Here is a 144,179-nt window from a genome sequence, read left to right on the forward strand (position 1 = left end):
CATATAGAAAGAAAACGCTTACTTATTAACTGTTGTAGTGTTGATGTGCATGAATAGATAGAACAAATGCTATCCTTATGTGCTTTGGAGGGAGCCATCATGCATGTGTTAATAATATTTCTGACTCATCTTGGATATATATTTAATCCAGTTGTATGTTTGATTGTCAGTTGTTTGCTATGCTAGCTGATCAATGGGTGCTTCTTTAATTTGCTATGTAGCTGATTAGTTTCTGTAGCTCAACATTTTTTGTTCTTTCCTATGCCGCATCGGAGCTGGGACTCGGCGCAAATAACACCTACTCTGCATCCTCTGACACCACCGGTGAACGCTTATTCTCTGACTTCGGCCTAGGTGAGCCAATCGCTTCCTTTCTTTTGCATGCTTACTCTCCTTCCTTGTGTGTCCACAACCATCGAGCCGTGGTAATTGTATGCTGGCCATTGCACCATGGAAATTTCTCGGGATCAGTTTGTGGCTGTGGCGATGGTGTCTGCTGTAATCCACATTTCTGTTTTTGTGAAGGAACGATGACCAAAATATTTTCCTTGCTATGGTTGCGGCTGCATTGCGCCATATTAATTGATACTTCCGATTGTTACACATGTTCTGAATCCATGATGATTAGGGTCCCATGTAGTTTTTAAACTAAACTTGCTGCAGAAAAAGTTTTTGGAATAAACTAGAAGCAGAAAATTATCACCTTCGACAAAAAAAAAGTGTAACCTTTGACAGCTTAATTCACATACTAGCTCATATAGTAATTTTTTTTCTAGGAACCAATCCTGCTTCCTAAACTGGGTCCATGGTTTTTTGGGTTGTCTATTTGTTGCTTCCCTTGTTGATGTTGTATTGGCCAGTAAAACAAAACAGTCTGTGCAGTTTTATTTCTCCTGTTGCTAAGGTTGTTAATGACCACTGATGAGTAGTATATAGTTTTCTCCTCCGGCTACAAGCTTCCTTGATTTTTATGCGGCACTGTGACTCGTTGTGTCCCGAGCACTCAAATTTCTTTTGCGATAATCTCCAAAGGATTTGGGATCTCCGATGTTGCACTAGTGCCAGTACTTGTAGCATATGTTCTTTGTTTTCTCCTTCACGAGTAGAAGAATGAAACATTTGGGCTTAGGATCTTGCTGCATCTCAACACTCTTCAGTCTCTGGAGCACTCTTTAGTCTGTTGAGGCTGTTGTTGGCAAGGGTAAGCAGTGAACCATATATTAACAGTTTTTTATTTGGAACTTTGACTATCAAATCCTATGAAAAATATGTTGCTTCAAATTTAACCAAATATTGATTATGAACATATATTTCAAGATAATCTAGTAGTATTAATGTGTTGCAGTTGTTGGTATTTGGTATATATTGATAGTTGTGATCAACCTTTAAATTCAGGTCCTGCATTTGGATCTTGTTCTTGCTGCTTTGGTTAGGCAGCAATTTAGAATCTCTATAGCAATAGGCTTGCATGTCACGCTAATCAAGTATGAAGCAAAGAGTTAGTTCATATTGTGTGTGCAAAGGCTAGCTTGCCTAGTTAGGGCCCGTATCTTAATCAGTGCTTTTAATCCTCTGTTGATGTATCTCCCATCGTGGTCGATCCTTGCGGCTTGCCTTTGCATATTTGCACTGTTTCGTCTGTATTACTTGTCTTTGCCATTGCATAATCATGGTTTTCATGTGCCATTGGCTGTTACAAGTCGCACTTTGAGTTGTTTATTTACTTTACTAAGTAATATTCCTTCCATGAGATGAGGTTTGCCTGCAACAGTGGCTGTGGTGGCTACGTCTTCCTTGGTTCCGGTGAGTCCATGGTCATCTTCCTTTATCCATGTGCCTTGAGGTGGCCTGGCAATTGAGACGTGGCTGATTGTGGTGCTGGCCACTGGGTCAATGATTTAGGGTTTTGTGTTGTGGTGGTGGTCTTCCGGCCACGGCAAACTTGTGTTTGTGATGCTCTTGTTGTTGAAATTAGTCCCTGTGCTTGTTAGGATTTTTTGCTACTGTGCATGTTGTTTGTTTGGGTTTGATACTCATTCCATAGAAGCTTTTTGTAGTAGAATGAGATCTTGTTTTAGTTATTCAATCGGTGTCGGCAGAAGCATTTTTACATTTAAGATAATCATCATGATTCGATATTTGTAATCTGACTAGCTACTCCTTTGCAATTCTTTGTAGTGGCTTGAGTACAAACTCGGAACTGCAGCTCCTGTTGGCGCGACCTGGTGGTTGATGTCGCGGCCTCCAGCATAAATAATTGAGGTCCTGCTATTCGATCATGCTGTTGTTGCTTTTGTCAGGCGGCAATTTCTATTACTTTGTGTGAGACTGTTCTAGGAGTACTCAGCCCTCCTAGCTAACTTGCCTAGTTAGTGCCTCGCATGTTAGGTGTATTAGCGCTTTTAATCCTCCGTCGATGTATCTCCCAATGTGGTTGATTTTCGCGGCTTGCCTGCTTTGCATAATTGCACTGTTTCGTGTGTATTAGTTGTCTGCCTTTGCAAACTTGTGGTTTTCATGTGCCATTGGATGTTACAAGTTGCACCTTGATGCATATGCGAGTTGTTTATTTGCTTTACTGTCCGACATTCTTTTCATGAGCTTGGCCATTAAATATCATTCTAACTTGAAAGCCATTTCATATTCATGAAAAGGTTTCTCCTTTTGCCTTTACATGAGGTCGGTTGCTGGTGCTTTGTAAACAAGCAGCCATATTTGTCTCGACTTGTGTTTTGTTGTTGAGAAACCTGGCTCGGTTTCGGTTTAGATATTATTACAAGGGACAAAGGAGCAAACCTAAAGAAAATAAAAACCTGACTCGGTTGTTTGTTTAGATTTGATAATCGTTTAGGATCTTGGCATGCCGCTGGCCAGGATGTGGATTTTGATATCAAAGGGATGATTTCCTTAGACGTGTAGACTTAACCATATAGATAAATTGGACTGTCAACTTAATCTTTCTGTAAGTTACTTGCATGAGTATTTGCAAAGAATTCCTGAGAAGTTCAATTTTTTAGTAGAATTAATTAGATCATGGTTGTGCCACTTGATCTTTTTACCAAGAGTTAATGATGTGCTTTTCTATTGCTGGATAGACGAGTAGAACGGAAAAGCAAGGACGGTGTCATGCTTGATATACTCCCTTGTGTTGCGTTGTGAGTAATAAGATCGTTTGACCTGTGACGAGCTTGCTTTCCCAGATGTACAAGTAATTTGTGGTGCTTGACTTGTTTTACATGCCTCCTTTATAAATTCTAGGATTTCTGATGTACTCCCTCTATATCAAAATACAAGACCTTTTTTCATACTCCCTTTGTATAAAAAAAAGTCTTGTATTTTGATAAGGAGGGAGTATTAAACTGTTGCTGACTTGATGCAAGCACTGTGCTTTCAGATGCATGGCAGTGACGGTTTGGCGCCATTGAGATTGATGACGCATGATGCTGCTGCAAGGCGCCGATGAGAGAAGCACCTCCAAGGTCCGAGATTTGCAAGCACCAGATGAAGTGGCAAGGCGAGCTGGCTGGATCGTGTTAGTGTGTGCATTGTTTGTCCTAGCGAAGTGCTAATTGTTGATATGGGTGGTGATGTTGTTGTGTGTACATACAATACATAAAACAAAATGTCTTGGCTGTTTGCTGCTGCTCTCTTGGTCGGCTGGCTGGTTGTGTTGCCCAAGTGGTGGAGGAAATTCAAATATCCTTGTCTTTATTTATGTATGTGTTGTCCCCAACCAAGCATAGATGAAATGGGTTTGAAATGCAATGAAATCTTGAGGAAAGGGTTTGAATAGCTGTTGTTGCTGCTTTCCGGTTACATATTGTGTGAATGAATCTCTCAAATGGGAACTCCGGAATCATGGGCTCTATCTGCACCTAGTTGGTTCAATCGAGATGGCTATAATATTTCAAGTCAGACTAATAACATGAACATCACCAGCGGGCAAATCTGATTGTGTGTGCTTTTGTGGATGGAAGTAGATTACTCTGCACCAAGAGGTATTGGGGAAGTAGTCTTTATTAATTGCATCAGTCTAGTTTATGTCCAAACCATGAACACAGGTGTAAAATTTGCAATTTGGCGGGCGACGAGCCGAAGAAATGAAGTATCGTACCGAAGAAAGAACCACTCAAATTGTTGGCAAAATCGTCTTAGTCACTAGCCTTTATTTATTTATTTTATTTAGTTATCAACCTGCAGTAATGGGCTAGCAAAATAGAGTGCAGCCGCAAGAGCGCCAACCAATCCCAATCTAGTAAGCAGGCATGGCATGGCATGCTGCTTCTCGTTCCCGTGAGAAACCAAAGCCTCTAAAGAAATAAATGCATGCCTGGTGATGCCCACCAACTAGTCAAGGAGGGTTCAGCTTGCGCCAGCTCACCGATCCGCGGCACCACGGCCTTCTACTTCTCTTCACCATGCCTTCCAAGACTATCTCTATATATACCAGAGGTAGGCATTCGTCCGCGTGCGGGGTGCGCGTGTGACTTATGACTTGGGCGACGGCTGGCGAGAGGCGATGCTCTCCTTCTCCTTGTGAGGAGGTGGTTTGGCTCCTGGCTCCTCACCCGTCGATTAGTCGTCGCCGGTGAGTGCTCCGTTGACGGGGACCATATGTGCTGACTGAATCTCTCACAGTTCGGTACGGGAGATGGTGTACAACTCACCCTGCTCTTGTAGCTCTCTGGCGTCTTGTCTTGGAAGAAGTCCGTCGAGGAAGATACATGAGGCCTGAGGGTAGGAGGTCGTTGGCGGATGGCAGCGGCCAGGTCGTAGGTGAAGGTTCCCTCCCTCTGGCTCTGGTGGGAGGATTCTTGTTGTTGTCTGCAAAGAAGAAGAAAAGGGTGGTCGGAGCTCGTCTGATCCGGCGTAGTGCAGCTTGAGGAGGAGGAGGAGGAGGAGATCATGTCGTCTTGTGGGGCGAGAAAGACCACGGCGGCCGAGTCCCGAAATCGCGGCCGCGATGAACTTGCGATTCCAGGCCGGCGGCGAACAGGTCAGGCGAGTCCCAAAATTAATTTGATTGGGTCGGAGCTCGGCCTAATTCTCAAAAAAGAAAAGGAAAAGAAAAAGAGAAGAAGATTGGCCTAGCCTGGATATACGGGGGAGGAAGAGAGAGAGACGTCCCGCTCCAAGGTGACGATCGACACGGAGTTCCCGGGCGCGCTGCACAGCCCCACCACGTGAAACCAGTAGAGATGAGCGTACGTACCCGGCCGGGCTCGGTTCTCCTTAAAATCCTACGAATCCGTCTCCGATTGGATTGCCTCCGTCAGACTCGCCCTACGTACGTGACTCTGAACCATGGGCCGACTCGGACCTGTACCAGCTTTCCATGAAAGTACGTACATATAATAGGACCTGTAGCTAGCCACCTCCCTTGAATCCATCAAATCAAACCATATCCAGATCCACCAGAAGATCGACCGAGCAACTACGTATGTACGTACCGATCGATCCACAAGATTAAGGGCAGCGATCTGCGCCGGTGCACCGGCCCAACCGTTGGGCTGGTCGGCCCGCAGCCGTCCGATAGGCCTACTAATAACCGTTCGATTACGATCTAATCTTCGTCTTCGTTCACCTCTCGCCCGCTTCTTCGTCAAACCAACACCGCAGGACGCGCCTGACCTTGAAGAACCGCCCGCACGTTCTCCGGCCGTCGCTGCCCTCGTCGCCGGTCGTCCGGTCGCCGTCGCTGCCCTCGTCGCCTGTCGCTGTAGGTCGCCGTCGCTGCCCTCGTTGTCGGTCGCCGTCGTCGCTGTCGGTCGCCGTCGCCGTCTTCGTGCATGCAGCGGCCTGCTCCCGCGGTTGCAGCTCCCCATGGCGACGACCGTAGCTCCGGTGCGGCGGCACAACTCCGATGCAGCCGGCCATCCTCGTCGCCGGTTGCAGCATCAAAAATGGCATAGTCGCGTCGCTTACAACCAAAAAAGTGGTGGTAGCAAAAACCAGTGCCGATTCCAGCAAATCAAACACACCATGGAAACAAAAAAAAGAAAATGAGGCATCGGTTCCAGCAAAAAACTCGCACAGGGTGGAACCAAAAACATGAAAACACTGGTTCCAGCAAAAACATGATACGATGGAAGCAAAACCAGACACCGGTTACAGCAAAGTCAAGACGCCAGTAGCAAAAAAACTGGGTTGTTTCCAGCAAAATCCGAAGACATTAGTAGCAAAAAAAAAGGTTGGTTGTAGCAAAAAAACAAATTGGTTGCAGCACCAGCGTCGGGCCGTGGGCACCACCGTCAGGCCGTGGTCACCACCGCCGTGGGATGGCCCCCATTGGTTGTAGCAAATCCCGTCATCGGTGGTAGAAGCTTTTTCTGTAAACGATTGAAACTTTTTTTGCACATACGATTTCAAAAGCTTTCTCTGTCGAACGGTTGCAACTTCGCTGATTGTGCAGAGTTTGGTTGTAGCTTTCTCTCTCGAAGGTTGAAGCTTTTTCCTCTACGGTAGAAGCTTTTCTGTAAACGATTGAAACTTTTTTCGTTTTGAGCAGCGCCTGGGTGAAAGCTTCCTCTATCGTCAAGTTGAAGCTTTTTTCGTCAAAGGTTGTAGCATTTTCCGTAGACGGTTGTAGCTTCCCTCGATAGCACTGAAGGTTTGCAGCTTTCTGTATATACGGTTGAAGCTTTTCATATAGAGTTTGAAGCTTTTTTTAGCGGTTGCAACACATGGGGGTCTGCGGCAGGTTCTGTAATGCCTCGCCTGCAGGTAGATGTGTGACGCCGACGACCGTGTGATCGCCGCCGCAGATCTAGAAGAGGGGGGGGGGGAGTGGGTGGATGGGGGGAGGGAGGAGGTGCGGAGGTCGTCCATGGCATTCTCGGCAGCAGCCGTGGTTTGGACGGCGCGGGGTTAGCGGAGAAGATGGGGAGAGGTTAGCGATGGGAGCCGCGTGGAGGGAGGAGGTGTGGATCTCGCCGGCGCGCGATCCGCCTCGTATCTCCGGCCACCTCTGGTAGCAGCTCGCCGGCGCATAGTCGACCGGAGCCGCGGGGCGCGCTCGGACGACGGGGGAGCAGCTGGGGAGCGAGAGAGCGGAAGAAGAAGGCAACCATAGCGAAGGGATAAGGTGGGGTCACGGTCTGTTCTGGCCACATGATGACTCCCAATCGAACGTCCCGCGCACGACCGGCCCAATGTTCGGCCGGCGCGCCGGGTATAAACGTTTCCCCAAGATTAAGGTAGCCAGCCAGCGAGGAGGGTAGCCGCCAACATGGGCTGCGGCATGAGCCGCCTCCTCAAGGCCACCGTCGCTCTCGTCATACTCGTCCTTCTCTTCATGCCCGGGGCCATGGCAGCCGCCGCCGCAAGCTTCGACGCCTCCCGGACACAGCAGCTGCCCCTGCCGCACGGAAAAGTGCACGGGCCGGAGAGCGTCGCCTTCGACGCTCAGGGCCGAGGCCCGTACAGCGTATCCGACGGCCGTATCCTGAGGTGGAATGGGCCCAAGCTCGGCTGGACAACATAGGCCTACGGACCAGGCTACGACAGCGAAACGTGCACGACATCCAGGTTTGGCACGGAGGCGGACATAGAGAGCCGCTGCGGCCGCCCGCTTGGCCTGCGCTTCAACGAGAAAACGGGCGACCTCTACGTGGCCGATGCGTACAAAGGGCTTATGCGTGTGCCGCCCGGCGGTGGGGAGGCCACCGTGTTGGCCGACCAGATTGATGGCATGCCGTTGCGCTTCACCAACGGGGTTGACGTCGATCAAGTCACCGGTCAAGTCTACTTCACTCACAGCTCGATGAACTACGACAGGTCTGAACACGAGATGGTCACCAAGAAGGGGGACTCCACGGGCCGCCTCATGATGTATGATCCACGAACATCGGACATCATCATGCTCCAACCTAGGATGACATACCCGAACGGTGTCTCGCTCAGCACCGACCGCACGCACCTCGTGGTCGCATCTACCGGCCCATGCAAGCTGCTGAGGCACTGGATAAGAGGGGTCGACGCGGGCAAGTCCGAGCCATTTGCCCACCTGCCGGGCTACCCAGATAATGTCAGGCCCGACAGGAAAGGAGGTTATTGGGTGGCGTTGCACCGTGAGAAGAATGAGTTGCCTTTTGGCCGTGATAGCCATCTTCTTGGTGTCAGGGTCGGGGCCGATGGGAAGATAGTCGAGCAGATGAGAGGGTCAAAAAAAGTCAGGCCAACCGAGATCATGGAAAGAGATGACGGCAAACTCTACCTGGGTTCGGTGGAGCTTCCTTATGTCGGCGTAGTAAAAAGGAAGTAGAGAGAAGTAGAGAATAGTATGTATAGGAGGGCTTTTAGTTTTTTATTATTCTTGCCGCTAAATGTAATGCTCCAGTTTCTTTTTGTATCAGGCAAACTATTGTAATCCTTATTTTTATGATCAGACCATTTGTTTTTTGCTTCATTTTAATGTCCGGCATGATACTGATGTCGTTTACTGCCATGCGCTAGAGAGATGCAAACTTGAAGATATAGGATGGATTTAGTTTCTTATTATTCTTGCGGCTATATGTAATGCTCCAGTTTCTTTTTTATCAGGCAAACTATTTTATCCATATTTTTATTAGCAAACCATTTGTTTTTTGCTTCAGTTTAATGTCAGCCGAGTAACCGATGACGCTTACTCCTATGCGCTAGAGAGATGCAAACTTGAAGAGACGGACGTAGGGCGTGTCAACGGAGCCGATCCACAGCAACCCGTTCCCCTCCACCACCTCGCTCACCGTGGAGTCGCTGAACCCCGCAGCGCCACGGCCACCCTGCCGTTCTTGACATCTCCGGTGACGACAACCCTGACGGCCCTCATGGAGTTCGCCATGGTACCGTTCTATTCCCACTGCTTTTTTCGGTTCAAGCCCACCCAGTACCCATCCCTGGTCTCCTCTGTCGGGGTGCACGTTGTCCGGGTACCGCGGCAGCTCGGCAAGCACCTCCGTTTCCCCCGCCGTGGGTGCGTGCAGCCAGTGACGAAGCAGCCTGCATGACAATGTCTTGGCGACAACGAGGTGCGTCCTGTCGGCGCTCACAGAGTCACAGCCATGCCGTTGGGGAAGGCCAGGCCCGACCTGAGCACGGTGACATTGCCGGTCCGCGGGTTGCACATCATTAGCCGCCCGGTAGTGTCACCGGTCAGCACTCCCTCGCTACAGGCATGCACAACCATATGATTAGCTACTTGTCTGGTTGTGAATGCCTGCATCTGCATGCACTACTCCTAGTACGAGCGAGTTGTCAATGCGCGTGAATTCACTAGAGCTCTTCTAAAAATCCATGCCCACCTTCCGCTCCGAAGCGAGTAGTGTTGGTGCTGCCTCTCGCAACACCTCCTCTTCTTCCTCACAAATTCGTTACAGGCATGCACAACCATATGATTAGCTTAATAATAGAATGACCAGAGAAAGAAAAATGCATGTACTACTACTCTACTAGCGAGTTGTAAATTACATTGGTTATACATGAGCAACGATGCTATACACACGACAATTGCCGAAAGATTTTTGGCCGACATCATATTTGGCTATGGTTTTATAAAATGCACCATGAATAAAGTGTGAAACACCATCAGTTATTAAATATCTAGGGACTCCAAACGCGGGAAAATAACTTCTTTAAGTATTTTAATAGAAGTGTTGTGATCAACACTACTAGTTGGAATAACTTCTAACCACTTAGCTACGTAATCAACAACGACCATAATATAAGTATAACTGTTCAAGGAAAGAAAATGTCCCATATAATCAAAGCACGCAATATCAAATAGTTCAATAACAAGTAAATAATTCATAGGCATTTCCTGACGTCTACAGATATTACCAATTCTTTGACATTCGTCGCAAGAAAGTACAAACTTATGTGTATCGTTGAAGAGAGCAGGCCAATAAAAACTAGATTGCAATACCTTATGTGCGGTTCTATCTCCAACACGGTGTCCTCCATACGCATCAGAGTGACACTTCTTTATGAGATGTTCTTGCTCATGCTCAGGTACACAACGTCTAGTAGCACCATCTACTCCTTCTTTATATAGATGTGAGTCATCCCAGAAGTAATGTATTAAATCAAAGAATAACTTTTTCTCTTGTTGATATGTGTAATTAGATGGTATATATTCAGCAAGAATGAAACTAGCATAATCTGCATAGCAAGGATTATCACTAGAAGAAGCATTTACGATAGCTAATTGCTCATCTGGAAAACTATCATCAACAGGCAGTGGGCCCTTCATGACCCACAAGTATAGGAGATCAATCGTAGTCCTTTCGATAAGTAAGTGTGTCGAATCCAACGAGGAGCAGAAGGAAATGACAAGTGGTTTTCAGCAAGGTAATTTCTGCAAGCACTGAAATTATCGGTAATAGGTAGTTTTATAGCAAGATAATTTGTAACAAGTAACAATAGTAACAATAAGTGCAGCAAGGTAGCCCAATCCTTTTTGTAGCAAAGGGCAGGCCGAAACGGTCTCTGATAATAAGTAAAATGTTCTCGAGGACACACGGGAATTTCATCTAGTCACGTTCATCATGTTGGTTTGATTCGCGTTCGCTACTTTGATAATTCGAGATGTGGGTGGACCGGTGTTTGGGTGTTGTTCTTACTTGAACAAGCCACCCACTTATCATTAACCCATCTCGCAAGCATCCGCAACTACGAAAAAAGAATTAAGATAGGATCTAACCATAGCATTAAACATGTGGATCAAAATCAGCCCTGTACGGAATAGCACATAAACTAGGGTTCAAGCTTCTGTCACTCTAGCAACCCATCATCTAATAACTACTCCACAATGCATTCCCTTAGGCCCAAAGATGGTGAAGTGTCATGTAGTCGACATTCACATAACACCACTAAGGGAATCACAACATACATATCATCGAAATAGGAGAAAGATGCCACTATCTACTTTTATTATTCCCTTTGGTGTCTATCATACTGTCATTATCTACTTACGAGAGAGATGCCACTAGCGAACCTATGGCCCCAGGGACCATTCTCCTTTAATACTTGTGTATACACATTGATCTGTTATTTACTTTTATTATTTTGTTTTTCCACTGTACCATTATCTATCCACTATTTGCTTTTAATCTTCCAACTAGCAAGACGAGGGGATTGAAAACCCCCTTTCCAAGTTGTCACAAGGTTTTTATTTTGTTTGTGTGTAGGTGTTGCTTATCTTGTTAGCAGGTCACACTTGTTGAAGTTAATTTTCATACAAGACAAATTGTCAAAATATGAAAAAAAAACAAATTAATATTTCTAGCATTATCCAAACTAGGATGCAAGAATAGAGGGTCTCATCAGCATATTGCAGGCTGATGATCCTACCTAGAACAACATTAGGGAGAGTGCGGCAATAATTCTTTCTTGAAAAGCTTTGATCAACATTTTACATAAAACATCAGCAACCCAGTTAAATAAAATAGGAGAAGGGGGATCCCCTTGTTTTAGAACCTTACAACTAACAAAAAGAGAACCATTTATATCATTTAATTTGACATAGAAGGAACAATTCCGGATAGTGCCCATAACCAAACTAATCCATTTATTACCAAAACCCTAGAGGAAAGCATTTCCACAAGGAAATCTCAGTTAAATCTCTTATAGGCCTTCTCATAATCTAATTTGAGGATAACCCCAGAATGTTTAGATTGGTGAAGTTCATGGATAGTTTCATGAGCATTCACAACACACTCCAAAATATATCTCCCCTTGACAAAGCAAATTGACAAGAAGGCAAAAGTCCATCCCTAATAGGAGAAACCCTATTAGTCATAGCATTTTACTAAAAAAATTCATATAGTAGTTACTCAATCTTATTGTCCTAAACTATTTCATATATTTAGCATCATGCTTCTTGGGAATTAAAGTCGGGAAAACCAATTTTCTAGGACATTATTAGAGAGGATTTTATGGCTTTAGTGAGATATTTTGAAAATGGGTTTCCTCATCCTTTGGTGAGCTAAAGCATGAAAGAAAGGAGTGTTTTTGTCTCCTAAAATTTTTCTAGTCCTAGATCTTTGCCACGTGGCAGTTTGTTCCTTCTTCCAAAAGTCTTTCAACTCATTATGTATATCTTTCATTCTCCGATAATCCACATCAGGAACCAAATTCTTCTCAGGAAAACATCTAAAAATGTCAAATTCCAATAGAAGACCATTTTTTTTCTTAATAGCAGTATCAATATTGATGCTCCTAGTGTTTCATGTTTATCTAAAAAGTTTTGTTTTAAACTGCCAAGTGTCAATAGCAATGGTAAAAGGGGAGGAAGTAGACCAAATATCCTCCACCAGGTTATGAAAATCAGGGTGAGACAACCACCATTTGTCAAATCTGAAAGGTCTGGTCAAATTATTTTTGGTACCACCAGAATCAAGAAGGAGTGGAACATGGTCACTACCAACTCACAGTATGGCATACAATGTGGTCAAAGGAAAGTGAGCATCCCAACAAGCAGAAGGGAAAACTCTATCAATTGCATCAAAAATAGGATTTTGATTGATTGTTACACCAAGTATAATTTCTATTAGCCAGTTTGTTTTCATTAATGCCCATTTGTTAATCCAATCCTTAAACGAAAATGCCAAGCTAGCATTGATATTGCCACTATACTTATATCTAGCTTCCGTAACCAGATGAAAACCCCTCCAAAAAGGACAAGATAAGTCAAAAGGCCCATAACCTCATGCAATTCAACAATAAAATCCATTTATAATTCAGCATAAGTTGTGCCATAAACAGTGACTAGATGCCAGCAAAAACCATCTTCCCTATTCTTAATAATGGCAATTAGAAAATAAGTTTTAGTAATACACCCAATGCACTCAAATAAATCGTCATTTACTCCTAACAAGATACCACCAGTGGTATTAATAGAAGGCATCATGTGCCAAGAGAAGTTAATATTGCCACCAATAGCTCTAAGGAAAGCCTCAGAAAATTGATCTCTTTAGTCTCCTAGAATCCAATAAAATCATGTTTATATATGTAGATTAAGTCAGAAAGGCACTGTAATTTGCCATTTTTCCCAAGACCTCTAATATTCCCAAAGATTCCTATCATGAAACTTTAAATGGGCGTGAAAGGCTACAAGGCCTGGAATTATTAGTATAGTCTGGTTTAACAACAGAATCGACATTGCCCCTGACTTGTTGTTACCAGATTTGCTACAAGGTCGAGTAAAAGCTCCCAACTCCAAATCCTCTAATTCCAAATTGGCAAGAAAATAAATTTTAGGATTTTGATTAGCAAAGTTAAGGCAATTATTCTTTTCAGTAACCACCATGTCCTCAATTGAACATAGCTTATGTACAAAATTTCAGAGTTTCACAGTCGGAATGTGAAATAAAATAAGACTGTCATGAACTGATTCTAACATACATAAAAAAGACAATGTAAGACTTTTCTATGAAGAACACGGGCGACGATGGCCGCCCGCAGGGCATACACGCGTGCACCGGTGGATCCGGAGTTCCAGATCCTCGCGATGGTCTTCCGACACACCCTCACAATGGAAGAGACGAACGCGCGGAAGCTCCGTCGCAAAAAATCTAAAGCGCATGGGCTCGTCGTCGAGCAATAAGAGCGTGCTAGGACGGAAGTGGCAGCCAAGGCGAAGGCGCCCTGGCTAGCCAAGGCGTAGGACCGCACGGTCCAGAGGATGACCGTCAACATCTCCTCCTCTGATGACTCGGCTCACTGATGGCTCCAGCTCCCACGACGATGCCCCTCCGGCCGCCGAGCCCTGCACGGAGGGGTACAGCCATACGGGCTACCACAAAGGGAAGGGCCTGCGTGGAAATGGTGACTTCCTCCATCCTGCTCCATCTCTCTATTTCATCTAATTTTTTACGTTTAATTCATATTGTCTGGCGAAAAAGACTTGTTATTTTGGTTGTCCGTTGGCTGCTACTATCGATTGATGTCGGAACTATATCTGTTTGTTGCTAGTGTGTTGATCTAAATAGTTTTATGTTTTACATTGCATGGATTGCATGGATATTGGGGTTCGGATATGAAGGAGACTGCTGCAGAGGCAGCAAAGTGAAGGGTGACCGGTCATGGCCCATGAACGCGCCCGCGAACGTTTGAGAAGGGCCGGATTAGCTACTCGCAGTTTTAGATGCTCTAAGAAATTACTTTTGTTTTCAAAGGCATACTTGGAGAAACATTCACAGCATCCTTGCGAAGCTCAGCGGTTATCTTCATCGGTGGAAGGTGCTTTGAGAAGACACCCAATCTGTGCTTCTCCATCGTTGCATTCTTTTGCTGGATCGGCATCGGGGCGAACTCCTCAGAATTGCTTGGAGAATGAGCTGTCCCCATGGTGCAGAACTCCAGTAGATGTTGATATTCTCTTCTCTTTGGTATTCTGTGTCATGGATCCGTAAGATAAAATATCGTTGGCTGGTTTATTTTCAGACAACTGTTTGGTTGGCTAATGCTTGCTCGGGCCTGCCTTCACGCTGGCGGCACCACAGACCACACAGAAGAGCAACAATGATGGGATTGGGCGAGCTGGTGCTGACACTCACAGTGGGCCACAGAACAGAGCGCCACCTCATCCCTCGGTTGCGGCGTCTCGTCGTGGCGTCCCGCAGGGCGGCAAAGTGACCGAGCGAGCTCCTGCTCTCCTCGCCGGCCCATCACGTGGAGTCCGTCAAGCCAGAGGCGCCAACAAAGCAGCTTTGGATGCCGGCGCGTCCAGTGTCCAGACTCCCGATCCACCCTACCGTGCCGGCGCCTTCCGCCTGTTGCCACGGCCACCTTGGCACGGACGCGGATGGAAAGGCGGTTGCACATCGTTCCTGGTGCCTGTCCTTGATCGCGGCGGTCCTGCCTGCCAACGCCACGGGAGCCGAAACGGGGGGTCAATGCAGACGCCCGGCCGTGTCACCGCCGGCCGGCATGGTGATGGAGTCATCATCGCTTCTGGAGCGTGGGTCTTGGACGTCGACGTTACGCTGCTCTCCAACCTCCCTTGCTACTAGGCCCATCATAGATACGGATGAGTCCCATGCACAAGCACAAATTGTTGGATCAGTGCTCCACAAATTGTTGGATGAGTCCCATGCCGACAGGATGCATCTCGTTGTCGCCAAGACATTGTCATGAAGGCTGCTTCGTCACTGCCTGCACGGACCCACGATGGGGGAAACAGAGGTGCTTGCCGAGCTACTGTGGTACCCGGACAACGTGCGCCCTGACAGAGGCGACCAGGGATGGGTACTGGCCTGGGCGGGCTTGAACCGAGAAAAGCACTGGGAATAGAACGGTACCACGGCGAACTCCATGAGCGCCGTTAGGTCGTCGCCAATGGAGATGCCAATAACGGCTCGGTGGCTGTGGCGCTGCGCGAGTTCAACGACTCCACGGTGAGTGAGGTGGTGGAGCGGAACGGGTATATGTGGATCGGCTCCGTCGACACGCCCTACATCCGTCTCTTCAAGTTTGCATCTCTCTAGCGCATAGCAGTAAGCGCCATCAGCGACTTGTCTGACATTAAAGCAAAGTAAAGAACAGATGGTTTGCTAATAAAAATATGGATCACAATAGTTTGCCTGATAAAAAAGAAACTGGAGCATTACATTTAGCCACAAGAATAATAAGAAACTAAATTCATCCTATATCTACTATACTCTACTTCTCTACTTCCTTTTTACTACGCCGACATAAGGAAGCTCCACCGAGCCCAAGTATAGCTTGCCGTCATCTCTTTCCATGATCTCGGTTGGCCTGACTTTTTTTGGCCCTCTCATCTCCTCGACTATCTTCCCGTCAGCAGCGACCCTCACAGCAAGAAGATGGCTATCACGACCAAAGGGCAACTCATTTCTCTCACGGTGCAACGCCACCCAGTAACCTCCTTTCCTATCGGGCCTGACGTTATCTGGGTAGCCCGGCAGGTCGGCAAAAGGCTCGGACTTGCCCGTGTCAACCCCTTTGATCCAGTGCCTCAGCAGCTTGCACGGGCCAGTAGATGCGACCACGAGGTGCGTGCGGTCGGCGCTGAGCGCGACGCCGTTCGGGTATGTCATCCTTGGTTGGAGCACGGTGGCGTCCGATGTTCGTGGATCATACATCATGAGGCGGCCCGTGGAGTCCCCCGTCTTGGTGACCATCTCGTGTTCTGACCTGTCGTAGTTCATTGAACTGTGGGTGAAGTAGACTTGACCGGTGACTTGATCGACGTCAACCCCGTTGGTGAAGCGCAGCGGCATGCCATCAATCTGGTCGACCAACACGGTGGCTTTCCCGCCGCCGGGCGGCACACGCATAAGCCCTTTGTACGCATCGGCCACGTAGAGGTCACCCGTTTTCTGGTTGAAGCGCAGACCAAGCGGGCGGCCGCAGCGGCTCTCTATGTCCGCCTCCGTGCCAAACCTGGATGTCGTGCACGTTTCGCTGTCGTAGCCTGGTCCGTAGGCGTATGTTGTCCAGCCGAGCTTGGGCCCGTTCCACCTCAGGATGCGGCCGTCGGAGACGCCGCTGTAGGGGCCTCGGCCCTGAGCGTCGAAGGCGACGCTCTCTGGCCCGTGCACTTCTCCGGGCGGCAGGGGCAGCTGCTGTGCCCGGGAGGCGTCGAAGCTTGCGGCGGCGGCTGCCATGGCCCCGGGCATGAAGAGAAGGACGAGTATGACCAGTGCGACGGTGGCCTTGAGGAGGCGGCTCATGCTGCACCCCATGTTGGCTGGCTGGCCGGCTACCTTAAGCTTGTCGATCGATCACGTCGGCTGTTCGATGGAGGTTGGTTGTACCGTGTGTGTCGATCTGCTGGATGTTGTTTGGTTTGATGGATTGAAGGGAGGTGTCTAGATGTCCTATTATATGTACTCTCATGGACAGCTACAGGTCCGAGTCGGCCCATGCATGATCCACACGTACGCCGAGACGGACGGAGGCAATCGAGTGGAGTCGAGTTGGATTCGAATCGGCAACCGAGTCCGGCCGGGTACAAGGAAAACAGATACGTACGTACGTGTTTCCCGCCGGCATCGCGTCGTCGTACGTATGGCATCGCGTACTTGTATTTTGCTTTGAACTTGCAAGGAGGATCCACTTGCGTCGCGACGTGCCTACCTACGTGTATCGTTTGTTTTTTATTTTTATTTTTTTTCACATGAAAGGAAGCCTCATTTCACATCCAACGAGTCAGAGATATATAAGACTATGCATGTCACATCTGGTTCCTACGTGCAGCTAGCTCCTGCCTGTACTCTACGGATCAATCGATCCATCTATTGTAAAGATCTCATCTTCAACAGTTTCGTTTCAAAAGAAAAAGTCTTCAACAGTGTATAGCTAGCTACGACGTCATCCTGACTCGACCGTTATGCATGGATCTAAAACCCGGCGCCGCCTCATGGTGCACGCATCCCCGCCACTAGACATCATCGACGCTTTCCGCCATGTGGCGGTGCTCCGCAGAATGGCCTCATTAGAAGAGATCCACCGTCCTGCCGCTGGAGGAGGACCGGCGTCATGGTTGCTATAGCCTATAGGAGCTTGGAGAGAGAGGGAAGGCTAGGGTGCGGCCGCGACCGGTTCTTCCTCCACCACGACGACCGGAGTGGTCCGAATTCATGACGATGGAGGAGCTAAGTGTCCTTGCAGACGACCGAGATGCCAATAGAGATCGTTGCGCCACTGTCCGTAGAGAATGCCTTGCTGCCATCACGACCACCTCACCGCCGCTAGGACCGCCTCGTTGCCCCGAGTAGGCGCCGCCAGGAGCGCCCCACCGTCTCCCGTTCATAGACCAAATGAGTTCAATTATTTCGGTCCACTCCCGCTCTTGCGCCCGAAGTGCGGCCTCGTAAGAGAGATGTGAGCCCTAGGTCAGGCCTAGGCCGAACCAGGTTGCTCTCTCTCTCTCTCTCTCTCTCTCTCTCTCTCTCCGCCAGTTTTTGCATGGACGACCGTGATCGATTTTTGAGGGGGGCTATTTGTGTGTTGTCGCGGTGGACAAATGAGTGAGCAGCAAACCGTGGCCTCCTCCACCCCAAAAGAGAACACCCAAACAAGTTGCGATACTATTCACAATCCCTAGCCGCATCCTCCCGCTTCATGCTCCCACACGTTGCCGCCGATGCCTCTTCCACCCCAAGTGACGGTGGCGCCCCAGCGACCACGACTCCCCAGAAGAGAGGAGGCACAGAGGGGTGGTGGACAACGGTCGCTGAAGATGCAAGCGAGATGACAGACGCATGGTGGCAGCTGCAGATCCGCACTCGAGCGGCCATCTCCGCCTCTGCCTTCTCCCTGCACTCGACAAGTTGCACAAGGTAGTTGAGACACCGCTGTTCGTGGGGAGCACGTCGTTCGTACACAGTTAGACATACATGCATGCATTCGAATTGATTAGCTACTAGTAGTAGTACATATGTGCGCGCGAGGATGATGTCAGGTACTACGCATGGATGGATGAAGAAGATGGATGTGTGTGCACATTAGCAACAAGCAACGAGAGGGCCACTATTAGATTTGGACGTTCCGCTGAGATGGGTTCACAAGAAAGAAGGATCAATCCGTGGCAGATCAATTTGACCAATGAGCGAGAAATCGATCAGTGAGAGATGAGGTTGACCAATCATTAATGGAAGGCCAACGAAACGATTGATTAATACTAGTACTAGTACCAAGAAAGAAAGAGAAGATCTCACCGTAGACACGGACGGACGGCTGAGATGAGGTTGGCAGGGGATCGATCCGTGGGACGCAACAATTCTCCAATGAACAAGAAGCAATCCGACGTGGGTAAACCGAAACGGCGAATCCACGTCGACTTCCCCCGACCGATTCATTCATTGCTCCCCTACCCACACCCAGACACAACACCACATTGGCGCCGCCACCCAACGCCCCATCTCCCTCAGAGGCTCGGACCTTGCCGCCGCCCGCCCCCCCCCCCTCCCCACCCCTCGAGCGAGGAGGAGGTCGGTAGGCGTCCCCAGATCTGTTAAGGGATACGGACTGGAGCTCTCGATCGCTCACGCGCCGGGCACAACCTCCGTCTGCTCTTATTGCTCGCCGGCGACGCCAGCATGGAGCTACTCCGTGCTCGCTTGGGCTCGGGACGCCGCTGCTCGCCAAGGTAACTTGTCTCTCGCCCGTCCATCCTTTATTTGCTTGTCCCCAACGCCCTTCCCTTCCCTCCCCTCCCCTCATGAGTTTCCATCCGTGGAGCGCAGACACCACTGGCATCGAACCCTAGCCGCACCGCACCAGCGGCGGCCATCGACGACGGAGTACAGTACAGGACGGCCTCCCAGACGCGGCCGTCATACCCCAAGGAGCCTTCTTCGCCAGCCCTTGCCTCCTCTCCCGAGATGTGGACTGATGATGGCTGCTTCCTCCTCCCCTCCTCAACCACCAGCCCCAGATCTGGACCTTCCGGACATGGACGTGGACGTGGTGAGCTTCCCCGCCTCTACCCCCAAATCTCATCTTTTTTTGTTGCAATTGTACCTACTGGACAGACACAACTGCACGTTCAATTTCTACTATATAAGAGAGACATGTTAATTATTGTGTATTTTATATATAAATAAATCAGAGGCTTTGCTTGATAGCAATGTGAGCCTGTTAGTTTGCTTGCTTGCTACCAAGTGTCAGGGTCACTCGAGCCAGTGGCATATATAGAGAGAAAACTGCACCTTTAAGATCAATCATATATCCGTGACATTGTTGTGTCCAAAGACAAGATTTTCCATCACCATTGGGTCAATATTCAATTCCTTGACATGCCTTTTCTGATTAACCTCAAATAGGGACACTCTCACTTCAAAAACACACATAGACAGCACAAGGAAATCTGGCTCCATATATTGATGTAAAATAAATACCTGATAGATGCCTAAAACTTTGGCAAGGCAAGTTTCGCTGTTCAATGCCAACTTGTTAGTTTTCGTATTGGTTGCTTTTCCAAAGAGTATCACTCAGTCTCTTGAGGATCGATTGGATGATGTGATTATATAGCACATCTGATGGTACTAGACTAGATGTGTAGGAAGGAAAATATAATCATCTTCTCTCCTTGTTTGGTTTTCTTAAGTTTACCACCAAGATCTGATTTGCAATTGTACCTACTGCCCAGACAAAAGAGCACGTTTTGCTTCCATTTTTACAGCCTTAAAGCTGGAGCGTCACGTTTATGACGAATACGCATCACGTACATTACATGTTTATTATTTCTATGCAACATTTTTTGGTTCAAGCACAGAACCTATAGTAGTATCTTAATTTGTTCAATTTCTACTAGAACAAGAGAGACAGGTTAACTTTGTGTAGTTTATGAAATTTCTAGAGGCTTGGCTCCATAGCAATGTCAATCTGTTAGTTTGCTTGCTACCAATGTGGTATCAGTTGGTTTTGTGCTGTTCAATGCCGACTTATTAGTTTTGGCACTGGTTGCTTTTTCAAAAGGGAGGAGCTAATCACATGTGATTGCGCAAGTATCAGTCAATCTCTTGAGACTGGATTGGCTGATGTAACCACATAGCAGATCTGATGGTACTAGATGCGTTTGAAAGTATAATCATCATCTTTCCTCTCTAGGTTTTCTTAAATTTACTAGATGTTTTTCCTGAGTCTTTCGCTGCACACGGACCCTCCACTCCCATTATTCAGCAGTATGGTGGTCTACTAGGAATGCGTCGGGATGTTAATTGGCATGTACGGTAGCCACTCCTGCAAGTCGTACCACACATACTTGACGGTGTTGAGACGGCAAACGTGACAAAGCACTCACTATAGTTTTACTCTCAATGATGGTTGTTTCAGACCAACACCAGCTAATATATAACCAAAAAATGAAAATGTTTTCAGAAGGTGTGTAATTAACATGCGGCTTTTCACTCACCTGCCATGATATGCCTTCAAATTGGAAACTTTAACTCTACCTTTACATAAATGATATACTGTTCATAACTAGCAATTCGGAAAAATTACTTTCAAATTCACTTTTTATGTCACTGACTAGTGACCGCCCAAGCTTGCACTATTGTGGGTTAATTCCACAAGTTGTTTCCGCAATGTGGTAATGAACTGACGGATTGATTTCTATTTATTCTCAAGTTAGATTTCTAGATTTATTTGATTTGAGTTTCCTTCCTGGGTTAAGTTAATTTCATATACGGCTGCTTCTGCCATGTGTAATGAACTGGGGATTAACTTGTTTTATTCTGAATTTTAGATAGGTAAAGAATTCACCCTTGATGCTGCTTCTTCAGTTGAGACAATCTGGTCCCTGGCTGCTACTGGAACGAGATGTGCGATGGCTCATCCCACTCAGCTCTTGAAGACAGCGTGTGTACCAGGGAAGGAGAATGGCATAAATGCAAGTTGTGACTACTTGGAGTGGTAAGCTTGCTGCAAATTGTAAATATAGCTTCAAAAAATGCTTCTGCAAATTATTCTAGCCATGTATGTGACAAACAATGCTTCTCCAGCAAATTTCCCACCAATCTGTTTGTCTGTCGTTTAGATTTTCTACTTCTGAAAATAAAAAAATTAGTGACAAGCAAGTCTTCTCCATTAACCACTTTGTGTGGTATCTGCTGGTTTTGTGTTGTTCAATGCCGACTTATTAGTTTTGTCACTAGTTGCTTTTTTCAAAGGGAGGAGCTAATCACATTTGATTGTATAAGTATCAGTCAATCTCTTGAGACTGGATTGGATGATGTAACCATATTGCAGATCTGATGGTACTAGATGCGTTGGGAAGTATAATCATCCTCTTTCCTTTCTTGGTTTTCTTAGGGTTACTAGATGCTTTTCCTTAGTCTTTTGCTGCATCGACCCTCCACTCCGATTATTGAGGATATTGGTGGTCGACTATGAATGCATTGGGATGTTAATTGCCATGTCCGGTAGCCACTACTGCAAGTTGTACAACACGTCCTTGATGGCGTCGAGACGGCAAAAGTGACAAAGCACTCACTATAGTTTTATGTTTTGTTTCAAGCGTTATCAATTACTCCCACCGTACCAAAATAATTCTTTATCAGTTCTCAAGCTGATATTCTTTCACAATGATGGTGGTTTCACACTAACATCAGCTACTATGATACACTTCTTTACCTATATCAGCAGCTAATATATAACCAACAAATGAAAATGTTTTCAGAAGGTGCATATTTAACATGTGGCTTTTCACTCACCTGCCATGATAGACCTTCAAATTCGAAACCTTTAACTCTACCTTTACTACGTAAATGGTATACAGTTGATAACTTGCAATTCGAAAAAAAATTACCGTCAAAATAACTTTTTTATGTCACTGACTAGTGACGGCCCAAGCTTGCACTGTTGCGGGTTAATTCCACAAGTTGTTTCTGCAATGTGGTAATGAACTGACAGATTGCCTTTTATTTATTCTCAAGTTAGATTTCTAGTTTTATTTGATTTGAGATTCCTTCCTGGGTTAGGTTAATTTCATATACTGCTGCTTCTTCCATGTGATGCTGAACTGGGGGTTGACTTGTTTTATTCTAAATTTTAGGTAAGTAAAGAATTCACCCATGCTGATGCTTCTTTAGTTGAGACAATCTGCTCCCTGGCTGCTACTGGAATGAGATGTGTGATGGCTCATCTCACTCGGCTCTTCAAGACAGCGTGCGTACAAGGGAAGGAGAAGGGCAGAAATGCAAGAGTGACTGCTTGGAGTGGTAAGCTTGCTGCAAGTTATAACTATAGCTTCAAACAATGCTTGTGCAAATTATTCTAGCCATATATGTGACAAACAATGCTTCTCCAGCAAATTTCCACACCAATCCGTCCATCTATCATTTAGATTTTCTACTTCTGAAAATTAAAAAAATAGTGACAAGCTAGCCTTCTCCATTAACCACTTTGTGTGTGCTGCTATATGAACATGTTTCGATTTGGCTGCTCCCCCTACCTTATGCGTGCGCAGGTGCTTTGAGTGCTTCCTTCTTCCCTTCCTGGGACGCCGCTCTCCCACTGCTCTGACGCCATAGACAGACAAATGTAAGTATTTCTCTTGTCTCCACTTGCCCTCTGTTAGTGTCCTTTCTCTGGCCTTAATTTGCACAGAAATTATTTCTTAAGAGAGGACAAGAGGAGATGTCCTGCCATCCAACTTGTCTTCTTGAACAAATGAAGCACAACCCTTCGCAGCACCTGAAGTTTCAGACTGAATGAATTACATTGGCCACTTGTATTTAGAAACTTTACCCTATGGAGTAGCATGTACCTTTGGTTTCCTAGAAGTCCATTGTGCGTCCTTAATTAGCAACTCACTTTCCAAAAGTTCCGATGACAATTTATGTGAAACCAGTTGTGCAGTTTGCATCTTTGTAACAATACATGCTATAAGATCGAAGTTAACACTAAAAGTGTTCTCTGCAGTGTATGGAAGTTTAACTTATTATGCGAATCTGCTTTCATTTGATTGTGCCTCAAATTTCACAATCATTATTATTTATTTTAGACACTTGAAAATGAAGGGAGAAATGCTACAGTTGTATGTTGTTTCTGCAGTATGTTGATCTACTTGCCTTTCCTTTTGTTATACAGCAACCAAAATTTCTGGAGCAGGATAGTCGCTTGACATTTTGTTATACATGCAACTGAGCCGGTCAGTTGGCGGCTCCCAGATATATCCGCCACGGTCGCCATGATGATGACGACCTCCCCTCCACATGCTTGTGCTCGGTGGACGACGCGACCGTCTCTTCCTCACCTCACCTCACCTCAGGCTGGTGGCGTCCAGATCAAGTGGATTCGTCAATGGCCTCGACAGATGCAGTCTGATTGCCATCATGAAGGTACTCCCACTCTTTGATTTGCTCCTCTCCCCTTCCCTTCCCCTTTCTTCTCTTATACACTTGGTTTCCTTCCTCACGCATGCGTTTCGGACAGGCTCCTTCTCCACAACCACACACGGGAAGCCATGGAAGCTCCATGTGCTTGTTCTCCATGGAGGTCAGCAGCTGCCATGCCACGATGGAAGCAAGTCCCAGAGCTCGTCAAGGTTTGGATTTGGCAGCTCCACTCCCTCCCTATTGATTAACCTATGCTAGTTTTTGATAGTTTGCCTTAATTTTGCTGCTAGCACATGGTTTTGCATGTATTGCTAGCGTATATTAAACTACCAAGAAATAAGTGGCTCTGAAGCTACTTTTTTTTATCAGTCTAGTCTTGATTAAATCCAGGCTTTATTTACTTGTAGATGTATATTGTTTCTTTTGGTTGGTACCTGCTAACAGGTGTGATGTGGATTACGTCAGATGTTTATGTCAGGTGATGAATGTATCTGTGATGAATTTTTGTGCTCTGTTTGGAGAACTCACTTGGGTTTGTTCACTCAAAATGACATCAAATTCTTGAAATCTAGTTCTAAGTCTCGAGTGGCAATGTGCAGCTTGACTGAATCTTTAATGTACTTTTCCTTGTACCTGTGTTGTATGACTAATGCTAGTGCGGAGAATGAGTAGTTCAGATTGGTAGTAAGCTGGATAAGTACTTGGTCTGAATCACACAATTTTGTTTGCTGCATAATAGCACCATGCTTAGTTAGTATACTTATGCAACCATCATTTTCCTTGCTGCTATTTTTGTGGTTTCTTTGCACCACCTTGTTATCTCTGTTTTGTGACACATGTGCTTGTACATTGATCGTATTGAGTAACACTTTATTGTATCAGTGCATCCACATGCATATGAATGGTGCTTTCTTTTTGGTACAGATAACTAGTGTCGCCGATCTGCCAAGCATATGATTCCAAAGCATCTAGTCATCAGTGACCTACTTCCACTGGGACCTGACTGCCATCCGACAACACGTGAGCCATACCGGACATCGTTGGGACCTCCATGTCCGGCTACATGGGTTGCGGTGAGCCCCTGCTCTCTCTCTCTCTCTCTCTCTCTCTCTCTCTGCCCTTGGACGGTCCGGCCATCGAGCTAGTGTACGACTGTTGTCGTCATGCTGTGTGTAGTGGTGGTGGTCTTCCGGCAACTAACATGGTCTTGGGATTGTGGTCATATTTCTTGTCGATTAAACATGTCATAATACTTGTGCTTTGCGAGGCCATGTGTGTATGTGGCTGCTACCATGCTTTCCTACCTATGCAAGATTTTGTTGTGCCTCGACAAATAGTCTCTGGTTTATCCATTTATGTACCTTTTTTGCACCGCATGTTACAGGATTTGGTAGTGGTCCATGTTCTAGCTTTGGTAGGATCCTTGCTTATATGTTGTGGGATGTTGATTTATTAACAATGGCTACCATTAAATATAGAAAGAAAACGATTACCTATTAACTGGTGTAGTGTTGCTGTGCACATATAGATAGAACAAGTGTTATCCTTGTGTGCTTTGGAGGGAGCCATCATGCATGTGCTAGCAATATTCATGACTAGTCTTGGATGGATATTTTATCTAGTTGTATGTTCGATTGTCAATTGTTTGCTATGCTAGTTGAACAAATGGGCGCTTCTTTTAATTTGTTATGCTACCTGATCAGTTTCTGGAGCTCAACAATATCTGTTGTTTCCTGGAGCTAGGGCCCGGCGCAAATGACACTTGCTCTCCCCAGAGCTCTCTCCCTCCTCTGACACCTATGATGAACACTTCTTCTATGACCACGACTGAGGTGAGCCAGTCGCTTCGTTTCTTTTGCATACTTACTCTCATTCCCTGTGTGTCCACAACCATCGAGCCGTGGTAGTTGTATACTGGCCATTGCACCATGGAGATTTCTTGGGCTGGGTTGGGGGCTATGGTCATGGTGTCTGTTGTAATCTACATTTCTGTTTCTGTGAATGAACGATGACGACAATATTATTTTCCTACCTATGGCTGCGGCTGCGTTGAGCCGTCTCAATTGGTACTTTTGATTGTTACACATGTTCTGAATCCATGATGCTCAGGGTCCCTGATAACCCACAAGTATAGGGGATCGCAACAGTTTTCGAGGGTAGAGTATTTAACCCAAATTTATTGATTCGACACAAGGAGAGCCAAAGAATATTCTCAAGTATTAGCAGTTAAGTTGTCAATTCAACCACACCTGGATAACTTAGTATCTGCGGCAAAGTATTTAGTAGCAAAGTAATATGATAGTAGTGGTAACGGTAGCATAAGTAATATTTTTGGTATTTTGTAGTGATTGTAACAGTAGCAACGGAAAAGTAAATAAGCGAAGAACAATATATGAAAAGCTCGTAGGCATTGGATCGGTGATGGAGAATTATGCCGAATGCGGTTCATCATGTAACAATCATAACATAGGGTGACACAGAACTAGCTCCAATTCATCAATGTAATGTAGGCATGTATTCCGAATATAGTCATACGTGTTTATGGAAAAGAACTTGCATGACATCTTTTGTCCTACCCTCCCGTGGCAGCGGGGTCCTAACGGAAACTAAGAGATATTGAGGCCTCCTTTTAGTAGAGTACCGGAACAAAGCATTAGCACATAGTGAATACACGAACTCCTCAAACTATGGTCATCACCGGGAGTGGTCCCGATTATTGTCACTTCGGGGTTGCCAGATCATAACACATAGTAGGTGACTATAGACTTGCAAGATAGGATCAAAAACTCACATATATTCATGAAAACATAATAGGTTCATATCTGAAATCATGGCACTCGGGCCCTAATGACAAGCATTAAGCATAGCAAAGTCATAGCAACATCAATCTCAGAACATAATGGATACAAGGGATCAAACCGTAACAAAACTAACTCGATTACATGATAGATCTCATGCAACCCATCACCGTCCAGCAAGCCTACGATGGAATTACTCACGCACGGCGGTGAGCATCATGAAATTGGTGATGGAGGATGGTTGATGATGACGATGGCGACGAATCCCCTTCTCTGGAGCCCCGAACGGACTCCAGATCAGCCCTCCCGAGAGGTTTTAGGGCTTGGCGGCGGCTCCGTATCGTAAAACAAGATATATCCTTCTCTCTGATTTTTTTCTCCCCGAAAGTGAATATATGGAGTTGGAGTTGAGGTCGGTGGAGCGTTAGGGGGGCCCATGAGGTAGGGGGGCGCGCCCTAGGGGGGCAGGCGCGCCCTCCACCCTCGTGGACAGGGTGTGGGCTCCCTGACGTGGCTTTTTCTACTAGTATTTTTCTTATTTTCCAAATAGATGTTCCGTGGAGTTTTAGGTCATTCCGAGAACTTTTGTTTCTGCACATAAATAACACCATGGAAAGTCTGTTGAAAACAGCGTCAGTCTGGGTTAGTTGCTTTCAAATCATGCAAGTTAGAGTCCAAAACAAGGGCAAAAGTGTTTGGAAAAGTAGATACGATGAAGACGTATCAACTCACCCAAGCTTAAACCTTTGCTTGTCCTCAAGCAATTTAGTTGATAAACTGAAAGTGATAAAGAAAAACTTTTACAAACTCTGTTTGCTCTTGTTGTTGTAAATATATAAGGCAGCATTCAAGTTTTCAGCAAAGATTATGACTAACCACATTTGCAATAACTCTTAGGTCTCATGTTTACTCATATCAATGGCATAATCAACTAGCGAGCAATAATAATAAATCTCGGATGACAACACTTTCTCAAAACAATAATGATATGATATAACAGGATGGTATCTCGCTAGCCCTTTCTGAGACCGCAAAACATAAATGCAGAGTACCTTTAAAGATCAAGGACTGACTAGACATTGTAATTCATGGTAAAAGAGATCCAGTCATAGTCATACCCAATATAAATTAATAGTAATGGATGCAAATGACAGCAGTGCTCTCCAGCTAGTGCTTTTTAATAAGAGGGTGATGAATCAACATAAAAGTAAATAGATAGGCCCTTCGCAGAGGGAAGCAGGGATTTGTAGAGGTGCCAGAGCTCGATATTGAAATAGAGATAAATAATATTTTGAGCGGCATACTTTCATTGTCAACATAACAACCAAGAGATGGCGATATCTTCCATGCTACACATATTATAGGCGGTTCCCAAACAGAATGGTAAAGTTTATACTCCCCCTCCACCAACAAGCATCAATCCATGGCTTGCTCGAAACAACGAGTGCCTCCAACTAGCAACAGTCCCAGGGGGAGTTTTGTTTGCAATTATTTTGATTTGATTTTGCATAAAGCATGGGAATGGGCATCCCGATGACCAGCCATTTTCTCGTGAGTGAGGAGCGGAGTCCACTCCTCTTGAGAATAACCCGCCTAGCATGGAAGATACGGACAGCCCTAGTTGATACATGAGCTATTCGAGCATACAAAACAAAATTTCATTTGAATATTTAGAGTTTGGCACATACAAATTTACTTGGAACGGCAGGTAGATACCGCATATAGGAAGGTATAGTGGACTCATATGGAATAACTTTGGAGTTTAAGGGATTGGATGCACAATCAATATTCCCGCTTAGTACAAGTGAATGCTAGCAAAAGACTGGGAAGCGACCAACTAAAGAGCGACAACAGTCATGAACATGCATTAAAATTAATAGACATTGAGTGCAAGCATGAGTAGGATATAATCTACCATGAACATAAATATCGTGAAGGCTATGTTGATTTGTTTCAACTACATGTGTGAACATGTGCCAAGTCGAGTCACTTAAATCATTCAAAGGAGGATACCACACCACTGTACCACATCACAACTATTTTAATAGCATGTTGGCATGCAAGGTAAACCATTATAACTCATAGCTAATCAAGCATGGCATCAGCAACTATGATCTCTAATTGTCATTGCAAACATGTTTATTCATAATAAGCTGAATCAGGAACGATGAACTCATCATATTTACAAAAACAAGAGAGGTCGAGTTCATACCAGCTTCTCCCATCTCAATCAGTCGATCATATATCGTCATAATTGCCTTTCACTTGCACGACCGAACGATGTGAAAATAATAAGAGTGCACATGCATTGGACTAAGCTGGAATCTGCGAGCATTCAATAAACAGAAGAAGACAAGGCAATATGGGCTCTTGGTTAAATCAACAATAATGCATATAAGAGCCACTTCAACAATTTAATCATGGTCTTCTCCTATCGACCCTCAAAGAAAAGAAAAGAAATAAAACTATTTACACGGGAAAGCTCCCAACAAGCAAAAGAATAACAGGAAATCTTTTTGGGTTTTCTTTTTAATTATTACAACTACAGCAAGAAAAGTAAACTAAATAAAAGCTACAACTAATTTTTTTGGTTTTTCTTAAGGTTTATCAAACACACAAGAAGAAAGCAAGAAAAAGAAAATAAACTAGCATGGATATTACTATGGTCATCACCGGGAGTTGTCCCGATTATTGTCACTTCGGGATTGCCGGATCATAACACATAGTATGTGACTATAGACTTGCAAGATAGGATCAAAAACTCACATATATTCATGAAAACATAATAGGTTCAGATCTGGAATCATGGCACTCGGGCCCTAGTGACAAGAATTAAGCATAGCAAATTCATAGCAACATCAATCTCAGAACATAGTGGATACTAGGGATCAAACCCTAACAAAACTAACTCGATTACATGATAGATCTCATCCAACCCATCACTGTCCAGCAAGCCTACAATGGAATTACTCACACACGGCGGTGAGCATCATGAAATTGGTGATGGAGGATGGTTGATGATGACGATGGCGACGAATCCCCTTCTCCGGAGCCCCGAACGGACTCCAGATCAGCCCTCCCGAGAGGTTTTAGGGCTTGGCGGCGGCTCCGTATAGTAAAACGCGATGAATCCTTCTCTCTGATTTTTTCTCCCCGAAAGTGAATATATGGAGTTGGAGTTGAGGTCGGTGGAGCGTCAGGGAGCCCACGAGGTAGGGGGGCGCGCCCTAGGGGGGCAGGCGTGCCCTCCACCCTCGTGGATAGGGTGTGGGCCCCCTGAAGTGGACTTTTCTATCAGTATTTTTCTTATTTTCCAAATAGATGTTCCGTGGAGTTTCAGGTCATTCCGAGAACTTTTGTTTCTGCACATAAATAACACCATGGAAAGTTTGCTGAAAACAGCGTCAGTCCGGGTTAGTTCCATTCAAATCATGCGAGTTAGAGTCCAAAACAAGGGCAAACGTGTTTGGAAAAGTAGATACGACGGAGACGTATCAGTCCCATGTAGTTTTTAAACTAAACTTGATGCAGAAAATTATCTTTGGAATAAACTAGATGCAGAAAATTATCACCTTTGGCAAAACAAGTATAACCTTTGGCAACTTAATTCACAGGTCGGCTCTGTTTATTATTGACAACGAATTAACAAAGTGGCTGCGACTTGGAAGACGTTTTACTCGACCGCAGAATGAATTCACTTGTAATGTTGGAATATTTTCCGTAATTCCTGGCAAACCAAAATAGTATGCAAATTATTTCACCACATAATTGTCACGCAGCTGGTTTGAACTCCAAAACTTACATTTTGATTCTTGGGTGCAGATGATAGACAAGAATTCTGATTTCTTCCATTGAAGGCCTTAGTGGGCATACCACTAGGGACCTTGTTGAGATGCTCAAGGCGTGAGAGAGCTTTGTCTTGCAGTGCAATGCACAAGATGGAGGTCCAGAGCAGGCACCTATAGGTGCAATGGTTACATCAGGCGGCGCCATCACCCCCATGTAGGTAGTGGCTTCGCCAGCGCGTCTGCTCCAGTACCCCTTCTTGCATAGGTAAGCCACTCAGTTGGTCCCACTACTCCGCTTTCTCTTCTACTCTGTGTGCTCACGGCCATCCATTCGTGGTTCATTTAATTCCATGGCAATTTCTACGATTCTGGGTTGTGCTGATGGTCTATGACGCAAACACTTTCAATTCCATGGCAATTTCTAGCATTCTGGGTTGTGAGTCTCGTGATGATTCTGGCATAATAGTCAATGGATTTAGCCCTCAAGTTTAGTCCTCTAAGTCTTTCTCTTTTGTTGTTGTAGTTGGCTGCTGTGTTGTTGTAGTTGTGGTTGCTTTGCACCACCTTGTTATCTCTGTTTTGTTACACATGTGCTTGTCCATTGACCATATGACAATTGTCCTTACTACTATGAAGAAACACTTTATTGTATCAGTGCATCTACATGTATATGAACGGTGATTTCTTTTTCATACATGCAACATGTGTCGCTGATCTGCCAAGCATATGATTCCAGAGCATCTCGTCACCAGCGACCTACCTACACTGGGACTTGACTGCCAGCCGACAGCACGTGAACCATACCATACATCGTCGGGACCTCCATGTCCGACTACATGGGCTGCGGTGAGCCCCTTCTCTCTCTCTCTCTCTCTCTCTCTCTCTCTCTATCTATCTATCTATCTCTATCTCTCTCTCTCGCTCTCGCTCTCTCTCTCTCTCGCTCTTAGAAGGTCTTGCCATTGAGCTATGGGAGATTATTGTTGTCATGTTGTATGTAGTGGTGGTGGTCGTCGGCCACTACCATGATCTTGGGACTGTTGTCAGATTTCTTTCTTGTCGATTAAACATGTCATAATACTTGTGCTTTGCGACGCCATGTGTGTATGTGGCTGTTACTATGCTTTGTTGCCTATGCAAGATTATGTTGTGCCTCGACGAATATGCTTTGTTTTATCCATTTCGATATCTTTTTTGCATTGCATGTTGCAGGGTTTGGTAGTGGTCCATGTTCTAGCTTTGGTAGGATCCTTGCTTATGTTGGTGTGTTGATTTGTTAATAATGGCTATCATCATATAGAAAGAAAACGCTTACTTATTAACTGTTGTAGTGTTGATGTGCATGAATAGATAGAACAAATGCTATCCTTATGTGCTTTGGAGGGAGCCATCATGCATGTGTTAATAATATTTCTGACTCATCTTGGATATATATTTAATCCAGTTGTATGTTTGATTGTCAGTTGTTTGCTATGCTAGCTGATCAATGGGTGCTTCTTTAATTTGCTATGTAGCTGATTAGTTTCTGTAGCTCAACATTTTTTGTTCTTTCCTATGCCGAACGCTTATTCTCTGACTTCGGCCTAGGTGAGCCAATCGCTTCCTTTCTTTTGCATGCTTACTCTCCTTCCTTGTGTGTCCACAACCATCGAGCCGTGGTAATTGTATGCTGGCCATTGCACCATGGAAATTTCTCGGGATCAGTTTGTGGCTGTGGCGATGGTGTCTGTTGTAATCCACATTTCTGTTTTTGTGAATGAACGATGACCAAAATATTTTCCTTGCTATGGTTGCGGCTGCATTGCGCCATATTAATTGATACTTCCGATTGTTACACATGTTCTGAATCCATGATGATTAGGGTCCCATGTAGTTTTTAAACTAAACTTGCTGCAGAAAAAGTTTTTGGAATAAACTAGAAGCAGAAAATTATCACCTTCGACAAAAAAAAAAGTGTAACCTTTGACAGCTTAATTCACATACTAGCTCATATAGTAATTTTTTTTCTAGGAACCAATCCTGCTTCCTAAACTGGGTCCATGGTTTTTTGGGTTGTCTATTTGTTGCTTCCCTTGTTGATGTTGTATTGGCCAGTAAAACAAAACAGTCTGTGCAGTTTTATTTCTCCTGTTGCTAAGGTTGTTAATGACCACTGATAAGTAGTATATAGTTTTCTCCTCCGGCTACAAGCTTCCTTGATTTTTATGCGGCACTGTGACTCGTTGTGTCCCGAGCACTCAAATTTCTTTTGCGATAATCTCCAAAGGATTTGGGATCTCCGATGTTGCACTAGTGCCAGTACTTGTAGCATATGTTCTTTGTTTGCTCCTTCACGAGTAGAAGAATGAAACATTTGGGCTTAGGATCTTGCTGCATCTCAACACTCTTCAGTCTCTGGAGCACTCTTCAGTCTGTTGAGGCTGTTGTTGGCAAGGGTAAGCAGTGAACCATATATTAACAGTTTTTTATTTGGAACTTTGACTATCAAATCCTATGAAAAATATGTTCCTTCAAATTTAACCAAATATTGATTATGAACATATATTTCAAGATAATCTAGTAGTATTAATGTGTTGCAGTTGTTGGTATTTGGTATATATTGATAGTTGTGATCAACCTTTAAATTCAGGTCCTGCATTTGGATCTTGTTCTTGCTGCTTTGGTTAGGCAGCAATTTAGAATCTCTATAGCAATAGGCTTGCATGTCACGCTAATCAAGTATGAAGCAAAGAGTTAGTTCATATTGTGTGTGCAAAGGCTAGCTTGCCTAGTTAGGGCCCGTATCTTAATCAGTGCTTTTAATCCTCTGTTGATGTATCTCCCATCGTGGTCGATCCTTGCGGCTTGCCTTTGCATATTTGCACTGTTTAGTCTGTATTACTTGTCTTTGCCATTGCATAATCATGGTTTTCATGTGCCATTGGCTGTTACAAGTCGCACTTTGAGTTGTTTATTTACTTTACTAAGTAATATTCCTTCCATGAGATGAGGTTTGCCTGCAACGGTGGCTGTGGTGGCTACGTCTTCCTTGGTTCCGGTGAGTCCATGGTCATCTTCCTTTATCCATGTGCCTTGAGATGGCCTGGCAATTGAGACGTGGCTGATTGTGGTGCTGGCCACTGGGTCAATGATTTAGGGTTTTGTGTTGTGGTGGTGGTCTTCCGGCCACGGCAAACTTGTGTTTGTGATGCTCTTGTTGTTGAAATTAGTCCCTGTGCTTGTTAGGATTTTTTGCTACTGTGCATGTTGTTTGTTTGGGTTTGATACTCATTCCATAGAAGCTTTTTGTAGTAGAATGAGATCTTGTTTTAGTTATTCAATCGGTGTCGGCAGAAGCATTTTTACATTTAAGATAATCATCATGATTCGATATTTGTAATCTGACTAGCTACTCCTTTGCAATTCTTTGTAGTGGCTTGAGTACAAACTCGGAACTGCAGCTCCTGTTGGCGCGACCTGGTGGTTGATGTCGCGGCCTCCAGCATAAATAATTAAGGTCCTGCTATTCGATCATGCTGTTGTTGCTTTTGTCAGGCGGCAATTTCTATTACTTTGTGTGAGACTGTTCTAGGAGTACTCAGCCCTCCTAGCTAACTTGCCTAGTTAGTGCCTCGCATGTTAGGTGTATTAGCGCTTTTAATCCTCCGTCGATGTATCTCCCAATGTGGTTGATTTTCGCGGCTTGCCTGCTTTGCATAATTGCACTGTTTCGTGTGTATTAGTTGTCTGCCTTTGCAAACTTGTGGTTTTCATGTGCCATTGGATGTTACAAGTTGCACCTTGATGCATATGCGAGTTGTTTATTTGCTTTACTGTCCGACATTCTTTTCATGAGCTTGGCCATTAAATATCATTCTAACTTGAAAGCCATTTCATATTCATGAAAAGGTTTCTCCTTTTGCCTTTACATGAGGTCGGTTGCTGGTGCTTTGTAAACAAGCAGCCATATTTGTCTCGACTTGTGTTTTGTTGTTGAGAAACCTGGCTCGGTTTCGGTTTAGATATTATTACAAGGGACAAAGGAGCAAACCTAAAGAAAATAAAAACCTGACTCGGTTGTTTGTTTAGATTTGATAATCGTTTAGGATCTTGGCATGCCGCTGGCCAGGATGTGGATTTTGATATCAAAGGGATGATTTCCTTAGACGTGTAGACTTAACCATATAGATAAATTGGACTGTCAACTTAATCTTTCTGTAAGTTACTTGCATGAGTGTTTGCAAAGAATTCCTGAGAAGTTCAATTTTTTTAGTAGAATTAATTAGATCATGGTTGTGCCACTTGATCTTTTTACCAAGAGTTAATGATGTGCTTTTCTATTGCTGGATAGACGAGTAGAACAGAAAAGCAAGGACGGTGTCATGCTTGATATACTCCCTTGTGTTGCGTTGTGAGTAATAAGATCGTTTGACCTGTGACGAGCTTGCTTTCCCAGATGTACAAGTAATTTGTGGTGCTTGACTTGTTTTACATGCCTCCTTTATAAATTCTAGGATTTCTGATGTACTCCCTCTATATCAAAATACAAGACCTTTTTTCATACTCCCTTTGTATAAAAAAAAGTCTTGTATTTTGATAAGGAGGGAGTATTAAACTGTTGCTGACTTGATGCAAGCACTGTGCTTTCAGATGCATGGCAGTGACGGTTTGGCGCCATTGAGATTGATGACGCATGATGCTGCTGCAAGGCGCCGATGAGAGAAGCACCTCCAAGGTCCGAGATTTGCAAGCACCAGATGAAGTGGCAAGGCGAGCTGGCTGGATCGTGTTAGTGTGTGCATTGTTTGTCCTGGCGAAGTGCTAATTGTTGATATGGGTGGTGATGTTGTTGTGTGTACATACAATACATAAAACAAAATGTCTTGGCTGTTTGCTGCTGCTCTCTTGGTCGGCTGGCTGGTTGTGTTGCCCAAGTGGTGGAGGAAATTCAAATATCCTTGTCTTTATTTATGTATGTGTTGTCCCCAACCAAGCATAGATGAAATGGGTTTGAAATGCAATGAAATCTTGAGGAAAGGGTTTGAATAGCTGTTGTTGCTGCTTTCCGGTTACATATTGTGTGAATGAATCTCTCAAATGGGAACTCCGGAATCATGGGCTCTATCTGCACCTAGTTGGTTCAATCGAGATGGCTATAATATTTCAAGTCAGACTAATAACATGAACATCACCAGCGGGCAAATCTGATTGTGTGTGCTTTTGTGGATGGAAGTAGATTACTCTGCACCAAGAGGTATTGGGGAAGTAGTCTTTATTAATTGCATCAGTCTAGTTTATGTCCAAACCATGAACACAGGTGTAAAATTTGCAATTTGGCGGGCGACGAGCCGAAGAAATGAAGTATCGTACCGAAGAAAGAACCACTCAAATTGTTGGCAAAATCGTCTTAGTCACTAGCCTTTATTTATTTATTTTATTTAGTTATCAACCTGCAGTAATGGGCTAGCAAAATAGAGTGCAGCCGCAAGAGCGCCAACCAATCCCAATCTAGTAAGCAGGCATGGCATGGCATGCTGCTTCTCGTTCCCGTGAGAAACCAAAGCCTCTAAAGAAATAAATGCATGCCTGGTGATGCCCACCAACTAGTCAAGGAGGGTTCAGCTTGCGCCAGCTCACCGATCCGCGGCACTACGGCCTTCTACTTCTCTTCACCATGCCTTCCAAGACTATCTCTATATATACCAGAGGTAGGCATTCGTCCGCGTGCGGGGTGCGCGTGTGACTTATGACTTGGGCGACGGCTGGCGAGAGGCGATGCTCTCCTTCTCCTTGTGAGGAGGTGGTTTGGCTCCTGGCTCCTCACCCGTCGATTAGTCGTCGCCGGTGAGTGCTCCGTTGACGGGGACCATATGTGCTGACTGAATCTCTCACAGTTCGGTACGGGAGATGGTGTACAACTCACCCTGCTCTTGTAGCTCTCTGGCGTCTTGTCTTGGAAGAAGTCCGTCGAGGAAGATACATGAGGCCTGAGGGTAGGAGGTCGTTGGCGGATGGCAGCGGCCAGGTCGTAGGTGAAGGTTCCCTCCCTCTGGCTCTGGTGGGAGGATTCTTGTTGTTGTCTGCAAAGAAGAAGAAAAGGGTGGTCGGAGCTCGTCTGATCCGGCGTAGTGCAGCTTGAGGAGGAGGAGGAGGAGGAGATCATGTCGTCTTGTGGGGCGAGAAAGACCACGGCGGCCGAGTCCCGAAATCGCGGCCGCGATGAACTTGCGATTCCAGGCCGGCGGCGAACAGGTCAGGCGAGTCCCAAAATTAATTTGATTGGGTCGGAGCTCGGCCTAATTCTCAAAAAAGAAAAGGAAAAGAAAAAGAGAAGAAGATTGGCCTAGCCTGGATATACGGGGGAGGAAGAGAGAGAGACGTCCCGCTCCAAGGTGACCATCGACACGGAGTTCCCGGGCGCGCTGCACAGCCCCACCACGTGAAACCAGTAGAGATGAGCGTACGTACCCGGCCGGGCTCGGTTCTCCTTAAAATCCTACGAATCCGTCTCCGATTGGATTGCCTCCGTCAGACTCGCCCTACGTACGTGACTCTGAACCATGGGCCGACTCGGACCTGTACCAGCTTTCCATGAAAGTACGTACATATAATAGGACCTGTAGCTAGCCACCTCCCTTGAATCCATCAAATCAAACCATATCCAGATCCACCAGAAGATCGACCGAGCAACTACGTATGTACGTACCGATCGATCCACAAGATTAAGGGCAGCGATCTGCGCCGGTGCACCGGCCCAACCGTTGGGCTGGTCGGCCCGCAGCCGTCCGATAGGCCTACTAATAACCGTTCGATTACGATCTAATCTTCGTCTTCGTTCACCTCTCGCCCGCTTCTTCGTCAAACCAACACCGCAGGACGCGCCTGACCTTGAAGAACCGCCCGCACGTTCTCCGGCCGTCGCTGCCCTCGTCGCCGGTCGTCCGGTCGCCGTCGCTGCCCTCGTCGCCTGTCGCTGTAGGTCGCCGTCGCTGCCCTCGTTGCCGGTCGCCGTCGTCGCTGTCGGTCGCCGTCGCGGTCTTCGTGCATGCAGCGGCCTGCTCCCGCGGTTGCAGCTCCCCATGGCGACGACGGTAGCTCCGGTGCGGCGGCACAACTCCGATGCAGCCGGCCATCCTCGTCGCCGGTTGCAGCATCAAAAATGGCATAGTCGCGTCGCTTACAACCAAAAAAGTGGTGGTAGCAAAAACCAGTGCCGATTCCAGCAAATCAAACACACCATGGAAACAAAAAAAAGAAAATGAGGCATCGATTCCAGCAAAAAACTCGCACAGGGTGGAACCAAAAACATGAAAACACTGGTTCCAGCAAAAACATGATACGATGGAAGCAAAACCAGACACCGGTTACAGCAAAGTCAAGACGCCAGTAGCAAAAAAATGGGTTGTTTCCAGCAAAATCCGAAGACATTAGTAGCAAAAAAAATGGTTGGTTGTAGCAAAAAAACAAATTGGTTGCAGCACCAGCGTCGGGCCGTGGGCACCACCGTCAGGCCATGGTCACCACCGCCGTGGGATGGCCCCCATTGGTTGTAGCAAATCCCGTCATCGGTGGTAGAAGCTTTTTCTGTAAACGATTGAAACTTTTTTTGCACATACGATTTCAAAAGCTTTCTCTGTCGAACGGTTGCAACTTCGCTGATTGTGCAGAGTTTGGTTGTAGCTTTCTCTCTCGAAGGTTGAAGCTTTTTCCTCTACGGTAGAAGCTTTTCTGTAAACGATTGAAACTTTTTTCGTTTTGAGCAGCGCCTGGGTGAAAGCTTCCTCTATCGTCAAGTTGAAGCTTTTTTCGTCAAAGGTTGTAGCATTTTCCGTAGACGGTTGTAGCTTCCCTCGATAGCACTTAAGGTTTGCAGCTTTCTGTATATACGGTTGAAGCTTTTCATATAGAGTTTGAAGCTTTTTTTTAGCGGTTGCAACACATGGGGGTCTGCGGCAGGTTCTGTAATGCCTCGCCTGCAGGTAGATGTGTGACGCCGACGGCCGTGTGATCGCCGCCGCAGATCTAGAAGAGGGGGGGGGGAGTGGGCGGATGGGGGGAGGGAGGAGGTGCGGAGGTCGTCCATGGCATTCTCGGCAGCAGCCGTGGTTTGGACGGCGCGGGGTTAGCGGAGAAGATGGGGAGAGGTTAGCGATGGGAGCCGCGTGGAGGGAGGAGGTGTGGATCTCGCCGGCGCGCGATCCGCCTCGTATCTCCGGCCACCTCTGGTAGCAGCTCGCCGGCGCATAGTCGACCGGAGCCGCGGGGCGCGCTCGGACGACGGGGGAGCAGCTGGGGAGCGAGAGAGTGGAAGAAGAAGGCAACCATAGCGAAGGGATAAGGTGGGGTCACGGTCTGTTCTGGCCACATGATGACTCCCAATCGAACGTCCCGCGCACGACCGGCCCAATGTTCGGCCGGCGCGCCGGGTATAAACGTTTCCCCAAGATTAAGGTAGCCAGCCAGCGAGGAGGGTAGCCGCCAACATGGGCTGCGGCATGAGCCGCCTCCTCAAGGCCACCGTCGCTCTCGTCATACTCGTCCTTCTCTTCATGCCCGGGGCCATGGCAGCCGCCGCCGCAAGCTTCGACGCCTCCCGGACACAGCAGCTGCCCCTGCCGCACGGAGAAGTGCACGGGCCGGAGAGCGTCGCCTTCGACGCTCAGGGCCGAGGCCCGTACAGCGTATCCGACGGCCGTATCCTGAGGTGGAATGGGCCCAAGCTCGGCTGGACAACATAGGCCTACGGACCAGGCTACGACAGCGAAACGTGCACGACATCCAGGTTTGGCACGGAGGCGGACATAGAGAGCCGCTACGGCCGCCCGCTTGGCCTGCGCTTCAACGAGAAAACGGGCGACCTCTACGTGGCCGATGGGTACAAAGGGCTTATGCGTGTGCCGCCCGGCGGTGGGGAGGCCACCGTGTTGGCCGACCAGATTGATGGCATGCCGTTGCGCTTCACCAACGGGGTTGACGTCGATCAAGTCACCGGTCAAGTCTACTTCACCCACAGCTCGATGAACTACGACAGGTCTGAACACGAGATGGTCACCAAGAAGGGGGACTCCACGGGCCGCCTCATGATGTATGATCCACGAACATCGGACATCATCATGCTCCAACCTAGGATGACATACCCGAACGGTGTCTCGCTCAGCACCGACCGCACGCACCTCGTGGTCGCATCTACCGGCCCATGCAAGCTGCTGAGGCACTGGATAAGAGGGGTCGACGCGGGCAAGTCCGAGCCATTTGCCGACCTGCCGGGCTACCCAGATAATGTCAGGCCCGACAGGAAAGGAGGTTATTGGGTGGCGTTGCACCGTGAGAAGAATGAGTTGCCTTTTGGCCGTGATAGCCATCTTCTTGCTGTCAGGGTCGGGGCCGATGGGAAGATAGTCGAGCAGATGAGAGGGTCAAAGAAAGTCAGGCCAACCGAGATCATGGAAAGAGATGACGGCAAACTCTACCTGGGTTCGGTGGAGCTTCCTTATGTCGGCGTAGTAAAAAGGAAGTAGAGAGAAGTAGAGAATAGTATGTATAGGAGGGCTTTTAGTTTTTTATTATTCTTGCCGCTAAATGTAATGCTCCAGTTTCTTTTTCTATCAGGCAAACTATTGTAATCCTTATTTTTATGATCAGACCATTTGTTTTTTGCTTCATTTTAATGTCCGGCATGATACTGATGTCGTTTACTGCCATGCGCTAGAGAGATGCAAACTTGAAGATATAGGATGGATTTAGTTTCTTATTATTCTTGCGGCTATATGTAATGCTCCAGTTTCTTTTTTATCAGGCAAACTATTTTATCCATATTTTTATTAGCAAACCATTTGTTTTTTGCTTCAGTTTAATGTCAGCCGAGTAACCGATGACGCTTACTGCTATGCGCTAGAGAGATGCAAACTTGAAGAGACGGACGTAGGGCGTGTCAACGGAGCCGATCCACAGCAACCCGTTCCCCTCCACCACCTCGCTCACCGTGGAGTCGCTGAACCCCGCAGCGCCACGGCCACCCTGCCGTTCTTGACATCTCCGGTGACGACAACCCTGACGGCCCTCATGGAGTTCGCCATGGTACCGTTCTATTCCCACTGCTTTTTTCGGTTCAAGCCCACCCAGTACCCATCCCTGGTCTCCTCTGTCGGGGTGCACGTTGTCCGGGTACCGCGGCAGCTCGGCAAGCACCTCCGTTTCCCCTGCCGTGGGTGCGTGCAGCCAGTGACGAAGCAGCCTGCATGACAATGTCTTGGCGACAACGAGGTGCGTCCTGTCGGCGCTCACAGAGTCACAGCCATGCCGTTGGGGAAGGCCAGGCCGGACCTGAGCACGGTGACATTGCCGGTCCGCGGGTTGCACATCATTAGCCGCCCGGTAGTGTCACCGGTCAGCACTCCCTCGCTACAGGCATGCACAACCATATGATTAGCTACTTGTCTGGTTGTGAATGCCTGCATCTGCATGCACTACTCCTAGTACGAGCGAGTTGTCAATGCGCGTGAATTCACTAGAGCTCTTCTAAAAATCCATGCCCACCTTCCGCTCCGAAGCGAGTAGTGTTGGTGCTGCCTCTCGCAACACCTCCTCTTCTTCCTCACAAATTCGTTACAGGCATGCACAACCATATGATTAGCTTAATAATAGAATGACCAGAGAAAGAAAAATGCATGTACTACTACTCTACTAGCGAGTTGTAAATTACATTGGTTATACATGAGCAACGATGCTATACACACGACAATTGCCGAAAGATTTTTGGCCGACATCATATTTGGCTATGGTTTTATAAAATGCACCATGAATAAAGTGTGAAACACCATCAGTTATTAAATATCTAGGGACTCCAAACGCGGGAAAATAACTTCTTTAAGTATTTTAATAGAAGTGTTGTGATCAACACTACTAGTTGGAATAACTTCTACCCACTTAGCTACGTAATCAACAACGACCATAATATAAGTATAACTGTTCAAGGAAAGAAAATATCCCATATAATCAAAGCACGCAATATCAAATAGTTCAATAACAAGTAAATAATTCATAGGCATTTCCTGACGTCTACAGATATTACCAATTCTTTGACATTCGTCGCAAGAAAGTACAAACTTATGTGTATCCTTGAAGAGAGCAGGCCAATAAAAACTAGATTGCAATACCTTATGTGCGGTTCTATCTCCAACACGGTGTCCTCCATACGCATCAGAGTGACACTTCTTTATGAGATGTTCTTGCTCATGCTCAGGTACACAACGTCTAGTAGCACCATCTACTCCTTCTTTATATAGATGTGAGTCATCCCAGAAGTAATGTATTAAATCAAAGAATAACTTTTTCTCTTGTTGATATGTGTAATTAGATGGTATATATTCAGCAAGAATGAAATTAGCATAATCTGCATAGCAAGGATTATCACTAGAAGAAGCATTTACGATAGCTAATTGCTCATCTGGAAAACTATCATCAACAGGCAGTGGGCCCTTCATGACCCACAAGTATAGGAGATCAATCGTAGTCCTTTCGATAAGTAAGTGTGTCGAATCCAACGAGGAGCAGAAGGAAATGACAAGTGGTTTTCAGCAAGGTAATTTCTGCAAGCACTGAAATTATCGGTAATAGGTAGTTTTATAGCAAGATAATTTGTAACAAGTAACAATAGTAACAATAAGTGCAGCAAGGTAGCCCAATCCTTTTTGTAGCAAAGGGCAGGCCGAAACGGTCTCTGATAATAAGTAAAATGTTCTCGAGGACACACGGGAATTTCATCTAGTCACGTTCATCATGTTGGTTTGATTCGCGTTCGCTACTTTGATAATTCGAGATGTGGGTGGACCGGTGTTTGGGTGTTGTTCTTACTTGAACAAGCCACCCACTTATCATTAACCCATCTCGCAAGCATCCGCAACTACGAAAAAAGAATTAAGATAGGATCTAACCATAGCATTAAACATGTGGATCAAAATCAGCCCTGTACGGAATAGCACATAAACTAGGGTTCAAGCTTCTGTCACTCTAGCAACCCATCATCTAATAACTACTCCACAATGCATTCCCTTAGGCCCAAAGATGGTGAAGTGTCATGTAGTCGACATTCACATAACACCACTAAGGGAATCACAACATACATATCATCGAAATAGGAGAAAGATGCCACTATCTACTTTTATTATTCCCTTTGGTGTCTATCATACTGTCATTATCTACTTACGAGAGAGATTCCACTAGCGAACCTATGGCCCCAGGGACCATTCTCCTTTAATACTTGTGTATACACATTGATCTGTTATTTACTTTTATTATTTTGTTTTTCCACTGTACCATTATCTATCCACTATTTGCTTTTAATCTTCCAACTAGCAAGACGAGGGGATTGAAAACCCCCTTTCCAAGTTGTCACAAGGTTTTTATTTTGTTTGTGTGTAGGTGTTGCTTATCTTGTTAGCAGGTCACACTTGTTGAAGTTAATTTTCATACAAGACAAATTGTCAAAATATGAAAGAAACAACTTAATATTTCTAGCATTATCCAAACTAGGATGCAAGAATAGAGGGTCTCATCAGCATATTGCAGGCTGATGATCCTACCTAGAACAACATTAGGGAGAGTGCGGCAATAATTCTTTCTTGAAAAGCTTTGATCAACATTTTACATAAAACATCAGCAACCCAGTTAAATAAAATAGGAGAAGGGGGATCCCCTTGTTTTAGAACCTTACAACTAACAAAAAGAGAACCATTTATATCATTTAATTTGACATAGAAGGAACAATTCCGGATAGTGCCCATAACCAAACTAATCCATTTATTACCAAAACCCTAGAGGAAAGCATTTCCACAAGGAAATCTCAGTTAAATCTCTTATAGGCCTTCTCATAATCTAATTTGAGGATAACCCCAGAATGTTTAGATTGGTGAAGTTCATGGATAGTTTCATGAGCATTCACAACACACTCCAAAATATATCTCCCCTTGACAAAGCAAATTGACAAGAAGGCAAAAGTCCATCCCTAATAGGAGAAACCCTATTAGTCATAGCATTTTACTAAAAAAATTCATATAGTAGTTACTCAATCTTATTGTCCTAAACTATTTCATATATTTAGCATCATGCTTCTTGGGAATTAAAGTCGGGAAAACCAATTTTCTAGGACATTATTAGAGAGGATTTTATGGCTTTAGTGAGATATTTTGAAAATGGGTTTCCTCATCCTTTGGTGAGCTAAAGCATGAAAGAAAGGAGTGTTTTTGTCTCCTAAAATTTTTCTAGTCCTAGATCTTTGCCACGTGGCAGTTTGTTCCTTCTTCCAAAAGTCTTTCAACTCATTATGTATATCTTTCATTCTCCGATAATCCACATCAGGAACCAAATTCTTCTCAGGAAAACATCTAAAAATGTCAAATCCAATAGAAGACCATTTTTTTTCTTAATAGCAGTATCAATATTGATGCTCCTAGTGTTTCATGTTTATCTAAAAAGTTTTGTTTTAAACTGCCAAGTGTCAATAGCAATGGTAAAAGGGGAGGAAGTAGACCAAATATCCTCCACCAGGTTATGAAAATCAGGGTGAGACAACCACCATTTGTCAAATCTGAAAGGTCTGGTCAAATTATTTTTGGTACCACCAGAATCAAGAAGGAGTGGAACATGGTCACTACCAACTCACAGTATGGCATACAATGTGGTCAAAGGAAAGTGAGCATCCCAACAAGCAGAAGAGAAAACTCTATCAATTGCATCAAAAATAGGATTTTGATTGATTGTTACACCAAGTATAATTTCTATTAGCCAGTTTGTTTTCATTAATGCCCATTTGTTAATCCAATCCTTAAACGAAAATGCCAAGCTAGCATTGATATTGCCACTATACTTATATCTAGCTTCCGTAACCAGATGAAAACCCCTCCAAAAAGGACAAGATAAGTCAAAAGGCCCATAACCTCATGCAATTCAACAATAAAATCCATTTATAATTCAGCATAAGTTGTGCCATAAACAGTGACTAGATGCCAGCAAAAACCATCTTCCCTATTCTTAATAATGGCAATTAGAAAATAAGTTTTAGTAATACACCCAATGCACTCAAATAAATCGTCATTTACTCCTAACAAGATACCACCGGTGGTATGAATAGAAGGCATCATGTGCCAAGAGAAGTTAATATTGCCACCAATAGCTCTAAGGAAAGCCTCAGAAAATTGATCTCTTTAGTCTCCTAGAATCCAATAAAATCATGTTTATATATGTAGATTAAGTCAGAAAGGCACTGTAATTTGCCATTTTTCCCAAGACCTCTAATATTCCCAAAGATTCCTATCATGAAACTTTAAATGGGCGTGAAAGGCTACAAGGCCTGGAATTATTAGTATAGTCTGGTTTAACAACAGAATCGACATTGCCCCTGACTTGTTGTTACCAGATTTGCTACAAGGTCGAGTAAAAGCTCCCAACTCCAAATCCTCTAATTCCAAATTGGCAAGAAAATAAATTTTAGGATTTTGATTAGCAAAGTTAAGGCAATTATTCTTTTCAGTAACCACCATGTCCTCAATTGAACATAGCTTATGTACAAAATTTCAGAGTTTCACAGTCGGAATGTGAAATAAAATAAGACTGTCATGAACTGATTCTAACATACATAAAAAAGACAATGTAAGACTTTTCTATGAAGAACACGGGCGACGATGGCCGCCCGCAGGGCATACACGCGTGCACCGGTGGATCCGGAGTTCCAGATCCTCGCGATGGTCTTCCGACACACCCTCACAATGGAAGAGACGAACGCGCGGAAGCTCCGTCGCAAAAAATCTAAAGCGCATGGGCTCGTCGTCGAGCAATAAGAGCGTGCTAGGACGGAAGTGGCAGCCAAGGCGAAGGCGCCCTGGCTAGCCAAGGCGTAGGACCGCGCGGTCCAGAGGATGACCGTCAACATCTCCTCCTCTGATGACTCGGCTCACTGATGGCTCCAGCTCCCACGACGATGCCCCTCCGGCCGCCGAGCCCTGCACGGAGGGGTACAGCCATACGGGCTACCACAAAGGGAAGGGCCTGCGTGGAAATGGTGACTTCCTCCATCCTGCTCCATCTCTCTATTTCATCTAATTTTTTACGTTTAATTCATATTGTCTGGCGAAAAAGACTTGTTATTTTGGTTGTCCGTTGGCTGCTACTATCGATTGATGTCGGAACTATATCTGTTTGTTGCTAGTGTGTTGATCTAAATAGTTTTATGTTTTACATTGCATGGATTGCATGGATATTGGGGTTCGGATATGAAGGAGACTGCTGCAAAGGCAGCAAAGTGAAGGGTGACCGGTCATGGCCCATGAACGCGCCCGCGAACGTTTGAGAAGGGCCGGATTAGCTACTCGCAGTTTTAGATGCTCTAAGAAATTACTTTTGTTTTCAAAGGCATACTTGGAGAAACATTCACAGCATCCTTGCGAAGCTCAGCGGTTATCTTCATCGGTGGAAGGTGCTTTGAGAAGACACCCAATCTGTGCTTCTCCATCGTTGCATTCTTTTGCTGGATCGGCATCGGGGCGAACTCCTCAGAATTGCTTGGAGAATGAGCTGTCCCCATGGTGCAGAACTCCAGTAGATGTTGATATTCTCTTTGGTTGGCTAATGCTTGCTCGGGCCTGCCTTCACGCTGGCGGCACCACAGACCACACAGAAGAGCAACAATGATGGGATTGGGCGAGCTGGTGCTGACACTCACAGTGGGCCACAGAACAGAGCGCCACCTCATCCCTCGGTTGCGGCGTCTCGTCGTGGCGTCCCGCAGGGCGGCAAAGTGACCGAGCGAGCTCCTGCTCTCCTCGCCGGCCCATCACGTGGAGTCACGATGGGGGAAACAGAGGTGCTTGCCGAGCTACTGTGGTACCCGGACAACGTGCGCCCTGACAGAGGCGACCAGGGATGGGTACTGGCCTGGGCGGGCTTGAACCGAGAAAAGCACTGGGAATAGAACGGTACCACGGCGAACTCCATGAGCGCCGTTAGGTCGTCGCCAATGGAGATGCCAATAACGGCACGGTGGCTGTGGCGCTGCGCGAGTTCAACGACTCCACGGTGAGTGAGGTGGTGGAGCGGAACGGGTATATGTGGATCGGCTCCGTCGACACGCCCTACATCCGTCTATTCAAGTTTGCATGTCTCTAGCGCATAGCTCCTGCCTGTACTCTACGGATCAATCGATCCATCTATTGTAAAGATCTCATCTTCAACAGTTTCGTTTCAAAAGAAAAAGTCTTCAACAGTGTATAGCTAGCTACGACGTCATCCTGACTCGACCGTCATGCATGGATCTAAAACCCGGTGCCGCCTCATGGTGCACGCATCCCCGCCACTAGACATCATCGACGCTTTCCGCCATGTGGCGGTGCTCCGCAGAATGGCCTCATTAGAAGAGATCCGCCGTCCTGCCGCTGGAGGAGGACCGGCGTCATGGTTGCTATAGCCTATAGGAGCTTGGAGAGAGAGGGAAGGCTAGGGTGCGGCCGCGACCGGTTCTTCCTCCACCACGACGACCGGAGTGGTCCGAATTCATGACGATGGAGGAGCTAAGTGTCCTTGCAGACGACCGAGATGCCAATAGAGATCGTTGCGCCACTGTCCGTAGAGAATGCCTTGCTGCCATCACGACTACCTCACCGCCGCTAGGACCGCCTCGTTGCCCCGAGTAGGCGCCGCCAGGAGCGCCCCACCGTCTCCCGTTCATAGACCAAATGAGTTCAATTATTTCGGTCCACTCCCGCTCTTGCGCCCGAAGTGCGGCCTCGTAAGAGAGATGTGAGCCCTAGGTCAGGCCTAGGCCGAACCAGGTTGCTCTCTCTCTCTCTCTCTCTCTCCGCCAGTTTTTGCATGGACGACCGTGATCGATTTTTGAGGGGGGCTATTTGTGTGTTGTCGCGGTGGACAAATGAGTGAGCAGCAAACCGTGGCCTCCTCCACCCCAAAAGAGAACACCCAAACAAGTTGCGATACTATTCACAATCCCTAGCCGCATCCTCCCGCTTCATGCTCCCACACGTTGCCGCCGATGCCTCTTCCACCCCAAGTGACGGTGGCGCCCCAGCGACCACGACTCCCCAGAAGAGAGGAGGCACAGAGGGGTGGTGGACAACGGTCGCTGAAGATGCAAGCGAGATGACAGACGCATGGTGGCAGCTGCAGATCCGCACTCGAGCGGCCATCTCCGCCTCTGCCTTCTCCCTGCACTCGACAAGTTGCACAAGGTAGTTGAGACACCGCTGTTCGTGGGGAGCACGTCGTTCGTACACAGTTAGACATACATGCATGCATTCGAATTGATTAGCTACTAGTAGTAGTACATATGTGCGCGTGAGGATGATGTCAGGTACTACGCATGGATGGATGAAGAAGATGGATGTGTGTGCACATTAGCAACAAGCAACGAGAGGGCCACTATTAGATTTGGACGTTCCGCTGAGATGGGTTCACAAGAAAGAAGGATCAATCCGTGGCAGATCAATTTGACCAATGAGCGAGAAATCGATCAGTGAGAGATGAGGTTGACCAATCATTAATGGAAGGCCAACGAAACGATTGATTAATACTAGTACTAGTACCAAGAAAGAAAGAGAAGATCTCACCGTAGACACGGACGGACGGCTGAGATGAGGTTGGCAGGGGATCGATTCGTGGGACGCAACAATTCTCCAATGAACAAGAAGCAATCCGACGTGGGTAAACCGAAACGGCGAATCCACGTCGACTTCCCCCGACCGATTCATTCATTGCTCCCCTACCCACACCCAGACACAACACCACATTGGCGCCGCCACCCAACGCCCCATCTCCCTCAGAGGCTCGGACCTTGCCGCCGCCCGCCCCCCCCCCCCCCCTCCCCACCCCTCGAGCGAGGAGGAGGTCGGTAGGCGTCCCCAGATCTGTTAAGGGATACGGACTGGAGCTCTCGATTGCTCACGCGCCGGGCACAACCTCCGTCTGCTCTTATTGCTCGCCGGCGACGCCAGCATGGAGCTACTCCGTGCTCGCTTGGGCTCGGGACGCCGCTGCTCGCCAAGGTAACTTGTCTCTCGCCCGTCCATCCTTTATTTGCTTGTCCCCAACGCCCTTCCCTTCCCTCCCCTCCCCTCATGAGTTTCCATCCGTGGAGCGCAGACACCACTGGCATCGAACCCTAGCCGCACCGCACCAGCGGCGGCCATCGACGACGGAGTACAGTACAGGACGGCCTCCCAGACGCGGCCGTCATACCCCAAGGAGCCTTCTTCGCCAGCCCTTGCCTCCTCTCCCGAGATGTGGACTGATGATGGCTGCTTCCTCCTCCCCTCCTCAACCACCAGCCCCAGATCTGGACCTTCCGGACATGGACGTGGACGTGGTGAGCTTCCCCGCCTCTACCCCCAAATCTCATCTTTTTTTGTTGCAATTGTACCTACTGGACAGACACAACTGCACGTTCAATTTCTACTATATAAGAGAGACATGTTAATTATTGTGTATTTTATATATAAATAAATCAGAGGCTTTGCTTGATAGCAATGTGAGCCTGTTAGTTTGCTTGCTTGCTACCAAGTGTCAGGGTCACTCGAGCCAGTGGCATATATAGAGAGAAAACTGCACCTTTAAGATCAATCATATATCCGTGACATTGTTGTGTCCAAAGACAAGATTTTCCATCACCATTGGGTCAATATTCAATTCTTTGACATGCCTTTTCTGATTAACCTCAAATAGGGACACTCTCACTTCAAAAACACACATAGACAGCACAAGGAAATCTGGCTCCATATATTGATGTAAAATAAATACCTGATAGATGCCTAAAACTTTGGCAAGGCAAGTTTCGCTGTTCAATGCCGACTTGTTAGTTTTCGTATTGGTTGCTTTTCCAAAGAGTATCACTCAGTCTCTTGAGGATCGATTGGATGATGTGATTATATAGCACATCTGATGGTACTAGACTAGATGTGTAGGAAGGAAAATATAATCATCTTCTCTCCTTGTTTGGTTTTCTTAAGTTTACCACCAAGATCTGATTTGCAATTGTACCTACTGCCCAGACAAAAGAGCACGTTTTGCTTCCATTTTTACAGCCTTAAAGCTGGAGCGTCACGTTTATGACGAATACGCATCACGTACATTACATGCTTATTATTTCTATGCAACATTTTTTGGTTCAAGCACAGAACCTATAGTAGTATCTTAATTTGTTCAATTTCTACTAGAACAAGAGAGACAGGTTAACTTTGTGTAGTTTATGAAATTTCTAGAGGCTTGGCTCCATAGCAATGTCAATCTGTTAGTTTGCTTGCTACCAATGTGGTATCAGTTGGTTTTGTGCTGTTCAATGCCGACTTATTAGTTTTGGCACTGGTTGCTTTTTCAAAAGGGAGGAGCTAATCACATGTGATTGCGCAAGTATCAGTCAATCTCTTGAGACTGGATTGGCTGATGTAACCACATAGCAGATCTGATGGTACTAGATGCGTTTGAAAGTATAATCATCATCTTTCCTCTCTAGGTTTTCTTAAATTTACTAGATGTTTTTCCTGAGTCTTTCGCTGCACACGGACCCTCCACTCCCATTATTCAGCAGTATGGTGGTCTACTAGGAATGCGTCGGGATGTTAATTGGCATGTACGGTAGCCACTCCTGCAAGTCGTACCACACATACTTGACGGTGTTGAGACGGCAAACGTGACAAAGCACTCACTATAGTTTTACTCTCAATGATGGTTGTTTCAGACCAACACCAGCTAATATATAACCAAAAAATGAAAATGTTTTCAGAAGGTGTGTAATTAACATGCGGCTTTTCACTCACCTGCCATGATATGCCTTCAAATTGGAAACTTTAACTCTACCTTTACATAAATGATATACTGTTCATAACTAGCAATTCGGAAAAATTACTTTCAAATTCACTTTTTATGTCACTGACTAGTGACCGCCCAAGCTTGCACTATTGTGGGTTAATTCCACAAGTTGTTTCCGCAATGTGGTAATGAACTGACGGATTGATTTCTATTTATTCTCAAGTTAGATTTCTAGATTTATTTGATTTGATTTTCCTTCCTGGGTTAAGTTAATTTCATATACGGCTGCTTCTGCCATGTGTAATGAACTGGGGATTAACTTGTTTTATTCTGAATTGTAGATAGGTAAAGAATTCACCCTTGATGCTGCTTCTTCAGTGGAGACAATCTGGTCCCTGACTGCTACTGGAACGAGATGTGCGATGGCTCATCCCACTCAGCTCTTGAAGACAGCGTGTGTACCAGGGAAGGAGAATGGCATAAATGCAAGTTGTGACTACTTGGAGTGGTAAGCTTGCTGCAAATTGTAAATATAGCTTCAAAAAATGCTTCTGCAAATTATTCTAGCCATGTATGTGACAAACAATGCTTCTCCAGCAAATTTCCCACCAATCTGTTTGTCTGTCGTTTAGTTTTTCTACTTCTGAAAATAAAAAATTTAGTGACAAGCAAGCCTTCTCCATTAACCACTTTGTGTGGTATCTGCTGGTTTTGTGTTGTTCAATGCCGACTTATTAGTTTTGGCACTAGTTGCTTTTTTCAAAGGGAGGAGCTAATCACATTTGATTGTATAAGTATCAGTCAATCTCTTGAGACTGGATTGGATGATGTAACCATATTGCAGATCTGATGGTACTAGATGCGTTGGGAAGTATAATCATCCTCTTTCCTTTCTTGGTTTTCTTAGGGTTACTAGATGCTTTTCCTTAGTCTTTTGCTGCATCGACCCTCCACTCCCATTATTGAGGATATTGGTGGTCGACTATGAATGCATTGGGATGTTAATTGCCATGTCCGGTAGCCACTACTGCAAGTTGTACAACACGTCCTTGATGGCGTCGAGACGGCAAAAGTGACAAAGCACTCACTATAGTTTTATGTTTTGTTTCAAGCGTTATCAATTACTCCCACCGTACCAAAATAATTCTTTATCAGTTCTCAAGCTGATATTCTTTCACAATGATGGTGGTTTCACACTAACATCAGCTACTATGATACACTTCTTTACCTATATCAGCAGCTAATATATAACCAACAAATGAAAATGTTTTCAGAAGGTGCATATTTAACATGTGGCTTTTCACTCACCTGCCATGATAGACCTTCAAATTCGAAACCTTTAACTCTACCTTTACTACGTAAATGGTATACAGTTGATAACTTGCAATTCGAAAAAAAATTACCGTCAAAATAACTTTTTTTATGTCACTGACTAGTGACGGCCCAAGCTTGCACTGTTGCGGGTTAATTCCACAAGTTGTTTCTGCAATGTGGTAATGAACTGACAGATTGCCTTTTATTTATTCTCAAGTTAGATTTCTAGTTTTATTTGATTTGAGATTCCTTCCTGGGTTAGGTTAATTTCATATACTGCTGCTTCTTCCATGTGATGCTGAACTGGGGGTTGACTTGTTTTCTTCTAAATTTTAGGTAAGTAAAGAATTCACCCATGCTGATGCTTCTTCAGTTGAGACAATCTACTCCCTGGCTGCTACTGGAATGAGATGTGTGATGGCTCATCTCACTCGGCTCTTCAAGACAGCGTGCGTACAAGGGAAGGAGAAGGGCAGAAATGCAAGAGTGACTGCTTGGAGTGGTAAGCTTGCTGCAAGTTATAACTATAGCTTCAAACAATGCTTGTGCAAATTATTCTAGCCATATATGTGACAAACAATGCTTCTCCAGCAAATTTCCACACCAATCCGTCCATCTATCATTTAGATTTTCTACTTCTGAAAATTAAAAAAATAGTGACAAGCTAGCCTTCTCCATTAACCACTTTGTGTGTGCTGCTATATGAACATGTTTCGATTTGGCTGCTCCCCCTACCTTATGCGTGTGCAGGTGCTTTGAGTGCTTCCTTCTTCCCTTCCTGGGACGCCGCTCTCCCACTGCTCTGATGCCATAGACAGACAAATGTAAGTATTTCTCTTGTCTCCACTTGCCCTCTGTTAGTGTCCTTTCTCTGGCCTTAATTTGCACAGAAATTATTTCTTAAGAGAGGACAAGAGGAGATGTCCTGCCATCCAACTTGTCTTCTTGAACAAATGAAGCACAACCCTTCGTAGCACCTGAAGTTTCAGACTGAATGAATTACATTGGCCACCTATATTTAGAAACTTTACCCTATGGAGTAGCATGTACCTTTGGTTTCCTAGAAGCCCATTGTGCGCGTCCTTAATTAGCAACTCACTTTCCAAAAGTTCCGATGACAATTTATGTGAAACCAGTTGTGCAGTTTGCATCTTTGTAACAATACATGCTATAAGATTGAAGTTAACACTAAAAGTGTTCTCTGCAGTGTATGGAAGTTTAACTTATTATGCGAATCTGCTTTCATTTGATTGTGCCTCAAATTTCACAATCATTATTATTTATTTTAGACACTTGAAAATGAAGGGAGAAATGCTACAGTTGTATGTTGTTTCTGCAGTATGTTGATCTACTTGCCTTTCCTTTTGTTATAGAGCAACCAAAATTTTTGGAGCAGGATAGTTGCTTGACATTTTGTTATACATGCAACTGAGCCGGTCAGTTGGCGGCTCCCAGATATATCCACCACGGTCGCCATGATGATGACGACCTCCCCTCCACATGCTTGTGCTCGGTGGACGACGCGACCGTCTCTTCCTCACCTCACCTCACCTCAGGCTAGTGGCGTCCAGATCAAGTGGATTCGTCAATGGCCTCGACAGATGCAGTCTGATTGCCATCATGAAGGTACTCCCACTCTTTGATTTGCTCCTCTCCCCTTCCCTTCCCCTTTCTTCTCTTATACACTTGGTTTCCTTCCTCACGCATGCGTTTTGGACAGGCTCCTTCTCCACAACCACACACGGGAAGCCATGGAAGCTCCATGTGCTTGTTCTCCATGGAGGTCAGCAGCTGCCATGCCGCGATGGAAGCAAGTCCCAGAGCTCGTCAAGGTTTGGATTTGGCAGCTCCACTCCCTCCCTATTGATTAACCTATGCTAGTTTTTGATAGTTTGCCTTAATTTTGCTGCTAGCACATGGTTTTGCATGTATTGCTAGCGTATATTAAACTACCAAGAAATAAGTGGCTCTGAAGCTACTTTTTTTATCAGTCTAGTCTTGATTAAATCCAGGCTTTATTTACTTGTAGATGTATATTGTTTCTTTTGGTTGGTACCTGCTAACAGGTGTGATGTGGATTACGTCAGATGTTTATGTCAGGTGATGAATGTATCTGTGATGAATTTTTGTGCTCTGTTTGGAGAACTCACTTGGGTTTGTTCACTCAAAATGACATCAAATTCTTGAAATCTAGTTCTTAGTCTCGAGTGGCAATGTGCAGCTTGACTGAATCTTTAATGTACTTTTCCTTGTACCTGTGTTGTATGACTAATGCTAGTGCGGAGAATGAGTAGTTCAGATTGGTAGTAAGCTGGATAAGTACTTGGTCTGAATCACACAATTTTGTTTGCTGCATAATAGCACCATGCTTAGTTAGTATACTTATGCAACCATCATTTTCCTTGCTGCTATTTTTGTGGTTTCTTTGCACCACCTTGTTATCTCTGTTTTGTGACACATGTGCTTGTACATTGATCGTATTGAGTAACACTTTATTGTATCAGTGCATCCACATGCATATGAATGGTGCTTTCTTTTTGGTACAGATAACTAGTGTCGCCGATCTGCCAAGCATATGATTCCAAAGCATCTTGTCATCAGTGACCTACTTCCACTGGGACCTGACTGCCATCCGACAACACGTGAGCCATACCGGACATCGTTGGGACCTCCATGTCTGGCTACATGGGTTGCGGTGAGCCCCTGCTCTCTCTCTCTCTCTCTCTCTGCCCTTGGACGGTCCGGCCATCGAGCTAGTGTACGACTGTTGTCGTCATGTTGTGTGTAGTGGTGGTGGTCTTCCGGCAACTAACATGATCTTGGGATTGTGGTCATATTTCTTGTCGATTAAACATGTCATAATACTTGTGCTTTGCGAGGCCATGTGTGTATGTGGCTGCTACCATGCTTTCCTACCTATGCAAGATTTTGTTGTGCCTCGACAAATAGTCTCTGGTTTATCCATTTATGTACCTTTTTTGCACCGCATGTTACAGGATTTGGTAGTGGTCCATGTTCTAGCTTTGGTAGGATCCTTGCTTATATGTTGTGGGATGTTGATTTATTAACAATGGCTACCATTAAATATAGAAAGAAAACGATTACCTATTAACTGGTGTAGTGTTGCTGTGCACATATAGATAGAACAAGTGTTATCCTTGTGTGCTTTGGAGGGAGCCATCATGCATGTGCTAGCAATATTCATGACTAGTCTTGGATGGATATTTTATCTAGTTGTATGTTCGATTGTCAATTGTTTGCTATGCTAGTTGAACAAATGGGCGCTTCTTTTAATTTGTTATGCTACCTGATCAGTTTCTGGAGCTCAACAATATCTGTTGTTTCTTGGAGCTAGGGCCCGGCGCAAATGACACTTGCTCTCCCCAGAGCTCTCTCCCTCCTCTGACACCTATGATGAACACTTCTTCTCTGACCACGGCCGAGGTGAGCCAGTCGCTTCGTTTCTTTTGCATACTTACTCTCATTCCCTGTGTGTCCACAACCATCGAGCCGTGGTAGTTGTATACTGGCCATTGCACCATGGAGATTTCTTGGGCTGGGTTGGGGGCTATGGTCATGGTGTCTGTTGTAATCTACATTTCTGTTTCTGTGAATGAACGATGACGACAATATTATTTTCCTACCTATGGCTGCGGCTGCGTTGAGCCGTCTCAATTGCTACTTTTGATTGTTACACATGTTCTGAATCCATGATGCTCAGGGTCCCTGATAACCCACAAGTATAGGGGATCGCAACAGTTTTCGAGGGTAGAGTATTTAACCCAAATTTATTGATTCGACACAAGGAGAGCCAAAGAATATTCTCAAGTATTAGCAGTTAAGTTGTCAATTCAACCACACCTGGATAACTTAGTATCTGCGGCAAAGTATTTAGTAGCAAAGTAATATGATAGTAGTGGTAACGGTAGCATAAGTAATATTTTTGGTATTTTGTAGTGATTGTAACAGTAGCAACGGAAAAGTAAATAAGCGAAGAACAATATATGAAAAGCTCGTAGGCATTGGATCGGTGATGGAGAATTATGCCGAATGCGGTTCATCATGTAACAATCATAACATAGGGTGACACAGAACTAGCTCCAATTCATCAATGTAATGTAGGCATGTATTCCGAATATAGTCATACGTGTTTATGGAAAAGAACTTGCATGACATCTTTTGTCCTACCCTCCCATGGCAGCGGGGTCCTAACGGAAACTAAGAGATATTGAGGCCTCCTTTTAGTAGAGTACCGGAACAAAGCATTAGCACATAGTGAATACACGAACTCCTCAAACTATGGTCATCACCGGGAGTGGTCCCGATTATTGTCCCTTCGGGGTTGCCGGATCATAACACATAGTAGGTGACTATAGACTTGCAAGATAGGATCAAAAACTCACATATATTCATGAAAACATAATAGGTTCATATCTGAAATCATGGCACTCGGGCCCTAGTGACAAGCATTAAGCATAGCAAAGTCATAGCAACATCAATCTCAGAACATAGTGGATACTAGGGATCAAACCCTAACAAAACTAACTCGATTACATGATAGATCTCATGCAACCCATCACCGTCCAGCAAGCCTACGATGGAATTACTCACGCACGGCGGTGAGCATCATGAAATTGGTGATGGAGGATGGTTGGTAATGACGATGGCGACGAATACCCTTCTCTGGAGCCCCGAACGGACTCCAGATCAGCCCTCCCGAGAGGTTTTAGGGCTTGGCGGCGGCTCCGTATCGTAAAACAAGATATATCCTTCTCTCTGATTTTTTCTCTCCCCGAAAGTGAATATATGGAGTTGGAGTTGAGGTCGGTGGAGCGTTAGGGGGGCCCATGAGGTAGGGGGGCGCGCCCTAGGGGGGCAGGCGCGCCCTCCACCCTCGTGGACAGGGTGTGGGCTCCCTGACGTGGCTTTTTCTACCAGTATTTTTCTTATTTTCCAAATAGATGTTCCGTGGAGTTTTAGGTCATTCCGAGAACTTTTGTTTCTGCACATAAATAACACCATGGAAAGTCTGTTGAAAACAGCGTCAGTCCGGGTTAGTTGCTTTCAAATCATGCAAGTTAGAGTCCAAAACAAGGGCAAAAGTGTTTGGAAAAGTAGATACGATGAAGACGTATCAACTCACCCAGGCTTAAACCTTTGCTTGTCCTCAAGCAATTTAGTTGATAAACTGAAAGTGATAAAGAAAAACTTTTACAAACTCTGTTTGCTCTTGTTGTTGTAAATATATAAGGTAGCATTCAAGTTTTCAGCAAAGATTATGACTAACCACATTTGCAATAACTCTTAGGTCTCATGTTTACTCATATCAATGGCATAATCAACTAGCGAGCAATAATAATAAATCTCGGATGACAACACTTTCTCAAAACAATAATGATATGATATAACAGGATGGTATCTCGCTAGCCCTTTCTGAGACCGCAAAACATAAATGCAGAGTACCTTTAAAGATCAAGGACTGACTAGACATTGTAATTCATGGTAAAAGAGATCTAGTCATAGTCATACCCAATATAAATTAATAATAATGGATGCAAATGACAGCAGTGCTCTCCAGCTAGTGCTTTTTAATAAGAGGGTGATGAATCAACATAAAAGTAAATAGATAGGCCCTTCGCAGAGGGAAGCAGGGATTTGTAGAGGTGCCAGAGCTCGATATTGAAATAGAGATAAATAATATTTTGAGCGGCATACTTTCATTGTCAACATAACAACCAAGAGATGGCGATATCTTCCATGCTACACACATTATAGGCGGTTCCCAAACAGAATGGTAAAGTTTATACTCCCCCTCCACCAACAAGCATCAATCCATGGCTTGCTCGAAACAACGAGTGCCTCCAACTAGCAACAGTCCCAGGGGGAGTTTTGTTTGCAATTATTTTGATTTGATTTTGCATAAAGCATGGGAATGGGCATCCCGATGACCAGCCATTTTCTCGTGAGTGAGGAGCGGAGTCCACTCCTCTTGAGAATAACCCGCCTAGCGTGGAAGATACGGACAGCCCTAGTTGATACATGAGCTATTCGAGCATACAAAACAAAATTTCATTTGAATATTTAGAGTTTGGCACATACAAATTTACTTGGAACGGCAGGTAGATACCGCATATAGGAAGGTATAGTGGACTCATATGGAATAACTTTGGAGTTTAAGGGATTGGATGCACAATCAATATTCCCGCTTAGTACAAGTGAATGCTAGCAAAAGACTGGGAAGCGACCAACTAAAGAGCGACAACAGTCATGAACATGCATTAAAATTAATAGACATTGAGTGCAAGCATGAGTAGGATATAATCTACCATGAACATAAATATCGTGAAGGCTATGTTGATTTGTTTCAACTACATGTGTGAACATGTGCCAAATCGAGTCACTTAAATCATTCAAAGGAGGATACCACACCACTGTACCACATCACAACTATTTTAATAGCATGTTGGCATGCAAGGTAAACCATTATAACTCATAGCTAATCAAGCATGGCATCAGCAACTATGATCTCTAATTGTCATTGCAAACATGTTTATTCATAATAAGCTGAATCAGGAACGATGAACTCATCATATTTACAAAAACAAGAGAGGTCGAGTTCATACCAGCTTCTCCCATCTCAGTCAGTCCATCATATATCGTCATAATTGCCTTTCACTTGCACGACCGAACGATGTGAAAATAATAAGAGTGCACATGCATTGGACTAAGCTGGAATCTGCGAGCATTCAATAAACAGAAGAAGACAAGGCAATATGGGCTCTTGGTTAAATCAACAATAATGCTTATAAGAGCCACTTCAACAATTTAATCATGGTCTTCTCCTATCGACCCTCAAAGAAAAGAAAAGAAATAAAACTATTTACACGGGAAAGCTCCCAACAAGCAAAAGAATAACAGGAAATCTTTTTGGGTTTTCTTTTTAATTATTACAACTACAGCAAGAAAAGTAAACTAAATAAAAGCTACAACTAATTTTTTGGGTTTTTCTTAAGGTTTATCAAACACACAAGAAGAAAGCAAGAAAAAGAAAATAAACAAGCATGGATATTACTATGGTCATCACCGGGAGTTGTCCCGATTATTGTCACTTCGGGGTTGCCGGATCATAACACATAGTATGTGACTATAGACTTGCAAGATAGGATCAAAAACTCACATATATTCATGAAAACATAATAGGTTCAGATCTGGAATCATGGCACTCGGGCCCTAGTGACAAGAATTAAGCATAGCAAAGTCATAGCAACATCAATCTCAGAACATAGTGGATACTAGGGATCAAACCCTAACAAAACTAACTCGATTACATTATAGATCTCATCCAACCCATCACTGTCCAGCAAGCCTACAATGGAATTACTCACACACGGTGGTGAGCATCATGAAATTGGTGATGGAGGATGGTTGATGATGACGATGGCGACGAATCCCCTTCTCCGGAGCCCCGAACGGACTCTAGATCAGCCCTCCCGAGAGGTTTTAGGGCTTGGCGGCGGCTCCGTATAGTAAAACGCGACGAATCCTTCTCTCTGATTTTTTTTCTCCTCGAAAGTGAATATATGGAGTTGGAGTTGAGGTCGGTGGAGCGTCAGGGAGCCCACGAGGTAGGGGGGCGCGCCCTAGGGGGGCAGGCGTGCCCTCCACCCTCGTGGATAGGGTGTGGGCCCCCTGAAGTGGACTTTTCTATCAGTATTTTTCTTATTTTCCAAATAGATGTTCCGTGGAGTTTCAGGTCATTCCGAGAACTTTTGTTTCTGCACATAAATAACACCATGGAAAGTTTGCTGAAAACAGCGTCAGTCCGGGTTAGTTCCATTCAAATCATGCGAGTTAGAGTCCAAAACAAGGGCAAACGTGTTTGGAAAAGTAGATACGACGGAGACGTATCAGTCCCATGTAGTTTTTAAACTAAACTTGATGCAGAAAATTATCTTTGGAATAAACTAGATGCAGAAAATTATCACCTTTGGCAAAACAAGTATAACCTTTGGCAACTTAATTCACAGGTCGGCTCTGTTTATTATTGACAACGAATTAACAAAGTGGCTGCGACTTGGAAGACGTTTTACTCGACCGCAGAATGAATTCACTTGTAATGTTGGAATATTTTCCGTAATTCCTGGCAAACCAAAATAGTATGCAAATTATTTCACCACATAATTGTGACGCAGCTGGTTTGAACTCCAAAACTTACATTTTGATTCTTGGGTGCAGATGATAGACAAGAATTCTGATTTCTTCCATTGAAGGCCTTAGTGGGCATACCACTAGGGAGCTTGTTGAGATGCTCAAGGCGTGAGAGAGCTTTGTCTTGCAGTGCAATGCACAAGATGGAGGTCCACAGCAGGCACCTATAGGTGCAATGGTTACATCAGGCGGCGCCATCACCCCCATGTAGGTAGTGGCTTCGCCAGCGCGTCTGCTCCAGTACCCCTTCTTGCATAGGTAAGCCACTCAGTTGGTCCCACTACTCCGCTTTCTCTTCTACTCTGTGTGCTCACGGCCATCCATTCGTGGTTCATTTAATTCCATGGCAATTTCTACGATTCTGGGTTGTGCTGATGGTCTGTGACGCAAACACTTTCAATTCCATGGCAATTTCTAGGATTCTGGGTTGTGCGTCTCGTGATGATTCTGGCATAATAGTCAATGGATTTAGCCCTCAAGTTTAGTCCTCTAAGTCTTTCTCTTTTGTTGTTGTAGTTGGCTGCTGTGTTGTTGTAGTTGTGGTTGCTTTGCACCACCTTGTTATCTCTGTTTTGTTACACATGTGCTTGTCCATTGACCATATGACAATTGTCCTTACTACTATGAAGAAACACTTTATTGTATCAGTGCATCTACATGTATATGAACGGTGATTTCTTTTTCGTACATGCAACATGTGTCGCTGATCTGCCAAGCATATGATTCCAGAGCATCTCGTCACTAGCGACCTACCTACACTGGGACTTGACTACCAGCCGACAGCACGTGAACCATACCATACATCGTCGGGACCTCCATGTCCGACTACATGGGCTGCGGTGAGCCCCTTCTCTCTCTCTCTCTCTCTCTATCTATCTATCTATCTATCTATCTCTATCTCTCTCTCTCGCTCTCGCTCTCTCTCTCTCTCGCTCTTAGAAGGTCTTGCCATTGAGCTATGGGAGATTGTTGTTGTCATGTTGTGTGTAGTGGTGGTGGTCGTTGGCCACTACCATGATCTTGGGACTGTTGTCAGATTTCTTTCTTGTCGATTAAACATGTCATAATACTTGTGCTTTGCGACGCCATGTGTGTATGTGGCTGTTACTATGCTTTGTTGCCTATGCAAGATTATGTTGTGCCTCGACGAATATGCTTTGTTTTATCCATTTCGATATCTTTTTTGCATTGCATGTTGCAGGGTTTGGTAGTGGTCCATGTTCTAGCTTTGGTAGGATCCTTGCTTATGTTGGGGTGTTGATTTGTTAATAATGGCTATGATCATATAGAAAGAAAACGCTTACTTATTAACTGTTGTAGTGTTGATGTGCATGAATAGATAGAACAAATGCTATCCTTATGTGCTTTGGAGGGAGCCATCATGCATGTGTTAATAATATTTCTGACTCATCTTGGATGTATATTTAATCCAGTTGTATGTTTGATTGTCAGTTGTTTGCTATGATAGGTGATCAATGGGTGCTTCTTTAATTTGCTATGTAGCTGATTAGTTTCTGTAGCTCAACATTTTTTGTTCTTTCCTATGCCACATCGGAGCTGGGACTCGGCGCAAATAACACCTACTCTGCATCCTCTGACACCTCCGGTGAACGCTTATTCTCTGACTTCGGCCTAGGTGAGCCAATCGCTTCCTTTCTTTCGCATGCTTACTCTCCTTCCTTGTGTGTCCACAACCATCGAGCCGTGGTAATTGTATGCTGGCCATTGCACCATGGAAATTTCTCGGGATCAGTTTGGGGCTGTGGCGATGGTGTCTGCTGTAATCCACATTTCTGTTTTTGTGAATGAACGATGACCAAAATATTTTCCTTGCTATGGTTGCGGCTGCATTGCGCCATATTAATTGATACTTCCGATTGTTACACATGTTCTGAATCCATGATGATTAGGGTCCCATGTAGTTTTTAAACTAAACTTGCTGCAGAAAAAGTTTTTGGAATAAACTAGATGCAGAAAATTATCACCTTCGACAAAAAAAAAGTGTAACCTTTGACAGCTTAATTCACATACTAGCTCATATAGTAATTTTTTTCTAGGAACCAATCCTGCTTCCTAAACTGGGTCCATGGTTTTTGGGGTTGTCTATTTGTTGCTTCCCTTGTTGATGTTGTATTGGCCAGTAAAACAAAACAGTCTGTGCAGCTTTATTTCTCCTATTGCTAAGGTTGTTAATGACCACTGATGAGTAGTATATAGTTTTCTCCTCCGGCTACAAGCTTCCTTGATTTTTATGCGGCACTGTGACTCGTTGTGTCCCGAGCACTCAAATATCTTTTGCGATAATCTCCAAAGGATTTGGGATCTCCGATGTTGCACCAGTGCCAGTACTTGTAGCATATGTTCTTTGTTTGCTCCTTCACGAGTAGAAGAATGAAACATTTGGGCTTAGGATCTTGCTGCATCTCAACACTCTTCAGTCTCTTGAGCACTCTTCAGTCTGTTGAGGCTGTTGTTGGCAAGGGTAAGCAGTGAACCATATATTAACAGTTTTTTATTTGGAACTTTGACTATCAAATCCTATGAAAAATATGTTGCTTCAAATTTAACCAAATATTGATTATGAACATATATTTCAAGATAATCTAGTAGTATTAATGTGTTGCAGTTGTTGGTATTTGGTATATATTGATAGTTGTGATCAACCTTTAAATTCAGGTCCTGCATTTGGATCTTGTTCTTGCTGCTTTGGTTAGGCAGCAATTTAGAATCTCTATAGCAATAGGCTTGCATGTCACGCTAATCAAGTATGAAGCAAAGAGTTAGTTCATATTGTGTGTGCAAAGGCTAGCTTGCCTAGTTAGGGCCCGTATCTTAATCAGTGCTTTTAATCCTCTGTTGATGTATCTCCCATCGTGGTCGATCCTTGCGGCTTGCCTTTGCATATTTGCACTGTTTAGTCTGTATTAGTTGTCTTTGCCATTGCATAATCATGGTTTTCATGTGCCATTGGCTGTTACAAGTCGCACTTTGAGTTGTTTATTTACTTTACTAAGTAATATTCCTTCCATGAGATGAGGTTTGCCTGCAACGGTGGCTGTGGTGGCTACGTCTTCCTTGGTTCCGGTGAGTCCATGGTCATCTTCCTTTATCCATGTGCCTTGAGATGGCCTGGCAATTGAGACGTGGCTGATTGTGGTGCTGGCCACTGGGTCAATGATTTAGGGTTTTGTGTTGTGGTGGTGGTCTTCCGGCCACGGCAAACTTGTGTTTGTGATGCTCTTGTTGTTGAAATTAGTCCCTATGCTTGTTAGGATTTTTTGCTACTGTGCATGTTGTTTGTTTGGGTTTGATACTCATTCCAGAGAAGCTTTTTGTAGTAGAATGAGATCTTGTTTTAGTCATTCAATCGGTGTCGGCAGAAGCATTTTTACATTTAAGATAATCATCATGATTCGATATTTGTAATCTGACTAGCTACTCCTTTGCAATTCTTTGTAGTGGCTTGAGTACAAACTCAGAACTGCAGCTCCTGTTGGCGCGACCTGGTGGTTGATGTCGCGGCCTCCAGCATAAATAATTAAGGTCCTGCTATTCGATCATGCTGTTGTTGCTTTTGTCAGGCGGCAATTTCTATTACTTTGTGTGAGACTGTTCTAGGAGTACTCAGCCCTCCTAGCTAACTTGCCTAGTTAGTGCCTCGCATGTTAGGTGTATTAGCGCTTTTAATCCTCCGTCGATGTATCTCCCAATGTGGTTGATTTTCGCGGCTTGCCTGCTTTGCATAATTGCACTGTTTCGTGTGTATTAGTTGTCCGCCTTTGCAAACTTGTGGTTTTCATGTGCCATTGGATGTTACAAGTTGCACCTTGATGCATATGCGAGTTGTTTATTTGCTTTACTGTCCGACATTCTTTTCATGAGCTTGGCCATTAAATATCATTCTAACTTGAAAGCCATTTCATATTCATGAAAAGGTTTCTCCTTTTGCCTTTACATGAGGTCGGTTGCTGGTGCTTTGTAAACAAGCAGCCATATTTGTCTCGACTTGTGTTTTGTTGTTGAGAAACCTGGCTCGGTTTCGGTTTAGATATTATTACAAGGGACAAAGGAGCAAACCTAAAGAAAATAAAAACCTGACTCGGTTGTTTGTTTAGATTTGATAATCGTTTAGGATCTTGGCATGCCGCTGGCCAGGATGTGGATTTTGATATCAAAGGGATGATTTCCTTAGACGTGTAGACTTAACCATATAGATAAATTGGACTGTCAACTTAATCTTTCTGTAAGTTACTTGCATGAGTGTTTGCAAAGAATTCCTGAGAAGTTCAATTTTTTTAGTAGAATTAATTAGATCATGGTTGTGCCACTTGATCTTTTTACCAAGAGTTAATGATGTGCTTTTCTATTGCTGGATAGACGAGTAGAACAGAAAAGCAAGGACGGTGTCATGCTTGATATACTCCCTTGTGTTGCGTTGTGAGTAATAAGATCGTTTGACCTGTGACGAGCTTGCTTTCCCAGATGTACAAGTAATTTGTGGTGCTTGACTTGTTTTACATGCCTCCTTTATAAATTCTAGGATTTCTGATGTACTCCCTCTATATCAAAATACAAGACCTTTTTTCATACTCCCTTTGTATAAAAAAAAGTCTTGTATTTTGATAAGGAGGGAGTATTAAACTGTTGCTGACTTGATGCAAGCACTGTGCTTTCAGATGCATGGCAGTGACGGTTTGGCGCCATTGAGATTGATGACGCATGATGCTGCTGCAAGGCGCCGATGAGAGAAGCACCTCCAAGGTCCGAGATTTGCAAGCACCAGATGAAGTGGCAAGGCGAGCTGGCTGGATCGTGTTAGTGTGTGCATTGTTTGTCCTGGCGAAGTGCTAATTGTTGATATGGGTGGTGATGTTGTTGTGTGTACATACAATACATAAAACAAAATGTCTTGGCTGTTTGCTGCTGCTCTCTTGGTCGGCTGGCTGGTTGTGTTGCCCAAGTGGTGGAGGAAATTCAAATATCCTTGTCTTTATTTATGTATGTGTTGTCCCCAACCAAGCATAGATGAAATGGGTTTGAAATGCAATGAAATCTTGAGGAAAGGGTTTGAATAGCTGTTGTTGCTGCTTTCCGGTTACATATTGTGTGAATGAATCTCTCAAATGGGAACTCCGGAATCATGGGCTCTATCTGCACCTAGTTGGTTCAATCGAGATGGCTATAATATTTCAAGTCAGACTAATAACATGAACATCACCAGCGGGCAAATCTGATTGTGTGTGCTTTTGTGGATGGAAGTAGATTACTCTGCACCAAGAGGTATTGGGGAAGTAGTCTTTATTAATTGCATCAGTCTAGTTTATGTCCAAACCATGAACACAGGTGTAAAATTTGCAATTTGGCGGGCGACGAGCCGAAGAAATGAAGTATCGTACCGAAGAAAGAACCACTCAAATTGTTGGCAAAATCGTCTTAGTCACTAGCCTTTATTTATTTATTTTATTTAGTTATCAACCTGCAGTAATGGGCTAGCAAAATAGAGTGCAGCCGCAAGAGCGCCAACCAATCCCAATCTAGTAAGCAGGCATGGCATGGCATGCTGCTTCTCGTTCCCGTGAGAAACCAAAGCCTCTAAAGAAATAAATGCATGCCTGGTGATGCCCACCAACTAGTCAAGGAGGGTTCAGCTTGCGCCAGCTCACTGATCCGCGGCACCACGGCCTTCTACTTCTCTTCACCATGCCTTCCAAGACTATCTCTATATATACCAGAGGTAGGCAATCGTCCGCGTGCGGGGTGCGCGTGTGACTTATGACTTGGGCGACGGCTGGCGAGAGGCGATGCTCTCCTTCTCCTTGTGAGGAGGTGGTTTGGCTCCTGGCTCCTCACCCGTCGATTAGTCGTCGCCGGTGAGTGCTCCGTTGACGGGGACCATATGTGCTGACTGAATCTCTCATAGTTCGGTATGGGAGATGGTGTACAACTCACCCTGCTCTTGTAGCTCGCTGGCGTCTTGTCTTGGAAGAAGTCCGTCGAGGAAGATACATGAGGCCTGAGGGTAGGAGGTCGTTGGCGGATGGCAGCGGCCGGGCCGTAGGTGAAGGTTCCCTCCCTCTGGCCCTGGTGGGAGGATTCTTGTTGTTGTCTGCAAAGAAGAAGAAAAGGGTGGTCGGAGCTCGTCTGATCCGGCGTAGTGCAGCTTGAGGAGGAGGAGGAGGAGGAGATCATGTCGTCTTGTGGGGCGAGAAAGACCACGGCGGCCGAGTCCCGAAATCGCGGCCGCGATGAACTTGCGATTCCAGGCCGGCGGCGAACAGGTCAGGCGAGTCCAAAAATTAATTTGATTGGGTCGGAGCTCGGCCTAATTCTCAAAAAAGAAAAGGAAAAGAAAAAGAGAAGAAGATTGGCCTAGCCTGGATATACGGGGGAGGAAGAGAGAGAGACGTCCCGCTCCAAGGTGACCATCGACACGGAGTTCCCGGGCGCGCTGCACAGCCCCACCGCGTGAAACCAGTAGAGATGAGCGTACGTACCCGGCCGGGCTCGGTTCTCCTTAAAATCCTACGAATCCGTCTCTGACTGGATTGCCTCCGTCAGACTCTCCCTACGTACATGACTCTGAACCATGGGCCGACTCAGACCTGTACCAGCTTTCCATGAAAGTACGTACATATAATAGGACCTGTAGCTAGCCACCTCCCTTGAATCCATCAAATCAAACCATATCCAGATCCACCAGAAGATCGACCGAGCAACTACGTACGTACGTACCGATCGATCCACAAGATTAAGGGCAGCGATCTGCGCCGGTGCACCGGCCCAACCGTTGGGCTGGTCGGCCCGCAGCCGTCCGATAGGCCTACTAATAACCGTTCGATTACGATCTAATCTTCGTCTTCGTTCACCTCTCGCCCGCGTCTTCGTCAAACCAACACCGCAGGACGCGCCTGACCTTGAAGAACCGCCCGCACGTTCTCCGGCCGTCGCTGCCCTCGTCGCCGGTCGTCCGGTCGCTGTCGCTGCCCTCGTCGCCTGTCGCTGTAGGTCGCCGTCGCTGCCCTCGTTGCCGGTCGCCGTCGTCGCTGTCGGTCGCCGTCGCCGTCTTCGTGCATGCAGCAGCCTGCTCCCGCGGTTGCAGCTCCCCATGGCGACGACCGTAGCTCCGGTGCGGCGGCACAACTCCGATGCAGCCGGCCATCCTCGTCGCCGGTTGCAGCATAAAAAATGGCATAGTCGCGTCGCTTAGAACCAAAAAAGTGGTGGTAGCAAAAACCAGTGCCGATTCCAGCAAATCAAACACACCATGGAAACAAAAAAAAGAAAATGAGGCATCGGTTCCAGCAAAAAACTCGCACAGGGTGGAACCAAAAACATGAAAACACCGGTTCCAGCAAAAACATGATACGATGGAAGCAAAACCAGACACCGGTTACAGCAAAGTCAAGACGCCAGTAGCAAAAAAATGGGTTGTTTCCAGCAAAATCCGAAGACATTAATAGCAAAAAAAATGGTTGGTTGTAGCAAAAAAACAAATTGGTTGCAGCACCAGCGTCGGGCCGTGGGCACCACCGTCAGGCCGTGGTCACCACCGCCGTGGGATGGCCCCCATTGGTTGTAGCAAATCCCGTCATCGGTGGTAGAAGCTTTTCTGTAAACGATTGAAACTTTTTTTGCACATACGATTTCAAAAGCTTTCTCTATCGAACAGTTGCAACTTCGCTGATTGTGCAGAGTTTGGTTGTAGCTTTCTCTCTCGAAGGTTGAAGCTTTTTTCCTCTACGGTAGAAGCTTTTTTCCTCTACGGTAGAAGCTTTTCTGTAAACGATTGAAACTTTTTTCGTTTTGAGCAGCGCCTGGGTGAAAGCTTCCTCTATCGTTAAGTTGAAGCTTTTTTCGTCAAAGGTTGTAGCATTTTCCGTAGACGGTTGTAGCTTCCCTCGATAGCACTGAAGGTTTGCAGCTTTCTGTATATACGGTTGAAGCTTTTCATATAGAGTTTGAAGCTTTTTTTTAGCGGTTGCAACACACGGGGGTCTGCGGCAGGTTCTGTAATGCCTCGCCTGCAGGTAGATGTGTGACGCCGACGGCCGTGTGACCGCCGCCGCAGATCTAGAAGAGGGGGGGGAGTGGGCGGATGGGGGGAGGGAGGAGGTGCGGAGGTCGTCCATGGCATTCTCGGCAGCAGCCGTGGTTTGGATGGCGTGGGGTTAGTGGAGAAGATGGGGAGAGGTTAGCGATGGGAGCCGCGTGGAGGGAGGAGGTGTGGATCTCGCCAGCGCGCGATCCGCCTCGTATCTCCGGCCACCTCTGGTAGCAGCTCGCCGGCGCATAGTCGACCGGAGCCGACAGGAAAGGAGGTTATTGGGTGGCGTTGCACCATGAGAAGAATGAGTTGCCTTTTGGCCGTGATAGCCATCTTCTTGCGTCAGGGTCGGGGCCGATGGGAAGATAGTCGAGCAGATGAGAGGGTCAAAGAAAGTCAGGCCAACCGAGATCATGGAAAGAGATGACGGCAAACTCTACCTGGGTTCGGTGGAGCTTCCTTATGTCGGCGTAGTAAAAAGGAAGTAGAGAGAAGTAGAGAATAGTATGTATAGGAGGGCTTTTAGTTTTTTATTATTCTTGCCGCTAAATATAATGCTCCAGTTTCTTTTTGTATCAGGCAAACTATTGTAATCCTTATTTTTATGATCAGACCATTTGTTTTTTGCTTCATTTTAATGTCCGGCATGATACTGATGTCGTTTACTGCCATGCGCTAGAGAGATGCAAACTTGAAGATATAGGATGGATTTAGTTTCTTATTATTCTTGCGGCTATATGTAATGCTCCAGTTTCTTTTTTATCAGGCAAACTATTTAATCCATATTTTTATTAGCAAACCATTTGTTTTTTGCTTCAGTTTAATGTCAGCCAAGTAACCGATGACGCTTACTGCTATGCGCTAGAGAGATGCAAACTTGAAGAGACGGACGTAGGGCGTGTCAACGGAGCCGATCCACAGCAACCCGTTCCTCTCCACCACCTCGCTCACCGTGGAGTCGCTGAACCCCGCAGCGCCACGGCCACCCTGCCGTTCTTGACATCTCCGGTGACGACAACCCTGATGGCCCTCATGGAGTTCGCCATGGTACCGTTCTATTCCCACTGCTTTTTTCAGTTCAAGCCCACCCAGTACCCATCCCTGGTCTCCTCTGTCGGGGTGCACGTTGTCCGGGTACCGCGGCAGCTCGGCAAGCACCTCCGTTTCCCCCGCCGTGGGTGCGTGCAGCCAGTGACGAAGCAGCCTGCATGACAATGTCTTAGCGACAACGAGGTGCGTCCTGTCGGCGCTCACAGAGTCACAGCCATGCCGTTGGGGAAGGCCAGGCCGGACCTGAGCACGGTGACATTGCCGGTCCGCGGGTTGCACATCATTAGCCGCCCGGTAGTGTCACCGGTCAGCACTCCCTCGCTACAGGCATGCACAACCATATGATTAGCTACTTGTCTGGTTGTGAATGCCTGCATCTGCATGCACTACTCCTAGTACGAGCGAGTTGTCAATGCGCGTGAATTCACTAGAGCTCTTCTAAAAATCCATGCCCACCTTCCGCTCCGAAGCGAGTAGTGTTGGTGCTGCCTCTCGCAACACCTCTTCTTCTTCCTCACAAATTCGTTACAGGCATGCACAACCATATGATTAGCTTAATAATAGAATGACCAGAGAAAGAAAAATGCATGTACTACTACTCTACTAGCGAGTTGTAAATTACATTGGTTATACATGAGCAACGATGCTATACACATGACAATTGCCGAAAGATTTTTGGCCGACATCATATTTGGCTATGGTTTTATAAAATGCACCATGAATAAAGTGTGAAACACCATCAGTTATTAAATATCTAGGGACTCCAAACGCGGGAAAATAACTTCTTTAAGTATTTTAATAGAAGTGTTGTGATCAACACTACTAGTTGGAATAACTTCTACCCACTTAGCTACGTAATCAACAACGACCATAATATAAGTATAACTGTTTAAGGAAGGAAAATGTCCCATATAATCAAAGCACACAATATCAAATAGTTCAATAACAAGTAAATAATTCATAGGCATTTCCTGACGTCTACAGATATTACCAATTCTTTGACATTCGTCGCAAGAAAGTACAAACTTATGTGTATCCTTGAAGAGAGCAGGCCAATAAAAACTAGATTGCAATACCTTATGTGCGGTTCTATCTCCAACACGGTGTCCTCCATACGCATCAGAGTGACACTTCTTTATGAGATGTTCTTGCTCATGCTCAGGTACACAACGTCTAGTAGCACCATCTACTCCTTCTTTATATAGATGTGAGTCATCCCAGAAGTAATGTATTAAATCAAAGAATAACTTTTTCCCTTGTTGATATGTGTAATTAGATGGTATATATTCAGCAAGAATGAAATTAGCATAATCTGCATAGCAAGGATTATCACTAGAAGAAGCATTTACGATAGCTAATTGCTCATCTGGAAAACTATCATCAACAGGCAGTGGGCCCTTCATGACCCACAAGTATAGGAGATCAATCGTAGTCCTTTCGATAAGTAAGTGTGTCGAATCCAACGAGGAGCAGAAGGAAATGACAAGTGGTTTTCAGCAAGGTAATTTCTGCAAGCACTGAAATTATTGGTAATAGGTAGTTTTATAGCAAGATAATTTGTAACAAGTAACAATAGTAACAATAAGTGCAGCAAGGTAGCCCAATCCTTTTTGTAGCAAAGGGCAGGCCGAAACGGTCTCTGATAATAAGTAAAATGTTCTCGAGGACACACGGGAATTTCATCTAGTCACGTTCATCATGTTGGTTTGATTCGCGTTCGCTACTTTGATAATTCGAGATGTGGGTGGACCGGTGTTTGGGTGTTGTTCTTACTTGAACAAGCCACCCACTTATCATTAACCCATCTCGCAAGCATCCGCAACTACGAAAAAAGAATTAAGATAGGATCTAACCATAGCATTAAACATGTGGATCAAAATCAGCCCTGTACGGAATAGCACATAAACTAGGGTTCAAGCTTCTGTCACTCTAGCAACCCATCATCTAATAACTACTCCACAATGCATTCCCTTAGGCCCAAAGATGGTGAAGTGTCATGTAGTCGACATTCACATAACACCACTAAGGGAATCACAACATACATATCATCGAAATAGGAGAAAGATGCCACTATCTACTTTTATTATTCCCTTTGGTGTCTATCATACTGTCATTATCTACTTACGAGAGAGATGCCACTAGTGAACCTATGGCCCCAGGGACCATTCTCCTTTAATACTTGTGTATACACATTGATCTGTTATTTACTTTTATTATTTTGTTTTTCCACTGTACCATTATCTATCCACTATTTGCTTTTAATCTTCCAACTAGCAAGACGAGGGGATTGAAAACCCCCTTTCCAAGTTGTCACAAGGTTTTTATTTTGTTTGTGTGTAGGTGTTGCTTATCTTGTTAGCAGGTCACACTTGTTGAAGTTAATTTTCATACAAGACAAATTGTCAAAATATGAAAGAAACAACTTAATATTTCTAGCATTATCCAAACTAGGATGCAAGAATAGAGGGTCTCATCAGCATATTGCAGGCTGATGATCCTACCTAGAACAACATTAGGGAGAGTGCGGCAATAATTCTTTCTTGAAAAGCTTTGATCAACATTTTACATAAAACATCAGCAACCCAGTTAAATAAAATAGGAGAAGGGGGATCCCCTTGTTTTAGAACCTTACAACTAACAAAAAGAGAACCATTTATATCATTTAATTTGACATAGAAGGAACAATTCCGGATAGTGCCCATAACCAAACTAATCCATTTATTACCAAAACCCTAGAGGAAAGCATTTCCACAAGGAAATCTCAGTTAAATCTCTTATAGGCCTTCTCATAATCTAATTTGAGGATAACCCCAGAATGTTTAGATTGGTGAAGTTCATGGATAGTTTCATGAGCATTCACAACACACTCCAAAATATATCTCCCCTTGACAAAAGCAAATTGACAAGAAGGCAAAAGTCCATCCCTAATAGGAGAAACCCTATTAGTCATAGCATTTTACTAAAAAAAATCATATAGTAGTTACTCAAACTTATTGTCCTAAACTATTTCATATATTTAGCATCATGCTTCTTGGGAATTAAAGTCGGGAAAACCAATTTTCTAGGACATTATTAGGGAGGATTTTATGGCTTTAGTGAGATATTTTGAAAATGGGTTTCCTCATCCTTTGGTGAGCTAAAGCATGAAAGAAAGGAGTGTTTTTGTCTCCTAAAATTTTTCTAGTCCTAGATCTTTGCCACGTGGCAGTTTGTTCCTTCTTCCAAAAGTCTTTCAACTCATTATATATATCTTTCATTCTCCGATAATCCACATCAGGAACCAAATTCTTCTCAGGAAAACATCTAAAAATGTCAAATTCCAATAGAAGACCATTTTTTTTCTTAATAGCAGTATCAATATTGATGCTCCTAGTGTTTCATGTTTATCTAAAAAGTTTTGTTTTAAACTGCCAAGTGTCAATAGCAATGGTAAAAGGGGAGGAAGTAGACCAAATATCCTCCACCAGGTTATGAAAATCAGGGTGAGACAACCACCGTTTGTCAAATCTGAAAGGTCTGGTCAAATTATTTTTGGTACCACCAGAATCAAGAAGGAGTGGAACATGGTCACTACCAACTCACAGTATGGCATACAATGTGGTCAAAGGAAAGTGAGCATCCCAACAAGCAGAAGAGAAAACTCTATCAATTGCATCAAAAATAGGATTTTGATTGATTGTTACACCAAGTATAATTTCTATTAGCCAGTTTGTTTTCATTAATGCCCATTTGTTAATCCAATCCTTAAACAAAAATGCCAAGCTAGCATTGATATTGCCACTAGACTTATATCTAGCTTCCGTAACCAGATGAAAACCCCTCCAAAAAGGACAAGATAAGTCAAAAGGCCCATAACCTCATGCAATTCAACAATAAAATCCATTTATAATTCAGCATAAGTTGTGCCATAAACAGTGACTAGATGCCAGCAAAAACCATCTTCCCTATTCTTAATAATGGCAATTAGAAAATAAGTTTTAGTAATACACCCAATGCACTCAAATAAATCGTCATTTACTCCTAACAAGATACCACCAGTGGTATTAATAGAAGGCATCATGTGCCAAGAGAAGTTAATATTGCCACCAATAGCTCTAAGGAAAGCCTCAGAAAATTGATCTCTTTAGTCTCCTAGAATCCAATAAAATCATGTTTATATATGTAGATTAAGTCAGAAAGGCACTGTAATTTGCCATTTTTCCCAAGACCTCTAATATTCCCAACGATTCCTATCATGAAACTTTAAATGGGCGTGAAAGGCTACAAGGCCTGGAATTATTAGTATAGTCTGGTTTAACAACAGAATCGACATTGCCCCTGACTTGTTGTTACCAGATTTGCTACAAGGTCGAGTAAAAACTCCCAACTCCAAATCCTCTAATTCCAAATTGGCAAGAAAATAAATTTTAGGATTTTGATTAGCAAAGTTAAGGCAATTATTCTTTTCAGTAACCACCATGTCCTCAATTGAACATAGCTTATGTACAAAATTTCAGAGTTTCACAGTCGGAATGTGAAATAAAATAAGACTGTCATGAACTGATTCTAACATACATAAAAAAGACAATGTAAGACTTTTCTATGAAGAACACGGGCGACGATGGCCGCCCGCAGGGCATACACGCGTGCACCGGTGGATCCGGAGTTCCAGATCCTCGCGATGGTCTTCCGACACACCCTCACAATAGAAGAGACGAACGCGCGGAAGCTCCGTCGCAAAAAATCTAAAGCGCCTGGGCTCGCCGTCGAGCAATCAGAGCGTGCTAGGACGGAAGTGGCAGCCAAGGCGAAGGCGCCCTGGCTAGCCAAGGCGTAGGACCGCGCGGTCCAGAGGATGACCGTCAACATCTCCTCCTCTGATGACTCGGCTCACTGATGGCTCCAGCTCCCACGACGATGCCCCTCCGGCCGCCGAGCCCTGCACGGAGGGGTACAGCCATACGGGCTACCACAAAGGGAAGGGCCTGCGTGGAAATGGTGACTCCTCCATCCTGCTCCATCTCTCTATTTCATCTAATTTTTTACGTTTAATTCATATTGTCTGGCGAAAAAGACTTGTTATTTTGGTTGTCCGTTGGCTGCTACTATCGATTGATGTCGGAACTATATCTGTTTGTTGCTAGTGTGTTGATCTAAATAGTTTTATGTTTTACATTGCATGGATTGCATGGATATTGGGGTTCGGATATGAAGGAGACTGCTGCAGAGGCAGCAAAGTGAAGGGTGACCGGTCATGGCCCATGAACGCGCCCGCGAACGTTTGAGAAGGGCCGGATTAGCTACTCGCAGTTTTAGATGCTCTAAGAAATGACTTTTGTTTTCAAAGGCATACTTGGAGAAACATTCACAGCATCGTTGCGAAGCTCAGCTGTTATCTTCATCGGTGGAAGGTGCTTTGAGAAGACACCCAATCTGTGCTTCTCCATCGTTGCATTCTTTTGCTGGATCGGCATCGGGGCGAACTCCTCAGAATTGCTTGGAGAATGAGCTGTCCCCATGGTGCAGAACTCCAGTAGATGTTGATATTCTCTTCTCTTTTGTATTCTGTGTCATGGATCCGTAAGATAAAATATCGTTGGCTGGTTTATTTTCAGACAACTGTTTGGTTGGCTAATGCTTGCTCGGGCCTGCCTTCACGCTGGCGGCACCACAGACCACACAGAAGAGCAACAATGATGGGATTGGGCGAGCTGGTGCTGACACTCACAGTGGGCCACAGAACAGAGCGCCACCTCATCCCTCGGTTGCGACGTCTCGTCGTGGCGTCCCGCAGGGTGGCAAAGTGACCGAGCGAGCTCCTACGCTCCTCGCCGGCCCATCACGTGGAGTCCGTCAAGCCAGAGGCGCCAACAAAGCAGCTTTGGATGCCGGCGCGTCCAGTGTCCAGACTCCCGATCCACCCTACCGTGCCGGCGCCTTCCGCCTGTTGCCACGGCCACCTTGGCACGGACGCGGATGGAAAGGCGGTTGCACATCGTTCCTGGTGCCTGTCCTTGATCGCGGCGGTCCTGCCTGCCAACGCCACGGGAGCCGAAACGGGGGGTCAATGCAGACGCCCGGCCGTGTCACCGCCGGCCGGCATGGTGATGGAGTCGTCATCGCTTCTGGAGCGTGGGTCTTGGACGTCGACGTTACGCTGCTCTCCAACCTCCCTTGCTACTAGGCCCATCATAGATACGGATGAGTCCCATGCACAAGCACAAATTGTTGGATCAGTGCTCCACAACGGCGTGGCTGTGAGCGCCGACAGGATGCATCTCGTTGTCGCCAAGACATTGTCATGAAGGCTGCTTCGTCACTGCCTGCACGGACCCACGGCGGGGGAAACAGAGGTGCTTGCCGAGCTACTGTGGTACCCGGACAACGTGCGCCCTGACAGAGGCGACCAGGGATGGGTACTGGCCTGGGCGGGCTTGAACCGAGAAAAGCACTGGGAATAGAACGGTACCACGGCGAACTCCATGAGCGCCGTTAGGTCGTCGCCAATGGAGATGCCAATAACGGCACGGTGGCTGTGGCGCTGCGCGAGTTCAACGACTCCACGGTGAGTGAGGTGGTGGAGCGGAACGGGTATATGTGGATCGGCTCCGTCGACATGCCCTACATCCGTCTCTTCAAGTTTGCATCTCTCTAGCGCATAGCAGTAAGCGCCATCAGCGACTTGTCTGACATTAAAGCGAAGTAAAGAACAGATGGTTTGCTAATAAAAATGTGGATCACAATAGTTTGCCTGATAAAAAAGAAACTGGAGCATTACATTTAGCCACAAGAATAATAAGAAACTAAATTCATCCTATATCTACTATACTCTACTTCTCTACTTCCTTTTTACTACGCCGACATAAGGAAGCTCCACCGAGCCCAAGTATAGCTTGCCGTCATCTCTTTCCATGATCTCGGTTGGCCTGACTTTTTTTGGCCCTCTCATCTCCTCGACTATCTTCCCGTCAGCAGCGACCCTCACAGCAAGAAGATGGCTATCACGACCAAAGGGCAACTCATTTCTCTCACGGTGCAACGCCACCCAGTAACCTCCTTTCCTATCGGGCCTGACGTTATCTGGGTAGCCCGGCAGGTCGGCAAAAGGCTCGGACTTGCCCGTGTCAACCCCTTTGATCCAGTGCCTCAGCAGCTTGCACGGGCCAGTAGATGCGACCACGAGGTGCGTGCGGTCGGCGCTGAGCGCGACGCCGTTCGGGTATGTCATCCTTGGTTGGAGCACGGTGGCGTCCGATGTTCGTGGATCATACATCATGAGGCGGCCCGTGGAGTCCCCGGTCTTGGTGACCATCTCGTGTTCTGACCTGTCGTAGTTCATTGAACTGTGGGTGAAGTAGACTTGACCGGTGACTTGATCGACGTCAACCCCGTTGGTGAAGCGCAGCGGCATGCCATCAATCTGGTTGACCAACACAGTGGCTTTCCCTCCGCCGGGCGGCACACGCATAAGCCCTTTGTACGCATCGGCCACGTAGAGGTCACCCGTTTTCTGGTTGAAGCGCAGACCAAGCGGGCGGCCGCAGCGGCTCTCTATGTCCGCCTCCGTGCCAAACCTGGATGTCGTGCACGTTTCGCTGTCGTAGCCTGGTCCGTAGGCGTATGTTGTCCAGCCGAGCTTGGGCCCGTTCCACCTCAGGATGCGGCCGTCGGAGACGCCGCTGTAGGGGCCTCGGCCCTGAGCGTCGAAGGCGACGCTCTCTGGCCCGTGCACTTCTCCGGGCGGCAGGGGCAGCTGCTGTGCCCGGGAGGCGTCGAAGCTTGCGGCGGCGGCTGCCATGGCCCCGGGCATGAAGAGAAGGACGAGTATGACCAGTGCGACGGTGGCCTTGAGGAGGCGGCTCATGCTGCACCCCATGTTGGCTGGCTGGCCGGCTACCTTAAGCTTGTCGATCGATCACGTCGGCTGTTCGATGGAGGTTGGTTGTACCGTGTGTGTCGATCTGCTGGATGTTGTTTGGTTTGATGGATTGAAGGGAGGTGTCTAGATGTCCTATTATATGTACTCTCATGGACAGCTACAGGTCCGAGTCGGCCCATGCATGATCCACACGTACGCCAAGACGGACGGAGGCAATCGAGTGGAGTCGAGTTGGATTCGAATCGGCAACCGAGTCCGGCCGGGTACAAGGAAAACAGATACGTACGTACGTGTTTCCCGCCGGCATCGCGTCGTCGTACGTATGGCATCGCGTACTTGTATTTTGCTTTGAACTTGCAAGGAGGATCCACTTGCGTCGCGACGTGCCTACCTACGTGTATCGTTTGTTTTTTATTTTTATTTTTTTTCACATGAAAGGAAGCCTCATTTCACATCCAACGAGTCAGAGATATATAAGACTATGCATGTCACATCTGGTTCCTACGTGCAGCTAGCTCCTGCCTGTACTCTACGGATCAATCGATCCATCTATTGTAAAGATCTCATCTTCAACAGTTTCGTTTCAAAAGAAAAAGTCTTCAACAGTGTATAGCTAGCTACGACGTCATCCTGACTCGACCGTCATGCATGGATCTAAAACCCGGTGCCGCCTCATGGTGCACGCATCCCCGCCACTAGACATCATCGACGCTTTCCGCCATGTGGCGGTGCTCCGCAGAATGGCCTCATTAGAAGAGATCCGCCGTCCTGCCGCTGCCGCTGGAGGAGGACCGGCGTCATGGTTGCTATAGCCTATAGGAGCTTGGAGAGAGAGGGAAGGCTAGGGTGCGGCCGCGACCGGTTCTTCCTCCACCACGACGACCGGAGTGGTCCGAATTCATGACGATGGAGGAGCTAAGTGTCCTTGCAGACGACCGAGATGCCAATAGAGATCGTTGCGCCACTGTCCGTAGAGAATGCCTTGCTGCCATCACGACCACCTCACCGCCGCTAGGACCGCCTCGTTGCCCCGAGTAGGCGCCGCCAGGAGCGCCCCACCGTCTCCCGTTCATAGACCAAATGAGTTCAATTATTTCGGTCCACCCCCGCTCTTGCGCCCGAAGTGCGGCCTCGTAAGAGAGATGTGAGCCCTAGGTCAGGCCTAGGCCGAACCAGGTTGCTCTCTCTCTCTCTCTCTCTCTCTCTCTCTCTCTCTCTCCCCGCCAGTTTTTGCATGGACGACCGTGATCGATTTTTGAGGGGGGCTATTTGTGTGTTGTCGCGGTGGACAAATGAGTGAGCAGCAAACCGTGGCCTCCTCCACCCCAAAAGAGAACACCCAAACAAGTTGCGATACTATTCACAATCCCTAGCCGCATCCTCCCGCTTCATGCTCCCACACGTTGCCGCCGATGCCTCTTCCACCCCAAGTGACGGTGGCGCCCCAGCGACCACGACTCCCCAGAAGAGAGGAGGCACAGAGGGGTGGTGGACAACGGTCGCTGAAGATGCAAGCGAGATGACAGACGCATGGTGGCAGCTGCAGATCCGCACTCGAGCGGCCATCTCCGCCTCTGCCTTCTCCCTGCACTCGACAAGTTGCACAAGGTAGTTGAGACACCGCTGTTCGTGGGGAGCACGTCGTTCGTACACAGTTAGACATACATGCATGCATTCGAATTGATTAGCTACTAGTAGTAGTACATATGTGCGCGTGAGGATGATGTCAGGTACTACGCATGGATGGATGAAGAAGATGGATGTGTGTGCACATTAGCAACAAGCAACGAGAGGGCCACTATTAGATTTGGACGTTCCGCTGAGATGGGTTCACAAGAAAGAAGGATCAATCCGTGGCAGATCAATTTGACCAATGAGCGAGAAATCGATCAGTGAGAGATGAGGTTGACCAATCATTAATGGAAGGCCAACGAAACGATTGATTAATACTAGTACTAGTACCAAGAAAGAAAGAGAAGATCTCACCGTAGACACGGACGGACGGCTGAGATGAGGTTGGCAGGGGATCGATCCGTGGGACGCAACAATTCTCCAATGAACAAGAAGCAATCCGACGTGGGTAAACCGAAACGGCGAATCCACGTCGACTTCCCCCGACCGATTCATTCATTGCTCCCCTACCCACACCCAGACACAACACCACATTGGCGCCGCCACCCAACGCCCCATCTCCCTCAGAGGCTCGGACCTTGCCGCCGCCCGCCCCCCCCCCCCCCCTCCCCACCCCTCGAGCGAGGAGGAGGTCGGTAGGCGTCCCCAGATCTGTTAAGGGATACGAACTGGAGCTCTCGATCGCTCACGCGCCGGGCACAACCTCCGTCTGCTCTTATTGCTCGCCGGCGACGCCAGCATGGAGCTACTCCGTGCTCGCTTGGGCTCGGGACGCCGCTGCTCGCCAAGGTAACTTGTCTCTCGCCCGTCCATCCTTTATTTGCTTGTCCCCAACGCCCTTCCCTTCCCTCCCCTCCCCTCATGAGTTTCCATCCGTGGAGCGCAGACACCACTGGCATCGAACCCTAGCCGCACCGCACCAGCGGCGGCCATCGACGACGGAGTACAGTACAGGACGGCCTCCCAGACGCGGCCGTCATACCCCAAGGAGCCTTCTTCGCCAGCCCTTGCCTCCTCTCCCGAGATGTGGACTGAGGATGGCTGCTTCCTCCTCCCCTCCTCAACCACCAGCCCCAGATCTGGACCTTCCGGACATGGACGTGGACGTGGTGAGCTTCCCCGCCTCTACCCCCAAATCTCATCTTTTTTTGTTGCAATTGTACCTACTGGACAGACACAACTGCACGTTCAATTTCTACTATATAAGAGAGACATGTTAATTATTGTGTATTTTATATATAAATAAATCAGAGGCTTTGCTTGATAGCAATGTGAGCCTGTTAGTTTGCTTGCTTGCTACCAAGTGTCAGGGTCACTCGAGCCAGTGGCATATATAGAGAGAAAACTGCACCTTTAAGATCAATCATATATCCGTGACATTGTTGTGTCCAAAGACAAGATTTTCCATCACCATTGGGTCAATATTCAATTCCTTGACATGCCTTTTCTGATTAACCTCAAATAGGGACACTCTCACTTCAAAAACACACATAGACAGCACAAGGAAATCTGGCTCCATATATTGATGTAAAATAAATACCTGATAGATGCCTAAAACTTTGGCAAGGCAAGTTTCGCTGTTCAATGCCAACTTGTTAGTTTTCGTATTGGTTGCTTTTCCAAAGAGTATCACTCAGTCTCTTGAGGATCGATTGGATGATGTGATTATATAGCACATCTGATGGTACTAGACTAGATGTGTAGGAAGGAAAATATAATCATCTTCTCTCCTTGTTTGGTTTTCTTAAGTTTACCACCAAGATCTGATTTGCAATTGTACCTACTGCCCAGACAAAAGAGCACGTTTTGCTTCCATTTTTACAGCCTTAAAGCTGGAGCGTCACGTTTATGACGAATACGCATCACGTACATTACATGTTTATTATTTCTATGCAACATTTTTTGGTTCAAGCACAGAACCTATAGTAGTATCTTAATTTGTTCAATTTCTACTAGAACAAGAGAGACAGGTTAACTTTGTGTAGTTTATGAAATTTCTAGAGGCTTGGCTCCATAGCAATGTCAATCTGTTAGTTTGCTTGCTACCAATGTGGTATCAGTTGGTTTTGTGCTGTTCAATGCCGACTTATTAGTTTTGGCACTGGTTGCTTTTTCAAAAGGGAGGAGCTAATCACATGTGATTGCGCAAGTATCAGTCAATCTCTTGAGACTGGATTGGCTGATGTAACCACATAGCAGATCTGATGGTACTAGATGCGTTTGAAAGTATAATCATCATCTTTCCTCTCTAGGTTTTCTTAAATTTACTAGATGTTTTTCCTGAGTCTTTCGCTGCACACGGACCCTCCACTCCCATTATTCAGCAGTATGGTGGTCTACTAGGAATGCGTCGGGATGTTAATTGGCATGTACGGTAGCCACTCCTGCAAGTCGTACCACACATACTTGACGGTGTTGAGACGGCAAACGTGACAAAGCACTCACTATAGTTTTACTCTCAATGATGGTTGTTTCAGACCAACACCAGCTAATATATAACCAAAAAATGAAAATGTTTTCAGAAGGTGTGTAATTAACATGCGGCTTTTCACTCACCTGCCATGATATGCCTTCAAATTGGAAACTTTAACTCTACCTTTACATAAATGATATACTGTTCATAACTAGCAATTCGGAAAAATTACTTTCAAATTCACTTTTTATGTCACTGACTAGTGACCGCCCAAGCTTGCACTATTGTGGGTTAATTCCACAAGTTGTTTCCGCAATGTGGTAATGAACTGACGGATTGATTTCTATTTATTCTCAAGTTAGATTTCTAGATTTATTTGATTTGAGTTTCCTTCCTGGGTTAAGTTAATTTCATATACGGCTGCTTCTGCCATGTGTAATGAACTGGGGATTAACTTGTTTTATTCTGAATTTTAGATAGGTAAAGAATTCACCCTTGATGCTGCTTCTTCAGTTGAGACAATCTGGTCCCTGGCTGCTACTGGAACGAGATGTGCGATGGCTCATCCCACTCAGCTCTTGAAGACAGCGTGTGTACCAGGGAAGGAGAATGGCATAAATGCAAGTTGTGACTACTTGGAGTGGTAAGCTTGCTGCAAATTGTAAATATAGCTTCAAAAAATGCTTCTGCAAATTATTCTAGCCATGTATGTGACAAACAATGCTTCTCCAGCAAATTTCCCACCAATCTGTTTGTCTGTCGTTTAGATTTTCTACTTCTGAAAATAAAAAAATTAGTGACAAGCAAGCCTTCTCCATTAACCACTTTGTGTGGTATCTGCTGGTTTTGTGTTGTTCAATGCCGACTTATTAGTTTTGTCACTAGTTGCTTTTTTCAAAGGGAGGAGCTAATCACATTTGATTGTATAAGTATCAGTCAATCTCTTGAGACTGGATTGGATGATGTAACCATATTGCAGATCTGATGGTACTAGATGCGTTGGGAAGTATAATCATCCTCTTTCCTTTCTTGGTTTTCTTAGGGTTACTAGATGCTTTTCCTTAGTCTTTTGCTGCATCGACCCTCCACTCCGATTATTGAGGATATTGGTGGTCGACTATGAATGCATTGGGATGTTAATTGCCATGTCCGGTAGCCACTACTGCAAGTTGTACAACACGTCCTTGATGGCGTCGAGACGGCAAAAGTGACAAAGCACTCACTATAGTTTTATGTTTTGTTTCAAGCGTTATCAATTACTCCCACCGTACCAAAATAATTCTTTATCAGTTCTCAAGCTGATATTCTTTCACAATGATGGTGGTTTCACACTAACATCAGCTACTATGATACACTTCTTTACCTATATCAGCAGCTAATATATAACCAACAAATGAAAATGTTTTCAGAAGGTGCATATTTAACATGTGGCTTTTCACTCACCTGCCATGATAGACCTTCAAATTCGAAACCTTTAACTCTACCTTTACTACGTAAATGGTATACAGTTGATAACTTGCAATTCGAAAAAAAATTACCGTCAAAATAACTTTTTTTATGTCACTGACTAGTGACGGCCCAAGCTTGCACTGTTGCGGGTTAATTCCACAAGTTGTTTCTGCAATGTGGTAATGAACTGACAGATTGCCTTTTATTTATTCTTAAGTTTGATTTCTAGTTTTATTTGATTTGAGATTCCTTCCTGGGTTAGGTTAATTTCATATACTGCTGCTTCTTCCATGTGATGCTGAACTGGGGGTTGACTTGTTTTATTCTAAATTTTAGGTAAGTAAAGAATTCACCCATGCTGATGCTTCTTCAGTTGAGACAATCTGCTCCCTGGCTGCTACTGGAATGAGATGTGTGATGGCTCATCTCACTCGGCTCTTCAAGACAGCGTGCGTACAAGGGAAGGAGAAGGGCAGAAATGCAAGAGTGACTGCTTGGAGTGGTAAGCTTGCTGCAAGTTATAACTATAGCTTCAAACAATGCTTGTGCAAATTATTCTAGCCATATATGTGACAAACAATGCTTCTCCAGCAAATTTCCACACCAATCCGTCCATCTATCATTTAGATTTTCTACTTCTGAAAATTAAAAAAATAGTGACAAGCTAGCCTTCTCCATTAACCACTTTGTGTGTGCTGCTATATGAACATGTTTCGATTTGGCTGCTCCCCCTACCTTATGCGTGCGCAGGTGCTTTGAGTGCTTCCTTCTTCCCTTCCTGGGACGCCGCTCTCCCACTGCTCTGACGCCATAGACAGACAAATGTAAGTATTTCTCTTGTCTCCACTTGCCCTCTGTTAGTGTCCTTTCTCTGGCCTTAATTTGCACAGAAATTATTTCTTAAGAGAGGACAAGAGGAGATGTCCTGCCATCCAACTTGTCTTCTTGAACAAATGAAGCACAACCCTTCGCAGCACCTGAAGTTTCAGACTGAATGAATTACATTGGCCACCTATATTTAGAAACTTTACCCTATGGAGTAGCATGTACCTTTGGTTTCCTAGAAGCCCATTGTGCGCGTCCTTAATTAGCAACTCACTTTCCAAAAGTTCCGATGACAATTTATGTGAAACCAGTTGTGCAGTTTGCATCTTTGTAACAATACATGCTATAAGATCGAAGTTAACACTAAAAGTGTTCTCTGCAGTGTATGGAAGTTTAACTTATTATGCGAATCTGCTTTCATTTGATTGTGCCTCAAATTTCACAATCATTATTATTTATTTTAGACACTTGAAAATGAAGGGAGAAATGCTACAGTTGTATGTTGTTTCTGCAGTATGTTGATCTACTTGCCTTTCCTTTTGTTATACAGCAACCAAAATTTCTGGAGCAGGATAGTCGCTTGACATTTTGTTATACATGCAACTGAGCCGGTCAGTTGGCGGCTCCCAGATATATCCGCCACGGTCGCCATGATGATGACGACCTCCCCTCCACATGCTTGTGCTTGGTGGACGACGCGACCGTCTCTTCCTCACCTCACCTCACCTCAGGCTGGTGGCGTCCAGATCAAGTGGATTCGTCAATGGCCTCGACAGATGCAGTCTGATTGCCATCATGAAGGTACTCCCACTCTTTGATTTGCTCCTCTCCCCTTCCCTTCCCCTTTCTTCTCTTATACACTTGGTTTCCTTCCTCACGCATGCGTTTCGGACAGGCTCCTTCTCCACAACCACACACGGGAAGCCATGGAAGCTCCATGTGCTTGTTCTCCATGGAGGTCAGCAGCTGCCATGCCGCGATGGAAGCAAGTCCCAGAGCTCGTCAAGGTTTGGATTTGGCAGCTCCACTCCCTCCCTATTGATTAACCTATGCTAGTTTTTGATAGTTTGCCTTAATTTTGCTGCTAGCACATGGTTTTGCATGTATTGGTAGCGTGTATTAAACTACCAAGAAATAAGTGGCTCTGAAGCTACTTTTTTTATCAGTCTAGTCTTGATTAAATCCAGGCTTTATTTACTTGTAGATGTATATTGTTTCTTTTGGTTGGTACCTGCTAACCGGTGTGATGTGGATTACGTCAGATGTTTATGTCAGGTGATGAATGTATCTGTGATGAATTTTTGTGCTCTGTTTGGAGAACTCACTTGGGTTTGTTCACTCAAAATGACATCAAATTCTTGAAATCTAGTTCTTAGTCTCGAGTGGCAATGTGCAGCTTGACTGAATCTTTAATGTACTTTTCCTTGTACATGTGTTGTATGACTAATGCTAGTGCGGAGAATGAGTAGTTCAGATTGGTAGTAAGCTGGATAAGTACTTGGTCTGAATCACACAATTTTGTTTGCTGCATAATAGCACCATGCTTAGTTAGTATACTTATGCAACCATCATTTTCCTTGCTGCTATTTTTGTGGTTTCTTTGCACCACCTTGTTATCTCTGTTTTGTGACACATGTGCTTGTACATTGATCGTATTGAGTAACACTTTATTGTATCAGTGCATCCACATGCATATGAATGGTGCTTTCTTTTTGGTACAGATAACTAGTGTCGCCGATCTGCCAAGCATATGATTCCAAAGCATCTTGTCATCAGTGACCTACTTCCACTGGGACCTGACTGCCATCCGACAACACGTGAGCCATACCGGACATCGTTGGGACCTCCATGTCCGGCTACATGGGTTGCGGTGAGCCCCTGCTCTCTCTCTCTCTCTCTCTCTCTCTCTCTCTCTCTCTGCCCTTGGACGGTCCGGCCATCGAGCTAGTGTACGACTGTTGTCGTCATGCTGTGTGTAGTGGTGGTGGTCTTCCGGCAACTAACTTGATCTTGGGATTGTGGTCATATTTCTTGTCGATTAAACATGTCATAATACTTGTGCTTTGCGAGGCCATGTGTGTATGTGGCTGCTACCATGCTTTCCTACCTATGCAAGATTCTGTTGTGCCTCGACAAATAGTCTCTGGTTTATCCATTTATGTACCTTTTTTGCACCGCATGTTACAGGATTTGGTAGTGGTCCATGTTCTAGCTTTGGTAGGATCCTTGCTTATATGTTGTGGGATGTTGATTTATTAACAATGGCTACCATTAAATATAGAAAGAAAACGATTACCTATTAACTGGTGTAGTGTTGCTGTGCACATATAGATAGAACAAGTGTTATCCTTGTGTGCTTTGGAGGGAGCCATCATGCATGTGCTAGCAATATTCATGACTAGTCTTGGATGGATATCTTATCTAGTTGTATGTTCGATTGTCAATTGTTTGCTATGCTAGTTGAACAAATGGGCGCTTCTTTTAATTTGTTATGCTACCTGATCAGTTTCTGGAGCTCAACAATATCTGTTGTTTCTTGGAGCTAGGGCCCGGCGCAAATGACACTTGCTCTCCCCAGAGCTCTCTCCCTCCTCTGACACCTATGATGAACACTTCTTCTCTGACCACGGCTGAGGTGAGCCAGTCGCTTCGTTTCTTTTGCATACTTACTCTCATTCCCTGTGTGTCCACAACCATCGAGCCGTGGTAGTTGTATACTGGCCATTGCACCATGGAGATTTCTTGGGCTGGGTTGGGGGCTATGGTCATGGTGTCTGTTGTAATCTACATTTCTGTTTCTGTGAATGAACGATGACGACAATATTATTTTCCTACCTATGGCTGCGGCTGCGTTGAGCCGTCTCAATTGGTACTTTTTATTGTTACACATGTTCTGAATCCATGATGCTCAGGGTCCCTGATAACCCACAAGTATAGGGGATCGCAACAGTTTTCGAGGGTAGAGTATTTAACCCAAATTTATTGATTCGACACAAGGAGAGCCAAAGAATATTCTCAAGTATTAGCAGTTAAGTTGTCAATTCAACCACACCTGGATAACTTAGTATCTGCGGCAAAGTATTTAGTAGCAAAGTAATATGATAGTAGTGGTAACGGTAGCATAAGTAATATTTTTGGTATTTTGTAGTGATTGTAACAGTAGCAACGGAAAAGTAAATAAGCGAAGAACAATATATGAAAAGCTCGTAGGCATTGGATCGGTGATGGAGAATTATGCCGAATGCGGTTCATCATGTAACAATCATAACATAGGGTGACACAGAACTAGCTCCAATTCATCAATGTAATGTAGGCATGTATTCCGAATATAGTCATACGTGTTTATGGAAAAGAACTTGCATGACATCTTTTGTCCTACCCTCCCGTGGCAGCGGGGTCCTAATGGAAACTAAGAGATATTGAGGCCTCCTTTTAGTAGAGTACCGGAACAAAGCATTAGCACATAGTGAATACACGAACTCCTCAAACTATGGTCATCACCGGGAGTGGTCCCGATTATTGTCGCTTCGGGGTTGCCGGATCATAACACATAGTAGGTGACTATAGACTTGCAAGATAGGATCAAAAACTCACATATATTCATGAAAACATAATAGGTTCATATCTGAAATCATGGCACTCGGGCCCTAGTGACAAGCATTAAGCATAGCAAAGTCATAGCAACATCAATCTCAGAACATAGTGGATACTAGCGATCAAACCCTAACAAAACTAACTCGATTACATGATAGATCTCATGCAACCCATCACCGTCCAGCAAGCCTACGATGGAATTACTCACGCACGGCGGTGAGCATCATGAAATTGGTGATGGAGGATGGTTGATGATGACGATGGCGACGAATCCCCTTCTCTGGAGCCCCGAACGGACTCCAGATCAGCCCTCCCGAGAGGTTTTAGGGCTTGGCGGCGGCTCCGTATCGTAAAACAAGATATATCCTTCTCTCTGATTTTTTTCTCCCCGAAAGTGAATATATGGAGTTGGAGTTGAGGTCGGTGGAGCGTTAGGGGGGGCCCATGAGGTAGGGGGCGCGCCCTCCACCCTCGTGGACAGGGTGTGGGCTCCCTGACTTGACTTTTTCTACCAGTATTTTTCTTGTTTTCCAAATAGATGTTCCGTGGAGTTTTAGGTCATTCCGAGAACTTTTGTTTCTGCACATAAATAACACCATGGAAAGTCTGTTGAAAACAGCGTCAGTCCGGGTTAGTTGCTTTCAAATCATGCAAGTTAGAGTCCAAAACAAGGGCAAAAGTGTTTGGAAAAGTAGATACGATGAAGACGTATCAACTCACCCAAGCTTAAACCTTTGCTTGTCCTCAAGCAATTTAGTTGATAAACTGAAAGTGATAAAGAAAAACTTTTACAAACTCTGTTTGCTCTTGTTGTTGTAAATATATAAGGCAGCATTCAAGTTTTCAGCAAAGATTATGACTAACCACATTTGCAATAACTCTTAGGTCTCATGTTTACTCATATCAATGGCATAATCAACTAGCGAGCAATAATAATAAATCTCGGATGACAACACTTTCTCAAAACAATAATGATATGATATAACAGGATGGTATCTCGCTAGCCCTTTCTGAGACCACAAAACATAAATGCAGAGTACCTTTAAAGATCAAGGACTGACTAGACATTGTAATTCATGGTAAAAGAGATCCAGTCATAGTCATACCCAATATAAATTAATAGTAATGGATGCAAATGACAGCAGTGCTCTCCAGCTAGTGCTTTTTAATAAGAGGGTGATGAATCAACATAAAAGTAAATAGATAGGCCCTTCGCAGAGGGAAGCAGGGATTTGTAGAGGTGCCAGAGCTCGATATTGAAATAGAGATAAATAATATTTTGAGCGGCATACTTTCATTGTCAACATAATAACCAAGAGATGGCGATATCTTCCATGCTACACACATTATAGGCGGTTCCCAAACAGAATGGTAAAGTTTATACTCCCCCTCCACCAACAAGCATCAATCCATGGCTTGCTCGAAACAACGAGTGCCTCCAACTAGCAACAGTCCCAGGGGGAGTTTTGTTTGCAATTATTTTGATTTGATTTTGCATAAAGCATGGGAATGGGCATCCCGATGACCAGCCATTTTCTCGTGAGTGAGGAGCGGAGTCCACTCCTCTTGAGAATAACCCGCCTAGCATGGAAGATACGGACAGCCCTAGTTGATACATGAGCTATTCGAGCATACAAAACAAAATTTCATTTGAATATTTAGAGTTTGGCACATACAAATTTACTTGGAACGGCAGGTAGATACCGCATATAGGAAGGTATAGTGGACTCATATGGAATAACTTTGGAGTTTAAGGGATTGGATGCACAATCAATATTCCCGCTTAGTACAAGTGAATGCTAGCAAAAGACTGGTCGAGTTCATACCAGCTTCTCCCATCTCAGTCAGTCCATCATATATCGTCATAATTGCCTTTCACTTGCACGACCGAACGATGTGAAAATAATAAGAGTGCACATGCATTGGACTAAGCTGGAATCTGCGAGCATTCAATAAACAGAAGAAGACAAGGCAATATGGGCTCTTGGTTAAATCAACAATAATGCATATAAGAGCCACTTCAACAATTTAATCATGGTCTTCTCCTATCGACCCTCAAAGAAAAGAAAAGAAATAAAACTATTTACACGGGAAAGCTCCCAACAAGCAAAAGAATAACAGGAAATCTTTTTGGGTTTCTTTTTAATTATTACAACTACAGCAAGAAAAGTAAACTAAATAAAAGCTACAACTAATTTTTTTGGTTTTTCTTAAGGTTTATCAAACACACAAGAAGAAAGCAAGAAAAAGAAAATAAACTAGCATGGATATTACTATGGTCATCACCGGGAGTTGTCCCGATTATTGTCACTTCGGGGTTGCCGGATCATAACACATAGTATGTGACTATAGACTTGCAAGATAGGATCAAAAACTCACATATATTCATGAAAACATAATAGGTTCAGATCTGGAATCATGGCACTCGGGCCCTAGTGACAAGAATTAAGCATAGCAAAGTCATAGCAACATCAATCTCAGAACATAGTGGATACTAGGGATCAAGCCCTAACAAAACTAACTCGATTACATGATAGATCTCATCCAACCCATCACTGTCCAGCAAGCCTACAATGGAATTACTCACACACGGTGGTGAGCATCATGAAATTGGTGATGGAGGATGGTTGATGATGACGATGGCGACGAATCCCCTTCTCCGGAGCCCCGAACGGACTCTAGATCAGCCCTCCCGAGAGGTTTTAGGGCTTGGCGGCGGCTCCGTATAGTAAAACGCGACGAATCCTTCTCTCTGATTTTTTTTCTCCCCGAAAGTGAATATATGGAGTTGGAGTTGAGGTCGGTGGAGCGTCAGGGAGCCCACGAGGTAGGGGGGCGCGCCCTAGGGGGGCAGGCGTGCCCTCCACCCTCGTGGATAGGGTGTGGGCCCCCTGAAGTGGACTTTTCTATCAGTATTTTTCTTATTTTCCAAATAGATGTTCCGTGGAGTTTCAGGTCATTCCGAGAACTTTTGTTTCTGCACATAAATAACACCATGGAAAGTTTGCTGAAAACAGCGTCAGTCCGGGTTAGTTCCATTCAAATCATGCGAGTTAGAGTCCAAAACAAGGGCAAACGTGTTTGGAAAAGTAGATACGACGGAGACGTATCAGTCCCATGTAGTTTTTAAACTAAACTTGATGCAGAAAATTATCTTTGGAATAAACTAGATGCAGAAAATTATCACCTTTGGCAAAACAAGTATAACCTTTGGCAACTTAATTCACAGGTCGGCTCTGTTTATTATTGACAACGAATTAACAAAGTGGCTGCGACTTGGAAGACGTTTTACTCGACCGCAGAATGAATTCACTTGTAATGTTGGAATATTTTCCGTAATTCCTGGCAAACCAAAATAGTATGCAAATTATTTCACCACATAATTGTCACGCAGCTGGTTTGAACTCCAAAACTTACATTTTGATTCTTGGGTGCAGATGATAGACAAGAATTCTGATTTCTTCCATTGAAGGCCTTAGTGGGCATACCACTAGGGAGCTTGTTGAGATGCTCAAGGCGTGAGAGAGCTTTGTCTTGCAGTGCAATGCACAAGATGGAGGTCCAGAGCAGGCACCTATAGGTGCAATGGTTACATCAGGCGGCGCCATCACCCCCATGTAGGTAGTGGCTTCGCCAGCGCGTCTGCTCCAGTACCCCTTCTTGCATAGGTAAGCCACTCAGTTGGTCCCACTACTCCGCTTTCTCTTCTACTCTGTGTGCTCACGGCCATCCATTCGTGGTTCATTTAATTCCATGGCAATTTCTACGATTCTGGGTTGTGCTGATGGTCTGTGACGCAAACACTTTCAATTCCATGGCAATTTCTAGGATTCTGGGTTGTGCGTCTCGTGATGATTCTGGCATAATAGTCAATGGATTTAGCCCTCAAGTTTAGTCCTCTAAGTCTTTCTCTTTTGTTGTTGTAGTTGGCTGCTGTGTTGTTGTAGTTGTGGTTGCTTTGCACCACCTTGTTATCTCTGTTTTGTTACACATGTGCTTGTCCATTGACCATATGAAAATTGTCCTTACTACTATGAAGAAACACTTTATTGTATCAGTGCATCTACATGTATATGAACGGTGATTTCTTTTTCGTACATGCAACATGTGTCGCTGATCTGCCAAGCATATGATTCCAGAGCATCTCGTCACCAGCGACCTACCTACACTGGGACTTGACTGCCAGCCGACAGCACGTGAACCATACCATACATCGTCGGGACCTCCATGTCCGACTACATGGGCTGCGGTGAGCCCCTTCTCTCTCTCTCTCTCTCTCTCTCTCTCTCTCTCTATCTATCTATCTATCTATCTATCTATCTCTATCTCTCTCTCTCTCTCTCTCGCTCTCTCTCTCTCTCTCGCTCTTAGAAGGTCTTGCCATTGAGCTATGGGAGATTGTTGTTGTCATGTTGTGTGTAGTGGTGGTGGTCGTCGGCCACTACCATGATCTTGGGACTGTTGTCAGATTTCTTTCTTGTCGATTAAACATGTCATAATACTTGTGCTTTGCGACGCCATGTGTGTATGTGGCTGTTACTATGCTTTGTTGCCTATGCAAGATTATGTTGTGCCTCGACGAATATGCTTTGTTTTATCCATTTCGATATCTTTTTTGCATTGCATGTTGCAGGGTTTGGTAGTGGTCCATGTTCTAGCTTTGGTAGGATCCTTGCTTATGTTGGGGTGTTGATTTGTTAATAATGGCTATCATCATATAGAAAGAAAACGCTTACTTATTAACTGTTGTAGTGTTGATGTGCATGAATAGATAGAACAAATGCTATCCTTATGTGCTTTGGAGGGAGCCATCATTCATGTGTTAATAATATTTCTGACTCATCTTGGATGTATATTTAATCCAGTTGTATGTTTGATTGTCAGTTGTTTGCTATGCTAGCTGATCAATGGGTGCTTCTTTAATTTGCTATGTAGCTGATTAGTTTCTGTAGCTCAACATTTTTTGTTCTTTCCTATGCCGCATCGGAGCTGGGACTCGGCGCAAATAACACCTACTCTGCATCCTCTGACACCTCCGGTGAACGCTTATTCTCTGACTTCGGCCTAGGTGAGCCAATCGCTTCCTTTCTTTTACATGCTTACTCTCCTTCCTTGTGTGTCCACAACCATCGAGCCGTGGTAATTGTATGCTGGCCATTGCACCATGGAAATTTCTCGGGATCAGTTTGGGGCTGTGGCGATGGTGTCTGCTGTAATCCACATTTCTGTTTTTGTGAATGAACGATGACCAAAATATTTTCCTTGCTATGGTTGCGGCTGCATTGCGCCATATTAATTGATACTTCCGATTGTTACACATGTTCTGAATCCATGATGATTAGGGTCCCATGTAGTTTTTAAACTAAACTTGCTGCAGAAAAAGTTTTTGGAATAAACTAGATGCAGAAAATTATCACCTTCGACAAAAAAAAGTGTATCCTTTGACAACTTAATTCACATACTAGCTCATATAGTAATTTTTTTTCTAGGAACCAATCCTGCTTCCTAACCTGGGTCCATGGTTTTTGGGGTTGTCTATTTGTTGCTTCCCTTGTTGATGTTGTATTGGCCAGTAAAACAAAACAGTCTGTGCAGTTTTATTTCTCCTGTTGCTAAGGTTGTTAATGACCACTGATGAGTAGTATATAGTTTTCTCCTCCGGCTACAAGCTTCCTTGATTTTTATGCGGCACTGTGACTCGTTGTGTCCCGAGCACTCAAATTTCTTTTGCGATAATCTCCAAAGGATTTGGGATCTCCGATGTTGCACCAGTGCCAGTACTTGTAGCATATGTTCTTTGTTTGCTCCTTCACGAGTAGAAGAATGAAACATTTGGGCTTAGGATCTTGCTGCATCTCAACACTCTTCAGTCTCTTGAGCACTCTTCAGTCTGTTGAGGTTGTTGTTGGCAAGGGTAAGCAGTGAACCATATATTAACAGTTTTTTATTTGGAACTTTGACTATCAAATCCTATGAAAAATATGTTGCTTCAAATTTAACCAAATATTGATTATGAACATATATTTCAAGATAATCTAGTAGTATTAATGTGTTGCAGTTGTTGGTATTTGGTATATATTGATAGTTGTGATCAACCTTTAAATTCAGGTCCTGCATTTGGATCTTGTTCTTGCTGCTTTGGTTAGGCAGCAATTTAGAATCTCTATAGCAATAGGCTTGCATGTCACGCTAATCAAGTATGAAGCAAAGAGTTAGTTCATATTGTGTGTGCAAAGGCTAGCTTGCCTAGTTAGGGCCCGTATCTTAATCAGTGCTTTTAATCCTCTGTTGATGTATCTCCCATCGTGGTCGATCCTTGCGGCTTGCCTTTGCATATTTGCACTGTTTAGTCTGTATTAGTTGTCTTTGCCATTGCATAATCATGGTTTTCATGTGCCATTGGCTGTTACAAGTCGCACTTTGAGTTGTTTATTTACTTTACTAAGTAATATTCCTTCCATGAGATGAGGTTTGCCTGCAACGGTGGCTGTGGTGGCTACGTCTTCCTTGGTTCCGGTGAGTGCATGGTCATCTTCCTTTATCCATGTGCCTTGAGATGGCCTGGCAATTGAGACGTGGCTGATTGTGGTGCTGGCCACTGGGTCAATGATTTAGGGTTTTGTGTTGTGGTGGTGGTCTTCCGGCCACGGCAAACTTGTGTTTGTGATGCTCTTGTTGTTGAAATTAGTCCCTGTGCTTGTTAGGATTTTTTGCTACTGTGCATGTTGTTTGTTTGGGTTTGATACTCATTCCAGAGAAGCTTTTTGTAGTAGAATGAGATCTTGTTTTAGTCATTCAATCGGTGTCGGCAGAAGCATTTTTACATTTAAGATAATCATCATGATTCGATATTTGTAATCTGACTAGCTACTCCTTTGCAATTCTTTGTAGTAGCTTGAGTACAAACTCGGAACTGCAGCTCCTGTTGGCGCGACCTGGTGGTTGATGTCGCGGCCTCCAGCATAAATAATTAAGGTCCTGCTATTCGATCATGCTGTTGTTGCTTTTGTCAGGCGGCAATTTCTATTACTTTGTGTGAGACTGTTCTAGGAGTACTCAGCCCTCCTAGCTAACTTGCCTAGTTAGTGCCTCGCATGTTAGGTGTATTAGCGCTTTTAATCCTCCGTCGATGTATCTCCCAATGTGGTTGATTTTCGCGGCTTGCCTGCTTTGCATAATTGCACTGTTTCGTGTGTATTAGTTGTCCGCCTTTGCAAACTTGTGGTTTTCATGTGCCATTGGATGTTACAAGTTGCACCTTGATGCATATGCGAGTTGTTTATTTGCTTTACTGTCCGACATTCTTTTCATGAGCTTGGCCATTAAATATCATTCTAACTTGAAAGCCATTTCATATTCATGAAAAGGTTTCTCCTTTTGCCTTTACATGAGGTCGGTTGCTGGTGCTTTGTAAACAAGCAGCCATATTTGTCTCGACTTGTGTTTTGTTGTTGAGAAACCTGGCTCGGTTTCGGTTTAGATATTATTACAAGGGACAAAGGAGCAAACCTAAAGAAAATAAAAACCTGACTCGGTTGTTTGTTTAGATTTGATAATCGTTTAGGATCTTGGCATGCCGCTGGCCAGGATGTGGATTTTGATATCAAAGGGATGATTTCCTTAGACGTGTAGACTTAACCATATAGATAAATTGGACTGTCAACTTAATCTTTCTGTAAGTTACTTGCATGAGTGTTTGCAAAGAATTCCTGAGAAGTTCAATTTTTTTAGTAGAATTAATTAGATCATGGTTGTGCCACTTGATCTTTTTACCAAGAGTTAATGATGTGCTTTTCTATTGCTGGATAGACGAGTAGAACAGAAAAGCAAGGACGGTGTCATGCTTGATATACTCCCTTGTGTTGCGTTGTGAGTAATAAGATCGTTTGACCTGTGACGAGCTTGCTTTCCCAGATGTACAAGTAATTTGTGGTGCTTGACTTGTTTTACATGCCTCCTTTATAAATTCTAGGATTTCTGATGTACTCCCTCTATATCAAAATACAAGACCTTTTTTCATACTCCCTTTGTATAAAAAAAAGTCTTGTATTTTGATAAGGAGGGAGTATTAAACTGTTGCTGACTTGATGCAAGCACTGTGCTTTCAGATGCATGGCAGTGACGGTTTGGCGCCATTGAGATTGATGACGCATGATGCTGCTGCAAGGCGCCGATGAGAGAAGCACCTCCAAGGTCCGAGATTTGCAAGCACCAGATGAAGTGGCAAGGCGAGCTGGCTGGATCGTGTTAGTGTGTGCATTGTTTGTCCTGGCGAAGTGCTAATTGTTGATATGGGTGGTGATGTTGTTGTGTGTACATACAATACATAAAACAAAATGTCTTGGCTGTTTGCTGCTGCTCTCTTGGTCGGCTGGCTGGTTGTGTTGCCCAAGTGGTGGAGGAAATTCAAATATCCTTGTCTTTATTTATGTATGTGTTGTCCCCAACCAAGCATAGATGAAATGGGTTTGAAATGCAATGAAATCTTGAGGAAAGGGTTTGAATAGCTGTTGTTGCTGCTTTCCGGTTACATATTGTGTGAATGAATCTCTCAAATGGGAACTCCGGAATCATGGGCTCTATCTGCACCTAGTTGGTTCAATCGAGATGGCTATAATATTTCAAGTCAGACTAATAACATGAACATCACCAGCGGGCAAATCTGATTGTGTGTGCTTTTGTGGATGGAAGTAGATTACTCTGCACCAAGAGGTATTGGGGAAGTAGTCTTTATTAATTGCATCAGTCTAGTTTATGTCCAAACCATGAACACAGGTGTAAAATTTGCAATTTGGCGGGCGACGAGCCGAAGAAATGAAGTATCGTACCGAAGAAAGAACCACTCAAATTGTTGGCAAAATCGTCTTAGTCACTAGCCTTTATTTATTTATTTTATTTAGTTATCAACCTGCAGTAATGGGCTAGCAAAATAGAGTGCAGCCGCAAGAGCGCCAACCAATCCCAATCTAGTAAGCAGGCATGGCATGGCATGCTGCTTCTCGTTCCCGTGAGAAACCAAAGCCTCTAAAGAAATAAATGCATGCCTGGTGATGCCCACCAACTAGTCAAGGAGGGTTCAGCTTGCGCCAGCTCACCGATCCGCGGCACCACGGCCTTCTACTTCTCTTCACCATGCCTTCCAAGACTATCTCTATATATACCAGAGGTAGGCATTCGTCCACGTGCGGGGTGCACGTGTGACTTATGACTTGGGCGACGGCTGGCGAGAGGCGATGCTCTCCTTCTCCTTGTGAGGAGGTGGTTTGGCTCCTGGCTCCTCACCTGTCGATTAGTCGTCGCCGGTGAGTGCTCCGTTGACGGGGACCATATGTGCTGACTGAATCTCTCACAGTTCGGTATGGGAGATGGTGTACAACTCACCCTGCTCTTGTAGCTCGCTGGCGTCTTGTCTTGGAAGAAGTCCGTCGAGGAAGATACATGAGGCCTGAGGGTAGGAGGTCGTTGGCGGATGGCAGCGGCCGGGTCGTAGGTGAAGGTTCCCTCCCTCTGGCTCTGGTGGGAGGATTCTTGTTGTTGTCTGCAAAGAAGAAGAAAAGGGTGGTCGGAGCTCGTCTGATCCGGCGTAGTGCAGCTTGAGGAGGAGGAGGAGGAGGAGATCATGTCGTCTTGTGGGGCGAGAAAGACCACGGCGGCCGAGTCCCGAAATCGCGGCGGCGATGAACTTGCGATTCCAGGCCGGCGGCGAACAGGTCAGGCGAGTCCCAAAATTAATTTGATTGGGTCGAAGCTCGGCCTAATTCTCAAAAAAGAAAAGGAAAAGAAAAAGAGAAGAAGATTGGCCTAGCCTGGATATACGGGGGAGGAAGAGAGAGAGACGTCCCGCTCCAAGGTGACCATCGACACGGAGTTCCCGGGCGCGCTGCACAGCCCCACCGCGTGAAACCAGTAGAGATGAGCGTACGTACCCGGCCGGGCTCGGTTCTCCTTAAAATCCTACGAATCCGTCTTCGACTGGATTGCCTCCGTCAGACTCGCCCTACGTACGTGACTCTGAACCATGGGCCGACTCGGACCTGTACCAACTTTCCATGAAAGTACGTACATATAATAGGACCTGCAGCTAGCCACCTCCCTTGAATCCATCAAATCAAACCATATCCAGATCCACGAGAAGATCGACCGAGCAACTACGTACGTACGTACCGATCGATCCACAAGATTAAGGGCAGCGATCTGCGCCGGTGCACCGGCCCAACCGTTGGGCTGGTCGGCCCGCAGCTGTCCGATAGGCCTACTAATAACCGTTCGATTACGATCTAATCTTCGTCTTCGTTCACCTCTCGCCCGCGTCTTCGTCAAACCAACACCGCAGGACGCGCCTGACCTTGAAGAACCGCCCGCACGTTCTCCGGCCGTCGCTGCCCTCGTCGCCGGTCGCCCGGTCGCCGTCGCCGCCCTCGTCGCCTGTCGCTGTAGGTCGCCGTCGCTGCCCTCGTTGCCGGTCGCCGTCGTCGCTGTCGGTCGCCGTCGCCGTCTTCGTGCATGCAGCAGCCTGCTCCCGCGGTTGCAGCTCCCCATGGCGACGACCGTAGCTCCGGTGCGGCGGCACAACTCCGATGCAGCCGGCCATCCTCGTCGCCGGTTGCAGCATCAAAAATGGCATAGTCGCGTCGCTTACAACCAAAAAAGTGGTGGTAGCAAAAACCAGTGCCGATTCCAGCAAATCAAACACACCATGGAAACAAAAAAAAGAAAATGAGGCATCGGTTCCAGCAAAAAACTCGCACAGGGTGGAACCAAAAACATGAAAACACCGGTTCCAGCAAAAACATGATACGATGGAAGCAAAACCAGACACCGGTTACAGCAAAGTCAAGACGCCAGTAGCAAAAAAATGGGTTGTTTCCAGCAAAATCCGAAGACATTAGTAGCAAAAAAAATGGTTGGTTGTAGCAAAAAAACAAATTGGTTGCAGCACCAGCGTCGGGCCGTGGGCACCACCGTCAGGCCGTGGTCACCACCGCCGTGGGATGGCCCCCATTGGTTGTAGCAAATCCCGTCATCGGTGGTAGAAGCTTTTCTGTAAACGATTGAAACTTTTTTTGCACATACGATTTCAAAAGCTTTCTCTGTCGAACGGTTGCAACTTCGCTGATTGTGCAGAGTTTGGTTGTAGCTTTCTCTCTCGAAGGTTGAAGCTTTTTTCCTCTACGGTAGAAGCTTTTCTGTAAACGATTGAAACTTTTTTCGTTTTGAGCAGCGCCTGGGTGAAAGCTTCCTCTATCGTTAAGTTGAAGCTTTTTTCGTCAAAGGTTGTAGCATTTTTCGTAGACGGTTGTAGCTTCCCTCGATAGCACTGAAGGTTTGCAGCTTTCTGTATATACGGTTGAAGCTTTTCATATAGAGTTTGAAGCTTTTTTTTAGCGGTTGCAACACACGGGGGTCTGCGGCAGGTTCTGTAATGCCTCGCCTGCAGGTAGATGTGTGACGCCGACGGCCGTGTGACCGCCGCCGCAGATCTAGAAGAGGGGGGGGGGAAGTGGGCGGATGGGGGGAGGGAGGAGGTGCGGAGGTCGTCCATGGCATTCTCGGCAGCAGCCGTGGTTTGGACGGCGCGGGGTTAGCGGAGAAGATGGGGAGAGGTTAGCGATGGGAGCCGCGTGGAGGGAGGAGGTGTGGATCTCGCCGGCGCGCGATCCGCCTCGTATCTCCGGCCACCTCTGGTAGCAGCTCGCCGGCGCATAGTCGACCGGAGCCGCGGGGCGCGCTCGGACGACGGGGGAGCAGCTGGGGAGCGAGAGAGCGGAAGAAGGCAACCATAGCGAAGGGATAAGGTGGGGTCACGGTCTGTTCTGGCCACATGATGACTCCCAATCGAACGTCCCGCGCGCGACCGGCCCAATGTTCGGCCGGCGCGCCGGGTATAAACGTTTCCCCAAGATTAAGGTAGCCAGCCAGCGAGGAGGGTAGCCGCCAACATGGGCTGCGGCATGAGCCGCCTCCTCAAGGCCACCGTCGCTCTCGTCATACTCGTCCTTCTCTTCATGCCCGGGGCCATGGCAGCCGCCGCCGCAAGCTTCGACGCCTCCCGGACACAGCAGCTGCCCCTGCCGCACGGAGAAGTGCACCGGCCGGAGAGCGTCGCCTTCGACGCTCAGGGCCGAGGCCCGTACAGCGTATCCGACGGCCGTATCCTGAGGTGGAATGGGCCCAAGCTCGGCTGGACAACATACGCCTACGGACCAGGCTACGACAGCGAAACGTGCACGACATCCAGGTTTGGCACGGAGGCGGACATAGAGAGCTGCTGCGGCCGCCCGCTTGGCCTGCGCTTCAACGAGAAAACGGGCGACCTCTACGTGGCCGATGCGTACAAAGGGCTTATGCGTGTGCCGCCCGGCGGTGGGGAGGCCACCGTGTTGGCCGACCAGATTGATGGCATGCCGTTGCGCTTCACCAACGGGGTTGACGTCGATCAAGTCACCGGTCAAGTCTACTTCACCCACAGCTCGATGAACTACGACAGGTCTGAACACGAGATGGTCACCAAGACGGGGGACTCCACGGGCCGCCTCATGATGTATGATCCACGAACATCGGACGTCATCATGCTCCAACCTAGGATGACATACCCGAACGGTGTCTCGCTCAGCACCGACCGCACGCACCTCGTGGTCGCATCTACCGGCCCATGCAAGCTGCTGAGGCACTGGATAAGAGGGGTCGACGCGGGCAAGTCCGAGCCATTTGCCGACCTGCCGGGCTACCCAGATAATGTCAGGCCCGACAGGAAAGGAGGTTATTGGGTGGCGTTGCACCGTGAGAAGAATGAGTTGCCTTTTGGCCGTGATAGCCATCTTCTTGCTGTCAGGGTCGGGGCCGATGGGAAGATAGTCGAGCAGATGAGAGGGTCAAAGAAAGTCAGGCCAACCGAGATCATGGAAAGAGATGACGGCAAACTCTACCTGGGTTCGGTGGAGCTTCCTTATGTCGGCGTAGTAAAAAGGAAGTAGAGAGAAGTAGAGAATAGTATGTATAGGAGGGCTTTTAGTTTTTTATTATTCTTGCCGCTAAATATAATGCTCCAGTTTCTTTTTGTATCAGGCAAACTATTGTAATCCTTATTTTTATGATCAGACCATTTGTTTTTTGCTTCATTTTAATGTCCGGCATGATACTGATGTCGTTTACTGCCATGCGCTAGAGAGATGCAAACTTGAAGATATAGGATGGATTTAGTTTCTTATTATTCTTGCGGCTATATGTAATGCTCCAGTTTCTTTTTTATCAGGCAAACTATTTAATCCATATTTTTATTAGCAAACCATTTGTTTTTTGCTTCAGTTTAATGTCAGCCAAGTAACCGATGACGCTTACTGCTATGCGCTAGAGAGATGCAAACTTGAAGAGACGGAACGTAGGGCGTGTCAACGGAGCCGATCCACAGCAACCCGTTCCCCTCCACCACCTCGCTCACCGTGGAGTCGCTGAACCCCGCAGCGCCACGGCCACCCTGCCGTTCTTGACATCTCCGGTGACGACAACCCTGACGGCCCTCATGGAGTTCGCCATGGTACCGTTCTATTCCCACTGCTTTTTTTGGTTCAAGCCCACCCAGTACCCATCCCTGGTCTCCTCTGTCGGGGTGCACGTTGTCCGGGTACCGCGGCAGCTCGGCAAGCACCTCCGTTTCCCCCGCCGTGGGTGCGTGCAGCCAGTGACGAAGCAGCCTGCATGACAATGTCTTGGCGACAACGAGGTGCGTCCTGTCGGCGCTCACAGAGTCACAGCCATGCCGTTGGGGAAGGCCAGGCCGGACCTGAGCACGGTGACATTGCCGGTCCGCGGGTTGCACATCATTAGCCGCCCGGTAGTGTCACCGGTCAGCACTCCCTCGCTACAGGCATGCACAACCATATGATTAGCTACTTGTCTGGTTGTGAATGCCTGCATCTGCATGCACTACTCCTAGTACGAGCGAGTTGTCAATGCGCGTGAATTCACTAGAGCTCTTCTAAAAATCCATGCCCACCTTCCGCTCCGAAGCGAGTAGTGTTGGTGCTGCCTCTCGCAACACCTCTTCTTCTTCCTCACAAATTCGTTACAGGCATGCACAACCATATGATTAGCTTAATAATAGAATGACCAGAGAAAGAAAAATGCATGTACTACTACTCTACTAGCGAGTTGTAAATTACATTGGTTATACATGAGCAACGATGCTATACACACGACAATTGCCGAAAGATTTTTGGACGACACATCTCATCAAGCCGTTCGTGTGGACTACAAACCTGGTCAGCTCCGTCCAATCGTCCATCGTGCACACTTTGTTAGGGACATGTCGTCCTTGTAGTAGTTTCGATACATGAGTATCACTACAGGAATCATTTAAGATGCCCACGGCCAAATATATGCCGACGGTCATCGTCGGCGTCCATGGAGCTAAGCCGACGGTGAAATGGTAACCGTCGTCATAACCCGGTTGGTGGTGCTGGTGGGGGTTCTACCTCGAGCCGATCGCCTCATTTTGTAAGTCCCCTAATCTCAGATGCATTTTTTTTCATAGTTAGAACATTTCTGAAGCCACACACTTAGAACCGGATAAAATGCCATCCTAAATGGTTGTGATTCTTCATTTTGTAGTGATGATGCTATTTGGATGTACACTTCAGGTGGACGGTGCTCGTAGGCCGTTGGCTAGGACTTTTGACTTCTTTAGTGGATGCTATGTTGACTTCTGTAGGGGATGCATTATGGTGGATATTGATGCTGTGTTCGATGGCATGATGCTCTATGTTGATGTTGATGCTACCTACTTGTTTGAAATGATGATGCTATATAGTTTTGTGATGGAGATGTTGTTATATATATTGTGCTCATTTTATTTGCAAAGTAGAAGCAAAAATAGACAAAAAAATTTGGCCAAAACTATACCGACAGTTTAACCGTTGGTGTAGCCTCGAACCCGAGCTACCAGAATACGACACGTGGCATCTACGCCGACGGTTTAACCGTCGGTGTAGCTTTAACGATGTCGACCGTTAAACCGTCGGCATAGGGAGACCACCGGAAGAAGCCTACTGCCGCCACATGGCGCATCTATGCTGACCGCTTAACCGTTGGCATAGATATAAGATATGCCGACGGTTAAACGGTCGGCATAGATGCGCCACGTGGCGGCACCAGACACCTCACCGTGACGGTCGGCACTTGACGGTCGCGCCGTCAAATAGTTTGCCGACGGGGATATATGCGGACGGCCGCTGTCGATATATGTCATCTATGCCGAGGGTTTTTATATGCCGACGGGGAATGGGGGTATGGCTACGCTATTTATGCCGACGGGGACCGTCGGCTTACCCTATGTTGACGGTTTGAGGGCCTATGCCGACGGGTTTAACTGTTGGCATTTTACGTGATTCCTATAGTATAGCCAGCAGCTCGCTATATTATTGAGTGCCTCACGGTCTAGGCGTGCATAGATTGAACGAGGAAAAAAATTTAGCGCGTGTTTGCATGCACATTATTTATCATGCACTTGGGAACGGGGCATTGGAGCATCCAACCACCGGGAGGCATGCATGCCAACACTAGTAGAAAAAGGCCCATTTGTCCCGGGTTCTAGAGGGTCTTTAGTCCCGGTTCTGGAACCGGGACTAAAGGGTCGGTACTAAAGGCCCCCCCGCCCCTTTAGTCCCGGTTCTTATGTGAACCGGCACTAAAGGCCCTCCACATGGCCGTTGTCTGGAGCTCCACCTTTAGTCCCGGTTGGTAGGAAATTTTTTATTTTAACAAAAAAAATTACAAAATTTTATTTATTTAATTTTTTATTTAATTTTTTCGATTTTTAAATTTTTGAATTATTTTACAATTTAATCTCTAATCACTACTCATCACTGCTCAATTTAACCTCTAATCTCTAATCACCCCTCATCATTGCAAATCATCTAACTTCCCGGCCGGTCACCGATCCTCTCAGTACTCCAGCCTGATCACGCTTAACTTCCGGGTTCTATTCTCTCTCGTTTCCAAGTCTGCACTTGTTATTTTCCTGACAATAGTAAGATGTCAATCCTATTAACCCTCAGGAGTTTAGCTTGAGCATGAAGTCACACGTTTCATTGTTTGAGTTTGAAACTATTATTCTAAAAAACAATAATTATTTAGTAACACTAATATTTCTTGAATAAGTAGTTTGACCATAGTTTGACCACAGTTTGACCAGATTTGACCAAAATTCAAAATACTGAAATAATTATTTAGTAACACTAATATTCTTGAATAATTATTTAGTACCACTAATACTTCTTGAATAAGTAGTTTGACCAGATTTAACCAAAATTCAAAAAAATCTGAAATTTGAGCATATCTTTTTTTCCTTTCAGAATTTGAGGATTCTACAAATTTGCAAACAGGCCTACGGCATTCTAAAAATCGGATGCGGACTTTCGTGCTGAGTTTTTTGATATATTATGCGGGTTTTTTGACATCGTATGCAAAAGATATGGCCGTTTTACTTTTTCATAACACTTTTTGTAAAACATGTCCAAATTTAAGTTTTTTAATTTTACTAACTAAAAGATGTAGTGACATAACTACATCTCGAAGGATTTTAATTTTTGAAGTTTTTATCATTTTCTTTTGCTTTTTACAAAACTGAAAAGGCGATCCACCAAGGGGGTAGAGTTTGCAAATGGGACCTTTAGTCCCGGTTTGAGACACGAACCGGGATTAAAGGGTGCCTTTAGTCCCGGTTCGTGTGTCAAACTGGGACTAAAGGTCTAATCTTTAGTCCCGGTTTGAGATACGAACCGGGACTAAAGGGCATCGCACCCTTTAGTCCCGGTTCGTGTCTCAAACCGGGACTAAAGGGCTCATTTGAACCGAGACTAATGCCTTTAGCCGCACGAACCGGGACCAATGCCCCCATGGATACCGGTTCGTGACTGAACCGGGACTAATGGGCTTATCTGGCCCGAACGAAAGCCCTGCTTTCTACTAGTGCAAACACTTCACATTCAACCGTATACATGATACTATTCACCCGGAGGCATGGAGCTCGGCCTCCATCGAGGCCGCTTTTTCAGGTAGTTTGTCCAGTATATTCTGCAATTAAAGGCACACAAATTTTCCTTAGAAGATGCACATATTCTGAAAACACCTTAACCTACAGAGCAAGAGAAACATGAGCAGAAAAGATAGTAGGCAACAGAATTTATTTCCAGACTATTTTCTTCCTTAATTTGTATTTTTTTATGGAGAAAAACCTCTGGCCTATGCATTGATTGATGCACGCAACTATTTATTAACTTATTTTCTCCATTAAGTATTTTCTTGATAAATTAGATACATAGAAACAGTACGCCATGAAGTCGATGGTACAAACCGTGTGCTTCATGAAAGATGACATGTCATTTGTCAATCTGATCAGTGCTTCTAAAGGATGCTTCCCACTTTGCATTCTACACAGTGCCATGTTCACCTCATTGTCTGGTCTCGTTGTCAGCCTCGTTTTGTCTAGCGTACAGACCCCTCCGTCCTTGGCTTGGCCCATTTACTTATTTTTCTTTTTTTAACCTTCAAAAAATAGGTGCATGAAGTAGGATTCGAACTATGGACATCTCGGATTACTTCCACCCGCTATAACTTCGAACCATGAATTCTTTCTCAAATTTGAGATTTATTGGTAGTGACGAAAATTGTAAATAATAGAAGCATTCAAATTAGGAAAAAAAATGCTCACGGCATCCGTCTAGCCTACTCACGCACGCTCCTCTCAACTCGTGTTGTTTTCACTATGGATAAATGACCACAACTTCTTGCAACAACCCGGCACATACATATGAGCCATTCATGCGAGGCTTGGACAACTTTCGACACCGTTTGCATGTTGGACACGTCTGGCCATGTATCGACCCTTTTTCACCTACAAAACTCCAGAAAATACAAAACTTATCAAAATCCAAACAACTTGGCATAATGCCTTGAATTGGTCATAAAAGCTGGTGAAAAAATTGTGGGTCCATTTGACAGATATCGAGAAACATCATCCTCTCAGACGGAGCCTTCTAGCACCAGAATACCCTCAAACATTGTCTATTTTTATACATCCTTGAAATGACCCAATCTTCTAAAAGCAGGTGGGTAAGCCCATGGTAGGAATTCATGCTTGCTTGGAACGACTTTCGACACCGTATGCAAGTTACGACATGTCCGGACATTTATCAACCTTTTTTACCGAGAAACCACCAGAAAATGCAAAAACTAGTCAAAAACCCAAACAACTTGGAATTGTGCCTTGAATTGGTCATACAAGGTCAGAAAAATAATTAGGGTCATTTCAAGGATGTTGAGAAACAACGTGCACTCCGACGGAACCTTCTGGACTACCCTAACCCTCTCCATTCAACATGGTCTATTTTTGGACATCCTTGGAATGATCCTAACTTTTGCAACCAGGTGGGCATGCCCATGGTAGGAATCCATGTCAGATTTGAACGATTTGAACCTTTTCTCGGTCTTTTTAGACCGAGACAACTCCAGAAAATGCAAATTTGTCAAAAAAATAAAAACAACTTGGCATTATACCTTAAGTTGGCCAGACAAGACCATGAAAAGAATTGGGGTCATTTCAAAGATAACAAAAAACAACGAGCTGTCAGACGGAGCCTTCTCGCCTACCGTACACCTTTCGTTGAACATGGTGTTTTTGTGGATTTCCTGTAAATGTCCCTAACTTTTTCCACCTGATGGGCATGCCCATGGTAGGCATCCATGCCAGGTCTGGACGACTTTCTAAGAAAACTTTAGAAAATGAAAACCTTTTGAAAAACCAAAGAACTTGGCATAGTGCCTTGCATTGGTCATACAAGGCGTTGGAAAAAATTAGGCCATTTAACATATGTCACAAAAAACGTGCCGTCCAACGGAGCCTTTTGGCCTACCCGGACATTCTCGGTGAACATTGTATTTTTTTGACATCCTTACAATAACCCCAACATTTTTCACCAGGTGGGCATGGCCATGGTAGGCATCCATGCCATGTTTGAACGACTTCTGACACCATATGCATGTTCCGACACGTCCGATCATTTATCGGACTTTTTTCATCGAGAAAACTTCAGAAAATATATAACTTATCGAAAACATAGTCAATTTCACACGGTGCCTTGAATTGGTCATACAAGGTAATGACAAAATAACTGGGACAATTTCTAGGATGTCGAGAAACAACATCCTCTTGGACGGAGTCTTCTGGCTAGCAATGAGAGCAATTTTATCCGGATCGCGTGTTCGATTCCTCTAGCTGCTGTAAATGGGAGGGCCCATGTTAACTGTTCCTGTACGTAATTTGGCATTTAGGAGGTCCGCCGAACGGGAAACCCTATGCACGGCTCATTGCGTCAAAATGACGACAGCACGCAAAGGCAATACCCCGCATCGCTAGCAATGGGCAGGCCCATGAACCAGCGCTAGCAATCCGGTTTTGGGAACCCTCTAGAAGGTTCCCTGAACCTTTTTTTTTTTCTTTTTGACCATTTTTCCTGTTTCTTCTTGTGGTTTTCTTCGTTTTTCATTTTTTTTATCCTTTTCCTTTTTTGTTTCTTTTTTCTGTTTTATGTTTGATTTTTTTTCAAAAATTGTTCAGAAAGTTCAAATTTTGTTCGACTTTTTAAAAATTGTTCCAAATTTAAAAAATGTTCGTGTTTCAAAAAATTGTTCAAAATTCTAAAAATGTTTACATTTTTCAATAATTGTTCGGGCATTTCAAAAAATCTTCTTGTTTTTATAAAATTTGTTAATTTTTAGAAAGTGTTCCAGTTTAAAAAAACTGTTCATGTTTTCTTTTTTGTAGGAATTTCAATTTTTTCTAGTTTTGAAAATTGTTCACAGTTTTTAAAAAAATCGTGTTTGGAAATTTTGTTCAGGATTTCAAAATATGGTCACATTTCCAAATTTTATTTGAAATTTGTAAAAATGTTCTTGTTTCACAAAATTGTTCAAGATTTTCAAACATGTTCTTGTTTTCGAAAATTTTCTAGCTTTTTAAAACTTGTTCACAAATTTGGTAAGTGCTTGCTTTCACAGGACATTCCGTTTTTTGAAAAGATATTGCTTCCAAAATTCCTAAACTAATTCGGATCTGCGTGGCTTGTTTGTACTTTAAGTTTGATGCTAGCTATTTGATCAGCTACAAGTGCTAGGTCAGTTGGCAGGAACACATTGTCTGTGTTCGAATCCCCGGCAGCGCATACCAAATTTTTTTGCCTACAGTTCGCGTTCGATTTCTGTTGTTGTCTTCATGGGCCGGCTCAGTCGAAGCCCCCCCTGTGCGAAACGGCAACAACTTGACGCAGAGCGCGTCACATAGGAGGACCCCGCCAAATGTGTATGGTGACTCATTATATACGTACAAAAGTATATACAATTTGTCAAAGGTCTACATTGCGCTTTATATGTTTATTACTAAGGTGGTGTACGGAGCTCAATTAATTGAAATTACCTCAATATAAAATCTCACTTTTACTTTATTTTCTTGTCTGTCTTTTTCCGCTGTCCCACAAAACCAAACTACAGTACATTATATCTTTGTTCTCCAGATCGCGGACCTCAGATAAGAAAAATTCAGAATATTTGTGAAAGATACATTACATAATAATAAATACCAAGCTAACAAAATCATTTACTACTCCTGCCAACAAACTATGCTGGCTGGTCAGGTCGCCGCTAACGACGTCCGACGGTGCTCTGGCCTGATGATGACCTGAGCTGCTGGAAGACGGCCCGCTGCCGGAGGTTCTCGTGGAGGCGGTGCGCGGCGAGGACGCGATCCGGGACAAAGTGGGAGAAGCACCACTGCAGCCGGTGACCGAGGTTGGGCATGCAGACCGGCGGGCGGTGCCCGATCCAGCGCGCCGCAGCATGAGCGTACGCGTCCGACGTCGGAAAGATCAGCAAGGACAGGAGCCCTCCCCGCGTCACCATGTTCGTCACCATCTTCGTGTCTACATAAAGCGGTGCCTGACACTGCACATCGATTCCCTTGACCCTATACTCAACGACTCAACGTATAGGCTCCTGGACAACTGAGCAACATACCGCTTGGTGGCGGCGTAGACGGAGTAGAGCGGGTAGGAGGGCAACGCCTCTGCGGCGCCGGAGCCGATGTTGACGACGGCGCCCCTCCCCCGCTCCACCATGCCGGGCAGCACGGCCGCTGTCACCTCCGTCACGGCCAACAGGTTGACCCGTATCATCCTCACCCACGCCTCCGCGTCGGCCTCGTGGAGGTACGTTGCATGCGGCGTCGCCACGCCGGCGTTGTTCACCAGCACTCCCACCTCCAGCCCATCCACCGCCTGCCGGAGCCGCCCCATCGCCTCTTCCCCTGCCGAAACACGACCGATCAGTACAGCATGTACCATGTACGGTAGTTCCTTGAGTGCTGCGTGCTGCTTGCTTCACCTTGAGGAGTGGAGACGAGGGAGAAGTCAAACTGCACGGTCTTGGTTAGCACTCCGTGGGTTTTGGAGACGGTTCCGGCGATGTCCTGGAGCTTGGCGGGGTCGCGGCCGACGATGATGAGGTTGAGGCCGCACCGCGCGAGCTCCAGGGACATGGAGCGGCCGATGCCGGATGTCGGGCCGGTGACGACGGCCCACGCCCCGTAGCGGCGGCGAAGGTCCTTGGGGCCGCGCAGGCAGAGCGCGATGCCGGAGATGTGTAGGAGGCGACACGCGAAGGCCGCGACGTAGAGGGCGCCAAGTATGGCCAGCGAGACGAACCATGGCTCCTGCTGCCGGAGCTGAGCCTCTGCGCCCATCCGCGCTCGCCGTCCCTCTCCCCCCACGTGTGCACGTGTGGCTCACTTGTTGCTGCGCGTGCTAATTAAGTAGTGCGTGTCGGTCGAGAGCCTGTGGCTTTGACGCCATGTCCGACGACACAAACCGCTGTATCACCCATCAACGGCCTACCAACCAACTACCAGCTTGTGTGGTAGTTAGTTTGTGGCCTACTCAAACTGATCGCCCGTAACGCCCAATCGATCCGTCATCAATTTATTGCACGCCCCAAAATACTGGCTTTTGCCTCGGTTCACAAATAGCCCCACCTCGCCTAGACACAAGCAACATAACCTGTTTAAATAGTGCTCTCGGTAAATATAAGGCTATGATCAAACTTTAGGAAAACGTTTAGAATCATCCAGATGGTTTCTCCCTCGCGTAAACCATCTCTTCCGCACGACACGTGTGCCCACCCACCGCTCTCACTCCCCAGCCTTATCTCCTCCCGTCCGCTAGTCTTCTTTCAGTCACTTTCCTTTCCCAATCTCCATCCTCCCGTCGAGGACCACCACTGATCCCCAGCAACCACCATTAGTTCAAATCAAGAGGACCGCTTGCCATCCCTCGCCATGGCAACAGCCACCGCTACTGCAAGCAAAACACGGCGTGCATCCACCGTTGTGCATCCCTCGCCATCAAAACCGCCGCCGCTGCTACAAAACACGGCGTGCAGCCACCACTGTCGCATCCCTCGCCATGGCAGCAGGCCAACAGCTACTGCATTGTGAGCCAGTGTTTTTGTGGAGGAGGCTTCCATGTTGCGAGCCCGAGTTGGGGAAGGCGTCATATGTGCTGCCACGAACCCGTGGATCTCGACAGGACGGTGGTGCTGCGATATAGCGCACTTGGTGCAGCGACCCCGCGTATCTCGCCGGCGGCGAAAGCTGACGACGCAACACGCATGGTGCTGCGCGCGTGGCGGCGGAGCTTCAATGCAGCGCGGGGGACAAGTTGCAATGTAGAGATGCAACTCTCGTCAGTGCTGCCGGCGAAGCGGCGCTCCTCGGCGGCCACTAGTGCTGCGATGCAGCGGTCATCGACAGCAGCTGGCGCGACGGTGGACCTTCAATGCCGCGCGGGGAGAAGTTGCAATGTCGAGATGCAACTCTCGTCAGTGCTTCCGGCGATGCGGTGCTCCTCGGCGGCCAGTAGTGCAACGGTCATCGACGGAAGCCGGCGTGGAGGCGGAGCTTCAATGCAGCGCGGGGAGAAATTGCAATGTTGAGATCGAGATGCAACTCTCGTCAGGGATGCGGCGGTCCTCGGCGGCCACCGGTGCTGCGATACAGCGGCCATCCATGTCAGCTGGTGCTGCGACGCGGCGCTCCTCTGCAACTTCCAGTGCTGCGACACAACGCTCGTTAGTGCTACCGGCGTTGCTATGCAGCACCTGCGTCGCTGCTGAGAGGAACCAGTGATGCGATGCAGCGCTCTTCGACGGCGTCGGTATTGTGGTGGAGGCACTAGCTGCGGGAGCGGCGGCAGTGCTGCAAAGCATCCACGGTAGGGTGGAGTCGCTGTAAGTAACCGACGAGGACGGTGGCCGGCGTCTCTGACTTTTTGCATGAGTGCTGCTGCGTGGGGCGGGAAACTACAGATAGTGTGAACGTCGTGCCTTGTCAGAGCTGCGCTCATCGGGGGTCCCAGCATCCGCTATTGTGTTGTCGCCCGTGCCGGTGGCTCAACGGAGGCGTTGGTGCTGCAACCTCATTTTCTGCAGAAGGTGGTGCGAGCTGCAGAAGGTCACGCGTGCAAAGGGAAAGGAAAGAAGACTGACTGCCTTGCATGAATCGGATGGCCACGCACGCCTGAATCATACGGCTCGCTAGGCAGATGATTTCTCATCCGGCTGATCCGTAGCAGCCGCCCAAACTTTAGCCCCACCTCGCCTAGAGACAAGCAACATAACCTGTTTAAGTAGAGCAAGTACAATAGAGTGACATAAGCAGGCTATAAGGAATAGAATAATATATATGTGCTTAGTTGGAGGAAAGAGAAGAGGAGAGAGAAGAAAAGCGGGCTCTTGGTTAGTAGCCAGCTGCAACACGAGACCCAAGACACTTTGTGAGGATGTAAGGTGGGCCAACTATTGATAAACTAGTTCATATTTAAAACTTATTATTGTACATGCCGGCTAAAAGGTTGGCTGTATATGACATGGCAACTTCTTATAGCCGACCGTTGGCTGTATTATTAACCATGCTCATAGTGGGATAGTCCAGACACTGTAAGCTTCGGTATTCATTACACTCTTGTTAAGGAGATGGACTATCAATTTGAATGTTCACTTGTCTCGATACGAGAACATTCAAAGTGATACGCCATCTTCTTAATGGAGGATGCCGACGTTTTTTTATTGGTAACTAGCTGGGTAACCCACGCATTTGCGTGGCTAGATTTTGAATTTACACATAAAGTTTGAGTATTGATATGTATTTACCTTCCTACCTTCCTTTTTCCATGACATCTATCTTGTCACCAACAATTTTTATCTAGAAAAAATGATCTGCATAGATAATTACGTTTTATGGGTTTACGACTCGAGGAAAACTATCATGTATTTGGAGTAGCAAAACCTTTGAATTTATTTTTTGGGGTAACAAATTATCTTATTTTCATATTGGAAGGACAATATATGATCCAAGGTAGTTTTCAATATTTCTGAAAGCTCAATCATTATCTTGGTTTCATAAAAGTAAAGCTCTTTGTTTACATTCACCATGAGCATACGTCGCCCGTTCTTTACTTCTCGCATGTAGCAATCATGCAATCTTCGCATTTGTGTTGGTATATGCGGGACCTGCTCAGGTGTGACCAGAGGGTACCCGGAGACATATTTCCATGCTAATTCAGCCATGGGCACTTCCTCGGCGCCTAGGAGTTCATCAATACTGATACCAAATTATTGAGCCTTATCGGTTGGCACCTTGAGTGGGGGGATCGATTGCACTGCCTGTTCTCTGAGCTAGGGAACTGTTTCTCCACATTTATTACTACTTGTACTTTTCAATGACTGGTTCTTTTGTTCATGATATGACTTGTTAATACAATGTTCATCATCGTCTGCTAACCTAGTCTACAAATGTGCCGGGGGTCGCTCTAGAAGATCCACAAAGTGTTGTACGGTTTTCTCAGGTATTTTCTCCTTTGGTGGCGGGGGCGGTTTCGGTGCAAAATTGGCCTTCACTTCGGAATCCACGGTCGCTCTAGTTTCCTCCTCAGTCATCTCGTAAGCTAACTTCCTTTTGGCAGGAGGCGGGTTTCTAGTCGGATGACGTGACAGAGATCGATATTGCGGACTCATGTTGGCCTCCGTCTCGGGGTGGGGTGGAATCAACCGACGCGGTGGAGATCGATACGGCGGACTCGCGTTCCGCACCGTCTCGAGGTGGGGAGGAGTCGGCGGCCTTGGCGCCGAGTTTGGAAAAACGATGCATTCCTTTCTCCATACAATGAGACCATGTATGACTTCTCCCAGTGTCTGCTCCCCTTGACCTCCAGGAAAGTCAAGCTCTAGTGAGTCATATCCCGACAGAACTTCATCCACCCCGACACGAGCATAGCCAGCTGGAATCAGATAGCCATGGATGGTTGCTTCAGGTGCATTCGGTAAAGCAAAGCCATCCGCCACCTTCATGGATATGTTCTTAAGTTTCATGTGTAGATCACAACTTGTCGTCTCTTTGATATCATCCATGGGGTAGCGAGCCAACAGTGCATCATTGGCCGGGACCCCCGTGGAAGCCACACTACTTTTTGGCATAGATGTGACCGTCCTATTGAATGCAAGAACTGCTTGCTCCTGCCACTGAGACGCCCTTTGCTGGCTAATTGTGTCGATCTGCTCCTGCTGCCGCATTAAAATGTGTCTGCATTCTTTGATTCTACCTTTTGAAGCCGGTCTACATCCTGCTTCTTCTTTCTCGCATGGCTTCTGTAAGTGTCGTTCCACTCCGCAAACCCCTCAACCCACGGAACAACGCCTTTGCCTTGTGTTCATCCCGGGTGTTCAGGATTCCCGAGGCGTGTGTAAGCTCATTGTTCTCTCTCTCGGGCTGGAACGCCCCCGTTTGAGCCTCTTCTATTGCTTGAATTAAAGCGTCTGAGGTGTCTTTAAGACTTGCCTGTTCAATAATCTTCCCTGTCTTTGGGTCCAACTTCCCCCCATGCACATAAAACCAAGTCCTGGCCTCAGATTCTTCCCACTTAGGCAGGCCAGTCTTGTAGCCACCTGGCACCAGAACATGGTGAATTTTTTTGTCAGCATTTATCTTATTTTTTTTCTCGGCCGTTCCAGCTGCTTCCGATTCCTTGAACTGCACAAATAAGTCCCAGTGTTCTTTTACCTTCTCTAGTGCTCCAGTGAATTCTGGAGTCTTGTTTTCTGCCTTGACGTAGTCGGCCCATAATCTTTTCTTCCACGTCTGGAATTGTGTAGCCATCTTCTTAAGAGAAAACTGCTTGACTTTCAACCGTCACTATCTATGAAACCCTCTAGTAGGTTGAAATGTGAGACGAGCGTATCCCAAAGCACATTTTTTGATCTTTTGTCAGACAAAACTAACTCCTCGACCTTCCTTTGGCTTATTCCGTTCTTGAACGGTGATCGGGATGTTGTCCCTAACAATAACTCCGAATTGACCTACAAATTTGCGGGCATTGTGTGTAGGAGCAATCGGTTCGCCATCTGCTTTGACATCATCGATGTTGTACTTTATGCCATCAGGCGACTTTTTGGCCTAGCCTCATTCCCTTGTAGAAGATTTGCTCGATTCGGAGGGCTAAAAGAAGAAAGATTCCTTTATATATATATATATATATATACAAATCAATTAATACATGTAATGATCACTAGAGGCCTTATATATATACCTCGCCAGACTTTGTTAATTGAGGAACATTTCCTTCGCCATCATTGTTTGTGTGCCCTTCGTCTCTTGGTTCTTCCTCAATTCCCTCACTGGAATCATTCATATATTGTGAGCCGTCATCTGGTTCATTCTCTGGGTTTTGGGAGGAGCGTATCATGTCGAAGATGATATCCTCTTGATAATGGTCGTCTCTGCCGCTATCGTCCATAGCTTAACTAATCCAGAATAAGATAAAACAATTAGAATGCATTCAATAAGCAAAAACTGAATCATAGTATCAAGAAGAACAATACCGGAGATGCAATCAATACACAACAATGCAACAATATGATATGCATGATCATGACATGGAGATATGATATGCATGATCATGACACAACAATGCAACAATTTCATCAAGTGTAAATCAGAAGGGGGAAAACATCCGAAGGGGTCTAGAGGTGACCTATCGCGGTACATCCGAAGAGGTCTAGCTACACGATACCGGCGAAGGGAGAAAACATCCGGAAGGGTTTTCCCGGCAGTGCTAGTGGTGACCTATTGCAGCACTACATGATAACGGCGAAGGGGGGAAACATCCGGAGGGGTCTTCCCGGCAGTGTAGTGGTGACCAATTGCAATTTTTTTCCCGGGACCACAGTAAATTTGACATGGCAAATGAACAAGAAAAAAAGACGTGTCTTAAAAACCATGGCAACTTTAAGATAATTGTTTTTGTAATAATGGTCATATGTGTAATGTAGGCAAATTTACTTCAAGCACCGTCACAATTTTCTCTCTCTTTAATTTGCCTTGAACAATGTTAGTGCCTTTGTCATTTTAGGCGCTGAAACAAGGCATGATGTCTTAGTCTTGTTTTTGTTGTCCTCTAGATATCATTTTGAACTTGTGATGGCATTTTTATCATTTGTCGCGTGATGGCAAATTCGTACTCCGTGGCAAAAGTTGCCATGTCAAACTTACTTTTTTTAACCATCCTTTTCTTTTGCACATAAATAGCTTTTCTTAAAGTTTTGTTTTTTCCATGGCCCAATACAATAGCATGTAAAGTTTGTATACACAAAGATCATGGCAATACAATATAGACACAATAGCATGTAAAGTTTGTATACACAAAGATCATGGCAATACAAAATCTATTACATATATATGCATATAGTTTGGTATAACTTCATATACACGTCAGTAGTCACAACTCAAACTTGCTCAATGACATTGATTTAGTGCTTTTTATGAAAATGGCACCCGTCATTTGTTTTCTTCCATTTTTGCCACGTACGGCACTACCGTTAAGTCAACGCACTTTGACGGGCTTCGAATGATCTGAAAATTGAAAAGTTCATCATACCCTTTGTGATGTTTAGGACTGTAAAGTGTTGAAGGTTTTGTTGTCCGATGAATAATGATTTAACTGTCACAAAAATAGAGTGGACAGTTTGCCAGAATAGAATCTGCATCCTATTTGTTGAATCTGTACTCGTTCTCATTGAAACTCAGACTTGGCACAGATCAAGCATGCATCAGTCAATTCATCAACACATTCAGCCATAAGCCAACCATTAGAGAAGAACCATACTTGCACATCTTTAGGCAGCCGACAAAACAAAAAAACACTCAATTTTCATCACATTAGAGATGAAAACAACAACTAGTTAAGGTTAAAAATAGCTAAAACAACAGTCCTATATGATGTACATGACCATGCCCATTCATTCAACACTTAACATTGAAATAAGCATCAAATGCGATGTGCACATAAAATGAAAATAGTCATCATGGCATAACCACCATAAAATAAAAATTGAAGAGAAGCATCAAATGTGCAAGACCATGGTTTCTTGCCCACAAGCGGTGTCGGCGTCGAGCATTGCATGGTGCCGGCGAAGCTTCGGCCATGGCGGCGACTGGAAGGGGCGAAAAGAAGGCGGGCTCATAGTGCAGAGGTCTCGACGACGAGATCGGGGACGCGTCAGGGACGGCGTGCGGTGGTGCGCGGGCTCGGGCAGGGGAGCGGGCCTGACGGGGTACGGTGGCAGGCTCGGGGAGGGGAGCGAGCGGACGGCGTCAACGGCGAGGTCGGGGAGGCATCGGGGACGACGTGCAGAAGCGGGCTCTGGGAGTGGCCAGAGTGAGTGGGACGGCAACGGGGATCTCCGGCTTGAGGACGAGCGGCCTGGCGGCGTGTGTTGTCGATCAGTTCTCCAGGGCGGTTGCTGGAACCTTGAAATTGGCTAAGTCCTATATATATACGTGAGACCTTTAGTCCCGGTTCTAGCCACGCACCGGGACTAAAGGGCATTATCGGATGGCCCAAACTAAGTGCGGGAGGAGGACCTTTAGTCCCGGCTGGTGGAGGCAACCGGGACTAAATGTCTTTTTCAAGTTTTCTGTTTTTGTTTTTTTGGTCTATTTTTTTACTTTTGTTTTTTTTCTTTACTTTTTTTTCTACTTAGAGGCAATATTTATAGGTTTTGAGTGAATCTTTTTGCTTTATGTCACAAAAATTATAAACATTTTGTTAGTGCTAGTAGTTTTCAAATTTGAATAGTTTTAATTTGAATTCTTTGAAATTTGTGTGTGAATCACTAGTTTGTGAATAACTTTAGTTTAAAAATATTTTTTTGAGTGATTCTTTTTCCTGTGATTTAATATTAGTGTGTTTTATCAGTATGTTCAATTTGGTAATTTTTAGGTTATTTTAAATAGGTGTTTTAATCAGAAACAGAATCTATTTAGCTCTTTTAGTTCAATACCTTCATTTGTTTTAAATATTTTAGTTTATGTTTTCTTGTTATTATTTTGCTAAATTGTATTATGTTTCTGTTAGTCAACATGAGGAATTTTAATTTTCATCAGAGTGTGACAAATAGTTCTATCAAGTTATTTTCCATAGGTACCCTCAATGACCCTTTCTGGATATCTCAAGCTTTTGAAATATTTTCAAAGAAAATATTCACGCTAAGTTCCAATAAAATTCTAGCATGTCAGAAATGCCATATTTGATGATCTTGCGAAGTCTCATGACTTGGAGAACAAGATAATATCATCAAATTCTCTCAAAATAATATCTGCCCATTTTCTAGTTTGAGCAACATTACATTGCTAAACATGTCCAATTGAGCTCAAACTTGGTACACCAGCTAAAATGGTCTAAATATTCATCTAGGCCAAGTGATTCAAGGAGAACAAATTAGCTCCGTCAAAGTATGCCAAAACTAATTTTGCCCATTTTTTGGGTTTGACAAAGTTACATTGACAACTTTCTTACATTGATCTCCAATTTTTACCACGTTGCTAGATGGTCATAAGCATCACCCCCATCAAGTGGAACAAGTTTTAGAAAAAGTTAACTTTATCAAAGCTTGTCAAAACCATTTCTGCCCATTTCTAGGGATTGAAATATTTACATTGCAAAGCTTCTTTAAATGAGCTACAAATTTGCACACTAGCTCAAACTGATACCAAGCTCATTCCTGTTAAATTCCAAAGCCATTGGATTCCTCTAAGTACCTCTATTCACCATCAAACACCTTCTGCCAAAAATCCTTTGGTCAATGATTAGGGTACCAAATGGATTCTCCTTTGTCTCAAATTTTTACTAGAGCTCACCCTAGTCATATTAATTCTACCTCCGGTAACTCTCTCTCTTAGATAGCTCAAAATATTTGTCAAAACCCTCAATTACCTTTCTGGATATTTCAAGCTTTTGAAATATTTTAAAGGAAATATTCACCATAAATTCCAAGAAAATTCTAGCATGTCACATATGCCATATTTGATGATCTTGCCAAGTCTCGTGTCTTGGAGAACAAGATAACATCATCAAATTCCGTCAAAACAATCTCTGTCCATTTTCTAGTTTGAGCAACTTTACATTGCTAAACATGTCCAAATGAGCTCAAACTTGGTACACCTCCTAAAATGGTCTAAATATTTATCTAGGCCAAGTGGTGCATCCAAGAGAACAAATTATCTTTGTCAAAGCTTGTTAATTCTGCCAGTTAATACATCGCCTTCATATAACAGCAGTGATTCGAGATCAAAGCCATGATCAGAATAGTTGTCTCCCATAACTATGGATTTCAACCCAGAATCAAAGGTGCAAATTATTCGGTTATCTTGTATATGACGAACAGTTATGTGAACAATCCTACCATCTGATATGTTGTCCTCGTTGGGGATCGTTGCAGAAATTAAAAAATTTCTACGCATCACCAAGATCAATCTATGGAGTAACTAGCAACGAGAGAGAGGGGAGTGCATCTTCATAACGTTGAAGATCGCGAGACGGAAGCGTTGCAAGAACGCGGATGAGGGAGTCGTACTCGTAGCGATTCAGATCGCGGTAGATTCCGATCCTAGCGCCGAACAACGGCACTTCCGCATTCAACACACGTGCAGCCGGGTGACGTCTCCCGCACCTTGATCCAGCAAGGAGGAGGGAGAGGTTGAGGAAGAGGGCTCCAACAGCAGCACGACGGCGTGGTGGTGATGGAGTGGCAGTTCTCCGGCAGGGCTTCGCCAAGCTCACGCGGAGGAGGAGAGGTGTTGGGGAGGGGAGGGGCTGCGCCTTGGATGTGGTGCTGCAGCCCTCCCTCCACCCCTCTATTTATAGGGAGAAGGGGGAAGGGGGCCGGTCCCTCCAGATGAGATCTAGAGGGGGGTGGTGGCCAAGGGGAGGGGGCTTGCCCCCCAAGCCAAGGAGGGCGCCCCCTTTAGGGATCCCCCCAACCCTAGGCGCATGGGCCCTAGGGGGGAATGGCGCCCAGCCCACTTAGGGGCTGGTTCCCTTCCACCTACAGCCCATAAGGCCCTCCGGGGCAGGTGGACCCTCCCGGTGGACCCCCGGAACCCCTCCGGTGGTCCCAGTACAATACCGGTATACCCCCGAATATTTCCGGTGACCGTATGATGACTTCCCATATATAAATCTTCACCTCCGCACCATTCCGGAACTCCTCGTGACGTCCGGGATCTCATCCGGGACTCCGAACAACATTCGGTAATCACATACAAATCTTCCTTATAACCCTAGCGTCATCGAACCTTAAGTGTGTAGACCCTACGGGTTCGGGAATCATGCAGACATGACCGAGACAGCTCTCTAGCCAATAACCAACAGCGGGATCTGGATACCCATGTTGGCTCCCACATGTTCCACGATGATCTCATCGGATGAACCACGATGTCGAGGATTCAAGCAATCCCGTATACAATTTCCTTTGTCAATCGGTACGTTACTTGCCCGAGATTCGATCGTCGGTATCCCAATACCTCGTTCAATCTCGTTACCGGCAAGTCACTTTACTCGTTCCATAATGCATGATCCCGTGACTAACTACTTAGTCACATTGAGCTCATTATGATGATGCATTACCGAGTGGGCCCAAAGATACCTCTCTGCCATACGGAGTGACAAATCCCAGTCTCGTTCTGTGCTAACCCAACAGACACTTTCGGAGATACCTGTAGTGCACCTTTATAGCCACCCAGTTACGTTGTGACGTTTGGTACACCCAAAGCATCCCTACGGTATCCGGGAGTTGCACGATCTCATGGTCTAAGGAAATGATACTTGACATGAGAAAAGCTTTAGCAAACGAACTACACGATCTAGTGCTATGCTTAGGATTGGGTCTTGTCCATCACATCATTCTCCTAATGATGTGATCCCGTTATCAATGAGATCCAATGTCCATGGTCAGGAAACCGTAACCATCTATTGATCAACGAGCCAGTCAACTAGAGGCTCACTAGGGACATGTTATGGTCTATGTGTTCACACATGTATTACGATTTCCGGATAACACAATTATAGCATGAACAATAGAAAATTATCATGAACAAGGAAATATAATAATAACCATTTTATTATTGCCTCTAGGGCATATTTCCAACAGTCTCCCACTTGCACTAGAGTCAATAATCTAGTTACATTGTGATGAATCGTACACCCATAGAGTTCTGGTGTTGATCATGTTTCGCCCGTGGAAGAGGTTTAGTCAACGGATCTGCGACATTCAAATCCGCATGCACTTTACAAATATCTATGTCTCCATTTTGAACATTTTCACGAATGGAGTTGAAGCGACGCTTGATGTGCCTGGTCTTCTTGTGAAGCCCGGGATCCTTGGCAAGGGCAATAGCTCAGTGTTGTCACAGAAGAGAGTCATCGGCCCCGATGCATTAGGAATAAGTCCTAGGTCGGCAATGAACTCCTTCATCCAGATTGCTTCATGTGCTGCCTCCGAGGCTGCCATGTACTCTGCTTCACATGTAGATCCCGCCACGACGCTTTGCTTGCAACTGCACCAGCTGACTGCCCCACCATTCAAAAATACACGTATCCGGTTTGTGACTTAGAGTCATCCAGATGTGTGTCGAAGCTAGCATCGACTTAACCCTTTACGACGAGCTCTTCGTCACCTCCATAAACGAGAAACATATCCTTAGTCCTTTTCAGGTACTTCAGGATGTTCTTGACGGCTGTCCAGTGTTCCATGCCGGTATTACTTTGGTACCTTCCAACCAAACTTACGGCAAGGTTTACATCAGGTCTGGTACACAGCATGGCATACATAATAGACCCTATGGTCGAGGCATAGGGGATGACACTCATCTTTTCTCTATCTTCTGCCGTGGTCGGGCATTGAGCCATGCTCAATCTCACACCTTGCAATACAGGCAAGAACCCCTTCTTGGACTGATCCATATTGAACTTCTTCAATATCTTGTCAAGGTATGTGCTTTTTGAAAGACCTATGAGGCGTCTCAATCTATCTCTATAGATCTTGATGCCTAATATGTAAGCAGCTTCTCCAAGGTCCTTCATTGAAAAACACTTATTCAAGTAGGCCTTTATGCTTTCCAAGTATTCTATATCATTTCCCATCAATAGTATGTCATCCACCTATAATATGAGAAATGCTACAGAGCTCCCACTCACTTTCTTGTAAACACAGGCTTCTCCATAAGTCTGTGTAAACCCAAACGCTTTGATCATCTCATCAAAGCGAATGTTCCAACTCCGAGATGCCTGCACCAGCCCATAGATTGAGCGCTGGAGCTTGCATACCTTGTCAGCATTCTTAGGATCGACGAAACCTTCCGGCTGCATCATATAAAATTCTTCCTTAAGGAAGCTGTTAAGGAATGCCGTTTTGACGTCCATTTGCCATATTTCATAATCGTAGAATGCGGCAATTGCTATCATGATTCGGACGGACTTCAGCTTCGCTACGGGTGAGAAGGTCTCATCGTAGTCAACTCCTTGAACTTGTCGATAACCCTTAGCGACAAGTCGAGCTTTATAGATGGTAACATTTCCATCCGCGTCCGTCTTCTTCTTAAAGATCCATTTATTTTCTATCGCTCGCCGATCATCGGGCAAGTCTGTCAAAGTCCATACTTTTTTTTCATACATGGATCCTATCTCGGATTGCATGCCTTCAAGGCATTTGTTGGAATCTGGGCCCGCCATTGCTTCTTCATAGTTCAAAGGTTCACCGTTGTCCAACAACACGATTTCTAGGACAGGGTTGCCGTACCACTCTGGTGCGGAACGTGTCCTTGTGGACCTACAAAGTTCAGTGGTAACTTGATCATGATCGTCATCATTAACTTCCTCTCTAGTCGGTGCAGGCACCACAGAAACATTTTCTTGTGCTGCGCTACTTTCTGGTTCGAGAGGGGTCATCTCATCAAGTTCCACTTTCCTCCCACTTACTTCTTTCGAGAGAAACTCTTTCTCCAGAAAGGACCCATTCTTGGCAACGATGATCTTGCCTTCAGATCTGAGGTAGAAGGTATACCCAATGGTTTCCTTAGGGTATCCTATGAAGACGCATTTTTCCGACATGGGTTCGAGCTTTTCAGGTTGAAGTTTCTTGACATAAGCATCGCATCCCCAAACTTTAAGAAACGACAGCTTAGGTTTCTTTCCAAACCATAATTCATACGGTGTCGTCTCAACGGATTTCGACGGAGCCCTATTTAAGGTGAATGCGGCAGTCTCTAAAGCATAACCCCAAAATGATAGCGGTAGATCGGTAAGAGACATCATAGATCACACCATATCCAATAGAGTGCGATTACGATGTTCGGACACACCATTACGCTGAGGTGTTCCAGGCGGCATGAGTTGTGAAACAATTCCACATTTCCTTAAGTTTGTGCCAAATTCGTGACTCAAATATTCCCCTCCACGATCTGATCGTAAGAACTTTATTTTCCAGTCACGTTGATTCTCAACCTCACTTTGAAATTCCTTGAACTTTTCAAAGGTCTCAGACTTGTGTTTCATTAAGTAGACAAACCCATATCTACTTAAGTCATCAGTGAGGGTGAGAACATAACGATAGCCACCGCGAGCCTCAACGCTCATTGGACCGCACACATCAGTATGTATGATTTCCAATAAGTTGGTTGCTCGCTCCATTGTTCCGGAGAACGGAGTCTTGGTCATTTTGCCCATGAGGCGTGGTTCGCACGTGTCAAATGATTCATAATCAAGAGACTCCAAAAGTCCATCTGCATGGAGTTTCTTCATGCGTTTGACACCAATGTGACCAAGGCGGTAGTGCCACAAGTATGTGGGACTATCATTATCAACCTTGCATTTCTTGGCATTCACACTATGAATATGTGTAACATCACGTTCGAGATTCATTAAGAATAAACCATTGACCAGCGGGGCATGACCATAAAACATATCTCTCATATAAATAGAACAACCATTATTCTCGGATTTAAATGAGTAGCCATCTCGCATCAAACGAGATCCAGATACAATGTTCATGCTCAAAGTTGGCACTAAATAACAATTATTGAGGTTTAAAACTAATCCCGTAGGTAAATGTAGAGGTAGCGTGCCGACGGCGATCACATCGACCTTGGAACCATTCCCGATGCGCATCGTCACCTCGTCCTTCGCCAGTCTCCGCTTATTCCGCAGCTCCTGCTTTGAGTTACAACTATGAGCAACCGCACCGGTATCAAATACCCAGGAGCTACTACGAGCGCTGGTTAGGTACACATCAATAACATGTATATCACATATACCTTTGGTATTGCCGGCCTTCTTATCCGCTAAGTACTTGGGGCAGTTCCGCTTCCAGTGACCGTTTCCCTTGCAATAAAAGCACTCAGTGTCAGGCTTGGGTCCATTCTTTGTCTTCTTCCCGGCAGCTTGCTTACCGGGCGCGGCAACTCCCTTGCCGTCTTTCTTGAAGTTCTTCTTACCCTTGCCTTTCTTGAACTTAGTGGTTTTATTCACCATCAACACTTGATGTTACTTTTTTGATCTCCACCTCCGCTGATTTCAGCATTGAATATACCTCAGGAATGGTCTTTTCCATCCCCTGCATATTGAAGTTCATCACAAAGCTCTTGTAGCTAGGTGGGAGCGACTGAAGGATTCTGTCAACGACCGCATCATTCGGGAGATTAACTCCCAGCTGAGATAAGCGGTTGTGCAACCCAGACATTTTGAGTATGTGTTCGCTGACGGAACTATTCTCCTCCATCTTACAACCGTAGAACTTGTCGGAGACTTCATATCTCTCGACCCGGCCATGAGCTTGGAAAACCATTTTCAGCTCTTGGAACATCTCATATGCTCCGTGCTGCTCGAAACGCTTTTCGAGCTGTGAAGCATGCCGCACTGAAGCAGGGAGTAATCATCAACACGTGTTTGCCAAGCGTTCATAACGTCTTGGTTTGCTGGGACGGGTGCTTCACCTAGCGGTGCTTCAAGGACATATGCTTTCTTGGCAGCTATGAGGATGATCCTCAAGTTCCGGACCCAGTCCGTATAGTTGCTACCATTGTCTTTCAGCTTGGTTTTCTCTAGGAACGCGTTGAAGTTGAGGTTGACATTAGCGTGGGCCATTTGATCTACAAGACATATTGTAAAGATTTTAGACTAACTTCATGATAATTAAGTTCATCTAATCAAATTATTAATGAACTCCCACTCAGACAGACATCCCTCTAGTCATCTAAGTGATACATGATCCGAGTCAACTAGGCCATCTCCGATCATCACGTGAGACGGACTAGTCATCATCGGTGAACATCTTCATGTTGGTCGTATCTGCTATACGACTCATGTTCGACCTTTCGGTCTCTTGTGTTCCAAGGCCATGTATGTACATGCTAGGCTCGTCAAGTCAACCTAAGTGTGTTGCGTGTGTAAATCTGGCTTACACCCGTTGTATGCGAACGTTAGAACCTATCACACCCGGTCATCACGTGGTGCTTCGGAACAACGAACCTTCGCAACAGTGCACAGTTAGGGGGAACACTTTCTTGAAATTTTAGCGAGGGGTCATCTTATTTATGCTACCGTCGTTCTAAGAAAATAAGATGTAAAACATGACAAACATCACATGCAATCAAATAGTGACATGATATGGCCAATATCATTTTGCTCCTTTTGATCTCCATCTTCGGGGCGCCATGATCATCATCGTCACCGGAATGACACCATGATCTCCATCATCGTGTCTTCATGAAGTTGTCTCGCCAACTATTACTTCTACTACTATGGCTAACGGTTAGCAATAAAGTAAAGTAATTACATGATGTTTCAGTTGACACGCAGGTCATAAATAAATTATGACAACTCATATGGCTCCTGCCGGTTGTCATACTCATCGACATGCAAGTCGTGATTCCTATTACAAGAACATGATCAATCTCATACATCACATATATCATTCATCACATTCTTCTGGCCATATCACATCACATGACACATGCTGCAAAAACAAGTTAGACATCCTCTAATTGTTGTTGCAAATTTTTTACGTGGCTGCTATAGGTTTCTAGCCAGAACGTTTCTTACCTACGCCAAAACCACAACGTGATATGCCAATTTCTATTTACCCTTCATAAGTACGCTTTTCATCGAATCCGACCCGACTAAAGTGGGAGAGACAGACACCCGCTAGCCACCTTATGCAACTAATGCATGTCAGTCGGTGGAACCTGTCTCACGTAAGCGTACGTGTAAGGTCGGTCCGGGCCGCTTCATCCCACGATGCCGCCGAATCAAGATAAGACTAGTAACGGCAATTAAATTGACAAAATCGACGCCCACAACAACTTGTGTTCTACTCGTGCATAGAAACTACGCATAGACCTAGCTCTGATACCACTATTGGGGATCGTTGCAGAAATTAAAATTTTTCTACGCATCACCAAGACCAATTTATGGAGTAACTACCAACGAGAGAGAGGGGAGTGCATCTTCATACCGTTGAAGATCGCAAGACGGAAGCGTTGCAAGAACGCGGATGAGGGAGTCGTACTCGTAGCGATTCAGATCGTGGTAGATTCCGATCCTAGCTCCGAACAACGGCACCTCCGTGTTCAACACACGTGCAGCCCGGTGACGTCTCCCGCACCTTGATCCAGCAAGGAGGAGGGAGAGGTTGAGGTAGAGGGCTCCAACAGCAGCATGACGGCGTGGTGGTGATGGAGTGGCAGTTCTCCGGCAGGGCTTCGCCAAGCTCGAGTGGATGAGGAGAGGTGTTGGGGAGGGGAGGGGCTGCGCCTTGGATGTGGTGCTGCAGCCCTCCCTCCACCCCTCTATTTATAGGGAGAAGGGGGAAGGGGGCCGGCCCCTCTAGATGAGATCTAGAGGAGGGGGCGGCCAAGGGGAGGGGGCTTGCCCCCCAAGCCAAGGGGGCGCCCCCTTTAGGGTACCCCCTCCCAACCCTAGGCGCATGGGCCCTAGGGGGGAATGGCGCCCTAATCTAGAGGGGGGGGCCAAGGGGAGGGGGCTTGCCCCCCAAGCCAAGGGGGCGCCCCCTTTAGGGTACCCCCTCCCAACCCTAGGCGCATGGGCCCTAGGGGGGAATGGCGCCCAGCCCACTTAGGGGCTGGTTCCCTTCCACCTACAGCCCATAAGGCCCTCCGGGGCAGGTGGACCCTCCCGGTGGACCCCCGGAACCCCTCCGGTGGTCCCGGTACAATACCGGTATACCCCCGAGTATTTCCGGTGTCCGTATGATGACTTCCCATATATAAATCTTCACCTCCGGACCATTCCGGAACTCCTCGTGACGTCCGGGATCTCATCCGGGACTCCGAACAACATTCGGTAATCACATACAAATCTTACTTATAACCCTAGCGTCATCGAACCTTAAGTGTGTAGACCCTATGGGTTGGGGAATCATGCAGACATGACCGAGACAGCTCTCTAGCCAATAACCAACAGCGGGATCTGGATACCCATGTTGGCTCCCACATGTTCCACGATGATCTCATCGGATGAACCACGATGTCGAGGATTCAAGCAATCCCGTATACAATTCCCTTTGTCAATCGGTACGTTACTTGCCCGAGATTCGATCGTCGGTATCCCAATACCTCGTTCAATCTCGTTACCGGCAAGTCACTTTACTCGTTCCGTAATGCATGATCCCGTGACTAACTACTTAGTCACATTGAGCTCATTATGATGATGCATTACCGAGTGGGCCCAGAGATACCTCTCCGCCATACGGAGTGACAAATCCCAGTCTGATTCCGTGCCAACCCAACAGACACTTTCGGAGATACCTGTAGTTCACCTTTATAGCCACCCAATTACGTTGTGACATTTGGTACACCCAAAGCATTCCTACGGTATCCGGGAGTTGCACGATCTCATGGTCTAAGGAAATGATACTTGACATTAGAAAAGCTTTAGCAAATGAACTACACGATCTAGTGCTATGCTTAGGATTGGGTCTTGTCCATCACATCATTCTCCTAATGATGTGATCCCATTATCAATGACATCCAATGTCCATGGTCAAGAAACCGTAACCATCTATTGATCAACGAGCCAGTCAACTAGAGGCTCACTAGGGATATGTTATGGTCTATGTGTTCACACAAGTATTACGATTTCCGGATAACACAATTATAGCATGAACAATAGACAATTATCATGAACAAGGAAATATAATAATAACCATTTTATTATTGCCTCTAGGGCATATTTCCAACAGTCCTCAGTTTCACCAGAAAGCAACCAGAACTCCTCATCTGGACTTGGCTCAACATAAGGGGTCCTCCGATCAGAGAAACCACACAGTAGCTCCAACTTTATATCATACAACATTTCTCTCCTATCATCTCCGATGCTTCTGCTGTATTCATCTATGTCAAGACGTTTAAGCCAATCTATATTAACCTTGTTATTTTATATGGAGCCCCACCAACCGGGACTAACCGCGTATGATCAACCTTGCAAAATACATAGTGGAATATTTTGTTTGGACATAATTGCATTGATTAAATCCTACAAAATGTTTCTTCGCATTTCAAATGCCAAAATGCCAAAACACAAATATACCCTAACTCTTATAAAGATTCCCTCAGGTTTGTCCAAAGTGGGACTTTCCAGCTATAAGTCTGAAAACTCACTAGAGAAGAAAGTGATGATAGTGAAGCCAGTCACATCCTAGAGTGGGATCTTGGGGTATAAAACTTTTTCTTCGCTTGCGTCCCTTTGCGCCGTAACCATGGACAATCTTCATCATTTAACAGGATGTTTGGGTCAGTCTTCATTGTGAAGGGAGGAATTTCATGAAACTTTTCGTAATCTTCTGAAATGTCTATCTTGTCCTCCACTCCCACGATGTTTCTTTTCCCTGAAAGAACTATGTGGCGCTTTGGCTCATCGTATGACGTATTCGCTTCCTCATCTTTTCATTTTCTCGGTTTGGTAGACATGTCCTTCACATAGAAAACCTGCGCCACATCATTGGCTAGGACAAATGGTTCGTCTGTGTACCCAAGATTGTTGAGATCCACTATTTTCATTCCGTACTGCGGGTCTACCATTACCCCACCTCCTGTCAGATTGACCCATTTGCACCGAAATAAAGGGACCTTAAAATAAGGTTCGTACTCAAGTTCCCATATCTCCTCTATGTAACCATAATATGTGTCCTTTATCCTATTGTTGTTTGTTGCATCAAAGCGGACACCACTATTTTGGTTGGTGCTCTTTTTATATTGGGGGATCATGTAAAATGTATTCCCACTTATCTCGTACCCTTTGAAAGTCAATATAGTCGAAGTTGGTGACTTGGCCAACAAGTACAACTCATCTCCAATAGTGTTGTCATTCATGATATGTGTTTGCAACCAACCGCCGAAAGTTGCCATGTGTGTACGTTTAATCCAGGGGTCAGACTGCTCTGGTGGGTTCTTGGAGCATACAATATCCATGTGTTCCTCGATATACGGAGCCACCAAGGTGCAATTTTGTAGAACTGTGTAGTGTGCTTGCACCCAAGAATGCCCGTCCCTACATATTACCGAATCCTTTCCTAGCGTGTCTTTTCCATTCAGTCTCCCCTGCATGCCGCGATTCGGAAACACCAATCGGTTCAAGGTCAGGAATAAAGTCAACACAAAACTCAATAACCTCCTTTGTTTCAAGGCCCTTGGAGATGCTTCCTTCTGGCCTAGCAAGGTAATGAACATATTTCTTTAAGACTCCCATGAACCTCTCAAAGGGGAACATATTGTGTAGAAATACAGGACCCAGAATGGCAATCTCTTCGACTAGGTGAACTAAGAAGTGCATCATGATATTGAAGAAGGATGGTGGGGAACACCAACTCAAAACTGACAAGACATTGCACCAAATCATTCTGTAACCTTGGTAGGATTTCTGGATTCATTAACTTCTAAGAAGTAGCATCGAGGAACACACATAACTTCACAATGGCTAATCAAACATTTTGTGGTACAAGTCACCTCAATGCAACCGAAAGCAATTGCGTCATAATCAAGTGGCAGCCGTTTTTTCTCTGTCATATTTATTATTCCTTTTATATTCGACGAGAAGCCATACGGGACCTTCATACTGAGCAGACATTTAAAGAAGATTTCCTTCTCTTCGTTGGTAAGAGCATCGCTGGCAGGACCTTGATACTGCTTTGGATGTATGCCTTTTTTCATGCATACGTTGCTATTTCTCCCGTGCCCCCGGTGTATCTTTTTTATTCCCATACACGCCCAAGAAGCCTACCAGGTTCACACAAAGATTCTTTGTCACGTGCATCACGTTGATTGCAGAGCAGACCTCTATGACTTTACAATAGGGTAGCTCCCAAAATATAGATTTCTTCTTCCACATGGGTGCGTGTCCGTCAGCGTCATTCGGAACAGATTGTCCGCCAGGACCCTTTCCAAAGATTAATTTTAAATCCTTGACCATATCAAGTATATGATCACCAGTACAGTGGTCAGGCTTCTTCCGGGGATCTGCCTCAGCTTTGAAATGCTTGCCTTTCTTTTTTAAGAGATGCTTGATCGGAAGAAATCGACGATGTCCCAGGTACACATTCTTCTTAAATTTATCCAAAATATACTTTCGGTCTCATCTAAATAGTGCGTGCGTGCATTGTATCCCTTGTTTGTCTGTCCTGAAAGGTTACTAAGAGCAGGCCAATTATTGATGGTTACAAACAACAATGCTCGTAGGTCAAATTCCCGCTGTTTGTGCTCATCCCACACACGTACACCTTTTATATCCCGCAATTGTAAAAGCTCTTCAACCAATGGCCTTAGGTACACATCAATGTCATTGTCGGGTTGCTTGGGGCCTTGGATGAGCACTGACATCATAATTAACTTTCTCTTCATGCACAACCAAGGAGGAAGGTTATAGATACATTGAGTCACTGGCTAGGTGCTATGATTGCTACTCTGCTCCCCAAAAGGATTAATGCCACCTGCACTTATACCAAACCAAGAGTTACTTGCGTCATCTGCAAACTCCGACCACTTTCTCTCGATTTTTATCCACTATGACCCATCAGCGGGTACTCTCAACTTCCCATCTTTCTTACGGTCTTCGTTGTGCCATTGCAACAACTTGGCTTGCTCTTTGTTTTGGAATGAACGTTTCAACCATGGTATTATCGGAGCATACCACATCACCTTGGCAGGAATCCTCTTCCTGGGGCGCTCGCCCTCAACATCACCAGGGTCATCGCGGCTGATCTTATAGCGTAATGCACCGCATATCGGGCATGCAGTCAAATTCTCGTACACCTCACCGTGGTAGAGGATGCAGTCATTAGGATATGCATGTATCTTTTACACCTCTAATCCTAGAGGGCAGACAACTTTCTTTGCTTCATACGTACTGTCAGACAATTCGTTGTCGTTTGGAAGTATCTTCTTTAACATTTTCAGCTACTTTTCAAATCCCTTGTCAGATACACCATTCTCTGCCTTCCATTGCAGCAATTCTAGTGTTGTACCCAGTTTTTTCTTGTCATCTTCGCAATTTGGGTACAACAATTTTTTGTGATCCTCTAGCATGCGCTGCAACTTCAACTTCTCCTTTTCACTTGAGCAGTTTCTCTTTGCATCAGCAATGGCCTGACCAAGATCATTAGCGGGATCATCTGATGCCTCTTCTTCAGCTTCTTCCCCCATTGTAGTACCATTGTATTCACGGAACCTAGGATAGTTGTCATCATCCTCTTGTTCTTCATTCTCTTCCACTAGAACCCCTCTTTCTCCATGCTTGGTCCACCAGTCATAGCTGGACATGAAGCCAGGCGTAAATAGGTGAACGTGAAGGACTTTTGAGCTAGAGTAATTCCAATCATTCTTACAGACACCACATAAAACCATCCTGCTTATTTGCCTCAGCCGCACGCAGAAAACAATGCACGCCATTAATGAACTGGGGAGAGTGTCGGTCATTGTACATTAATTGCCGACTCATCTTCATTAGACAACACCGAAAAGACCAAATTAATACAAGTTGATACACACTTATTCTCATAAAACAACATACAACTATCTAGCTAAAGCATTTAAATGCAACAACAAATGCGATCAAAATCGCAACTAAGGTAATAATTGATCAAACAACATAATGATAGCAAGCCTCTTTATGAATGGCATATTTTCTAATCGTTCTAATCTTCAAGCGCATTGCATCCATCTTGATCTTGTGATCATTGACGACATCGGCACCATACAACTCCAATTTCATCTTCTGTTCTTCAATTATTTGCAAATTTTCTTTCAAATACTTGTTTTCTTTTTCAACTAAATTTAACTTCTCGACAAGAGGGTCGGTTGCAATTTCCGGTTCACATACCTCCTATATAAAAATATCTATGTCAACTTGATGGGCGTAATTGACATAAACCCGAAATGCAACAAATAGTTATAAAAGATATTATACCGCATCTGAATCATAAACCGGACGAGCCGATGGGGACAGATATCAAAACCATGGCACTACGTGTAACAGATAATCATACAAGTAAGAAAACTATACAAGGAACTATCTAAATCATACAAATAAGATTTTTTTTTCACAAAAAGGATAAGAACAAAAGCATCACCTAGGTGATGCCGGCCACGGAACGGCGTGGGCGATCGAAGTCGGTGAGGACGGGGACGGGAATGCACTAAGTAAGTCACACCTACAGATACGAACTAAGAAGTTAATTTGAGCTCAAAATGCGTATAATTGAAATAAACTCTCACATAATTACTCCCAAACTAAAACCCACAAATGACTATTCTTATAGAGCATTGCATGAGCTAAACTAGCCATGAGAGATGAAAGGACAAAGTTGCTAACCTTTTAGAACACTTGGATAGGTAGGGTGTCTCAAATCTTGACAAATCTTGGCAAAAATGGAGGATGAGCTCGAGCTAAGGGAAGAAAAAAGAGCGGAGAGAAAGAAGAAAACAAAGAGCATGAGCTCGAGCTCGGGCTAGAAGAAGCAGGGGTTTATATAGGGACAACTTTAGTTCCGGTTGGTGAAACAAACCGGGACTAAAGGTCCACCTCTAGTCCCAGTGGGCGATACCAACTGGGACTAAAGGGGCTCAGGGGGGGCAGCCTGACGCCAGCCTGCCACCACCCCTTTAGTCCCTGTTGGTATCACCAACCGAGACTAGAGGTCACAAATGAACCGTGACTAATGGTGGCCGTGCCCCCGTCCGCTCCTAGCCGTTGGGACCGGGACTATTGATCACATTAGTCCCGTGGCTAAACCAGGCCAGGCCTAATGCTCCGGACCAAAGGCCTGTTTTCCACTAGTGCGTGGTGATGAAGAAATCATCTGACAAAGCAGGTAAAAAAAAGAACATTCGAGAGAGTAGCACGAACACCAATAACTCAAAATCGAGCAACATTGTAGACTAAACTCCGTCTTCAAACAAAGAGCAGCCCGTCTCCAAGAAAAGAGTAGCCATGTCAGGGATACACTAGTAGAAAACTGGGCTTTTGTCACAGGGCAATATTCACATTAGTCCCGGTTCAGTCACGAACCGGGACTAATGCGAGCATTGGTCCCGGTTCAGTCACGAACCGGGACTAATGCGAGCGTTGGTCCCGGTTCAGTCACGAACCGGGACTAATGCGAGCATTGGTCCCGGTTCGTGCGGCCAGGGGCCTGCCGGGCCTCGTGGGGGCATTGGTCCCGGTTCATCCGACCCCTTTGGTCCCGGTTGGTGGGACAAACTGGGACCAATGGGCCACGCTCCTGGCCCACCACCTTTTAGTCCCGGTTCATACCACAAACCGGGACTAAAGGCTGGTCCTAGTTGCGGCCATTGTTTAGTCCCACCTCGCCAACCGAAGGGCGCTCACACCAGTTTATAAGCCCGTCCCTCTCTGCCTTGTTGAGCTCCTCTCAACGTGAAAATAGATGCCCTTATACAGGGAATTTGACCTAAATTCACAGTAAATTTCTTTGAATTTCATAGAAATTTATTATGAATTTAGGTTGAATTTTCTCTATAGGCGCATCTATGCTCATTTTTTTATAGTAAAGAAAATAAATAAACCTTAATAAAATAAATAAAAATAAATAAACCTTAATAAAATAAAATAAAATAAACTATAGTAACTAAATTAAATAAACCTTAATAAATTAAATAAAAATAGCAGGAGTAAAATAAATAAAAATAGTAGCAGTAAAATAAATAAAAATAAAATAATTAAAGTAAAATACATAAGTAATTGGAAATAAAATAAATAAGTTTTTTGTTGTAAGTAGAAACAAAACAAAACAAATAAAGCAAAAGAGAAAACAAAAAACAGAGAAAAAAATTATGCCACCTACTGGGTCACCACGGCCTGAATACGACTTGAAACCCATCCATGGGCCAGGATTCAAGCCCGCAGAAGGCCCAGTAGGCCCCACAGGCAAAGAGAACGGTTAGGCCCGAAAGCCTGCAGTTGAGAGGAGCTCAAGAGGGTGGGCGCAGCAACGCTTATAAACCACTCTCGAGCCGTCTCAACTAGCGAGGTGGGACTAAACTTTTGACGCGGGGCAGCACAAGGCCTTTGGTCCTGGTTGGTGCCACCAACCGGGACTAAAGGGGGTCATTGGTCCCGGTTCGTGGCACCAACCGGGACCAAAGGCCTTTAGTCCCGGTTGGTGCCACGAACCGGGACCAATGAGTTCCCTATATATACCCCATCGCCACAGCAGAGCACTCCACAGTGCTCTGTTTTTTCTGGCCGGCGAGGGGAGGGCATTTGGGTGCTCTAGCTCACCTCCTATGCACATGACGTGTTCGATGAAATGTCTGAGCCACACTAGTTAATCTTTCTCCTCTCGAAACTCGACCTCCGAGCTCCATTTTCCCCGAGATTTGTCTAGGTTTAGCGGTCCGTCACGTCCCGTCCCCGTCTTCACCGTCGTCGATCGCCCGCACCGATCTCGTCGCCAGCACCACCGTGGTTAGCCTCTTGTTCTTATCTTATTTCTGAAAGGAAAAAATTCTTACTTTAGATAGTTACTTGTCTAATTTTGTTACTTTTATTATTCCTTCTTATTACATAGTGCGATGGTTTTGGTATCCGCCCCCGTCGGCCCTCGTCCTGTCTATGATTCGGATGTGGTATATATTATCTTTTTATAACTATTTGGTTCATTTATTGTTTATGAAAAATATACCGACCAACGTGACATAGATTTTATTTATCTAGGAGGTGGTTGAACCGGAAATTCTAACCGACCCTATTGTCGAGAGGTTAAATTTAGTTGAAGAAGAAAACAATTCTTGAAGGAAAAAATAGAAAAATTGAGGAGGAGAAGATGATATTGGAGTTGCATGTTGCGGATGTCGTCGATGATCACAAGATCAAGATGGATGCAATGCGCTTGAAGATTAGAAAGATTAGAAAATATGCCATTCATACCGAGGCTTGGTATCATTATGCCGTTGGATCAATTGTTACCTTGGTTGCGATTATGATCGCATTTGTTTTCGAATTGAAATGTTTTACATAGTTTCAATGTATGGTTTAATTAATTAGATGCTCTAGAGAGCTATATATATGTTGTTACATGAGAACTATGTATGTACTTTTGTTTTAATGTGATGATGAACTTCTATTAATTTGGTCACTTAATTATCTATTCATGATGTTCTGTAATGGTTTTTGACACACTTAATTATATATAATGCACGCAGATGAACCGGCAATGGATGTACGGTGACAGACACACCTTCGAGTACATTAAGGGCGTGCATGATTTTTTCTCGAAGTGGCTGAGGCAAACAAGCAGAATGGTTTTATGTGTTGTCCATGCCCTATATGTGGGAATAGGAAGTCTTACTCTGACCGGAAAATCCTTCACACCCACCTGCTTTACAAGGGTTTCATGCCACACTATAATGTTTGGACGAGGCACGGAGAAATAGGGGTTATGATGGAAGACGGCGAAAAAGAAGAGGACGATGACAACTATGTGCCCCCTGAATACGGTGATGCTGCAACGGGGGAAGCTGCTGAAGATCAAGAGGAACCAGACGATGTGCCCAATGATGCTGCAAGGGGGGAAGCTGCTGAAGATCAAGAGGAACCAGTGCCCGATGATGATGATCTCCTCCGGGTCATTGTCGATGCAAGGACGCAATGCGAAAGTCAAAAGGAGAAGCTGAAGTTCGATCGCATGTTAGAGGATCACAAAAAAGGGTGGTACCCCAATTGCGAAGATGACAACACAAAGCTCGGTACCGTACTGGAATTGCTGCAGTGGAAGGCAGAGAATGTTGTGCCTGACAAAGGATTTGAGAAGCTATTGAAAATATTGAAGAAGAAGCTTCCAAAGGATAACGAATTGCCCGACAGTACATACGCAGCAAAGAAGGTCGTATGCCCTCTAGGATTGGAGGTGCAGAAGATACATGCATGCCCTAATGACTGCATCCTCTACCGCGGTGCGTACAAGGATCTGAACGCATGCCCGGTATGCGGTGCATTGCGGTATAAGATCAGACGAGATGACCCTGGTGATGTTGACGGCCAGCCCCCCAGGAAGAGGGTTCCTGCGAAGGTGATGTGGTATGCTCCTATAATACCACGGTTGAAACGTCTGTTCAGAAATGAAGAGCATGCCAAGTTGATGCGGTGGCATAGTGAGGACCGTAAGAAAGACGGGAAGTTGAGAGCACCCGCTGACGGGTCGCAGTGGAGAAAAATCGAGAGAAAGTACTGGGCTGAGTTTGCAGCTGACCCAAGGAACCTATGGTTTGGTTTAAGCGCGGATGGCATTAATCCTTTCGGGGAGCAGAGCAGCAATCACAGCACCTGGCCCGTGACTCTATGTATGTATAACCTTCCTCCTTGGATGTGCATGAAGCGGAAGTTCATTATGATGCCAGTTCTCATCCAAGGCCCTAAGCAACCCGGCAACGACATTGATGTGTACCTAAGGCCATTAGTTGAAGAAATTTTACAACTGTGGAATGGAAACGGTGTACGTACGTGGGATGAGCACAAACAGGAGGAATTTAACCTGCACGCGTTGCTGTTTGTAACCATCAACGATTGGCCCGCTCTCAGTAACCTTTCAGGACAGACAAACAAGGGATACCACGCATGCACGCACTGTTTAGATGACACTGAAAGTATATACGTGGACAAATTCAGGAAGAATCTGTACCGGGCCATCGTCGATTTCTTCCGACCAACCATCAATGTCGAAAGAAAGGCAAGCATTTCAAAGGCGAGGCAGATCACCGGAAGAAGCCCGCCATGCGTACCGGTGATCACGTACTTGCTATGGTCAATGATTTACACGTAATCTTTGGAAAGGGTCCCGGAGGACTAGCTGTTCCGAATGACGCTGAGGGACACGAACCCATGTGGAAGAAGAAATCTATATTTTGGGACCTACCCTACTGGAAAGAGCTAGAGGTCCGCTCTTCAATCGACGTGATGCACGTGACGAAGAACCTTTGCGTGAACCTGCTAGGCTTCTTGGGCGTGTATAGGAAGATAAAAGATACACCTGAGGCACGGGAGGACCTGCAACGTTTGCACGAAAAAGACGGCATGCCTCCGAAGCAGTATGAAGGTCCTGCCAGCTACGCTCTTACGAAAGAAGAGAAAGAAATCTTCTTTGAATGCCTGCTTAGTATGAAGGTCCCGACTGGCTTCTCGTCGAATATAAAGGGAATAATAAATATGCCAGAGAAAAAGTTCCAGAACCTAAAGTCTCATGACTGCCACGTGATTATGACGCAACTGCTTCCGGTTGCATTGAGGGGGCTTCTATCGGAAAACGTCCGATTAGCCATTGTGAAGTTATGTGCATTCCTTAGTGCAATCTCTCAGAAGGTGATTGATCCAGAAATCATACCAAGGCTAAGGAGTGATGTGGCGCAATGTCTTGTCAGTTTCGAGCTGGTGTTCCCACCATCCTTCTTCAATATCATGACGCACGTCCTTGTTCATCTAGTCGACGAGATTGTCATTCTGGGGCCTGTATTTCTACACAATATGTTCCCCTTTGAGAGGTTCATGGGAGTCCGAAAGAAATATGTCCGTAACCGCGCTAGGCCAGAAGGAAGCATCTCCATGGGCCATCAAACAAAGGATGTCATTGGGTTTTGTGTTGACTTCATTCCTGGCCTTAAGAAGATAGGTCTCCCTAAATCGCGGTATGAGGGGAGACTGGCTGGAAAGGCACGCTTGGAGGGGACTCAATAATATGCAGGGACGGATATTCTTGGTCTCAAGCACACTACACAGTTCTACATAACTCTACCTTGGTGACCCCGTATGTCGATGAACACAAGAACAGTCTGCGCTCCAAACACCCGGAGCAGTGTGACGACTGGATTACATGTGAACACATCAGGACTTTCAGCAGTTCGTTGGAAACACGTCTCAGAGGTGACACCACTGTTTGTGATGAGTTGTACTCGTTGTCCAGGGGACCATCTTCGACTGTATTGACTTACAAAGGATACGAGATAAATGGGAATACATTTTACACGATCGCCCAAGATCAAAAGAGCACCAACCAAAACAGCGGTGTCCGCTTTGATGCAGCAACCGAGAGGGGAAAGGACACATATTATGGTTACATAATGGACATATGGGAACTTGACTACGGACATGATTTTAAGGTCCCTTTGTTTAAGTGCAAATGGGTCAATCTGTCAGGAGGCGGGGTACAGGTAGACCCACAGTACGGAATGACAACAGTGGATCTGAACAATCTTGGGTACACTGATGAACCGTTCGTCCTAGCCAATGATGTGGCACAGGTTATCTATGTGAAGGACATGTCTACCAGACCGAGAAAAAGAAAAGATAAGGAAGCGAATACATCATACGATGAGCCAAAGCGCCACATAGTTCTTTCAGGAAAAAGGGACATTGTGGGAGTGGAGGGCAAGACAGACATGTCTGAAGATTATGAAAAGTTTCATGAAATTCCTCCCTTCAAAGTCAAGGCTGACCCAAGCATCCTGATAAACGATGAAGATTATCCATGGTTACGGCGCAATAAGCAAATGACACAAGCGAAGAAAAAGTGAAGACTTTCTCCCTCAACTATTATGATGATACCATGCCAACTTTGTAATAGACGAGTATGATACCATTGTCCGTTTTGTACACGAAGTGCATCTAGTTTTTGCCGTAACCCTCTCAACATTCTTGCACATGCTATGTGGATGGAATGATGATACCATGCCAACTTTCAACCTTTTCAGAGTTCATTTGAAATGCTTTTCAATTTTAGGGTCTTATAGCTCAAAATAATTAGTAAATGCATGAAAAATAACAGGCCAAAAATTAAAAATTATGCCACCTACTGGGCCACCACGGCCTGAATACGATTAGAAACCCATCCATGGGCCAGGATTCAGGCCCGCAGAAGGCCCAGTAGGCCCACAAGCATGTACAGAGAGGTTAGGCCCGTAAGCCTGCTTTAGAGAGGTGCTCGACAGCTCAGGCGCACCGCACATTATAAACAGGTGCGGCTCTCTCTCAGCTAGCGAGGTGGGACTAAACTCCCACCACCACGCCGCTGTGCAAGGCCATTGGTCCTGGTTGGTGGCACGAACCGGGACCAATTCCACCCTTTGGTCCCAGTTGGTGCCACGAACCGGTACTAATGAGGCTGTGGCCCCACGAGCACCTTTAGTACCGGTTCGTGGCACGAACCGGTACTAGAGTTTCTTACTAAGCAGTTTTTTAGTCCCACCTCGCTAGCTGAGAGGCACTAGGAGCGGTTTATAAGCTCTGAGTCCAGAGACGATGAAGAAGAGGCGCAATGCTCACCTTCACGTTGCTTAGCTTCAAGCCTTGAGGAATAAGGTAGACTACATGGAGCTATGTGCAGTGCAGTCTACACTATTCCGAAAGGCTTGAAGCTAATCAACGAGCATTGCGCCTCTTTTTTATTTTTAATAACTTATTACAACTCCGGACTTCTTGTGTTACGACAAAATAAAATAAACTTTCATAAAATTTATGAAACTAAAATTAACAAAGTATTTTCTGTTCAAAACATTATAAGAAACCTCTAGTATTATTGAAACTAAAATCATATAAAATTGATGCAACTAAAATTATCGAAGTATTTTCTGTTCAAAATCATTAAAAGCAAAAAGAATTTTCATAAAGAACTTTTTTTGATAGAAACTTTAATAGAAAAAAGAATTATTATAAAGTAAAATAAATAAGTAATTAGAAACAAAATAAAATAAAATAAATAAGTTTTTTGTTGTAAGTAGAAACAAAACAAAATAAATAAAGCAAAAAAGAAAACAAAAAAACTAAATACAGCAAAAAGAATTTTCATAAAGAACTTTTTTGATAGAAACTTTAATAGCAAAAAGAATTATCATAAAGTAAAATAAATAAGTAATTAGAAACAAAATAAAATAAAATAAATAAGTTTTTTGTTGTAAGTAGAAACAAAACAAAATAAATAAAGCAAAAAAGAAAACAAAAAAACTAAATACAGCAAAAAAAATTGTTGGGGCGCTGCCCGCTGGGCCTTCCAACCCTCGGGTTTGCAAATACAAGCCCAGAAGGGCTAGAGGGCTCAAAGGGCAGCGCGCCAAAGTTAGGCCCAGAAGCCTGCTATAGAGAGGAGTTCGAGACAGCAGCCGTGCCGGGGCTTTTAAACTGGTGCGGGCGCCCCTCGGCTAGCGAGGTGGGACTAAACTTTTGGCCGCGACGCGGGCAGCAAGAGGCCTTTGGTCCCGGTTGGTGCCACCAACCGGGACTAAAGGGGTACATTGGTACCGGTTCGTGGCACCAACCGGGACCAATGCCCCCCTTTAGTCCCGGTTGGTGGCACCAACCGGGACTAATGCCTACCTTTAGTCCCGGTTGGTGCCACGAACCGGGACTAAAGGCTTTGCTATATAAGCAAACACTTAGGAAATTTTTCAGAGTTCATCTGCAGTTTGCCCCGACGACGCCGACGCCGCCAGGCTGCCCCGACGCCGCCCGCCGCCCCCGCCGTCGCCGTCGCCGTCGCCCGTGCCCGTCGTCGCCGTCAGCCCCGCCCCTGCCCCGACGCGCGCCGCCCCGGCACGTCCCTGTCGTCGCCGCCGCCCTGCCCCGCCCTTCGCCGCAGTCGCCCCCTACCCCGAGCGCGCGCCCACTGCCCCGTCTCCATCCTCGCCGCCGACCCCGCGGTCCTCCTCAACTTGGTCCGGCCGGCACCCTCCCTAGCATTTTTTTCTTTTTTTCATATATATATGCTTGTTTTTTTATATATATGATGATATATATGCTTGTTATCATAATTGTTTTTGTTCATATATATATATGTAATGATTTTTTTATAGAATATGATGTTTTTCTCATAGATGATCACATATATGATGTATGCATGGATGTGGATGAAATATGATGTTTTTTTGTTCATAGAACATGATGAAATATGAACAATGCATTAGGCAAAACCTTTACTTTTTTTCGAAATATGAACCTGATGAAATATGAACAATGATGAAATAGGAAGAAAGGAGAAGAAGAGGAGAGGAAGAAGAGGAGAAATAACTAAGAAGAGGAAAAAAGAAGAAAAAGAAGAGGAGAAGAAGAAAGGAATAGAAGAGAAGAAGAAAAAATAGAAAAAATTCTATTTTTTCTTCTTCTCTCATCTATTCCTTTCTTCTGCTCCTCTTTTTTCTTCTTCTTTTTTTTCTTCGATCTTCTCCTCTATTCCTTTTCTTCGATCTTCTCCTCTTTTTATTTCTTCTTCGTTTTCTTATGTTTTATCGGGTCTATCGTCGTCGATATACCCCTCTCCCGATAACTTCAACACGAGGGGGGTCGATATACCCCCTCCCTGATAATATTATTTTCCCATGTACGTATGTCGTCGTTGTCGATATAACCCCCTCCCGATAACTTCAACACGTGGGGGGGGGGAGTCGATATACCCCCTCCCCGATAACATTATTTTCCCATGTATGTATGTCGTCGTTGTCGATATATATAACTCCCTCCCAGATAACTTCGACATGATGGACGTTCGATATTTATACCCCCTCTCGACCGTGATAACTTATAACACGGGAGCACCCCCCGGCCCACTTGCTCGACCAAAACTCTCGAGGACACCCAAACCCTAGAAAAAACGATGTCGGTCTCCTACCCCCTCCCGCCGCGCCCCTACCCTTGAAGCGTTGCCGAGGCCACCCCAAACCCGGAATAAGCTAGGTCTACGTTTGCACTAACCACCTGCTGTCATGTTTGTGTAATAATTGCCATGTTGTAATATTTGCAGAAACAATGGAGCACGGACGAGACGAGCAAGCAGAAGAGGTGTTGGGGGACATAATCTTAGCCGGAGGTGATATCTTGTCGTATCTTAACGACAATGATGGTCTGGAGGAACAGGGTGAAGAAGCAGGCTACGGTGATCGAAGAGTGGAGGAGGAAAGACATGATTATGATGGCTCCGGTGACCCAATGCTGGTGCAAGAAGGAGCCCGTGGTGATGGCTCCGGTGACCGAACAGAGTCCGGCCAGGTAAATATATTATTTAAGCCTGTGCTGACTAGCTAATTGATGCATTCATTGTTTTGGTATGTACACATATTAATTAACACTCGTCTTTCTTCTTTTTTCTAGCCCTCCGGATCGAGCACAACTGCGGTAAAGAGACGAGGCCCGAAGAGAAAGTTGTGCTCGGATGAAAGGTTTGAGATCACAGCAATCGCTCGCGACAGCCAACCGATTGAACCCATCTGGACAAAGGATGCATTTGCTGCTCAGTGCGGGGTTCTAGTTAGGGGCAATGGTATAAGCCTAAGAAGGAAGACCCTGAGGTGTCTTATGTCAATGATATGCAGAAAGATGATCTTTGGACTGAGCTGAAGGCAAATTTCACCCTACCGCGATAGGAGGATCCGGAGAAGCCAGTTAAAGAGCAATTAATCAAGTCTCATGCTCTTAAGAAGATGGCAGACCTATTCAGGAGGTGGAAGAATGAGCTGAAAACGTTTGTCGACAAAGAAGAGACACCAGAATTCATCGGCCGGTATGAGAAGATCAGAGATCACTGGGCCGCATTTGTGGCCCACAAGACATCGGAAAAGAGTAAGAAGATGTCAGCGACAAACAAGAAGAATGCTGCGAAGAAGAAGCTTCACCATCGCACGGGATCAGGTGGCTACCTCAAAGCCCGGCCAAAGTGGGCCAAGGCTGAGAATGATCTGCTTGAAAAAGGGATCGAACCACAGACAATGAACTGGACAGACCGTTGCCGGACTTGGTTCTTCGGGGCTGGCGGAACCTTGGACCTTGTATCAGGGAGGTGCGTTTGGACGAACGAGCTTTTGAGAATATCAGTCAAGAAGATTCAGCAATATATTGATGCAGCGCAGGAAGGGACGTTCGTTCCAGACAGAGAGAACGACGAGCTCACAATGGCCCTCGGGAATCCTGAGCACCCTGGACGGACACGAGGCACGCCAGGCTCCGTTCCGTGGAAGGCTGGTTTTTCGGACGCAGGCGGTTACAAAAGCCAGGAGAGGAGGAAAAAAGTGGAGCAGATCCAAATTCAGAAGCTGCACGAAAGGGTTCAAGCGCTAGAGGAACGATACGGCAATCGACATGCCGAAACTACCCCCGAAGCTACACCGCCATCTCAGCGGAGAAGCAGCGTGGCTTCCACCGAGCTGCTTCAGCCGGAGCATGTCTTGACGGCTCCTGCTAGCTACCCCGTGGATGCTATCACGGAGTCTCAACATTGCCACCTTATGGCGCAATGGCAGAACTTCAAAGTCAAGGCGGCTGTTGGCTCTGTTTTACCTCCTGAACCCGGCACAACCTACCACTCCCAGCCGATTCCAGAAGGATATGCTAGGGTGATGGTGGATGAAATAACGGAGGGATTTGAGGACCTCCAGCTTGACCACCCTACCGGTGAAGGGGAGACTCGGCTGGGTTCTGCTCTGAAGACTCCATGCCTACGGCGGAAGGAGCTCATCAACCTTCCGAACTGGACGGCTCCGGCGAGTAAGGGCACTCCGCCTCCTCCTCCGGCGAGTGATCAGGGCACTCAGCCTCCTTCTCCGGCGCGTGGCGGCACTCCGCCTCCTCCTCCGCCTCCTCCTCCGGCGAGTGATCAGGGCACTCAGCCTCCTTCTCCGGTGCGTGGCGGCACTCCGCCTCCTTCTCCGCCTGCGCCGGCGTGCCAGAGCAGCCAGCCTCCTCCTTCTCCGCCTCGTCAGCAAGGGCGGAAGAGACCCACCGCCGCTCCGGCTGCTCCGGCGCGTCGTAGTCCTTCTCCTCCGCCTCGTAAGCAAGGAAAGAAGACAGCCGCAGCCGCTCCGTCTACTCTGCCGGCGTCTAGCAGTACAGCTGCCAGAGGCGGGAGGCAATACAGATTCGGTCCTTCTCTGAAGACTCCAGAGAAGTTACCATACGAGAGGACCGAGGAGGAAACCAGGAAGATCGTGCGAGCCTAAGTGGCAAACTTCTTTGAAGGGGTGAAAGCAAAGAAACATCCACCTCTGGAGGAGAAGGTAGATCCGGTGAAAGCAAAGCCCACTCTGGCTGCCCTGACAAAACCACCAAGGTCTCCGCCGAGAGGCAACTATGAGCGCATTCTTGCAAAGACATATGCCGAAGCGGAGCGGTCGGGAAGTATTGTCAGTGACCAAAGGTTAAAAGAACGACGAGCTGGGAAAAAAATTGCCCAGCTCGGCGAACAAGCGAACCAATCGTGCCCCCCGCTCAAGGTGTCTAAAGACATCGTCGCTAATGATCCGAGGATGGTGGCCGGTTATAGAAATCTTGGAGATTACCTGCCCGACGATGTACATTATGAAATCATGGAGGTGGACGAACACAAATACCATTACGGGAAGCCTCTCGTCAAAGATGAAAGATCTCTAACAACGATGATGCGAAGATTACATGATTGGTACATGAAAACCTGCAGAGAGTCTGATGGGATGAATACTTTGACACTGAGAGTTAAACCGGAGCATGACCTCGTTGGAATTGAACTGCTGAATGTTCCATTTGAGGATTTCTTCCAGTTTTTCAATCAAAAGGCCCTCGATAAAACAACGATCACTTGCTACTGTCTGTAAGTAGTAGTACTTCTGTCATTAAGTCTCTCTATATAGGTCAGCTCTTTCATTGCATGTATTTATAATTATCCTCACTATATTATGCAGATTGAAGATCGCCGAATTGAAGAAAAGACAAATCGGTGATATTGGGTTCATTAACACAAATCTCATAGATGCATATACGGTTGAAAAACATGCCAAAGAAGCCGAGGCCAACTTGCTACGATCGTTGGTATTAAATCAAAACAAAGATATAATACTCTTTCCTTACAACTTCAAGTGAGTGTTACTGTCTTGTGCATATTCGGTTTCCCATATTAGTCCAGGTTATGATAATGTAATTGATGACTTATGCATGCATGCGCAGCTTCCACTATATTCTCCTAGAGATTAAGCTTGAGCAGGGAGTAGTAACCGTCTTAGACTCGAGACGAAAAGATCCCCAGGACTATGCGAACATGACTCAAATGCTCGAGAAGTAAGTTAAATCGATCATTATCCACCATATCAGCAACTTTGTTCATTTCCTGATATCAAGTAATTGTTTTCTTTGTCTGGCAGGGTTTGGAGAAAATTCACCACAAAAGCTCCGGGACTGCCGAAGAAGCTGCAATTTAGACACCCAAAAGTAAGTACTATAGTAGCATGTTCTGCACATCTCCTAGTGATTCAAGCGCTAGTTTCATCAATACCATTTAGCATGCTTGCTTATCAGTTAGATTGACCTCTATTTCTTGTAAAGTGGGTGTGGCAGGAACAAGGGAATGATTTCTGTGGATACTACGTTTGCGAGTCTATCCGCCACACGACCTGTGAGCGGGGCTACTCTGACGAACAATATGAAGTGCGTAAGCAATAATATTCACAATTTTATTTTATTACCATCATTTGTGTCGAGTTTCATTTATTCATATATATATGTATTGACCCCCTTCTTCAAATTAGATGTTTCGGATGCGGGATGAACTCCTAGCAGAAGATCGCGAGCAATTCAAGAGGAATTGGCAGCATTCTTCCTTGACCACGTGATCGCTGAAAACGGAGAATACTATGTGGACCCTGTGTTCTTACAATTTAATTAGGAGATTATATTGTAAGAGAT

At 45.5% G+C, this 144,179-nt stretch overlaps 5 protein-coding genes, 1 long non-coding RNA gene and 3 pseudogenes across 6 annotated transcripts; 4 read left to right on the top strand and 5 right to left on the bottom strand.

Annotated features, from left to right (window-relative positions):
* The first annotated feature begins 6,962 nt into the window (after positions 1 to 6,962).
* LOC141027966 (protein STRICTOSIDINE SYNTHASE-LIKE 10-like) lies at positions 6,963 to 8,954 on the top strand (annotated as a pseudogene).
* A 6,597-nt stretch (positions 8,955 to 15,551) lies between these two features.
* On the bottom strand, positions 15,552 to 16,685 carry LOC141026373 (protein STRICTOSIDINE SYNTHASE-LIKE 10-like). Its single transcript, XM_073502798.1, has one exon. It carries the CDS (start codon positions 16,683 to 16,685, stop codon positions 15,648 to 15,650), a length of 1,038 nt encoding a protein of 345 aa, XP_073358899.1. The 3' UTR covers positions 15,552 to 15,647.
* Positions 16,686 to 38,714: 22,029 nt separating this feature from the next.
* LOC141027865 (protein STRICTOSIDINE SYNTHASE-LIKE 10-like) lies at positions 38,715 to 40,458 on the top strand (annotated as a pseudogene).
* LOC141026772 (protein STRICTOSIDINE SYNTHASE-LIKE 10-like) lies at positions 40,243 to 40,712 on the bottom strand. The gene is made up of 2 exons (XM_073503621.1): positions 40,636 to 40,712; positions 40,243 to 40,585 (listed from the first exon to the last, which is right to left on the bottom strand). Exons 1-2 carry the CDS (start codon positions 40,710 to 40,712, stop codon positions 40,243 to 40,245), a joined length of 420 nt encoding a protein of 139 aa, XP_073359722.1.
* Positions 40,713 to 68,584: 27,872 nt separating this feature from the next.
* Positions 68,585 to 69,054, bottom strand: LOC141026773 (protein STRICTOSIDINE SYNTHASE-LIKE 10-like). Its single transcript, XM_073503622.1, has 2 exons — positions 68,978 to 69,054; positions 68,585 to 68,927 (listed from the first exon to the last, which is right to left on the bottom strand). The coding sequence occupies exons 1-2, from the start codon at positions 69,052 to 69,054 to the stop codon at positions 68,585 to 68,587; spliced, it is 420 nt and encodes a 139-aa protein (XP_073359723.1).
* A 6,518-nt stretch (positions 69,055 to 75,572) lies between these two features.
* LOC141026560 (protein STRICTOSIDINE SYNTHASE-LIKE 10-like) lies at positions 75,573 to 76,628 on the bottom strand. Its single transcript, XM_073503323.1, has one exon. The coding sequence runs from the start codon at positions 76,626 to 76,628 to the stop codon at positions 75,591 to 75,593; it is 1,038 nt and encodes a 345-aa protein (XP_073359424.1). The 3' UTR covers positions 75,573 to 75,590.
* Positions 76,629 to 78,745: 2,117 nt separating this feature from the next.
* On the top strand, positions 78,746 to 95,051 carry LOC109739893 (uncharacterized). Its single transcript, XR_012189214.1, has 13 exons — positions 78,746 to 79,052; positions 79,150 to 79,372; positions 81,153 to 81,319; positions 82,462 to 82,627; positions 82,876 to 82,949; positions 83,501 to 83,751; positions 83,846 to 83,957; positions 84,672 to 84,820; positions 85,497 to 85,585; positions 89,982 to 90,212; positions 90,684 to 91,612; positions 93,436 to 93,519; positions 94,653 to 95,051. It is a non-coding gene; the product is annotated as an uncharacterized lncRNA (long non-coding RNA).
* Positions 95,052 to 98,327: 3,276 nt separating this feature from the next.
* On the top strand, positions 98,328 to 100,093 carry LOC109773276 (protein STRICTOSIDINE SYNTHASE-LIKE 10-like). Its single transcript, XM_040394268.3, has one exon. The coding sequence runs from the start codon at positions 98,484 to 98,486 to the stop codon at positions 99,516 to 99,518; it is 1,035 nt and encodes a 344-aa protein (XP_040250202.2). The 5' UTR covers positions 98,328 to 98,483; the 3' UTR covers positions 99,519 to 100,093.
* Positions 100,094 to 107,005: 6,912 nt separating this feature from the next.
* On the bottom strand, positions 107,006 to 108,367 carry LOC109773274 (very-long-chain 3-oxoacyl-CoA reductase 1-like; annotated as a pseudogene).
* Positions 108,368 to 144,179: the final 35,812 nt, after the last annotated feature.

This window comes from Aegilops tauschii, chromosome 7, assembly GCF_002575655.3.
Source record: "Aegilops tauschii subsp. strangulata cultivar AL8/78 chromosome 7, Aet v6.0, whole genome shotgun sequence".
Taxonomy (NCBI): Eukaryota; Viridiplantae; Streptophyta; class Magnoliopsida; order Poales; family Poaceae; genus Aegilops; species Aegilops tauschii.

Coding starts and splice junctions, on each gene's coding strand:
- LOC141026373 (XM_073502798.1), bottom strand. CDS start 16,685: ATGGGGTGCAGCATGAGCCGCCTCCTCAAGGCCACCGTCGCACTGGTC.
- LOC141026772 (XM_073503621.1), bottom strand. CDS start 40,712: ATGTGCAACCCGCGGACCGGCAATGTCACCGTGCTCAGGTCCGGCCTG. Junction 40,586..40,635: donor AACGGCATGGCTGTGACTCT/GTGAGCGCCGAC, acceptor ATTGTCATGCAG/GCTGCTTCGTCACTGGCTGC.
- LOC141026773 (XM_073503622.1), bottom strand. CDS start 69,054: ATGTGCAACCCGCGGACCGGCAATGTCACCGTGCTCAGGTCCGGCCTG. Junction 68,928..68,977: donor AACGGCATGGCTGTGACTCT/GTGAGCGCCGAC, acceptor ATTGTCATGCAG/GCTGCTTCGTCACTGGCTGC.
- LOC141026560 (XM_073503323.1), bottom strand. CDS start 76,628: ATGGGGTGCAGCATGAGCCGCCTCCTCAAGGCCACCGTCGCACTGGTC.
- LOC109773276 (XM_040394268.3), top strand. CDS start 98,484: ATGGGCTGCGGCATGAGCCGCCTCCTCAAGGCCACCGTCGCTCTCGTC.